We start from the raw sequence: 144179 nt of genomic DNA, 5'->3' as shown, positions 1-144179 counted from the left end.
ATTGGGGATAATAACAGTTGCCGGTGAGGATTAAATGAGATAATGCATGTAAAGTATTGAGCATATTGTCTCACTCAATAAATGTCAGCTATTATTGGCATTAGTTTCAACTGGCCCTTTAAGCTTTAGTGTGAATTCCTTCCTGACAGCAGTTTTCGGTAAGACAAATAGAGAAGCTTCTGGGGTTAGAGCCACCATGAGAACTCAGAAGGATCCTCATTGGACAAACCCGGCCTCCTCTGAGGTTTTTTCTCAGGCAAATCCATGAAAACACTTTACTCCACGGAGAAACTGCTTGAACACAACCAAAGAGTATGGGATGCAGAAGAGAGGAAAAGCTTGGTATGGGTTTGGGTTTCAGGGTTTCTTTAAAGCCCGTGGGAGAAATTCAGATAAAGATGGAAAAGAGCATTTTAGCTCCTGGCAGAAAGTGGAAGTTTCAAGTCCAGAACTCCTGTCGTGGGCCAGAACCCTTTACAGCTCTTTATTCTGAAGTAGGTGTCAGGCCAGATCTCAGGGAAAGGCCAGGGGACAGGATGAGGGCGGGAGACAGGAGGGAGGGTGGGCTGTCCATGCCCTGCCACTGTGACATCACAACCCCAGCAGGTGGTGGCCCAAGGAAAAGACCTTGTCAAGCCAGGCGTCTGACTCTGGCAGAGATCCCATCCAAGTTTATTCTTTCAGAGCCCCAGTTTCCCTCTCTGTCGAACGTGAAAGTAGATGAGCGAAGCAAATTGATGGTAAATACTTATTAATCCTTTCTTTTTAAAGTATGGAAACATAAACTTGGTTACAGAAAAGAAAACTATGTTTAATGCATTTGTTAAGAGAACTTACAGTTCCACTGATGATTTACATGCGTTTCCCAGATCAATGTTTCTTGCCATCGCCACTTCCCCCTTCCTTCCTCTCTAATTCGTTGTTGTCCATGGCAGCTTTAAAACTGTCTTAAGTTTCATAACGGCTGATTGGTGGCTCATCCAGAAGGTAAGTGCAAGGAAATTCATCCCCCTCCACCAAGACAAGGAAGATAGATTATCTCCTGAAAGAAGTGGTAAATGGTACTTCCCCCAGATGCTCTGTGCAGGTTAGGAACTGCCCCTGATATGTAGTTAAAGCAGCAAAATTAGGATGCCTGTGTCACAGGTGATAGTTTAAAGGAACTATACATGAGCTCAAAGGAGCAGGCATGCTTCATGTGCATGAACATTCAAGGAAGCGAGGATGTCTCTGAAAAATGGCATTGGTGGCAGAGTAGCCAGTTTTTATTCCCAGCCTGTGAGTGTTACATATGTGCACAGGGAAAGAGCAAGGGACCTTGGTTCTGTTCCAGACCTAAGGAATCATATGCTCTGGAGATTCCAGAAAATTAGGTGGACTGTTTTCTTTGAATTATCACACCTATCCTGTCTAAAGTTATACTCTCTCTTCCTCCCCATCCTCACTGCCATTCTTTTCCAAATTTGAAATACCTGTTTGCAACAATGAGACACAAACCTGGACCTTATAAGAGATGTAATTCAAGTGAACACGAGGAGTTCTGTGACAGATTGTAAGGTTCAAGTTGAGCAACAGGTGTACATTTTAGGCTTTTGTGTATTCAGAGAAACTGGTAGTTGAGGTATTCAGATTTTATATCAAAATTCTATCTTTTGGGCTTCCCTGGTGGCGCAGTGGTTGAGAGTCTGCCTGCTGATGCAGGGGACGCGGGTTCGTGCCCTGGTCCGGGAATATCCCACATGCCGCAGAGCGGCTGGGCCCGTGAGCCATGGCCACTGAGCCTGCACATCCGGAGCCTGTGCTCCACAATGGGAGAGGCCACTGCAGGGAGAGGCCCGCGTACCACACAAAAAAAAATTCTATCTTTTTAAAATAAATTTATTTTATTTTATTTTTGGCTGTGTTGGGTCTTTGTTGCTCTGCACAGGCTTTCTCTAGTTGCAGCGAGCGGGGGCTACTCTTCATTGTGGTGCACAGGCTTCTCATTGCAGTGGCTTCTCTTGTTGCGGAGCACGGGCTCTAGGCACACAGGCTTCAGTACTTGTGGCACGCGGGCTCAGTAGTTGTGGCGCACGGGCTTAGTTGCTCCATGGCATGTGGGATCTTCCCGGACCAGGGCTCGAACCCGTGTCCCCTGCGTTGGCAGGTGGATTCTTAACCACTGCGCCACCAGGGAAGCCCCCAAAATTCTATCTTAATACCAAACAATCTAAAGGGTATGCTTGCTGTTGTGTCCTAGGGTTTGTCAATGAGAAACTGAGCATCAGAAACCACAGACTGAGGAACAGGATTGAAAGTCAAAAATCCCACCTAGTGGCACCCCAGAGAACAAAGAACAACACCTGCAGAATATTTAAAGCTCGAGACCACCCCCTACACCACCATCTCCAAAGGAGAGGGGAGGGAAATGGTTAGATCTCAACAAACAACCAATTTAAAAGAACACAAACCAGCACAACACTTAAGTTCACCATGTCTTGGTTCCAATATTTATTCTATTGACAGGTTAGGAATACTAGGATAAATAAGTAATATCTTCTTTTACAGAAAATTGTAATGATACTACTGAGTAGGATTAAACACTCTGAGGATTTCACAGAAACGTCAGAATTTAAACAGACAGTAGCCAGAGTCCTCATGGCCAGTGTGAGTGACTGTCTCACAGCTATAAATGCTCTGGGCCCAATTTCTACAAACATCTGCATGACAGAAACAATGCCATTAACATCTAATAATGCTAAAGCCTAGGCATCACCTGGCTTCAAATGCATCTCCACTGATTGTGGTTTTCAACCACAAGAAAAGGAAAATGGAATATTCTTTGGCTCTTCCGGCCTAGAAAAAATTCCTGACCTAAGTCACTGAGCAGAGACTCCTAACCCTTCGGAAGCTGGACTCTGTTTCTGCTTTCTTCCTGTGACATTATAACTGAGTTTGCAACAGAGGACGTGCGTTAATGCTTGGGTGCCAAGGGGAAGAGGCCTTTTCTGTTGGCACAAAACTGCACTCAGTCCAGGCTGGCACAATTCTGTTCTCCCGGGGCTGACAACCTCTTCTGGCCACCTGAATACTTTGCAAGACACTGCACGTGCTGATATGATAGACAACCCCCCCCCCAAATTCTCAGAAACCAGATCTGAGGAAAGTGATGAGAAAGTCACAGTGGTGTTGTGTGGCGCAAACGTCAGAAGAGCACAACGCCTAGTTTTGAAACGAACGCCTTGCACACGGTAATTCCTGTACAGAACAGCATATTTGCTAGAAAGCACAACCCTAGCCATCGCACAGCTTCACAAAATGCCATTCTCACTCCACGTCCCCTACAAGTGACAGTGGCAGCGGCAGCAGAGGAGGTGGCCCCACCCCACCCACCCAGGGTACAGATGATGCTTCTGCATGAATCCTAATGGTGGGAGGCCTGGTTTTTGCAGAATCCAGATGAAAAGCAGGCAGGACCCTAACCAGGGGCCATCTGGAGAATCCAAGGAAGGCCAAGATGTTAAGGCCTAAATTCTGGAGTTGAGGAAAAAGATGCCCTTGTTGCCCTGGTCCAAAGTCCACTCTGGGGTAGAGTGGAAAGTCACCGAGGGCCCTCCCACTGTGATGGTTCTTTGCTGATGGGATTCAAGAGGTGCACAGGAAGTCAGATCTCCAATGGCTTCAGGGTTTTGGATGTAAAAGGAGGATTCGATGAGGACTCCGCAGTTGCCCCATACCATGGCTGCTTAGCTCTGCAATGTTCCCTCTTTTATCTGTTGGATAAAAAGGTTTCTCTCATCTTCTGGAGTCCTCCCGTTCTGAGCCCGGACAATGCATGTGGGCCGGTGCAGGTTGAGCATGTATATCAAATGCTGCTTCTCATTCTTGAGCTCCTCAATTTGGGCCTTCAGTTCGGCATTCACACTCTCCAGCTTCTCTGACTCCTGGGGGACAAGCAGCAGAGGGATTAGGAAGGGAAGCCACGGGCCAGTGAGGAACGGGGTGGCCTGCTCGTGGCCCCTGGGTGGCAAGGGGTAACAGCTGGGACACGTCGGGGCTCATCAAGCTGGAAATGGCCGCTGGCTCCCTGCTACAGTGCCCCACAAAGCCGGGACGGCAGCATTAGGTTTGGGAGAATCCAGAGCCTGGAGAAGCCTTTGAACTTGGAGGCTCCTTCAGAGATGCCTTGAGTTTCCACTCAAGGTTGAGGCAGGTTGTGACCCTAATAGTAACGAAACAGCAATAGAAGCAATGGCAAAGAGATCTCCTTTACACAAGTACAACAGCCCATGGGCAGGTCTTCTGGACCCGAAAGGGCCTTGGGGACTGGAAGGCAATCCAGACTCATGGTGCTTAGTCTTCTGTGGGTCACTGATTTCACTGAGAAGCTCATCTCCCCAGAAAGAATGTACATAGCGATAAAATGTCTTAATTTTCACTGACCCCCTGAAGCAACTGACAGAACCCTTGGGGACCTGTGGAACCTGGGTGAAGACTCTGCCCTGGCCTGTCTACACTTGGGAGAGGGGACACAGCCACTGGAAAGACTGCATCACGGCCTGCTCCAGCTGCCCGCAAGTGGCGCTTCTCCCTTCTGGAAGGGGAGCCGGCTGAATGCAGCTGGGAGCACAGACTATTGGATGCACCAAAGAGAAGGGCTGCAGAGTTAAGAACGAGAGAGAAAAGCAAAGAAAGTGTAACCTCTGCCTGTGGATTAAGGAAATAGCTTGTTTGAAGAGATTAATTAAAGGCTTTTCACAGTGAGCCAGATGAGAGGTGGCAGCTTTCTTTCCTGAGGAAAATGGGCAACTGAAGCCTCTTTCACTGGACTGACGTATCCCGTACCCAGAGGCTTCTGGACGTGTATGGACCGGCCGAGGGGGAATATGGGCACCAGATGATCTTGTGGTTTTTAATTCACACACCTGCTTCTTACACACCCAGAGTCACATTCATTGTGCTAACAGCTTTGCTACTTCGTCGTTCTGCAACTGGCATTTCTGCTACCAGCTACAATGCCCTTCCTGGGAAAGCATTTCTGGGCGGGGGCTTTCAAACTCCCCTTCCTCACGTGACGTGAGGTTGGCGGGGGACAGGCGTGAGCAAGAGGAAGGAGCAAGGCACACAGGCACTCACCTTCTGCAGGCACTCTGTCTTCTCCTTCTTCTTGTTTCGGCACTTGGCAGCTGCAATCTTATTTCTTTCCCGTCGCCTCTTTTTCCTTTCATCTTCTTCAGGGGCTACCTGTAAAATTCAAGAGGCACAAGCTTAATGGGAGGCTAGAAATTCAATCCACCTCAAATACACTGCCTTTTATTTCCAGCTAAAACTGACAAACCGGGGCAGCCCTAAAGAATTTGGGAGAAGTAAAGCCCTAGACTTTTGCATGCAACCTCTACACACACACACACACACACACGCTCAAGAATAATGAAAAATCAAAGAACAGTTAAAATTATATTGGCAATATTAGTAAATTAAATTTATTTTACTTTTAAAAAACATTTGGATTTTAAAATAGTTTGATATTCAAAGTGATAACTATTGGTTATCAACTAGAGCAAGAAACAGATTTTGTTCAGTAAATACGTCCTTTCCCCTAGAACCAGGAATGACCTCAGGAATATCACCTTGCCACCCATTCCCCCTGCCTCTTCTTCGATTCATCTCTATCTTCACCTGGAACATCATCATAGCACCTCCTTCCTAAATTCAGGAGAAGCCCGTGCAGCTCCTGGAGAAGAGGAACCCAAGCCTATTCCCCAACCAAAGTGGCGTTATCAGCCCATGGCTTGGTGCCACCTGTGGGTGGAGAACTAGAACCATCCATTGATTCATCGAACAAGTTGATATTGATCTCTTCCTCTGTGCCCCACCCTGAGCCAGCCCTGCGATCCTCAGAGAACAAAACCCTGTCCTGCTTTACCATCTGGTCCTCTGTGAAGTTCACTCTGATCCTGACTTCGCCTCTGGACTGATGGGGAGCGAGCAAAGTCTGGCTGCTGGACTTGGCTCAGAGACCAGAGTCCAGCGGGAGTGAAGCACTCACAGTGAGCAGAGTGGGTGATGGTTTAGGCCACTAATGTCAGAACTTTGTCGTGTCACTTGTCACTGCTCCAGACAGCAGGAAAGGCCATGGGAGCCTCACTGCAAATCAAAGAGATCCTGGGACACCACGATCACTTCACCTCTGACTTTGGATTAGATGACACTGACTTAAGGTTGGACTGAGATGGAGGCTTTACAACATAGGGAAACAAAGCCCAAGGGGGAAATACGATGAGAGGCATTTCTACCTCTTATGTCTTGGATCCTAGAACCACATAGGCGGACATTGGGTTTAGACTAAACTACCTTTGAATCTCAACTTCACTGCCTATTAGCTGTGAGACCTTGTGCAAGTTACTATGCTCTTTTGAGCCTCAGTTTCCTCATTTGTAAAATGGGATCAATAATCTTACCTACCCAATAGGGTTGTGATGAGGGTCAAATTAGTTAATCTATGTAAAGCCCTCTGCACAGGGTTTAGGTGCCATGGAAGCTTTAGTTATTATCATCATTAACCTCATCATCAATGTCTTCATTAAGAATTCAGCAAGTCTAGAATTCCCTTTGCAACTAACTCTACAGATACTTTTGGACGGGGGGGGGGGGAGGATTCAAAGTATTCTCATAAAAGGAAGTACTTGAAAGTAGAGCAAATCTCAGAGTCACAAAGTGTCAGACATGGAAAAGCCTTTCTAAAGGCCATTTAGATCAATCCCCTCACTTTATTGATGTGCAAATGAGGCACAGAGTGGCCAAAAGTAATGTGCCAAGGGAGGCCCAGGAATCACCAGCTCATGGTCAGCAGACCAGTAGGCTACAACACTGGATGTAAAACCCAGGCCTGTGGCTCCCGGTCCTGTGTCCTCTCTTGGCCACAGCTGCCTCATTCCACCGTGCTGCATTCCCAGAGGTGCCTGGGATCTGGGGAGGAGGCTCACGCTGCCCAGATACACAGGATGCCCGTGGGTTTCACAGGCTCAGTGCCTTAAGTTGAGAATTACAGCCACCAAGGAGAAGAACATTCAACTAGGTCATTTGGTACATTCTCTTCCCAGTAGAAAAATCTACTTGTTAAACTGACCTAAGATCAGAAGGTCACTTGATGAACAAAAAAATCACAATACATGAGTTGGATGACTTTAAGACTGCTTCCATGAAGCTGGCTGCCTGCTTCTTGCTCTGGAGAACCCTCCAAATATCCCTCCAAAATGTTTTCCTTCCTTCCATGGCACCCCACTACTTCCACTGCATCCTGTAATTTCAAGATTTAATTAGAAAAAAATTTTTAAATTTTTTCCTTGAGTGTCCCATGTTCCCACCCTGCACTTTCCAATATTGGACTGGGCACCAGTGACTTGCCCTGAGGTTAACTGGGGGTACAGCCAATGCCCCAATGCTCCCTTAAGGACATAGCATCATATAGTAGTCCTGCCTACCATTCACTGAATGTTAACACTCAGCCAGGCCCTCTGCTAGACCCCTAACAAATGCCATCTCATTTAACCCTTAGATCAGTTCTATACAGGAGTCATTATTTACCTGCCCCCCCTTTCACAGAATCATAAAGGTTCCTAACCAACTTCCTTTAAAACTCAGTTCTTTTCTGGCCAGGTCCACTACCTCTTGCCTAAAGGCAGTGACCATGCCAGTTAAGTGAGCTTGAAACACTCCCATCTTTCATCCATGAGGGGGAGGCCGACAAAACAGCTGAGACCTCAGCTCTGAAGTTCTCGAACCACCACAGCATTGCCAGCAAGCACCTCCCAGACTTCTCACCATGCCTGTTACTCCAGGTGTCTTATAAAAGGCTGCCGAGTGGAGAACAGCACAAGCGTCAGAGACAGAAGTGAACTTGGAGCAGAACCTGTACCGAGGCTGTGAGCATGGCTGACTGGTCCTTGCTCCACAGCCTGGCCACCTGGGTTCTCGTAGTGATGAAAACAATCACCACACACTCTGCTTCTTCAGAACAACTGGACACCGAAGGTGATCTCATACAGACAGACTCATGGCTTTCAATACCATCCATACGCTGATGGCTTCCAACTCTGTATCTCTGGCCCTGACTCTCCTCTCAGCTCCAGACCCACGTATCCAACTGCCTCCTTCACACCTCCACTGGGGCATTGAACAGGATGGATGCCTGCTCTTGTCCCACCCAATGTCCTGCAGTCCCAACCTCAGCAGCAAATAGGCTCTCCATCTTTACTGCTGGTCAGGCCAGAAATTTTGGAGTCACCATTGACTCCCGTTTGGAGTCATACCCGATGTATGACTCCGGGAAATCAGCTGTACCATCAAGACAGATCCAGAAGCTGACAACTCGGCACCTCACGGCCCTCATCCCGATGCAGACCCTCTCGTGTCGGTACCCTGCTTCTGCCCTCGCTTGTACTGCCCATTCTCGACTCGACAGCCAGGGTAATCATTTAGGAATATCAGGTTAGACCATGTCGCTCCTCTGCTCAGAAACCCTCCCAGGGGCTCGCCACCTCACTCTGAGTACATGGCGTGTCTTTACAATAGCCTACAACACCCAACGTGATCTGGCCTCCACCCGTGAGCTCAGCGCCTGCCTCACTCCCCACCCCACACGTGACCCCAGCCACTTGGCCCTCCTTGCTACTGGTCCTGTGCCCTCAGCACGCCCCTCCCTCAGTGCCCTTATTCTTGATCTTTTGCCAGATACCCATATGGCCCTTATCCGCTCCTCCTTCGAGTCTCTGCTCAAAGGCGATTCTATCAGGGAAGCCTCCCCTGAACTCCTGGTTTAAAACAGCAACCCCACTCCTGCCCCACTCCCCTGTCCCCCTTTGCTGCTTTATTTTTCTCCTTTGCCTGTCTGTCTTTTATGGATTTACTTATCTTGTGTGTTGTCTGTCTCCTCCCAGTGGAAGGTAAGCTCCCTGTGAGGGCAGTGATTTTGTTTTATTCATGGCCGAAGCCCCCTGCCTAGAGCATGCCTGGCGCGTGGTAGGTGTGCAATAAGTAAGTGCAGGAAGAAAGGGCACTCCTGGGAGAACCTACCTCGGCTTTGGTGACTGACATCTCGAGGGGTCTGCTGCTGACGGTGACTGACTCCAGCGCCGAGGACATCCGGTGGCAGAGGTGCTTGCTCTGGATGGCGAACCTCAGCTCTTCCTTGACAAAGGGTGTCAGGTTAGCAAAATCCTCAAACACCAGTGACCCAGGAGGGGACAGGCAGGGGACGATGGCAGAGGCACTGACTTCCGAGGCAGAGACCTGGCCTGGGTGTTGAAGCATCATTTTGCTGAAAGACACATCAAAACCCAAACTACTTCAGGGATTTGGGGGCATGGGATCAAGGACCCCCCCGCACCTGCGACCTCCAATACCTGAGCCCCACCCCCAGAAGAAGGTCCCATTAGCCCTCGGCCTTCTGCTTTGTTTTCATTTCACACCATCCTCATCTTGAGTAAAACAGGTTCTTAAAATACACAGCTCAGTGATGTGGATAAAATGCCTAGTTGAAGTTTATAAGGGGTGGCATTTCAGGCTATTCTGAATTCACAAGAGCTATTAGTATTGGCTGGTGTGCATATATGCAAATGTAGCCTCAAACAGTCCTGAAAGAGGAAGAGCGTTAAAAAAAAAAATCAGTGAGACTATTATGTAACCCCATTTGCAGTCTCCTTTTCAAGAAAAAAGAAAGAAAAACTTGGAAGGTATCTGAAATCAAGTTAAATCTATCAGTGAGTGGGAGTAAAAGCAAGGAGTGGGGGACCTTTGAATTTAGCAAATATCTCTCTGAAGCTTCCCCCTTGGGAAGTTGGATCCAAGTCATTGAGAATGAGGACAGTAACTGTAGCAGGTGCATTTCTTCGTCCCAGTTTGGCTGGGGTGTGGGAATTCAGGTCACAAGGGACTAGAGCAGCCCTTTCTTAAGGTAAAGGTTGGTGAAGCAAAAGACCTCAGAGTAAAGAAAAGTGAGGAGCTCAGAATGTGGACCTCTTTTGGGGAGTGTTGTTCAGCTCTGTGATGTTTGGAAGGGCTTGGGCTGGGCTCAGAGGGGGCCTGGGACTGGCTCTGGCACTAAGGAGTGGTGTGACCCGAGCTCTCTGAGTCTCAGCCTTTATGTGACAAATGTCTGGGAACTCCTACAGCACCGGGATGGAGTCTCCACTGTTGCTCTTTCCAGAGCCTGACCCAGCCCCTGGCACCGGCTTCTCCCAATGCCTGCTGACTGCTGGAGACTATCCGACTGAATACATGAAATGAGGAAGGGGCGGTTAAGTCAAATGGCCTCTGAGGTCCCATCTACCCCCTATCCTTCTACAGCCCAGGGAAGACAAAGGGACAAAAAAAAAGCAAGCAAGAAAGGGCAGAAATAGTAATGGTTCCATGGCCCCAGTTTGGAATAGCCCTCCATAAATCTCTTCCTGCTGTATACTCCCTCCAGCAGTGGCCATCCCCCCTCATCCCTGCTTTCAGTTCTCCAGGGGCGATGAATGTGGGGATTCTCAGGGCAGGCGGTCCCCTTGGAGCATCCCTGTCAACCTGGGGACCTGAGGTCATTAGCTAAATCCAGACAGAAGAGAAGCCCTTTGGCAAGTCGCTAACATTTCACAAGTGCCTCCTTCATTCCAGAAACCTTATGTGCCTTATCTCACTTAATCTTCATGAGAACCCAGTTAGGTCCTAGTCCCATTTTATGGATGAAGTAACTAAAATTTAGACAAGCTAAATAATTTGCCCAAAGTCATAGAGTTAGTATGAGGCAGCATCAGGATTTGGAATTAAGTTTGACTCCAGAACTCATGCCCTTAATTTACAGAACATAGAATATTATTCTAAATTGTAAAAGCAAACAAAAAGCCAGAGCAAACTTTTCTTGAGGGTTGGGAGTAGGCATGGGGATGGGTGAGGGTCCTGGAACTGAAGTGATGGAAGGGAGACTAAGCAAAGAGCCATGGGGAAAATGTGAATTCTGTATTGAATTCCTGAGCTTTCTCTGCCTGGGTGCACACTCAGACTGCTGCCTGCATTTAGGAATTCCCAGTCTGGGGTCAGAACATCAAGATTTGAGGCTCACTTCCTTATGCGTCATCATCTTACCTCCCAGAGCCTTCTCTCTCCTCTGTAAAAGAAGTCTAAAAACAATCACCCTATTTTCCCAGAGTTGTGCAAGGCATTGAAGAAATAATACCTGAATATGCCCTGGAAAATATAATGCAACTAGGAAGTATGTTATTATTGGGCCTCCCAGAGATCTGTCCAGCCCAGGGCTGGCTCTCCCAACAGATGCTCTGTGGGGTCCAGGTGGGTGGGTGGTTGGTCACTGTCTTTGATCTCAGACACTTCTGAATACAACACCCTGTACATCCCCTCTACATCCCCCTTAAGATCCAAGATACACTGATGGTGGCAAGAATTCCAGGCCAATGAACACCACCATTGTTGACTATTCAGAGAAACCCAGGAAACGTATGTGATTCTCTTCCCAAAGCCCTATGTCATGAGTCAGAACTGATATTCTTCTATCAGTTGAATCCTGTAATCTTAGGATGCGGGGAGGAGACTTTTCCGATAAACTCTGAGAAACCAGCTCTCCAAAGCCAGAGGCTTAAGATTCTCCCATGCAATTGTGTTTTCCCTCCCTTTCCAACGTTATTAAAAACGCAGTAGTTCAGGGATGGATTTCAGAGCTACCACTGGGCTGGCCTTTGTCTGAAGGACGGCATGGCTCCCTTCCGCACAGGCAGTTTGAATTCCACCACAGTTGAGCGTAGTTCCATTTCACCTCCCAAGTTTATTAATGAGCTTTCAGGGCTTGGGGTCTGCTGTGTGGGTTTTTTTTCCCCCCTTCTTAGTGTAAAGTCAGCAGTCCTGATGAAAGAAACTGAAGAATGCCAGTGGTATGGAATGTTTTTATGAAAAGCATTGGGTGGGCTTACTTGAGGATGGAAACAGGTTGTAAAAATGTTTAAAAGCCTTTCAGAAAGTAAAGCAGTTGTAACTGTAACGATTTGGGTTTTTCCTGCACTCAGCTAAAGTTCAGTTTCTTGAGATACTTTCCAGTTATTTGTTGCCTCATTCTCTTAAAATGTGATCAGCCTAGACTCAGGCTGTGCCCCTACAAGAAAAATGAAGTTAAACCTTCAGTTTTTAAGCAAGTTGAGACTCTTGAACATACCCCTTTGAAGAAAAAATTTTAGAGGATTTTCTGAGCTGACTTTCTGTACTGACCTTAAAATTGTCTAGACTTATTACAAAGAACCTGCATTTTGCTTCTCATTATCTCTAATCAGAAATCGTGTCATACAATCGGTAGTTTCATCATTTCCAAGAAAGTGAAACTTTACTCATGTATTTCTTTAACTGGAAATTCAGCTCCCAGATTTTATTTCCTAGTAGCTGCTACTACCTTGAATTTTCACTTTTAATTTTCATCTCTTTCCACTAAGCACTGCTCATAAAACATCTTATAGTAGGTAGCCAGTTCTTTCACTAACTTCCTGTCTTGGTCTTTCTCCTGGCCCACTGGAAGTAGGTATATAGACACTGCAGTTGTAGGTGTAAGGCTAGACATCAGGACAGAGATGACGCTTGCAGGCCTATCACTACCACTCACACGCTGAGCACCCGTTGGCATGCTTTCTGGACCTCAGTCACCTCATGTGTAAAATGAGACCAATACCGCCTGCCCCAGTTCCCTCCCAGGGCTGTCGGGAAGATCATATGAGATATGTGAAGGTGGATTTACACACATCCTGGGTAGCCATTATTACTGTGATTCCACTTTCCCCATTTCAGGGGGGACTCATAATGTTGCTGTCAATGAAGTTGAGCCCCACTAATCATGAATTAACTGGAACCCTCAAGAAATTCAGGTCAGTCACAGACAGCTTCTTTTGCACCTTGACCTCTGGGCTCTTGGTGCACCAGATCAATTCCACCCCACTATTTGCTGGCCCCAGCTTGTCCCCACTGGTCTTAAGTACTTGAGAAATGACCAGGTCTCACACATGAAACCGTTTCCGGTTCCTGTCGTGTCCTGGCTATGTACTTCCTCTTCCCTAGGCTGAGTAACACTTGGAACCACTGACCCTGTCCCATGCCCAGCCCATTTGAAAAGGGAAGAAATCATGAGCTCTATCCAATGGGATAGAACACCCAATATTAGAGTCGTCCAGGTCAAATCTTCATTTTGTAATTGAGTAAAATGGGGTCCAGGAAGGTAAAGTGACTTGCCCAAGGCCGTAAAGCTGGCGAGTGGCCCAGCCCAGGCCAAGCTGTTGACCATCCACCTGCTGCTCATTTTGCTTCATCACCAACAGAGATTCAACACCGCGAGGATCAACCAACGAGGCAAATGGAGAACAGAGCCATTGGCCAGGTAGATGAAGGGTCAGTAGTCCTAGGAACCTGTACCCACCACAGAGGAGGCTTTGATAGGACTAAGACAGGGAGGGGAAGGAAGGGGACAATGGGCAGAAAAGACCAAGAGGGGGAGAGAGAATGGTGGGGTTCAAATAGGAAGGATCTGGAGGCTCCAACAGCTGCCACAGGTGCTGGGTACTGTATATTAGTCACACTGTGTGCCTCGGATGCTGCCTGCGGTGTTACCTCTGAAACCACCCAGACAATAATAATACTAAAACCCACCCCCACCCCAGTCTTCATCCAGGATATCCTCAAAGCAGTAGCATTATTCTACAACAAATGCTACATGCAAAACAGGGGGACAGTTATACCAATTTCTCCTTCATTTAAAGTTAAGAGACAGAGGCCCCAAACATGTGACCGTCACCCACACTGAAACAAGTGCATTAAGAGAGCACCCAGATTTTCTAGCACCCAATTTTTTTTTTTCTGCCTCCATCAAGGGATTAGCAGCTCCTTTATTTGTAAGAAAGCATGTGCGATTTGGAAATGAAATTAGGGAAAAGAAAATAGAAGGAAAGGAAGTGATTGGATCAGATGAAAAGAGGGTGGGGGGGAGCAGAGAAGGAGAACCATTCCAGTGGAAAGAACGTGGGGAAGGGAAGAGATGCACCACAAAAGAAGTCCCTTTTCCCCCACTGCCTCGGAGGCCGGCCAGTGACGTCCAAGCCCCCTCATTCAAGTCACTCAAGTCCCCTCATCCGTCCCTTGTCTTTCAATTATACCCCCCTAGAATCTGAAAACCTTCGTCCAGACAGGACCGTAACGGTTGTCCAGTCCAACCACCACCTCGTGCCCGCAAACAGGCAGAGGGGCCAGGAGTGTCTATATGCCCACATTTCCCAGCTGGGGATATTGAGCGAGGCCCAGGACATCAAGTGCAGTGTAAGCTCTCAGGGTCCTGCCCCCTAGACCACAGAGCCAGTCTCTCAATTACCTGAACTGGCTTCGCACTGTCGCTTCCCCCCACGGTGGGTCTCCCCGATGGAAAGCAGAGAAATCCGCGAAACGCCAGAGGAAGAGCCAGAGCTTGAGTCACAGGTACTAGAGAAAAGCGTGTGAGAAACTTGGGACAGGAAGTCTCCGGCCCAGACACTGGGCATCTGTGCCGGGAGCCTCTCCGCCTTCTGCCCTAGGGCAGCCACATGAGCGCGCGCCACCTCTGTAAACTTACCCAACTAACTTTCGCTCCGGGCTACCGGCGCTGTCCTGCCTCCCGGCGCTCCGGGGCCGGCAGGGCGATCCCCAGCGGCCGCGCGCGCGACCCCGGCTCGCCCGCTCCTTCCCCATTCATTCCGTTCCGCCTCTGGGGCAGCCCTTCCGCGAGCATCGGCCTCCGCGCCTCTCGGGAAGGCTGGGCTCGCAAGTGGCAGTGCCCGCGCACCGAGCAAGGGATGGAGCCGGTCGGCGAGCCCGATAGGCTCGGACACCCTGAGCACCCACCACCCGTCGACCGCTCCCAGGGGGTAAGTAAACGCAAGGGCGGAGAGGAGCTGTGCTCCGACGCCAGTGGAGGAGCGGGAGCCCGACCTCTCGGTTGCCAGGAGCATTTCGCGCCCCAGGTCAAAAGAGAAAGTTCTTTGCGATAAAGTTTCTAAAGCGCCGAGAAGCAGTGGTGGCTGGGAGAAGTTAAGCCAGAGTTCTTTCGAAGCCAGGGGCGGGGGGCAAGTGTCGGGGGTGGGCGCAGGGGCCGGCGACTGGTTACCAGAGGGGCGCAAAGAGAATGAAAGCGAGCCACCCTTGCCGCGCTCACTCGACTTCCAACGCTCACCTCCTGGCTCCACTCGGGGCGCCCAGGGTCCGGAGGGCGGGCGGGGTCGGGGTGGGGTCGGGCTGTTTGTGGGGCCGGCGGGCGAGCACAGAGGGCGCACAGCCGGCGCGCGGGCTGGCGGGTCCGCTGGAGCGGCGGCGCGGGGAGAGCGCTGTGCAGTGCGCGCCTCGCTGCGTGCGCCTGTGGCTGGGAGCGCGTTGCATCACCCCTTTTATAGCCCTCGGGCTGGCGGCGCGCCCTTCTCCGGGTTACCAGTCCCAGGCTGACGTAATGCTATTAATAGCTTCCCCCGAGAACCAGCCGAACTAGGCTGGGCGAAAGCCGGGGTGGGGTGGGGGGCGGAGAGGAGGGGCCAAAGAGGAGGAGGGGAAAAGAGGGACCGGTGATGCAAGCTCGGGGAGGAGCCGGCCGGGGAGCGTTCTCCCGGCCTCGCACGCCGGGACACAGGCACCCGCCCGCCCTCTCTCTCCATATCAGGACCGGAGCCGCCCGGGCTGGCCGCCAGATGTGCGTACTCGCCGCTGCGTGTTCCAGGCATGAGCCAATGGTGCCCAAGCCAGCGGCATGACTCCACCGCGCTGGCATCTCTCCCTCCGCTAAGTTGCGGAGGGGGGAGTTTGGAGAGACGGGTCCTGGCCGCTGCCCAGACTAGGTGAGGCTGGAAGCGAGCAGCGACCTTTCTCTAAAATGCGTGGTCATTTTCTGGCGCTTCGTGAAAATACTCCCTTCGCAGTCAAAAGCCTCCTTCTCAAGTAGGGGACGGGATAGGAACAGAAGGATTATTCCCCAGTGTGGGAGAAGTGCTCAAAGGCACCCCTACGGTGAACCCACACCGTTACCCGCCGGGGGTGACCTCTGTGGCGGGGACCGTGAGAAGTCTGTGATTTAACTCAAGCGCGGAGAGCTCCGCGGGCTCTCTGCGCCCACGCCCGCAGCCCCGGCACACCCCACAGGGGCGCACACGCGGAACCGTCTCCCGGCAGGTTGGGAACCCGACTCTGAGGCCAGGCCTAGTGGTAGGACCTTATGGGGTTAGGATTTTTTTAACAACCCCAAAGCGTTTGAAATTGACAGCGAAACGAACAAGCCCGTGAAAAGATTAGCGACCTGGAAAAATCAGAGGCAACTCAGAGAGGGGCTAAGAGTAAGGCTGAAGCCTAGAGGCCAGGGAGAGGAGTAAAGAAAAGGTGCTTTAGTGTCCGCGGGCGGGACGGGGCGCGGGTCGCCTCGCTCTCTGGCAATGTTGAGGGAAAACCCATCTTCGGCTTTCCTGTGTTTTTCTGCGCCCAGAGAGGATTGGGTTGGGACCGGACGGACTGGACTGGGGACGCACTAACTGCAGCGGAAATAAGGCCCCGCAGCAGAAATCCTTTTCGCCCTAAAGCCGGTGGCGGGAAGGGCGGGGTCTTGTGGCCCAGATTCTAGCCGAGCCTTCAGCGGAACTGGATTTGAACCTTAAAATCGATTTCCCAATTCCGATTCCCCGACCTCAGCTGTCTAGGCTTCGAGACCGGCAGAACCAGAGACCTTGTCAACTGCTCACGGACTAACATAGATGAACGCGAGCGTGGCCAGCCATGTTTCGTTACCGCCCGGGAGGGAGACCCGTGCGCGCCCGTGGGGTGTAGGGGCACCTGCTTCCAGCTGCCTTTAGGGAGGGAGACGGCCCAAGGCCATAGTTTGGTAATTTGGGGTAGGAACTAGAAGGCTCTCAGAGCCCAGATCTCTCCCGCAGCCCCGCCGCACCTGCAGCCCTCGGGTGTTAACAGTCGTGAAGGAGGGGGGCTGTCTGTCTCTGTCTCTGTCTCTGTCTCTCTCTGCCTTACACACACACACAGTCCCGCACCCTCGGGGAATCTGTCCCTCTCCCCAGCCTCTCCGATTGCCCAGCAGCCTGGCATAGATACCCTCAGAGTTACAGGTAAAACTGAGTCCCCCGCACCCAGGTTCCTCTCCCCCGAATCCGAGCCTCACCGGGACACCCCCCAAGCTTCGGGGCCCAGGACAACGCGGAGAGCCGCCTTGGAAGTCCCCCCGCCCCCGGGCCGTCCGGGAGCCCAGAGGTTCCACGCAGGATCCCGGGATGTTGCCCGGGACCTCACCGGGTTTCCAGCGAAGTCACACGGCCAGAGTGGGGCCGTTGTTTTTGCTTTACTTTTCACCCTGGTAACGGGCCTCCTGGCCTCACCCCACGCTCCTACACTCCGCCCTCCTAACCACGCACCTGCAGGTAAACCCCGGGCTGGCAGGTAGACCCCGGGGCGTGTCGGCACAACCCCTAGAACACCGCGAGAGCAAAAGGAAAGGCGTTTGTAAATTCATATGAAAGTTATTTGAGGTTATCTACATATCTTTCCTATCTACTTGTCCGCTGCCCTCGAATAAATTGCACCATTATAAAGCGAAACAAGGAAATGGGGGAGAACACTTGAAAGCTACCCCCGCCCCCCCCCCCGGCTTTTTTTCCTTCGTGAAATGCCTACAGGAATCTTTAACCAGTTTACATTTTAAACTAGGATTCCATTAATACACCCAAGCCAGATTTGTGGAGGTTTTGGTCCTGTCGTTAAGGGGAAATTCGGCTTCGGGTGTAGGTAAACAAACAGCTAGACCAGCCTCCACAAAACAATGCACGAGAAGGGTAATTGAGACAGAGAAGTTCACAACCGCTGGTATTACCGTGGTGCCTCCCGTTCCTCTTATTAAATCTGCTTCATTCTAATAATTCTTGGTTTTGAATCCCCAAGTCACACCTGGATAGAAATGCTGTCAGCTGTTCGCAGAAGTCTGAGCCTCGCTCTCCCACTGAAACTCCAAAAGCGATAAGAATCTTGACAGAGAAGTCAGTCCACCCCCTTGTGAATGGGACGCCTATCCAAGGAAAACAAAAACGGCCGCTGCCTGCCTCCCTGCCTCCAGCCCCCAGGAGAGCCGTGAAATCTGCCTAATCGAAGAGAGACTGGGAAAGGGCAGGGGAAGGGAGCCCCAAGGTGTGTGCCCCCGAGGCGTGATCAGTATGAGTTCTGTGCGTCCTCATTTTACCCTGACTTTGGACCCACCGTTGTCCAGCCTGCACACTCGGTATCATCTAGAGGAGGGGCAAGAAAAGCTTCCCAGACCAAACTGCTTCTCTACACAAAGGAAAAGAATGCCTCTCCCCTCCCTGAGAAGTAAGCCCTGGGTAGGGTTATTTCAGGGGTTAATCCTCAGTGAAAGAGGGTTAAGCAGAGACTTGAATATTGCTGAGGTTTTACGCTGGAGAACTGCCTGGGGAATCTACATTCAGACCAGCCCCAGTATGTTTTGCTGAGTGAGATAAGAATTGGAAACTTCATGTTGGGGCATGTGCAAAAGGAAGGGAAAAAAGTTAAAAGGGGAGGGGATGGAACTAGGCAGCTAAAAACAGCCCACTGTGGCAACCGAATCTCAACATCAAAACATTGCAGGGAGCCAAAAGAGGAAAAAAAAAAAAAAAGTTCAAGAGATATTTAAAGGTTTTAGCAGTTTCTTAGTCCAGGGAACAGTCCCTTCCCACTCCTTCCCCCACCCCCATTATTCTTCATCAAACCTCAAGGTTGTATTTGCTCACAGATCTCTAGAGAGGCAAGTGAAACACAAGTTAAAATCAGTCAGGGTACTAGCAGCTCTATCCTCCTGGCTCAACCCACTTCACCCCAGAAAAGGTGTGGGGTAGACTTTTTTTCTTCTTTCTTCTGCTTTCCAAAGCCCACACTTTCTATAAAGTGAATTTGAATGCGGGGATTACTAATTTAAGAGTCTGCTTCCTCAGGAAACATGGGGAAGCTCTGAAATGTGGAAGGTGGTGCTTTGATTCTGGATTCAGCACATAGTGGCTGTGTCATCTTGGATAAGTCATTTCACTCTCTGTGCCTAAGTTTCCTCAGCTGAATAATGGCCCTTGTAAGAGCATCTAACACATAAGGATTCACTGAGGATAAGGCACACAGCCAGTCCTCAGTAGTGGTATCATGAATCATGAATCAAAGGAGGCATGCTGGGGATACCCCTGAAATCTCTCCCAGAGCCCATTCTGTCCCCGTAGTCAGTGGCAAAGAGTTGTGGATGAAGCTGAGCTTCATTCAGGAATGACCATCTTCACGGGAGTGGGGTTAGGACTCCACAAAGAAAACAATGAAAGCAATCCCCATTTTCCTTCCACACAACTCTGGCACACATCTGGGGCTCTCCTCAGTGCAGGACGGACCAGTGCTAAGTGCCCCAGGCTAGGATCTGGGAGTGCAGGGTGGGCTGGGAAGGGTGGGGGAAGCTGGGTTCTGGTCTGGTTCTGCCTTTGGTATTCCTGAGCAAAGGATCTTCCCCTCTCTAAGGCCCCATCTTTTCTGAAGTGAGGAGCCCTGGGCTGAGCTCTAAGGGTCTTGAATGGAGACCTTCTGCAGAAGCCATCCTACAAGTCCCTGGCAACCCCTCCTAAGAGAGCTGGAGGGAGGGAAGGCGTCAGGAGGAAGGCATTGGAGAGCACGAGGAACAGACTCATTTCAATCATCTCTCTTCCCCTCCAAAAACTAGAGTCAAGAAAAGTTGTCCAACTTTACTCTCAAACACAGCCTGTGGTCCTGACAACCTTCCTTCCCCCCACCCCCTCCTCCTCCTTCTTCTTCTTCCCCTTCTTCTCTCTGAACATCTCTAGGGAATTTTACCCACGGACTTGGTGCCTTGCTAGGTAGGAGGGGCTGTGAGAGGAGCACCCCAGGCAGAGAATGCATCTTTGGGGACCTTCTGGTGTGTAGTCCATCTTCTATGCCATAGAAACCCACTTTGGACCACAGGACAAAAGCCCAGGTAGCAGCTTTTCCCATTTAAGAGTGGAGATCCTAGAGCCCTGGGGCATCCAATTCCCCACAGCCAGGGGATGAGCAGGGCTCAGGAGACCTGGAAGCCACTCGAAGTTTCCCCTCCAGGCAACGGAGTGACTTGGTGCAAGTCATAAACCCTTCATCTGTGTTCCAGTCCATAAACTTTATTTCATATTTAATATCGACTATTTAATACTGACTCCCCCCAAAGCATTGTTGTAAGAAGTAATGAGATAACAGGTGTGAGAGTCATTTGAAAATAATTAAAAGACTCATACTTTTAAAGATTCCTTTGGGGGATTCAGTATAATGTTTTTTTTTTTAATCATTATGAAAATTTGGGAAATGGGCAACAGAAAAAGATTACCTGTAATCTCAACACTGTTAGCAATCTGGTGTGTTTCCCTCTGATCTTTTTTCTTATGCATATGATTTTTAAAAACAGAGTTGTGATCGACATTACAAGCAGCTTTGAAATTTGCTCTTTTGCTTATTTCTGAATCATATGTGGTCCTTATTACCATAATTTTTTCTTCTAAAAAATGTTCATTTTATTGTGAAATGTAGCATACATACAGATGATTATAGAACATATATATTCATTTTAATAGTAAACCAAGGGCTTCCCTGGTGGCGCAGTGGTTGGGAGTCCGCCTGCCGATGCAGGGAACGCGGGTTCGTGCCCCGGTCCGGGAGGGTCCCGCGTGCCGCGGAGCGGCTGGGCCCGTGAGCCGTGGCCGCTGGGCCTGCGCGTCCGGAGCCTGTGCTCCGCGACGGGGGAGGCCGCGATAGTGGGGGCCCGCGTACCGCAAAAAAAAAAAAAAGGATAATAGTAAAACAAACTTCAAGAACCTACCATTCAAGTGAAGAAGTAGACCACCACCTCAAGTACTTAGAAGCCCACATGCGACCGTTCCTGATCACACCTGCCTCTCTACCAACCAGAGGCCACCACTGTCTTGACTTTTATTACCGTAATTTTTAATGGGCTATGGTCGTGATATGATTTACTTAGTCATTCCCCTACTTTTAGCAGAGTGTTGCTAGAGTGCTGTACAAATTTAAATCTTTATTTTGGGGAGAGGCATCAAATTCCATCATTGCCCAGGTTGTTTACATGGAGTTAGAGAAAGGGTCTTGATATCTATCTTCGAGTGCTGCACGGGTCACAGTGGAAGATGGAAGGATCTCGAATGATCATGACTACCAGTGCATTTTCCTTGTTTCCTAACATCCAAACAAAAAACCCCTGCAGGCAATTTTCCCATGAAGCATCTCCTTTAATCCTTCCTCTCTCTATTTTCCCATCCCCCTTCATTTTCTGTTTGTCCACCTTAGAACAGACAATCTAGTCTGTGGCAGGGGTGAGTAGTACAGAGGCAGAACAGCTAGAGCAATGCTTCTGCCTGTGCCCTCCAGGCAACTGCTCACTGTGGTTCAGGTAGCAGCTCGGCTCTGGCATCTCTGTGCCAACTCGGTGGCATGGATGATGCCAGGTTGGTGGCCACTGGAGCAGGTTCCTGGAGTCTGGTGGTACTGATTCTCCGAACTACAAAAAGCCAGAGGCAAGAGGACCCTGGAAATCATCTACTTCCATCAAAATGGGCATAAGCATGTACACGGGTACGCCGTTGTGCACCAGAGCCAGGAGATAAATACAGGACGTCTTGCTGGAGTGTTTGTCTTAATTAATACGTGCTTTGAATATTGTTTTATATTAAACAAATATGGATATGTTGAATTTAAATATGTCACACAAGAATTTTTAAGGAAAGGAAGAAGACATCAAATACATTTTGGGCTTGGGATGGGCTACCAAAACTTATACTCCTAGGACCCTGGGGGGATTAGTTCCCTCTCTTCTGCCTTTAAGTGTAGAATAATGTAAGCCAATGCCGTTGTATAGCCCTCACAGTGTTCCAGACTGTAAGCTAAGCCCTTTACGTAGAGTTAATACCTGTAATCGTCATGACAATCCTATTAGGTAATTACTGTGGACATCTCCATTTTGTAGATGAGGAAACTGAGGCACAGAGAGGGTAAATGATTGCCAGAAGTTACACGGCTAGTGAGTGGCAGAGCAGGATTTGAGCTCAAGCAGTCTGGCTCCCAAGTCAGGGTGCTTGGCCACGACACCTACTGTCTCTCAACAAATGCTCACAGGAAAACTTGGGGAGTTCTGACACAGTTCAGTGTGCTCACTGGATAGGTGGGGATGTTGAGCTCACAGAGGAAAAGTGGCTCTCTTACAATTCTCCAGAATCATAAATTCTTTTTATTTTATTGAAGTTTAGTTGATTTACAATGTTGTGTTAATTTCTGCTGTACAGCAAAGTGATTTAGTTATACATGTATGTATATTCTTTTTCATATTCTTTTCCATTATGGTTTATCATGGGATTTTGAATATAGTTCCCTGCGCTATACAGTAGGACCTTGTTGTTTATCCATCCTATACATAATAGTTTGCATCTGCTAATCCCAAACTCCCAGTCCTTCCCTCCCCCATTCCCCACTCCTCCTTTGCAACCACAAGTCTGTTCCCTCTGTGAGTCTCTTTCTGTCTCGTAGATATGTTCATTTGTGTCGTATTTTAGATTCCACATATAAGTGATATCGTGTGGTGTTTGTCTTTCTCTTTCTGAATTACTTCACTTAGTATGCAGAATCATAAATTCTTATACCAAGGGACTTCCCTGGTGGTCCAGTGGGTAAGACTCCATGCTCCCAGTGCAGGGGGCCCGGGTTCGATCCCTGGTTGGGGAACTAGATCCCGCATGCATGCTGCAAATAAGAAGCCCAAATGCGGCAACTAAAAGGCTCCCTAAAATCTTCCCGCAACGAAGATCCCGTGTACCACAGCTAAGACCCGGCGCAGCCAAAATAAATAAATCTTTAAAAAAAGTAAACAAAATAAATTCTTACACCGAAAGGAAGCTTAGCAGCAGACTTCTGAGCCCCCTGTTTGCCCTTTGCTCCAGAAGATGCTCCATTTGCTAAGATGGGGCCAAGGTAAAGGACAGGTGCTTGTGAGAGGGATGGACCACCTTTCAGGGGTGTCCTGTGCTCGTGGCTGACCACATACAACATCCCTGGAGCTGAAAGGGTGAGTGGCAGAGGGGTGGGAGCCAGGGATGGCGGAAAGAACCTTAGATCTGCACTTTTGTCCTTCCTCATGCCTTACCCTTGAAGCTAACACATCATAAAGAACCCTGATACATCAGAAATGTCTAGAGACCAATGGAAAGCGCCATCTGTCAGGCCGACTTAATGACTGATTTTAAAACAAACAAAAAAATCAATGCAAGTCTAGGTCATATTTAGTAATTACTATTTACTGAGCACATGCTACATGCCAGGCACAATGGTAAGCACTTTTAAAAATACCCAGTATCTTATTTCATCCTTGTAATAACCCGGTGAGGTAGGTATTATCATTTCAGTTTTACTGATGAGGAAACCAAAGTTCAGAAAGGTTAAGAAAATTGCTCTTAGGCACTTGATTCAAACACGGTCTGATTTCCTTCAAAACCTCCGTTAAGCTCTACTATCCCCCAAATCTTAGAGAGCTTTACACATGCTTACTTTCCTTTAGCCTTGCCTTCTTCTTGAAAAGGGGCACCCCCCTTCCCTTTACCAAAGTCTTGTTGAATGCATGGAACCTTCTAGTATGCACCTTACCATACTCCTAAAGTCTCGGAAGACTCCCACGTGACAAATTCCAGATCCCTGTGCCCTCGTGATACTATCCTGTCTGCCAAATTTGCAATTATTCCATACTTTGCTTTAACCACAAACATAAGCCCTGCTATTGACTGAGTAAACCGAGTAGGGCTTTTTGGACTTTTATTCTGTTTCCCAAAATATGATGAACTGAAATCATCTGATGATGAACTTGTACTTGAAACTGGAGTGGCTGAGGGTGGAGTGAGTCACTCCGGTGAGTTTATACCTACCAGTCAATCCTTCAAATTCTGTCCTGTTGCCAGATCCTGTGCTCAGCAGTATGTTTAGACATCTTGGGGTTACAAGGGCAACATAAGAGCATCCTTTGCCCTTGAGGAGTTTAAAATCTTGTTTGGGTGGCAAACTAAGATGCATGAAACAGTATCCAGCACATTGCAGTCACTATATATATATATATATATATATATATATATATTTCAGCAAGCATTTAATGGACACCTACTCTGTGCTGGTATGTGCTGAGTGGTATGTTGGGAGTTGCAGATACACAGTGATGCTTCCCTGCCTGGAAGATGCTCACAGGGAAATAGACTAGCTCATAGGGAGATAGACTTTTGACAACAGGTAGGCTGATGTAATAAGGGCTAAAGTGGTGCAGGAAAGCTCTACCCAGGAGAGCTGGCAAAGGCTGATAGACAAAGTGACTTTTGAGCTGGATGTTGAAGCTGAGCATTTTCTGGGCAGGGGAGGAGGGCAGGCATTCCAGGCATAGAGAGAAGCATATGCAGAGGCAATGGGTGCCAGAAAGTCAAGGACTGTGCCCTGCTCATCTCTACATTCATTCCCAGCTCCTTGCACTGTTCCAGACACATGCTTGTGCATGTAAATGTGCATGCAATGTGAATGTGCCTGCAATGAGTGAAAATACAGAATTGTGAAAACCTGTAGCAGGTCTGGAGAATGGTGAAGCAGCTGTTGAGCAGGTATATGTATGGAGGGAAAGGGGATTGGGGAGCAAGTGGGCGAGGATCAGACTGTGATAGGCCTTGAAGGTTGTGATAATCAGTTTGAATTGTGTCCCAGGACACAGGGGAGAGGTGGGCCACAGGGTCTTTTGGCAACGGATGGACACAGCAGATGTTGTTTAGGAAAATTGCTGGTGCAGGGTTGAGGGGGGACTGGATGGGAGAGGAGGATGTGGGAGGAGGCGTCAGGAGGCTGCAGCACTGGTCAGGGGAGGCGATCAAAACCACATGAACTGAGGAGATGTTGGTACCCCACTCTCATATGTTGTTTATTCAAAGTAAAAATTATCCATGAAACATAATGCTTTTATGTGTGCTGAAAGTAAAGGAGCTGTTTGTCCCCTTGATCTTTTCATTGCAAAGTTCAAGATTCCTTTTCTAAAGTCAAGCTTCTCCCATTTGAGGGGCTGTGCCTCACTTTACCTCATATATATATATATATATATATATATATATATTTGTATATGTATATATGAGTGTGTGTGTGTGTGTGGTGGTATTATTAATTGTGAAAGTTTTTCACAGTTCTTCAATTCTCTGATCTTAAGCTCTGTGTCTGCAATCGATGATGATGAAGATGATGATCATGATGGGGATGTTACACTTTAAAAGCCCCTTTTCTCTTGTTGTCATTCCCTGTTGACCAAAGGTTCTACAGAAGAGGCGTGTACCTGGTTGCATAAAAGTTAATCATGGAGGAAGCCCCACGTTACCTCTGTCAGCCTGGGACACACCTGCCTGGATAGACTATCTCTTTCCCTCAATTTCCAGCACATAGTCTTGGCCTCTGTTTCCTGATCTGAAAAGTTGCCATAGCCCCATTGGATTACTGTGGGGAATAAATTCATTCACTTATTCATCAAATATTTATTGAGTGCCTGCTACATGCCAGGCATTGTTCAAGGTGCTAGGAAGACAGAAATGAGCAAGGCCGACAAAGGCTTCACACTGGGCACTTAGCAGATACCCGAACATTAATTTGTCCTCTTACGTTTAATTTAAATTAAATTAAAGTAAGGCTGGTGTGGAAACCCAAAAAGATTCTCAATTCAGAAGGACGAGTGTTGTCGCTTTCGCACCCTTTTAATGAATTAGGGAAAAAATATTGACCTTTACCAGTTCATCGTCCATGTGTTAGAGGGAAGCCAACATCTTCTTTTCCCTTTCATTCTGGCCTTGAAAGGGGAGAGCCTGGGAGAATGGGGACCAGGTACTTTCATTCTTACATATAAAGCTTTAGTTTTAATTTTCACATTCCCCACAGCACACTTCTGCATTGGCTCCACTTCATGTACTGACATGTAGAACTAAAAGGAAACACAAAATGAAAATGAAACAATGTTCCACCTGAGTCACTGTGTTTCTCCTTTATCACCAAAGCAATGTACTCCCACACAATTGAGGCTTGTTCTATTTAGGTTTTAAAACGTCATCTTTGTAATTAAAGCACACTATTATTGCTATAAAGTAAACAAGTGGAAAACACGTTCTTAGAAACATGTTTCTGATTCATAAATATTTGGATGGTGAAGTCACAGAGGTGGAATGCTAACCTTGCTAACACGCTGATGATAAGGATCAGTAGACGCTAATATTACACAGTGAAAAGTTAGCCTTAGTCTGGAGCAGAAAAATAAGGTGGAAAATTGGGCAGTTATTTTGTAATGCTCAGTTGGAATAATGCAGGTTTTAAAAAATAAATACTCTTTTCTAATGTTGTAATTCACTTGTATTTATTAATTCATTTAAGGAGTATTTACTGAGTGCCAGCCTCCTGGCTTGACACACCAGGTCCTTCTCTGCCCCTCTTTCCAGCTCAGCGGGAGCCGCTCCCCACCAGCAGTACAAGCCTCAGCCACTTGAGGCGCTAATACTTTCAGTTTCTCACCGAGCCTTTCACATTGCTACATTGTTGCCTGTGCTGATCCTTCTGCCTGGAATTTCCTTCTCCTCCCCACAACCCAGCCCTCTCCGCCTGGAAAATTGCAATTTTATTTTCTCTTTCAAAATTCAGTTCCAAAGTCACTTTCTCATCTATGTAATTTTAGTCACAACCAGGATTATCTATGTCATTTGTAATGTAAATGAAAACATGGATCCCCTTGTTCAAAAATGATTAAGAATTTCAAGCTGTTGACAGCAGCACATTAAACCAAGTGTGGGACCTTTAGAGAGTGGGACTGCAGATCACACGCTCATGGAGCCAGCCCTGGTCATACCTTTTCTGTGTTCCCATAATTCTTAGTCGATATTGTATCTTGGCCATTCAACATCTATCCACCCCAATTTAGGTCCTGGTTTCCCAGTTTTCCACTGGGAAAGCCATTCCCCTCACACTCCTGGTCCATGTCCTTTGAGGGATCAGTTCACAAACCATGCCAGGGCCCAGGGTGATTGGTCCAGGAACGGGCTTGGTATCCAGTCGAAGCCAAGGAGCTGCTGGGAGCATTTGGCTGGGGCTGCTGGAGACTCAGTCCCTTTCCTGCTGACTCCAATGTGTGAATGGGGGGGTGGGGGGTGGGCTGTGAGCCAGAGGTTGCTGCGGGAGTCACATGGAGCAGGAAATAAAGGGCAGAGCCAAGACATGAGAGGCTCTGCCGCAGGGGGGCCTGCAACCACGTTTCAGTTATCTGAGCTAGTAAATCACCCCTTTTTGCTTAAGCCGTTTGGAAATGGGTTTTCTGACACTTGCAAACAAGAATCCTAGGGGATACACACCTATCTGGTCCTTATACATTTTTGTATGTGTTCCCTCACTGTTCTATGAGTTCCTTGGGGGCAAGAAGCTTGTTTTTTTCATCTTACCATCCCTGGGTCTTTGGGATAGTATTAAAATATCCTTTCAGTTTTAAAATAAATAGAATGATTGTGGTAGTGGATGGAAAAACAACAGTTGGTAACTTTATCTCCATTACCCCAATTTTTGTTGTGCAATAACTGGTCTTTAACATCAAGATATCTGTGGGCCCCTGCCACATTTTCATTCAGTTCAGTACATGCCAAGTCCAGGTGAGCAGGTGATAGGTTGGTAGGTAAATTCTGCTCACAGGAGCTGGCCACACTCTCTTCTTTCTCCTAAGGTGGGAGCCTGTGAGGGGCCTACAAGGCACATGCACACTCATTAGCTCCAGGGTATCCCATACACCCTGAGAAGGGATCAGGGCAGGGAGAGTCATCTCTGCTTTAGAGAATGGAAGTTGAGAGAAGAGTCTGAGCAGTTTTGTCAAGAGCATCGCTGTCCGATACGATAGCTACCTGCCGCATATGGCCATCGAGCACTTGAATGTGGCTAATCCAAAGAGAGATGTGCTGGAAGCGTAAACTACAACTGGGTTTCGAAGACTTAGGACAAAAAAAAAGAAACAATGTAAAATACCACATTAAAAATTTTTACAGGGCTTCCCTGGTGGCGCAGTGGTTGGGAGTCCGCCTGCCGATGCAGGGAACGTGGGTTCGTGCCCCGGTCCGGGAAGATCCCACATGCCGCGGAGCGGCTGGGCCCGTGAGCCATGGCCGCTGGGCCTGCGCGTCCGGAGCCTGTGCTCCGCAACAGGAGACGCCACAACAGTGAGAGGCCCGCGTACCGCAAAAAAAAAAAAAAGAAAAATGTGTGCACAAGATTAAAATTTTTCCAATAGTTTGGGAGTCTAAGAAAACCAACGTTGTTCACCCCACACTCATGCCAGTTTTCAGAGACCACTACTTTCATCTGCCTGTTTTAAAAATTATTTTAAAAAATTATTTAGATTAAAAAAAGAAACCAATTTCTTGGTCAGTTTAAGACATTGTCTGTTGACTCATCTCCATAAAATATGAGGATGTTAGCTTCTTACTTCCCTGCCCCCAGCTTTCTGATTTGTAATTTAGTTCTGCTGGTTGCCTCTGTACACTTATATGATATATCCTGTTTCTCTCCCATCTATGCAGTACCTTTTAACTCCCCACTATGTGAGCTGAGGATATTAGCACAGTTCCCTTCTTTTCATCTCTCCCTTCTACTTCCCATTATCTGCCATTTGTGCCTGTACCTTTACATCAGGAAGGAAAGCATCTACAATCAGCTGTCACCATCATTGTCATCCTTGCTTTGTGGGTAGTTTGATTTCGAGAGTGAAAAGCTAATAGACAGGGTTTGCATTATTATGACTATGTAAATCGGGGTTACAGATCTTCCTCAACTTACGATGGGGTTACATCTCGATAAACCCATCATAAGTTGAGAATATCGTTAAGTCAAAAATGCATTTAATACACCTAACCTACCAAACATCATAGCTTAGCCTCACCTCCCTGAAATGTGCTCAGAATACTTACATTAGCCTACAGTTGGGCAAAATCATCTAACACAAAGCTCATTTTATAATAAAGTATTGAATATCTCATGTAATTTATTGAACACTGTACTGAAAGTGAAAAACAGAATAGCTGTAAATGTATCAGTTGTTTACCCTTGTGATCATGTGGTTGAGGAGGTGCTGCGGCTCACTGCCAGGACCCAGCGTCTGGAGAGAGTATCGTACTGTGTATCACTAGCCTGAGGAAAGATCACAGTTCAAAATTTGAAGTACGGTTTCTATGGACTGCGTATCACTTTCAAATCATCATAAAGTTGAAAAGTTGTTAAGTGGAACCAACGAAAGTCGGGACCGTCTGTACTGCGATGCCCAGGGTCAGGCTAGGATTATATTTCCTTCTCTGCCAGGTCAAAATCACCACCTCTCTGCCATTAAAAGTAGAACATGCTTAGCAAAACCAGTCGCCTGGATTTTTTCTTTTGCTCAAAATGATGCTATGTTTTAGTTGGCTTCAAATTGGGACAATCATTTTCTTTTTAAAAATATAACTATGTCTACATATTTTTGAAAAGGAAGCTTTGACCACCTATGAAGGCTACCAAAATGTGGCATTGTATTGAGCATTTGAAGAAGAGATTATGCAGATGGTGGAAGAAGAGAACTAAATCCAAAATGTCCAGAGTTGGAATCAGTAGATAATGTCCAAAAATGGAAAAATCAGGAAGTTAGCAGAGTAAGCGTATTATTTATAAATACAGAGAAGAAATGGCTAAAAGAATGGAAGACAATTGCCTTCAAGGAGTGGAAATCAGGGGTGGAGCTACCTGGTCTGGGAGACTGCTGCGTTTTTCATTTTGGAGCCTTGTAGTGTTCCTGGACTTTTAAAACTTTGTACGTGTATCACTTTGATAAGAATTACAATTAAATTTAAAAAGAGAGTAACTATCCCTTTCATCCCACTCCCAAGATAATCACTGCTGACCCAATCTAACAGCTGAGACTGAGACGTTAAAAAGAGGATGGGGGCTCTTTGTGTGTGGGTGAGCCTCATGGTCTGGTGGTAATATTAGCCCCAGGGTGATGCGATGGGATTCTTCATTGGAAGACCTCAATGTCATAAACCCTATCTTTTCTCTAACTTCCCTTTGATGGGGACTGATGGAAACCTGCCTGGTTGGGGGCTGTCTGTGAGCAGGGTAGGAAGTGTGCCGAGCATCCCAAAGTTCAGAATGTGCAGAGTCTCGTTTAAGCCCCTCATTTTCATCCAAGTCCACACCCTGCCTGGAATCTTCATGTCCTGAGCCTCTCCAGTTTCAGTTTTCCTTCAAGAGAAGCTTCTCAGGGTGGGAATGTAGTCATCTGGCTGCAGAGGGTAGGGTAAGCTACTTAGGGGGTCACTCTCTTGATTCAGATTTTTTTTTAAACATCTTTATCGGAGTGTAATTGCTTTACAATGGTGTGTTAGTTTCTGCTCTATAACAAAGTGAATCGGCTATACATATACATATATCCCCATATCTCCTCCCTCTTGCGTCTCCCTCCCACCCTCCCTGTCCCACCCCTTGATTCAGATTTATAAGTAGTCTCCCTGGTTTCAGCCTCACCCCTCACCTCCTGCAGTTACTGGTGCCCCCAGATCCTGAGCCCCACAGGGGTCTGTAGAGAGAGCTCCATCCCCCGGCAACAGGCACCTCAGTTGGGCTCCTTCTGCTTTGCTAAATTAGTTACATGTGCCCCAACCCATGCCTGCTTTTCCATCTTCTACAATTCTGCTGATATCTCTCGTCTGTTGTTATCTATGCTCCTGTCCTTTCTGTTCTTATAAGTTAATACAATTTTTCTTTTTTTATCCCTTTGGTGTTATTTTCAAGGAGCTTGTGGAGAGAGAGATACATGGAGATACCCATGGTTTTGGGGGTTTTTTTTTTTTTTGGTTTCTAACAACAATCAGTTATTATCTCCTGCAAGTTTTCAGGGTTGGTGGAACTAGATAAGACAAGGAAGGGAAGTTCTAGTCCAACTCACATATATGCAGACAGTTGAAGATTGGCTCTCTGGGTTGGGTTGGAGTCCCTGAGTGGGGCTCGCTTTCATGTGTCTTTTTTTTTAATGAGTGTGTGAATGAACGAATGGTTAATGCTCCATTTTAACTGAAGTTGCAATTGATTTTAAAACAGCGAGGCTGGATTTTATTTACCATTTTTTGCTCTCCGTTGTGAGTTCACATTCTGGGGTATTACCCTGTTAGCAATACTCTGTCCCTCAGCCTACTTCCCTGAGCTGAGCCTGTAGGCTACTAAACATGTGGGTTGGTCACAAGAGGCCAAGCTAGAGACTGTGGTTTGTGTCACGTAACCCACCCTTATGGAAGAAACCCTAACTTCTGTAAAAGTCCAGTTGAAGTCAGTTGTTTGGAATGCAAAACATATTTTTCTATAGAAACAATATAATAAAGGAATATTTTAGTTCCCAGCCAGCTTTCAAGAGTCTTTTTTAAGCTCATAGTTATGAATATTCTTTATTTATTAATGTACTCATGTCATAAATTTATTGAACACCAGTTATGTGTGATTTGAGCTTTATATTATTATAAGAGCCTATCAAACACGATCGTTTAAATACATCACTTTGCTCAATTATTAGCCTCCACTGATTTTAACTTCCAAATGGTCATACCTTTTCTAAACCTAACGCTCTTCATCTCTCCTTCCCCTGACTCACCCACCCCACCTTCAGAGAAAAAAGCGAAGCCTGTGTCAGAGTCAGTGCAAGTGTTCATTTGTCAGAGACGGAAAATCCCCACTGATGCTCGCTGCACCCAGAGGGCTCCTCTACCCAGGGAAGGGCCCTCCTAGAAAGTAATCATAATGCTTTCTCCAGGGCACTGCAGTGACTTGGGCGAAACTGGGAATTAGCTCTTCATCAACTGCCTTTGGGATTTCTAAGTCTGTAGCACTGACATGAACAAAAAATCACTTTTTAAGGCTTATCACCGATAACTGTTGGTTATTTTTTGCTTTCCCGTAAAATTCAAAGGTGATTGGAGCATGTTGCCAGTGCAGCACTTCATATGTTTATTTTCTTGTACTCCGATTCACCCCTGGCTTGCAGAGAGCAATGCTCTCGCTCAAGAGGAGAGGGGACAAACTATTCCGCAGGGGACATTTGAATCTCTCACCAAACTAAGTTCTTTGGCACTTTCTCCAAGGTTATTCTGGGCAGGAGTACCATCCAAGATAGAAAACATACTGATACAGTCATTTGTTCATGTGTTCTTTCACTCACCAAATACTCACTGAAGGCTTACTGTGTGCCAGGCACGGTGCTCAGGGCTGCGGATGCCCTCCTGGATCTACCTCTGCACCATCAACTCTGCACCATCGGCTCTGTACCATGTCCCAAGAATAGTGTTCCTTCCCACTGACCTCCCTCCCACCCCAGATAAAGCTCTACCAGCTTGGGAGAGAAGGGAGAATCAGGACAGGGAGAAATGGGGGGAGCTGCCTGTGTGGGTCTCCCTCCATCTCCAGTCTGGCTCCGGGCTCAGAAGATCATAGAAGCCCCATGAAAGTTTGAGTAACCTCAGAACAGAGGAGACTTGTATCTCCTACCACAAGTAACTTCCCAGAGAAGCCTGTGTGTGAGGGTAAAGAGGCATGGCTGAGTGACGCATCCAGGTAGATGGACCCAGAGCAGCCTCATGGCATGGTGCACAAAGAGTAGCCAAGACCCCCGCTGCCCACAGGCGGGACCCCGGAGAGTCGAGAGAGGCTGGAGAACCCAACAAGTTTGGGGAAAAGGAAGATGCAGAGGGCATGGGAAGCCACAACAAGACCTGGGTCATTTAGGAAGAAGTCAGGGGGACAAATGCCAATGATCAAAGGCTAAGGGGACGCTACAGCTTAGCAAAACCATTATTTTGAGAAAGGGACCCAAGGGCAGAATGTTGAATTTGACTGAATGGATAACCTGAAATGATTCCATAATCATTAATCTGGCCAAGTTCATCCCAAGAAGACTAGATTATGATTCCTGTGACAGATTAATAATTACAAAATATAATTGATTACATTTTATGCATAAGAGTATGAAATTTGCTCCTGCTTCACAAACAAGTAAATTGAAAAATCACACATCTTCATAAATTCTCTGGGGGAAACAAACAGGTGGTAAAAGAGAGGCTGAGAGGGAGGATCTATGTTGGATGGGTGGTGTGAGGAGGGCCCTTTTTTTTTTTTTGCGGTACGCGGGCCTCTCACTGTTGTGGCCTCTCCCGTTGCGGACCACAGGCTCTGGACGCGCAGGCTCAGCGGCCATGACTCACGGGCCCAGCCGCTCCGCGGCATGTGGGATCCTCCTGGACCGGGGCACGAACCCGTGTCCCCTGTATCGGCAGGCGGACTCTCAACCACTGAGCCATCAGGGAAGCCCAGGAGGGCCCTTTAAAGAGGGCTCTTGGTAAGCTGAAGCCTGAAGGATGAGAAGGAGCCAGCCACACAAAGAGGTATAAGAGGCAGAAGGAACAGCATGAGCCAAGGTCCTGAGGCAGGAAAGAGCTCTTCTGTTTGAGGAACTACAGGAAGTTCAGTGTGACAAGCATAGTGAGCAAGGGAGGGAGCAAAGACGAGTTTGGGGTGGTGGATAGGCAGGTGGATCCAGCAGGGCCTTTGGGTCCTTCTGTACTTAGCAGCCCCAAAGCCACCACAAACAGAAAAAGTCCTTCTTCAACCCCTGGTTTCATTAATAAGCCTCCCTCTTTCCCCACTATGCTTGTGGTTCTGCCTCACTGTGGAGGCCCATCTCCCCTGTGCCTTTGGAGGCCTCCCTGGACCTCAGAACACACCTTCCCTTGTGGAGTTCTCTTCAGCTCCTCCTGTTGGTTTCCAGCAGGTTGGAGAGGGGGCACCATTAGGTGGTCAGAAGGATTAAAAATGGGCAGATTCCTCAGTCTCCCTCCCAGGCACTCTCATGTAGGAGGCCTGGCTGGGGCCCTGCAATCTGCACAATTGACAGGCTCTCACAAGAGTTTGATGCAGGTGGCCTGGGAGCCACACCTGGAGAAACTCCAGGTGAAAGAGAGGAGTCAGATTTAGGCAGGAAGGAGACAGAGTGGGGCAACTTAATTTTTGACCCTAGGGCAATGTGATGTTTAATTTTGTTTGTCAACTTGACTGGGCCACAGGGTGCCCAGATATTTTGTCAAACATTATTCTGGATGTTTTTGGATTAGTTTAACGTTTTAATTAATAGACTAATTGCCCTATTAATGTGGGTGGGCCTTATCCAATCAGTTGAAGGCCTTTGAGCTAAGACTTGAACTGACACATCAGCTCTTCCTGGGTTTCAAGCCTGCTGGCCTTCAGACTGGAACTATACCACCAGCTCTCCTGGGTCTCCAGCTTGCTGACTGCTGATCTGAGGACTGGCCAGCCTCCATAATTGTGTGAGCCAATTCCTTATAATAAATCTATTTATCTATCTATCATCTATCTATCTATCATCTGTCTATCTATCTCCTGTTGGTTCTGTTTCTCTTGAGAACCCCAACTAATACAGGTAGTAACAGCTGTTTTCTCTTTTCAGTATGGTCAGAACTTTGTAGTTCGGGGGGAAAACAATGCCTGATGGTAAAGGTTGTTAATAAATATTGTTATGAGAAATTGAGAAGTGCTATGTGAGATGGGTTCTTCGGGAGACTTTAAAAAATAATTGTAGCTACTATTTATGAATACCCTCTCGTGGTGTTTTATCTCCTCCCCCTTTTAAATACTTATGTAACGTCTGGCTTTTTTTTTTTTTCCCCCGGTACGCGGGCCTCTCACTGTTGTGGCCTCTCCCGTTGTGGAGCACAGGCTCCGGACGCGCAGGCTCAGCGGCCATGGCTCACGGGCCCAGCCGCTCTGCGGCATGTGGGATCTTCCCGGGCCAGGGTACGAACCCGTGTCCCCTGCATCGGCAGGCGGACTCTCAACCACTGTGCCACCAGAGTAGCCCTGGCTTTCTTTTAAGTATAATCTCCATGAGGGCAGAGATCCTGTCTGTTTCAGTCAACACTGTACCTGTGGGAGAGAGCCTGGTACACAGTAGGTGCTTGGTAAATACTTTCTGAGTGTGTCAGTCGATTTATTTCTCATCTTCACAGCAATGCCACATGCTCGGTGCGGTGATTTCCATTTTTAAAAAAGCAAACTGATGCTCAGCTTGAGCGCTGTTGCTCTCTGATTACAGTGCCCCAGCCCCACCCCTTCCATCCATGTCCGCCCTGGTCTGGGCCCTGGGAGGCTGACCTCTACAGACAGATAACCTGGGCTCCTGGACAGGGAAGGAGAGGCCAAAGTTAGGACCTCTGTTCCAGGGTATGGTTCCGACAGTGGCTGCGTCCTCCAGAGCCACAGCTCCTTTTAGGCGGGCCCTGTTTTATGGTTCCAGCTTTCAACAGGATCCAATAAAATATTCCCTCCTCTTTCCCTTCAGGCCTGGGGTGGTGATGGCTTCCTGCTATAACTGTCTCTCTGTATTTCATCCTCCCCTGTTGGTTGCCTTAATGCTGTCAAAGCCTCAGTTAAAATTCCCTCTATTAAACTCTCCTCAGTTAAACCCCTTGTCTCTGCCATCATTTTCCTGCTGGGATCCTAACTGATGAAGAGAAACTAGATAACAAAATCACACAGCTAAAAGGTGGTAGAGGCAGGATTTGAACCCAGGTGTGTCTAGGTTTGAAGCCTGTTTTCATTTTGTTATACTTCACGACCTTTCCTCTTCTCTCAGGAGTTGGTTAGAAATAAACCTGCTCCATGACATCCTATGATCTCTTCTAGAACATTCTACAAGCCTGGCATTCTTTAGCCATCCCTCCTCCCAGAGAGGAAGACTGGTGGCATGGAAATAGGGCTTGGCCTTCTGCGGCCCCAGAGACCCGAATTTGAATGCAAGCTCTGCTAGGAGCTATGTGACTCTGAGCAAGGGGCTTGACTTCTCTGAGCCTCTGTTTCCTGGTTTGCAAAGTGGGTCCATACCACAGCATGTAGGAATGAGAAGTAAATAAATCAGTGTATTTATATCACGAGCTTGGTAAAGTTGGTGTCTCCCGTCCCTCCTCAGTTCGGGTCTTGTGGCAGCGCCTGAATACCTCCCTGAAATCACTCAGTCTCTTTTTTTGGGTTAAAAAAAACTGCTGCTCAATCTCTGTGCAGGGAGAGCTGTCAGGGGTTCTGACTGCTAAAAAAATGTGGGCATGTTTCAGAAGGATGTTTCCAGAGTCCTCAGCTCAGGAGAGAGATCTTTTCTCCCAAGCTTTCTTTCAGCATTTAGTTTAGTTTTGTTTTGTTTATAAAGATTTTTTTCTTTAATTTTTAATTTATTTTATTTTTGGCTGTGTTGGGTCTTCGTTGCTGCGTGCGGGCTTTCTCTAGTTGCGGTGAGCGGGGGCTACTCTTTGCTGCGGTGCACGGGCTTCTCATTGCGGTGGCTTCTCTTGTTGCGGAACATGGGCTCTAGGCGCGTGGGCTTCCGTAGGTGTGGCACACGGGCTCAGTAGTTGTGGCTCGTGGGCTCTAGAGCGCAGGCTCAGTAGTTGTGGCGCACGGGCTTAGTTGCTTCGTGGCATGTAGGATCTTCCCGGACCGGGGCTCACACCCGTGTCCCCTGCATTGGCAGGCAGATTCTCAACCACTGCGCCACTAGGGAAGCCCCAGGCATTTAGTTTTGACTCTCTCGTGACATGGCCCGAGGTGAATCTCGTGACCAGTGTGTTTTTTCTCCAGCGCTGACTGTGACTAAAGTAGGGCGTTATGGGGCCAGCCCACAGAGCCCTCCTCTTGGAGAATTTCTAGAGGTTGCACTGCTTTACAAGGGTGCAGTGGGTTTGAGATCCATTGGTTGGTGATCCTTGTCTCTTAATAAACCTCACAATGTGTAATTGAAAACACATTATTGCAAGCTCACTAGTACAGAATCCCAGAGATGGTGCAAAATGAGGGTTAAAAAAGTGAGGTGAGGTGGGTAAGGACTGCCAGATAAAGTACAAGATGCCCAGCTTAATTTTATTTCAGACAAACAACAAATAAATTTTAGTATAAGTATGTCCCATGCAATATGTGGGATATACTTATACTAAAAATTCTTCATTTTTATCTCAAATTCTCATTTACTTGGGCATCATGTATTTTTATTTGCTAAATCGGGAAGCCCTATAGGTGGGGGGAAGAGAGATGTTTCACCAGCCTAGGAAAACATTGTTTTCTGGCTCCTCACACACGTTTTAGAAGCTCTCTTTTACTCAGAAACCACTGTGCTTTTTTAAAATTGCTCCATTAAAAGATGACTCTATATAACATTCTATTAGCTGAATTCTAGTGTCTGTGTTCTTGAAAATAATAAAACTGTATTGCCTTAGGAATATGTAACCACAATATATTCCTTATCTAGAGGCCATGCATCTAGCAACTTCAAATATTAAAACACTGCCAAGCTTTCATTGTATATATGTGTAAGATAGTTCACATCCATGTATTAAGTATTCCTCGGGATACTAATTGTTTTACGCTTTAATTCTTATGGTTTGTATTTTCATAGCATAGGTCATATTTTGTTTACGCTGTTTATTTCCCTTAAGTCATTAATAATTATATCATAAAGTTTAATATTTATAGCAGGACAAACATCTGTGGAATCACAGTATTTTTTGCCTTTTAAAAGTAATGAATCAAAAAACAGCAACAATAACAACAGCAACAAAACAAACCTCCACGATACCCAGAAGAGATGCCATGGCCCTTATGCACTTTTTTTCAGGGCACTGCTGAACTTTTTGTAGATATCTACTCAAAACTGAATTTTGTAGTCATTGTCTCTCTGCGTTCTTGGTTTTCATGTTTTCCACCTCGAGGGAACAGTGGGAAGCAAACTAGGAAGGTGGTTGGGCTTTCTACTGGAGGCCACACGCCACCAGCAGCATGAGGAAGAGCAGAAGCCCCACGGAAACCCGCGACCAAGAACTCAAAGAGTAACACAGTCAGAGGGCATTTCCTGTTGGGGCCAGTAGACCCAACACATTGTGTCGACCCCTGCTGCCATCACTGAGTCACTGAGGCTTATGATAATGTTGCATGTCATCATGCAAAAATTAAATTATGTTCAGGTCAAAAGTTTTGTCTTCCCATCTCCAGAAAGAGCACCATGACACTTCTAAAAATAGTATTATAGTTTTGAGGATTCTAGACAAATGTCACAGTTTTCTTAGAAAATTGGAAGACTGCAAATGTGGGATAATTACTGGCTTTTAATGTGTTTGTCCTTAGTAGTGAAAATAAAATACAATTATCATATTTACATACTAAACTGGAAATTGGGAAATAGTAGTGCAAAAAAGGGGATCCTCCCCTCAACAGAGCTCAAAATCTGTGGAGAGGAGGGATACAGGTAAGTAATTGTATCATCAGGATAACCAAGGTTACTTAGGTAACAAACAACTCTAAAAATCTCAATGCCTTAAAAACAATGACTTTGTTTCTCATTCACACTACATATCCGTAGGCTGGGGATTTGCTCTGTTATTCTCACTCTGGAATCTAGGCTGATATAGCAAGACACCGTCTGGATAGAGCGTTGCCATCCAACCATTGATGTTTATTTTATAGAAGTGGAACTCTGGGTTTAAGATGATTGGGTAATTTAGCTAGGCAAGGAGCAGAGCTAAACTGAAACCAAGATCTTTTAACTCTTACACCAGTGGTCCTTCTCTTGTATAGATACAAGTTATCCTCTGAATTAGATGACCATGCTCCAGCGGGAGTGGGAGTAAACAAAGCTCCAGATTCAACTCCAAAGGTTTCATCATATTTGCGACATATTAGTCACCATTCATTCATTCAGCTTACTGTATGTTGGCATTATCTTACACAGTGGGTATACAGTGGTGATCAAAATACATACAGTCCCTCTCCTAATGGAGCTTATGATTTTATGATGGGGAGGTACATGGAATTGAGTTTCCCAGGCTTGGGAAGAGAGGCTGAGGTTGCAGAGAGTTGCCTGGACTTTAATTGCTAGAAGTTGCAGGCCTAGGGGTATAGGAGGATGCAGACACAGCCTGCTGATTGGGAGTGAGTCAGTGATTGTATCTGCTGTGTCCCTATCATCACCATGTGGCAGCAACCCTGAAATGCCACCAGAAACTCTGGTTTGGGGTTGGGGAGCTGGAGGGCTAGGTGGGACAACTGTAATACACTAGTGGAAGAAAAGGGAAGTATGAGTGAGGAAGAGAGAGAAAGAAAACAGCAACAAAACAAGCATGATTTCCATCTGAAATGAGCCTGCAAACCAAATTCCAAAATACGTGGAGAAATCTAATGCTTAGAAAGACGGCCAGCAGAGTTGATAATCAGGACAGGATTTTACTCCACTTTGAAACTAATTTTATAGATCAGCCTAACAAAGACTTTAGAATAAGTACATCTAAGGTGTCAAGAGAGAGGGATAAAAAATATTAGAGATTATAAAACAAACTAGGTGAAAACAATACCAGGTTTATTATTTTTAAAAATATTTATTTGGCTGCGTCGGGTCTTAGTTGCAGCACACAGCATCTTCATTGCAACACGCAGGCTCTTTAGTTGCGGCATGCAGGATCTTTTAGTTGTGCCATGTGAGATCTAGTTCCCTGACCAGGGATCGAACCTGGGTCCCCTGCATTGGGAGCATGGAGTCTTAGCCACTGGACCACCAGGGAGGTCCCTATTATTTTTTTTTTAAAGAATCAACTAGAAATCTCAGAAATGAATAATACAATCACTGAAATTTAAGATGCCCTGGATGAGAAAATTTCTGGGGTGAATAAAGTTGAAGAGCACAGTAGTGAGGTGGAAAGGGGTGCTAGGAACATGCCCAGAGTCCAGGCAGAGAAGAGAAAGTATTCAGAGATGTGGAGGATTGATTTAGAGACACCGACTGACCGTTATCTAAGGGGAATTCTGAAGGAAGAGAAAGGTGGGAAGGACAGTCAAGCAATATTTAAAGAGATCATTGCTGAGACGTCTTCAGAATTGAAGACTTCAAATCAAAAGTACATTTGGGGGGCTTCCCTGATGGCGCAGTGGTTGAGAGTCCGCCTGCCAATGCAGGGGACACGGGTTCGTGCCCCGATCCGGGAAGATCCCACATGCCGCGGAGCGGCTGGGCCCGTGAGCCATGGCCGCTGAGCCTGTGCGTCCGGAGCCTGTGCTCCACAACGGGAGAGGCCACAACAGTGAGAGGCCCGCGTACCACAAAAAAAAAAAAAAAAAAAAAAAAAAGTACATTTGGGTACCAAGCATGGAAATAAGAATAAATCCATACCTAAACAGATGGTAGCAAAATTGCGGAACATTAAGGAGAAAGATAATCCAAAGTTAACAGAGATAAAAGATGGATTCCCTACAAAGGAATGAAAATTAGTTTGATGGCAGCCTTCTCGTGACAACAATAGATTCTAGAAGACAGTGAGGATAATATGTTCAAAGTGCAGAGGGAAAGTAACTGTCAGTCCAGAATTCAATACCCTGACAAATAAAGACATTTCAGACATGCCAAAACCAAGAATTTACCAGTCATAGACTATCACTAAAAGAACCACTAAATTATATTTTAGCAAATATAGCTAACTATTGATTGTAAAAAAAAAAAAAAAAACTTAAAAAAAAATTTAAAAAGAGTGAAAGTACAACTCTGAAACAAAAATAACCTGATAAGAAGCAGGGTTCAACAGGTAACTAAAAAGTGCTGAAGCCTTTGTTGTGGTCAAGAGAACAATGGGTACTAAATACCTTAAAAATATATTCAATAAATAAATAAAGCGATTGACTTAGGAAACTAGCAACAGTAGAAAAATATAAACTAGAAATAAGAAAATAATAAATATAAGAGGAAAAAATTAAAGATATAGTGTTTAGGGAAGATGAATAAAACCCAAAGTTGATTTTTTGAAACAACTTACAGAAATAGACAAACCCTGAGCAAAATTTATCAAGAAAACAGAAACAACAACAGCAACAAAACCCCACAAACAGAAAATTGGAATAAAAAGTGGTTAGATTCAATGGAGATGTAAATATACATAAAAGAATGCTATTAAAAACTTCTTGGCAGTAAATATGGAAATGTGGAAGAAATGGATAATTTTTAAGAAAAAATAAAATTTTGGTAATTTATTCAGATGAAATCAGAATAAAACCTTAACCTTTAAAGAGATTAAACTGTTAATCAAAAGATTTCCTTCTTCCAAAGACACAAGGCCCAAATGGTTTTACCAGATCTTCAAAAAATAGATAAACACTGTTGAGAAACAAAGAAATAAACTGTTCCACAGAATGAGGGAAAAAAGGAAGAGGATTATCTAACTTATTTTTTGAGATACTGAAGTCAGACAAGTAAAGTACAAGTAAAGAAAATTATAATTTAATCTCACTTTTCATGTAAATACAAAATCTTAAGGAAAACATCATGACCAAATAGGACTTAATCTCAAATTGAAAGTATAATTCGAAATTAGAAAACCTAATAAAGACTAAAAGAGAAAAAAGTTTCTCCTTTTTTAAAAAAATTTTTAGTGTCGTTTTGATAAATGTAGAAAAGACATTCCATGGAATGCAGAATTTATTCATGGTTAAAGAAAAATCTTTGCAAACTAGGTATAGAAGGCAAGCAACTTTCTTTACCTGACAAAGGCCACATACCAAAATTCTACAAACAAATACTGGTTATATTTTAGAGGCATTTCCATTAAAGTCAGGAATAACATAAGGATACCAGCTATAAGTCTGTATTCAGCATAGTGCTGAGGGTCTTGACTGATCTTCTTTGCAATAGCAAAGAAAGGAGAGAGACAGGGACTGGAAAGAGGAAGAAAACTATTCTTGTTTGCAGAAAATGTGACTGTCTACATAAAGAATTCAAGAAAATTCACAGAGAAACTCTTAGCATTAAAAAGCATTCAGCTAGGATGCTAGATAAAAAAAAATCACACAAAAATCAATAGCACTCCTAGTAGTAGTCACTAATTCGAAAATATAATAGAAAAAAAAAGAATTCTATTCACCGTAGTAGAAATTATGTGGCACCTGGCATTAAATTTATTGAAATGAGTATAAGACCTCTGTGAAGAAAACTATAAAAAGTATTATTGAACTATATAAAGAAAGACCAAAATAAATTTAGAGGAATATCATGTCCATTGTTTAGAGTATTCAATAACATGAAAATGTCAATTTTCTCCATATAGATCTATGGGCTTACTGCAATTTTTATTTTAAAAATCCTCAAAATGTGTGTTTATTTGTGTGTGATTCTTAATAATTCTGAAATTCATGTGAAAAGGACAAGAAGAGTCAAGATAATTTTGAAGAAGAAGAGGGTAGGGAGACTTGTCTTATTAGATATTTATGTATTTTTAAAGACCATGCGGGTTTTGACCTAGGGGACAGATATATAGATGAATGGAACAGAACAAGATCCCAGAAATAGCCTATACACATGAAGAAACTCTCTGTACAACGAAGGTAGCATCACAATGCAATGGGGGGAAATGGTAGGACTGAGACAACTGGTTATCCATGTGGGAAGAAAGAGAAATCAGACTCCTACTCACCCAACCATAAAGACTAAAGACCTATATGTGAAAGCAAGCTTGCAACTTTGAGAAGAAAATATAGGAAAGTACATTTATCATCACCAAGTAGGGAAAGATTTCTTATATAATATACAAACAACCATAAGGGGTATATATTTAATTACATTAAGACAAAAGCTTATGCACAAGAAAAAAGACATGTAAACAAAATGGAAAGGAATTATAGAACAGGAGAAGGTATTTGCAATGCATATAACCATAAATAGGAGATAATTTAAGATGCAGTAATTACACAAGCTTAATTTTTTCATCACAGGGCAATAACACTATTAATAAATAGAAATTAAAACAAAATAACAATTAAAGTATAAGAACATGGCAGTTAGAAGATAACTAACATAAGAACACCCCATATTAAAAGTTATGAAATGTTATTAAAGTATACTGAAAGGGGAAATTACAGTCTTCATGTTTTCATTATTTTCAAGGAAAGGAAAAATGAAAGTCTTCAACCCAAGGATTTATAACAACAATAAAATCCCTTAAAAATCAAGAGAAAGAAAAAAAATAAAGGCAAAAACAAAACTAAATGAATTAGAATATAGGAAAGTTTATAAAATTAATTCAAGAGCTTATTTAAAAAAACAATAAAATAGACAAACTTTAGAGAAAGTAAAGAAGGAAAAACACCTGTGAATAATAAAATTAGAAATATAAAAAAGGGGTTCAACATCAGCTGAGGAGGATATAGTTTAAAATAAGAGAACACTTAGCAAAATCGTTAAGTTGTAAGTTTGAAAACAGATGAAATGATCTTTGGAAATACACACATTACAAAAATTAGAAGTATTAAACCTAAATACAGTAATCACAGCTGAAGAAACTAAGGGAAGAAAAGAGCGAAAGAAATGCCTCCAGAGAAAATATGCCTAGGCCTAGAAAACTCTATAGGGAAAATCTTTCAACTCTTAATGAACAGATAATTACTATGCTTCAATAATTACTTCAAAACATTGAAAAACTTTGAAAGTCCATCTAATTTACTTCACAGAGATAACCCTGATGTCAAAACCTGAAAAAGACAGCTCAAAACAAGAAAATAATAAACCTATCTAAATTATGAACATAGAGAAGAAATCCAAACAGATAACAGAGTATCAAAAGAATAACCCCAAAAGGATTTAACCTAGAATGAAAAGGTTTTACATCGAATATTTGAAAAAATCCAATAGTATAATATATCACATCCACCAGTTTAAAAAGAAGATCCAAATGAGATTCTCTCTCAATCCAAATGAGATCCAATGAGCTACTCCTTATTAAAAAATGACCATAAATTTAAGAACTCCTCCTTAACAGTAACAAAATATTTATTTCAAACAGTCAAAACCACCTGTGAGAATGAAATACTAAGGCAGTATTATTAAAATCAGGAATAAGGCAGGGATACAGTTTATTGCCAATTTTATTTGATTTTTAACTGGAAGTTCTGACCAATTTAATAGGATACATACTGGCAGAAAACTGCTAAATATACAAAGGAGAAACAAAAGGCAGTAGCTTTTCTGTATAGAAATACTATCTAGTTAGAAAGTATAATGAAAAAAATCAAACTACAGTGGTAAAAATTAACAGTAATGACACTGAAAACCTCTATTAAATGCCTTGGAATAGCTTTAATGAGAATGTGAAGGATCCATATAACAAAAACTACAAAATGTTACTGACAAATACGGAAGAAAATTTGAATATTGTTCTGTGGCAACAATGTCAGTATTTTTCAAATTAGTTTGTATCTCAATATACTTTCAACAAAAATCTCAATAAGATTCTTTTAGAATTTGACATTATCATTCTAATGTTTACTGAAAGAATAATTAGGTATAAACAGCAAAGAAAATGTTGAACATGAAAAGGAATGATGGGACAGTGGCCCTGCCAGGTATTAAACAATTTTAAGAAGCAAGTATCAATAAAACTGTGTGGAACTGACAAAAGAACAAATGTATAAATGTTCAAATCAATTGCACAGAATAGATATTCTGAAACAATATTATACACAAGAACTTAGTCTATGATAAAGAAAGCATCACAAATCAGTAGGGAAAAAAATTATTACTTAATAAACTATCCTGGGTTAATTGGTTATTTAGAAAAAATAAATTTAGAGATTTACCTCAAACTATAATAAAAATAACTTTAGATGGATTAATAGGTGTAATTAGATATAAATACAAAGCTATTAAAAAGACTAGAAGCACATGAAAAAATGTTCAGTAATTTAGGCATCAAGGAAATGTAAATTAAAACTGTAATAAGCTACCACTGCACACCCAACAGACAGACTAAAATGAAAAAGGTTGACAACATCAAAAGTTGAAGACAACACAGGGACTTCCCTGGTGGTGCAGTGGTTAAGAATGCACCTGCCAATGCAGGGGACACAGGTTCGAGCCCTGCTCCGGGAAGGTCCCACATGCCGCGGAGCAACTCACCACAACTAGAGAAAGCCCGCGCGCAGCAACGAAGACCCAATGCAGCCAAAAATAAATAAATAAATAAATTTATTAAAGAAAAGAAAAAGTTGGTGAGAATACAGAGCAACTTAAACTCTCTTGCATTGTTGGTGGGAGTAAAAAATGATACAACCACTTTGGAAAAAAGTCAGTTTCTTATAAAACTAAGTATATGTGTATTCTATGACTCAGCAATTCCACTCCTAGGTATTTCCCCCAAAGAAGTGAAAGCATATGTCCACACTATGACTCAGCAATTCCACCTCTAAGTATTTGCCCGAAGGAACAGAAAGCATACGTCCATAAAAGTACATGTACAAGAATGCTCATAGTGGCCCCAAACTGGAAATTGTCCAGATGTCCATAAATAGAGGATTGATAAACAAACTGTAATATCAGCACATAATGAAATATTACTCTTGACAACCAAAAGAAACTTGAAACACACCAACACAGATGAATTTTTTAAATATTATGTCGAGTGAAAGAAACTTTACACCAAAGAGTTCATGCTGTATGATTCCATTTATATAAACTTCTAAAACAGGCAAAACTAATTGACAATGAAGAAACTAAACACTGTGGTTGCCTCTGGTGTAGAGTGGGAGTGAGGATTTATTGGGAAAGGACACTGGGGAACTTTCTGGCATGATGCTAATTTCTCTCTCTATATATACTTTAATAGCTTTATTTAGATATAATTCGCATGCCATACTATTCACCCACTTAAAGTATACAATCCATGATTAGTATTATGTTAATATATTAATATTAATGATTAATATATATTCATCAATATATGCACCCATCAGCTCAAAAAAACCCTGTACCCTTTGAATTTCTAAATCTTGGTAGGTTTATGACTCTGTCATTCGTCAAGACTCACTGAACAATCCACTTAAGATTTGTGCATCTCACTGTAAATACGTAATATACATAAACTTTACCTTTAAAACTTTTTTAGAAAAAGGAAATACGAAACAATTTTCAAAGTTCTATGTGGAAAGGGTCATTCTTCAGAAAAGAAAATATTGATTTGATTACTTTAAAACTAAAAACCTTTGTGTGTCAAAAAGTATATAAATATAGCCAACATTAAAATACAAATATCAAGCCAGAGGATGATGATTATTTTTTTTTAAATATTAGAAAAGGAGGGTTTTGTCCATATATTTGATACATGCATAGAACATTCTAAATCATTGCAAATATTAAGATACCAACAAATATGTGGGCGAAGGCTCTTAACAGAAAGTTTATAAATAGGAAATAAAACCTAACAAACAGGTGGAAATTTCATGTTTACAGAAATTAAGATTAAAATTAAAATTATATCAAGAGCAATATATATATATCAAAGGCCCTAGAATTTGTATACTCTTTGATTTATTTTCCTTTGAGAAATATATTCTCCTTTGAAAAGAGATATTTAAAGTGAATAAGAATGGTTATGCACAAAGATTTAGCTACAAGAATATTTATTTATTTAATAAATTTAATTTATTACAGCACCATTTGTAATATTGACAAACCTGATATTACCCAAATGTTTAATACAGAGTACTAATTAAATAAATTACAGTACAAAGATAATAAATTAACTCAGCAGTCCTGTACAACTATTTAAGATGATGTTGTAAAACACTTAGTGATGTGGAAATATGTTTAAACATATTTTAAACATCTTGAGTTAAAAAAAAAAGAAAAAAGGCCCAAACTTCCTTGATCCTGTTAAGCTAACCCATTCCCTTAATATCTGTGCTGTGGACACACAGGCATTTAGCTCCTGTCAACGTCCACCCTTCTCTTCTTCCCCATTTCCCTTTGGAGGCTGTTCTGGGAAGAAGAAATAGGCTGGTATCAGGATTGAGGGAAAAAAATATTTTAAAAAATGAAAAGAGAAAGAGTATAAAACACTGTTTTGGTTGACCATTTTTTTTTAATTGGGAAAAAGTATATGTGTACATGATTAGAAACTGAAACAGTCAAAAAATGCATATGATGAAAAGTCCCTATCCAGTCCTAGGTGCCTTAGTTAGTTTTTCTTATCTTCTTCTAGATATATTTTTTAAGAAAGATATCTACGAAAAGGAACAAACAAAACACAAGAAAGAGAAAAGAAGGAAGGGAGGGAAGGAAAAATAGAGGGAGAGAGAGAAATATAGAGGGAAGGAAGGGGAAAAGATATAAAGGGGGAATATGGGGAAGAATTAGAATGAGTTTATTCTATGAGGTTTATTTTAGAATATACGTTAAACATTTGGATCTCAAATGTTCAGCAACCTGCTACTAACTTAATAACACTATTACATGAATATTAACTTATTTACAAATATTTATAAAATCAAGATCAAAAGTGAAGAGCCTTTTTACTTGAGATGCCTTAATGAACAGTGACTGTGTCATCCAAACCCAAATTAGGGTTCCTAGCCTGGCAAGCCTTAGTGTACAGGAACGGTGGAGTTGAGCATGTGAAATCAAGACTGTCCTGGACTTGCAGCTCTGATAGAAAGAGCAATGGAAGTTCAGAACCTTAGAAGCGCTCCCAGCCTAGATTTACCCCAACTGGAGAGCGTGTCTAGGGCAGAAGCGCCAAATGACAGACACTGGGAGCCCACATGTTTTCTTTCCTAGCATCATCTTCATATGTTAGGTATAGGACCACATATCCTGACTCTTTTACAACCATTTTGGATTGATTAGACATGAATGTATTGGTTTATATTCACTGCTTGAAGTAAGCCTAACAATATTATTTCAATGGGTGGGGAGAGGAGAAATCAGTCAATCCAGATAGTCCACCAAAAACACATCTGGGCTTCTCAGTTGAGGGCAGGTTAGGATTCTTAGCGTGTGTCTCTCCCTGGGGGCCACCCCCTTTTTTTCCATGATGCGAATGTAGAACATTCAAAGGTAGTGTAGTCAAGGGATGAGATTTGATAAAATTAATTTTTACTGCTTCATCAAAGACATTCATTCCTAAGTGAACAGAAATATTTCTGTGTGTGATCAAGCTTGGTAGCTTAAAAATAATTAACTATTTGCAAACAATTTATTTATAAGTGAGCTTATAATTAGTTTAAGACATGTTCTTTTTACATTAAAAAAAAAAAACAAAAACCCTTACAGTATTGACCATTCACCATGAGAATGACAGTTGGTTAGAAACCGTAAGACAGTTTATGATATGAGAAGGAATGCCTGGCGGGGGGAAGCAACATGGGAATCAGAACAGAAGGAAGGAGTTAACTTAGGTATGGAGGGAAGAGGGAAAAGAAGGAGCCAAAAGCCCTAGAAGCTGAAGCAGGAACAGAAAGAACAAGAGAACAGAGCTATCCTTGAAGTCCTTATCAGAATTTGGAAATCTGTTCTCGCATGTAAAATCAAGTGAGTGTTTTTCCCATTTAAAAAAAAAATAGCAGGGTTAACCTTTCCTGATTTCTCCTTTTTTTTGTACCTTTAAGCATGTATCTGAGTGGAACTTTTATTTTTCAAGGGTTTATCCAGTCCAACTACTTATCTTTCACCTGCCATCACAATGTCCCAAACTAGGTTGACTTTATTGTTATTACACCTGCAGTGATGATTTCAGTTCAAGGTTCAGCAGGTGAAATTAAGCCCGACAGTTCTCCTGATGTACCTCCAACATATAAACAAATTAAATTTACTGCCATGTTTTTGAGTGAGCCTTTTCTAAAGGGGTTTCTGACTTGAGCCTTCTACTTCCATCTGATTTTAGCAGTTAGTCCCAAGGATGTGAGCAGTTATTTTTCCTTATTAGTGCTGGTGCCTCAGTAGATGAGTCTCTAAGCGTGGCCCCACTTGCTGAGCCCCCCAGCCCTGGGCAGAAGGAACTAAAGGCAAGAAGATAAAGCCAAGAAGACCAAATAAACAGAAGAACAGAGTTCTGATGTCCAAAGCTTTTGTGTCATTTATTAATTCTGCAGATACTTACTGAGCACTTACTATGCACAAGCTCCAGGTTAGACACTGGGGGTACAGTGGTGGGCAGATACTGTTCTCCTACCCTCCCAGAGCTCAAGGCTCATCCTCTCAGGTAGGCAAAACAAGTGTTATTAATATTCCCATTATGAGACCAGGAAACAGAGGCAAAGGACAGACACAGCTTTGGAACAGGAATGGAGCTCAGCTTTTCTCTCCTGAGGTCTAAATTGTTGGCTAACGGTACTCAATGGCTCTCAAACTTTTCTCTTACTAATTAGACAACGGAGCTTTAAGAAGGTATTCACCATCCACCATGGGCTTTTGCTCCCCATCTTTAAAATTCAGGAAATGATTTGTATCCCCATTCCTGTCTTAGAAGAAGTAGCCCATTTCTTCACACAACTTTAGACGATTATTATTATGATGATTAATACTGGCAATAAATCGGCTTTAAGAAATAATTTGCTGAAATCTTTAAATCCATCTTTCCCTAGAGTTGGCTATATAAAAACTAAGACTATGAAAAAGTTTGCTTTCATATAAAAGGATCAGACATCCAGGTATTCAGATTAAAAAATGCCAGGTCTGGATCCTTTCTCAGGGAACTCTGAGTTCACCTGCCTTTCAAGAAATCTGAATCCTTTCCAAGGAAGAGGAACCCAGAAAGAAAGTTTCTTTTCCTGAGAGCATTTTCTTATTCTTTCACTCCTTTCAGCTGTTAGCAGCAGCTGGTTCCCTCAGTGTGCTGAAATGCCCGCTGCCTTGTAAACATTCTCTCTAATACCGCGCATTACTCATAGTTTGAAAATCACTTTGACTCTTGAAACGTAATTATGTTAATGTCAGATGAGTCAGCAGGGGGACAGCACGCTGCTCCTACGGCAGCGGCGCCTCCTCCCAGCCTCTCAGCGCCTGAGGCTTCAAAAACAAAAATTTCAAAAAGAGAGAAACGCCCTTTTGGTGGGAGAGAAGAGAAATTATGAATATGGTTCAAAGGACGGCTTCAAAGGAGTCGTCGATTTCATCTTCGCTGCAACATGAAAGGGAGAGTCGAAGTAAAATCGCCAACCCTAGGTTAATCCGTTTACGTGAAGAATAAACAGGAATTTGGAGAGTTTCTCTAGAAGAGCTGTGATTTTCCCACAGGGATGGGTTGAGACAGGTCACTCTGGTGAATATACAGCGTGATGTTATTTCCAGGGTTCCCCTTGGAGCTGTTTTCACACCCATAGGAGGTGATGCCGGGCAACCCAGGAGGTGCTCGGCGCAGGACTATTACGCTGGGGCATCCATAGGAAATGGGAGGGGGCTCATTCGTACGCGGATTCCAGGCCCTGGCCCGGGTCCCCTCGGCCTCTTTGCTTTGGCGCTGTGCCCACCCCATCAGCGCGACCCCTCAGAGAAGAGTTTGCAGCCACTCTCTTGGGCTGTCCTCAGCATCACTTACAACCTCTCAATTGTTTCCCCGTCCCCGAGCTGCTGGGAAGTGAAGAGGAACCGAGTAGGACAGGGTTGGAGGTTTCAGGGCCTGGATAACCACACCACCACCTGCCCCTGTTCCCAGTCCCAGTCACAGTCCAACCTGCCAGTAACCCCAACCGACCCCTTCTCGGCCTGCCTTCCCCCTGGGAACTCAGGAAATCATTTAAATACATTTACATCGTGCCTCCCGAAGAGGCTTCCAGGTTCATTATCTCACCCATGTCTCATAAATACCCCTATTTTATAAGTGGGGAAACTGAGGTTCAGAGAAGGGGTGTCCTTGTGCAAGGTCGCACAGCGAGTGGCAGAGCTACACACTCAGACAGTGGGGCCCTTTCTACTCCACCAACAACAGAGCAGGGAATCCACACCTAGAGGCCTGGAGAATGCCAGCTAGGGTTAAAGGACCCCCCAGAGTACATATCTTTACAGACAAGAAGAGTAACCAAAATCTACAGAGAGGCAGTGACTTGCCCAAGGTCACAGGCTCAGAATGTGACAGAAGCAGCTGCCAAACAGGGTCTCCTGATCCCTGGTCCAGGGCTTTTTCTCTCCAGCCTCCTTATTTCCTCACTCTGGACTTATTCCAGTTTAGACACATAGGAAGAGTCTGCTCTCCGCAGTGAACCTAGACATCTACGCTGCTGATACAAAGCATTCTGTTCCCAAAGCACAAGGCTGCACAAGAGGCAGAGACATCAAGGAGGAGAATTCACTGGAAGGAAGGGGTTAACCACATCCAGTGGCTTTCCATTATGGTATGACTGATCAGTACCCCAGATTAACTACAGCACTGATCAGTGGTACCGTCAGACCATGGCTTCATCCAGGCTCATTTCAAAGGCTGAGACAACATCACTGCCTCAGTGGGCTGCTGATTTGGCCCCAGTGTAGTTATGTAACCTGGGAGGGTAAAATGCCTAATCCAACCTAGAGATTCTGCAACACCCTAATTCCAGGCCTTTTAATACCCTACCCTCGGACCACTTCTTTGGGTGGCATATAGATATCATCTGATGGTGTGCGGAACTCACTTTCCCACTCCTCTCCAGGGTGGGGCTGACCCTGGCCGTATTGGGTATCCCTCCAGCTAGAGGCTTCCTGACCAAATACCTTTTTCCTATGGCATTTCCCCTGCTTAGCCCCCCAAAACAAAGAAAAGTCAAGACTCACATTTTGAGGTGGGTGCCGAAAAGCCTTAGGAAGCTGTGGAACACCCTATTTAGGGGGGAATTTCTCCTCTTGTCATGTCTCCCTGTCTGGTCCCATCCAATTTATCCTTGAGGCATGGTTGGTCAAGAAAAGCTGACCCTGCCCCCTGCTCCCCAAAGCAACCAACAGCTGCTTCTATATTGAGTGGCAATATGATGTCATATCATAGGTGACTAACCCATCGAGGCTTCCCTACGAGCCATCATCTAAATATGACAGCCTTCCATCATCCTGACCTTTTCACGGGAGAAAGCTGAGTGGGGGGCTTAATGCTGCATCCCTGGGCTCAAGGCCACGTCTGGCATTCTGTGGCCAGCATCTGTGACTGAGCATGTGAGAACACACATGCCCACTCCCACACACAGATCCCCTTCCTAGTAGAAGGTCACTTTCACTCAAGACAGCTTTCCTCCACTGGCCTGACTTTGAAATTAGTAACCATCAGAATGTTTAATAATCATAATCATTAAGGGAGGAATTGGGGAGGCGTTGTCTATATTTACTTGTATATCCCAAGTACTGGCTTAGACACTTTACATATAGTTTTTCATTTAATTTTCAGAATGCTCTGAGGAAGGCAGTACAATCCTGTGGAGTTAGAGAAACTGAGGTCAGAGGGGTTAAGAAACTTTCCCACAGTTACAGAGCTGGTCACGGTGGGGCTCAGATTCCAGCCCAAGTCTCTGTGACTCCAGTGTGGACTGAACTCTACATACAGAAGGGTGTTATCACCTCACCTGGATTAAAAAAAAAAAAAAAAAAAGACTTTATTTTGTAGAGCAGTTATAGATTTATAGAAAAATTGGGCAGAAGTACAGAGAGTTCCCATATGCCCCTTATCCGCCCTTACCCACACTCTCCCCAGCTAGATGTACCAGAGTGGTACATTTGTTACAACTTACAAACCTACACTGACACATCATGATCCCCCAAATCCATAGTTTACATTACAGTTCACTCTTGGGATTGTACATGCTGTGGGTTTGGACAAATGTACGAAGACACATTTCCCTCATTGGATATCATACGGAGTAGTTTCACTGCCCTAAAGGTCCCCCGTGCTCCCCCTATTCATGCCTCCCTCCTCCCTAACCCTTTGCAAGCACTCACATTTTTACTGTCTTCAAAGCTTTGTCTTTTCCAGAATGTCATGTAGTTGGAATCATACAGTACGTAGCCTTTTCAGGTTGGCTCCTTTGACTTAGTAATATGCATTTAATGTTCCTCCATGTCTTTTCATGGCTCTATTTATTTATTTTTGGTACTGAATAATATTCCATTGTCTGGATGTACCACAGTTTATTTGTCCATTCACCTGCTGGATCACCTGCGGTTAAAACTTCATTCTACGGTGGTTCATATTAAAAATAGGGAGAGCCGCAGGGCCTGGTCTTTCTCTTCTGGACCTCATACCTGCTTCCTCACTACTGCCACCCACACAGCGCCTGTCAGGGGGTGCCACTTTGGCATCCCTTGTCTATGCATCCTTTCGACAGCCTGGGAACCAGCTATTCCTCCAGGACAAGCTCTAGGGCAATCTAAGGAGAGCTCACACGTGCACATCTGCCCAAAAAATCACACATTCCCTTTTCCCTCCATGCCAGTCATACTCTCGTGTTTGCCCTAGAGCCCCCAATACAGTCATTCCTAATATGTCTCACCAATTACCACATGGGTTTTCTTTTCTTTTTTTAATTCCAGCCATCCAACCACCCACAAGTATTTACTGAGCACCTACTATATGTTGGTCCCAGATAGTGAGTCTTCAGAGGACATTGAATGTCATTATGTGAGTTTGTATGCAGAGTCACACCCATCACAGCACCCCACTCCGTTAATAAAGATGTTTGATGGGGCGTGTTTGTGTGTGTGAGTGTGGAGGTAAAAACAAAGACAAACATAATGAGCGAATCAAAATAAGCCTGTGAGACGATCTGAATTAGCATCATCAAATTATAATATATTTATTACATATAACATTATAATTATAGAATTATTATGATGATAAAAACCCTTATATAGCACTTTCTGTGTTTTGGTGCTTCTACATAGATGGTAAACCTACTTGTTGCCTGAAAAGGCTGTACAGGCTGAAATAAAAATAGATTAAAGAAAGTTTCAGATAAATTCTTGGAGGGCAGATCTATAACAAGTCATTAAAGTGGAGTTAGGAATAACCAGGGTGCATTCCTAACCAATGAGCATGATATCACGAAGGGCAAGGGCCATACTCTGGCCCAGCCATCTTAGTGGCTCCGCTGGAGGCTGGTGCTCAAGTGGGACAGAGCTCAGGACTAACCCCGCAGCCATTGCTAAGCAGTCACCATGGACTTGGGTCTACCCAGGGACCCCTGAACTTCCACTATCCTGGGAGCCTGCCCAATGGCTTCCTACCACGCCCCCTCCACCTCCGTCAGGCAAGAAGATGTGTGTGTTGTTCCGTTTCTCCCCCCACAAAAGAAGCGCTTTACTTTGTGTCATCCAGTGAGTCACTTGCACGGTTGGGAACAGACCCAGGATTCCTGCTCCTTTCTTTGCTAGGGCTGTTTGCTGGAGATCACAATCCTTCCACATTAGTGGCCAATTACATTTACGGCTCTTAACAACATTTAATGGGGCTTTGGGGATAGGAAAATGATGGGAAGTAAAGGCTGGGAGATAAAAAAATCAAAACCTGAAATGACACACAAGATCTTGATTACGGAAGGTTTAAAAATGGCAGTCCAACTCATCATGTCGTTCCATTGGGAAGTGTTCCTAGGTTTGAGGAGGAATAAACCCCTCACCTATCTTGAGGCTGGATGGGAAGGAGAGGAAAGGAGAAGAGGAAGTAGTCAGAGGTCCTCAGAAATTGTATTCTCCAATCTGCCCTACAATTTTATCTCTATTTATTTCAAGTCACTATTTGTCTTCCCTCCCATCATGTATATGATGTATTACAGTTTCTCACACACATATATGCTCACTGTTCCACCTGAGGCTCATAACAGAGGTGTGATCCATGAGAAGAGCAGCGAGCTGGAAGTCAAGTGATTAGGACTCTACATAACAGGCCATGTGACCGCAGGCACATCACCTCACCTGGACCTTAGTCCCCTAGTTGTAAAACAAGGGCTGGCCTGGTTGGCCTGAAGGTCTCATACTGCTCTAAGCTTCCTTATCTGTGCGTCCAGACCCAATACAGAGGGAGAAGCCACTGCCCACAGCTGAGGCTGCCTGTGGTTTTTTCCATCTCCTGCCAAGGCTGCGATGGGAGCACACACAAGGTGTTTGGTCACAGGCTCCAGGAAACCTAGAGAACAGGAAGAGCAGTGGGCAGTGACTTCAACAGCATGATCAAGGGGAAAGGCGCAGGGGACACAAAGAGAAGAGAGCTTGGTGGTGGCTGGAGCCCTAGGATGCGGGGAGAGGGGTAAGTTCTAAATGTCACTGAGGGGTGAGCTGGGGGGAGGAAGGTACTCCTGGTAGATCTGGCAGGTGTGGCCTGAGGATGGGCTTGTGACACTCAGCCAAGGACCAGTAATGATTGTCAGAAGGTAACAGTGGCTTCATTTCCAGTACACAGGCAGCATTATTTTGCTCAAAACTTTAAGAAGCTGTTGTCATCTCATTTGTTCTTGGCATGACTATACTGTTCCAATAGGAAATTTTCTGTTGCTTTATAGAGAGGGGATTATGATGGAGGAGAAACAAGGTTTCTTCTGCACTTGGGTAGAACTGGCCACTAGTGTGCCAGGCCAGGGCGCAGTAAGCAGGATGTCCTCTCTAGTTTCAAGAGAGAAAAAAGTCAAGGGTGGGTGTGGCAGGGCTGGGACTAGGGTGCGGTGAGTGAGGTGCCTAGGGCGAAAACCTCAAGAAGGAGGCACTTGCTCTCAGGGTCCTGCAAGTACAGGACAGGCACTTGAGAGGGAGTGCCTTCTCACTCACCTGACTGTCTGCCAGGCCTTGAGGCCCAGCCCTCCTGCTCTGGGCATCTTCAGGCAGGGGTTACTTGTGAGTTACTTGTTCAGAAGCACTGGGATTGCACTAAAGGGTGAAAGCTGTTCTATGGGACTCAATACACCCAGAACAAAACATACATTTCACAGCTCACCTTTATCACCAGAAACATTGACTTGGAGTACAGCTGACTTGGAAGTGACTTTCAGTTTGCTAGTCTTTAGCTGTGTAACCTAGGGAGGCATACTTAACCCTGCTGTGCCTTGATTTCCTTCCTCATTCGCAAAATGGGAACAATAACATCCACCTCAGAGAGGAGATATGGGAGGGAGGATAACGAACATATCTGCCACATAGTAAACCTCAGTGAATTGTTAGCTCCCTGTGAGGATGCGATAGTGCTGAATGATGAAGCACTGGACAGGGTTCCTACCTCTGGGAGCTTCCACAGGCAACATAGGCATAAAAGGAGGATTGGATACCAGTTCACAAATTTCACATCTAGAGTTTCTTGTTTCAGGTCACACAACTAATGAGAGAGTTTGGATAGAGTCACAAACAGTGACAAAAGGGCCAAGCTGGCCCAAGTTGATGAATTACATCAATAAACATTCAAACCACAGCCTTTCTCATCAGTAGAGGTGTAAGCCTATGGGCAGGGGCTATAAGTGAAGGGGTAGGAAGTCAAGGGCCACGGAAAACTTCCTGACTTTTGGGTCAAGATCAGATTCTGGTTAATCAAGGAGGGCTTCCAGGAGGAGGTTCTGGGGCTTCTGGGAGCCTCCAATGAGGCTCAGTTGCTCTCGTTTTTTCATCCCTATCTCAACAATCAACTTTTCTCAGTAGAAAGGGATATAAAACGGGCTCCGACTCTACGGATGGGTGATTGGGGTCATCTCCCCACGTTTTTCACGATCTGAGGACTGGTCCCTTTAAGGCATCGAAACTCAGTGAACGTTCTACGGCCGGCCTAGCGGCCTTCCCGAGGCGCGCTTACGTCACCTTTCGGGGAAGCGGCTGACGTCAGCGCGTCCTCGGCGGGTGGGGGCGGAGCCATGACTCACCCGGCCGGCGGCCCTGGCCCGGCTGCGCAGAGTGCACGTGAGCGCGCGTCGCGCTCGTTTCTAATTTTAGCTCCGGCGGCCCTGGTGGGGTCCGGCGAGGTAAAGGCGGGCAGAGGGGACATGGGGGCTGGGGGCGCGGTTTTCCCGGTCCCTTGCTGCCCCAATGTTGGTCCTCGTGGAGGACGGGTCCCGGCCCGAGCCGCTGGAACGCCGGCGCTTCCTTAGGCCAGGGCGAAGGGTCTCGTCCGCGTGCCAGCCCAGCCCTGAGCTCACCGTAGGCGTTCAATAAACGAATTGGGGTTCCCTCCTAAATGCGACTCGGGACTTCCCAGAGAGGGCTAGGGTTCTGTAAAGTTCCCTGGTGGATGGGGTGCGGTGTGGACTGAAGTCAGAACAGGAGCGGGGCTCGGCGAGGGCTCGGGCAGGCGGTGTGGACCGAGCCCATCGGGGCGTCGGTCCTAGGTGACCTCGGTGGGGCGGTCGCTCAGCCTTTCTGAGCGGGGCCCCGGGCTTGTCCGGCGTCGCCAACAGTGGTTTGGGGGGGGCGGCCGGGCCCCCACTGAGCCGCCGTGTCTGAATCAGTGGCAGTGGTAGGGATGGTGCCTTCGGTGGTGTGAAGACTGTCCAGGGGTCGGGCTAAGCACAGAGGCCTGAAGGTCACCGGTTGAGGAGACAGCGCCCAAAACAGGCGCTGCATCCTGAGCCCTGGGAGTACCGAGGTGACCTTCCAGGAATCAAATAAAAGCTTCGTTTTAAAGGAAGCAGGGCCAGACGTCTTATAAAATCGACACTTTCCCGTTCTTTGGGGCGGGGGGGAGGCCGGAGGCGGGGAGGGAGTTATGGAAAGAAGCTGTCAGCGTAAAGTGAACTACAATTTTGACTTTGCAGAGCGGTCTGACGTATCACAGTGACCTGCATTCTGTTGGTGTGGCATCCTCAGGTTTCACAGGGATTGTCTGTGTAGGCAGCTTATAAAACAGTGTTCAAGGAACCTTTGACCTTATTAGGTGAAGGGTGTTAGATGTTACAAAAGAATATTAAATAGAATGATAAACTGGGAATGTCAGATGGTAGTAGGGGAACATTTTCTAATTGTTGGATCATTCAAATTTGTAGTGCAAGTTTTTGAAGGCTATAACCTTAAAAAAAACAACCTTTTCATATGCCCTTTTCTTAGAAAGAAATGGTGTAAAGTTGTGGAATAAAGGTAGCTTTTAGCATTATGACATGAATGAATGACAGAAATCCATAAATCAAATGTGTAGTTTTCATTTTTTTTTTCCAGAAATACCACATTGGCCTTGGTAAATTGGAGATTTTTCAGATATAAATATGGAAACTGCAAGAGTTTAGGGCATTATTCCTTATTCGGTATCCATCTTAACAGTTTAAAAAGGACTAACGGTTTACAATCCAACAACTGAATACATCCAGAGGTATGTGTAGTGTTTTATATTGTTCTATAGCAACAATAGTCTCTCTGTCCTAATTTTGGGGAGTTGCTACCACATATTCCTCAGTGTAATGCGTATTTGGGGAGGGACTTAAATTGAGCAGGTGTGAATGATGATGAATCATGTTCTCAAACTGAGCTAATTTCCCTTTGTGTGGGTTATTGTTGTGTGTGTATATAATAGATTATAAGAACCTGAACGTAAAGTTTTCACATTCAGAAATTAAGGTTTTTAGTCTGGAAATTGAGTTCTTGCTTTAAAAATACTAACCTTCGAATGGACCACCTGCATCCTGAAGACAGCCTGTTAGCGTTTCTGTGAAGTCTTCCCTTTCCCCAAGTTGTCCCTGCTTTCTTTGAGTCACAACTGTTATTCGGTTGTTCACTGTGCTGTGATCGTTCACTTACGTGTTTCTCCCACTAGACTAAACTCTTGGGGCTATGAACTAGTATCTATCTTTGTATCTCTAGCATCTAGAATAGGGCTAGCATGTAGTAAGAGCTACAGTTTTTGTAGTTTTGTTTCATTGAGTAAATGTGAGTTTTCCAAACCAGATTGCCCATTTGGGGAAGGGAGAGTTTTTTTTTTTATAGTTGAGAGGACTGGGCAGTGGACCTATATTGCTGCTGTAGGGGACATGGTTCCCTTCTTTTCCAGGCCCACCTTAACCTCTCCCCCAGTCCCACCACCACCACCCATGAGGAAGGAGCCAAGGCAAATAAAACCAACGACCAGACTCTTAAGTTATTTTGGGATCTCAGTAGTGTGCTGTAGTTTTAGATGCAAGATGATAGAACTTTGTCTGCTCTCCAGGCCAGAACTAATCCACACACTGGCATTAGTCAGTCAGGTTCTTTTCACAGAGGAATTGGCCAGTCTTTACTCTTTTAAAAAATGGGAATTTCAGAACCTCCACTGCATCTGTGGATAGTTAAGACTGGTTGCTAAATGAAATGTTTACATTTGAAATGGAATCAGTTTCTGCACAATGATATTTCATGCTTATCCTGAGAAAAGATTTAAGAATATAAAATGAAGATATTATTCTCTTCCTTAAAATTGTCAAAAGGAGGGGATATTTACAATAAAGCGTTACTAGCCAAAACTCTTAGTAAACTGGAATTGATGCCACACTTAATTTTATGAAAGGCTGACAGCAAAATAAATTGCTATGAGAGATTTAGTTTTGAAAATACATCATGCATTACAGTGATTACTAGTATTTTCTGTAAAAACTCAGTACCACTGCGACATCCTAAATCAGAAGGGCCACATTTTTACATCCACTGTGTTTAAGTCAAGAAAAAATGATGTATATTTGGAAGATTTTTTAACAAGATTTTTTTTTTTTTTTTGCTGTACGCGGGCCTCTCACTGTTGTGGCCTCTCCCGTTGCGGAGCACAGGCTCCGGACGCGCAGGCTCAGCAGCCATGGCTCACGGGCCCAGGCGCTCCGCGGCATATGGGATCTTCCCAGACCGGGGCACGAACCCGCGTCCCCTGCATCGGCAGGTGGACTCGCAACCACTGCGCCACCAGGGAAGCCCTTTTAATGAGATTTTAATTAGGGTTTTAGAAAGTGGTTCAGCTGAATTTTCCCATACAAAGAGTTACATGAGAGAGATGAAACAGAGAAGTAGCTTTCGTGATAATAGGGGAGAACACTAGAAGGAAAGAACAAGGGACTCTTTGCTGTTGACTAGGTAAAGCTTTGACAATTCCTACACATGTTCCTACCACCCTCACCAAAAATACATCTTTAGGTCCTGTTTTACCTGCATTTTTTCCTCAAAAGAGAGCCTTCTGTAATAATAATAAAAATAATGTCGACAACAAGTTCTATTTATTGATCACTATGTGTCAGATACTGTGCTCAATGCTTTGTGAAATTATTTCAGTTAATCCTTGCTACAATCCTGTGCTAAATGGATTTTTAATTATTTCCATTTTATAGGCTCAGGGAGGTTAAAGGGCTTGCTTAAGGCCACATAGTTATTAAGAAACAGCCATGATTTGAACCCAGGTTGTGTTAGGGTTCTCCAAAGAAACAGAACCAATAGGATGTGGATATATGTGTGTGTATATATAATATATACATATATAGAGAGATTTATTATAAGGATATAAGGAATTGGCTCATTTGCTTATGGAGGTTGGCAAGTCCCAAAATCTGCAGGGTGAATTGCAATCTGGAGACCCAGGAGAGCCAAAGGTATTATTCCATTCTGGGTTCAAAAGGCGGGAAAAAGCCGATGTTCCAGTTTGAAGGCCATGAGGCAGGAAGAATTCCCTCTTACTCGAGGAGTCAGCCTTTTTGTCTCTTCAGGCCTTCAACTGACTGAGGGCCACCTACGTTATACAGGGCAATCTACTTTAGTCGTCTACCAATTTCAGTGTTAATCTCATTGAAAACCCACCTCACAGAAACGCCCAGAATAATATTTGACCAAATATCTGGTTAATAAATAAATTATCATTCAGATCCATTTGATTTCCAAAGCTCATGCTTTTAATGTTATTTCACAATGTCTCCCTCCCACTCTAGGTTTCGCAAAGTAGCTTTAACCCTGGATCTTTTCCCCTCTCACCTGGAATGTCTATCAAAGTTCACCCCACTCATACCAGATGAACACCTAATTAGTGCAGGTGTTTGAATATCAGTAACCAACTCAGAATCCCTTTCCCAATAGCACACACAACACAGCCATTTTCTTCCTTACAATAACTTCCCAGCCTCCTGATTATACTCCAAGCGTTCTGATTTTCTATGCATGTAACTCTGAACTAATTCCCACCACACTAGCAAGTCTTACCTGACTCCTTCTTCATCCTCTTCCTTGACATCTTTGAAGACACCAAGCCCTGATGGTACAGCCCAGCGAGCCCATGACCTTCCCTCCTCTCAGCTCCCTCCTTAGGACCAACCTTTCTTATCGTTTACTCTTGACTCCTGCCATCATTGTCACTGTCATTTTAGAACTCTAACCTCTACCCCTCCCCCCAAAAGCAGGAACTCACTGCAGGGATTTCACCTGGTTGAGTCTTGTGAACCCACATCCCAGAGATTGCTTATTTAAAAGTACTTCCATGATCTATGTACTTTTAATAAATACTGTTTATTAAATTTATTTACTTGGTTACCATTTTAGAAAGAATAAAAATTCTTAGGGTAATTTTTGCCTAATTGGCACTGTTCTCCTGCATCCTAGGACATCTTATACAGTTATCGTGGATATCATTATGCCAGTCCTTCAGCATTTTTTCATGAACAGTTTCAGAGCATTTGTTTTTAGCAAGTTAATTGTCCTTTAATATCCAGATAGTCATTCCTAACAAAGTAATGCTTTGCATACTTTCTGTCTCATAGATATTTATGCTGTTTTTCATTGTTACGTATTATTAAGATAAAAACATTAGAAAACATTCAAAAAAACACATGGACAAAATCAGATTTTTATTGACATTCAAGAGATACAGTCAAGCCTGACAAGCTTTTAAAACTGAAAATTTTAAGATCGATTTTGGAAGATGAGCTGCTTTGAGAGAGGGCGGTTGTTACAGAGAGTTGTCACATATTATCATTTAGGGGATAGTTCATTCTTCCAAAAGTTAATTTACTAAGCACAACACACTTAAAAGGGTATTTTGATCAAAGCCACAAATAAAAACACATTCCTCTCCCATATTAGAAAAAAATCAGGTATGTATTTTTTGATTGACAATTGACATCTGCCACAGATATATTACTTTAATCAAGGCAAGAGAACTCTTCTTGTTAAACAGTATATTACTTCTAGGTTTTCCAGGGCTTGGAATTACATTACCTCTCCTAATTTAAATTGACCTGGTGGCCTTTGGTATGTCTGGGAGAATAAAAACAGAGGGTATTAAAGTAGGAATCATAAAAATCTGAGAAGTTTGATGTGTAATTTGGTACTATTTTTACAAGCCAAATTCCAGTGGCAGGGAAGTGACTTTGGTCTCTAAAACAATTCTGAGGCTGGGTCCTTTGTAAATAGTTTATTGGGTGTATTTGCTTCTATTGAAGCTTTAATAAAGAAGAGACATCACTTAATTACCCTTTTCTGTGTTCTTAATAGTGTTTTTTTAAAACCCAGTTTTGTTGAAAACAATCATTTCTTTTTCTTTGCCTTTTTGGAAGCTGAGCTACAATTATGTTTTAGAACGCAGTTGAATCTATCAAGTAATGAAGCTATCTGGTAATTTTTTGTCCTTAAGTATTAAATGAGGAGTTTTCAGCATACTATGAAAGCAGGATTTATGGTAGTATTCTGGAAGTTTAAATCTTTGAAATTTTTAAGAGACTTAGATTGTTATTTTCTGAGATTTTAAAAAAAATAGCATTGCTTTAACAACATTATGGTTATAATAAATGTTTTACAATCCAAATCCTTATTTTTTAAAAAATAACATTTTAATATCCTATTTTAAAATATTGATATATTTATTGAATTATATAACATTGGATTATTAGCATTATAAATAAATACAAAAACTTACTAGACCTGCTTTACTTATAAAAATAAAATTGGTCTTGTAACCTAAATTGTAAATTGTGTTTTAAATTTTGTTTTATTTTTAGCTGGGTAGTTAAGAGTTCAGGCTTGTTTTTTAAGTCGGGTGTGTACTGAGGTAATTTACATGTAGTAAAATTCATCATTTTAGGTATAAAACCTATGAATTTTGACACAGTCATATAATCATTTCCACAGTAAAGGCAGAACATTTCCGCCACCCCAGAAAGCTGACTTGTGCCTGTTGTAGTCAATCATTTTCCTGAAAATAGAATTTAAAAGTAAATTAATGAAATAAGACTTTAAAAAACATAGCTGGTACACTGGTTTGGGGGTCATTATTGTAAGCTGGATGATAACTTTAGTGGGAAGGAAAATATAATGGAAACAAACCTAAGATTTTGAATATATTACTCTAAAATGATTGAGTAGAAGTGTTACAAACAAAACATAAAGGACTGATTTTATTGTGTTTTAGTCCATCTCCCTGATGTATGTTTACTTTTCTTCACTCTATGTCCATCTCCCCAAATATCCTGATGTGCCTAAATCCTTAAGACATTTTCTCTTGCAAGCTTGTATTTTAGTCTTTTCAGTGAATATTAAAAGTGGAATATTGTTTCTGCCCACCTGAAATAAGCAACGGCAAGGACCATGTCATCTTCATTTGTTTATTACCATCTCTTCCATAGAAAAGAAGCTGAAATATTTGTTAAATGGATGAAATTTTACTTTCACTTGGATGGTTTCAAGCTGAGCAGAGAGTGATCTGAGAATGACTTGGATTTTCTCAAGTAAATTTTGAGAGTATTGTTAATACTAGATTAAAACTTAAAACTCATTTAAAAACCTAGGTTTTAGAGTTGGATCTAAATTTGAATACTGCCTTTGTCATTTAGCTATAAAACTTCAGGCAAATTCATTTCTCTTAACATTGGTTTTCCTATCTATAAAAGTCAGAATAAAAAAAATGAAACAAAATACATGTCTCATTAAAACTCTATGAGGGGGCTTCCCTGGTGGCGCAGTGGTTGAGAGTCCGCCTGCCGATGCAGGGGACACGGGTTCGTGCCCCGGTCCGGGAAGATCCCACATGCCGCGGAGCAGCTAGGCCCGTGGGCCATGGCCGCCGAGTCTGCGAGTCCGGAGCCTGTGCTCCGCAACGGGAGAGGCCACAACAGTGAGAGGCCCGCGTACCACAAAAAAAAAAAAAAAAAAAAAAAAAAAAAAAAAACCCTCTGTGAGGGAGAATTTGAGATTAAAGCACTTGGCACAGTGTCTTGCTCATAGCCTAATTCTTTAAAAAATTTTTTTCATTGAGGTATATAGTTGACTATAGTTGTGTTAGTTTCAGGTGTACAGTGAAGTGATTTAGTGATATGTATATTCTTTTTCGGATTCTTTTCCACTATAGGTTATTACAAGATATTGAATATAGTTCCCTGTGCTATATAGTAGGTCCTTGTTGTTTATCTATTTTAAATATCTTAAAAAATATATTTATTTATTTATTTGGCTGCACTGGTCTTTGTTGCGACATACGGGATCTAGTCTCTGACCAGGGATCAAACCAGGGCCCCCTGCGCTGGGAGCGTGGAGTCTTAGCCACTGGACCACCAGGAAAGTCCCTATCTATTTTATATATACTAGTGTGTATCTGTTAATCCCAAAGTCCTAATTTATCCCTCAACTACCTTCCCCTTTGGTACCATAAGTTTGTTTTCTATGTCTGTGAGTCTGTTTTTGTTTTGTAAATAAGTTCATTTGTATCATATTTTAGATTCCACATGTAAGTGATATCATGTAATATTTGTCTTTCTCTGTTTGACTTCATTTAGTATGATTATCTCTGGGTTCATCCATGTTGCTGCAAATGGCACTATTTCCTTCTTTTTATGGCTGAGTAATATTCCATTGTGTGTGTGTATATATATGAATATATATATACACACACACACACACACACACACACACACACACACACACACCACATCTTCTTTATGCATTCATCTGTTAATGGACATTTGGCTTGATTCCATGTCTTGGCTATTGTAAATAGTGCTGCTATGAACATTGGGGTGCATGCATATTTTCGAATTAGAGTTTTTGTCTTTTCCAGATATATGCCCTGGAGTGGAATAGCTGGATCATATAGTAACTCTATTTTTAGTTTTATAAGGAAGCTCCATACTGGTCTCCATAGTGGCTGCACCAATTTTCATTCCCACCAACACAGTGTAGGAGGGTTCCCTTTTCTCCACACCCTCTCCAGCATTAATTATTTGTAGACTTTTTGATGGCCATTCTGACTGGTGTGAGGTGATACTGCATTGTAGTTTTGATTTGCATTTCTCTAATAACGATATTGAGCATCTTTTCATGTGTCTGTTGGCCATCTGTATGTCTTCTTTGGAGAAATGTCTATTTAGGTATTCTGCCCAGTTTTTGATTGGGTTGTTTGTTTTATTGATATTAAGCAGTATGAATTGTTTGCATATTTTGGAAATTAATCCCTTGTTCACGTCATTTGCAAATATTTTCTCCCAGTCTATAGGTTATCTTTTCATTTTGTCTATGGTTTCCTTTGCTGAGCAAAAGCTTTTAAGTTTAATTAGGTTCCATTTGTTTATTTTTGCTTTTATTTCCATTACTTTAGGAGATGGATCCAAAAAAATATTTTTGTGATTTATGTCAAAGAGTGTTCTGCCTGTGTTTTCCTCTAGGAGTCTTATAGTATCTGGTCTTACATTTATGTCTTTTTAAAAAAATTTTATTTATTTATTTTTGGCTTCATTGGGCCTCATTGCTGCACTGGGTCTTTGTTGCTATGTGTGAGCTTTCTGTAGTTGCGGCAAGCAGGGGCTACTCTTCGTTGTGGTGTGCAGGCTTCTCATTGCAGTGGCTTCTCTTTTTGTGGAGCGTGGGCTCTAGGTACGCGGGCTACAGTAGTTGTGGCGTGTGGGCTCAGTAGTTGTGGCTCGTGGGCTCTAGAGCACAGGCTCAGTAGTTGTGGCACACGGACTTAGTTGCTCCACGGCATGTGGGATCTTCCTGGACCAGGGATCAAACCATGTCCCCTGCACTGGCAGGTGGATTCTTAACCACTGCACAACCAGGGAAGTCCACGTTTAGGTCTTTAATCCAGTTTGAGTTTATTTTTGGGTATGATGTTAGAGAATGCTCTAATTTCATTCTTTTACATATAGATGTTTAGTTTTCTATTTGTAGACTTTTTTTGTTGTTGTTGTTGTTGTTTTTGGCGGTACGCAGGCTTCTCACTGTTGTGGCCTCTCCCGCTGCGGAGCACGGGCTCCGGACGTGCAGGCTCATCGGCCATGGCTCACGGACCCAGCTGCTCCGTGGCATGTGGGATCATCCCAGACCGGGGCACGAACCCATGTCCCCTGCATTGGCAGGCGAACTCTCAACCACTGCACCACCAGGGAAGCCCTATTTGTAGACTTTTTAAGATGGCCATTCTGACCTGTGTGAGGTGATACTTCATTGTAGTTTTGATTTGCATAAGAAATATATTTTTAAAATAGATTTTGAGCTAACCTTTAGAAAGATAAATTTTTGTGCTATTATCTCTTTTGTGTCCAGTAGAATATGTTTATTTACACATAAATAGCTAAATCACTGACATCCTAAAATTCAAAACCTTAAAAGTAGACTTCTGTTTGTATAGTATTATTAACTGTTCTTTTCCAGGAAGCTTATTAATAAGATTATTTTTCAAAGTAATAAACTGCCTGCCTGCCACTTACAGGCCCGTTATTACTGTGCTAGCATTTCTGTTGTCTTTAGGAGAGTCTAGAAATGTTTGAAATTGAAGCCTGGAAAATGCCACGGTAGTCCGATAGAGTCCTTGGTAACATTTTTATTCTCACCTGAAGTAAATTACTATATATTAAATGGAGATTCAATGAAATAATATTTCTTCACAGTTATATCTACATTTAGCATTGCTATAAAAACATATCTAGCCAGTTTTTTTATTTTTCATGACTACTATTAATTTTTGGCTCTCTTTAAAAATAGAAAAATGTTTTTTGCAAATTTAATATGACTTATAAACAATGATCTCTGAAGTACTGATTGACATATTCCTGTAACTATAACTCATAAATTTAGAAATAATCTTTGTAAGTGAGAAAATGTCACAGATTTTAAAGAGCTTTTTCCTTTGTAAAGTTTTCCCCAAATTTAGCAAACTATTATGACTTCAGAAAAATCTATACATTAAAAATTTTCAGGAGTGACATCAGCAAGATGGCGAAGTAGGAAGCCCTGGACCCTTCTTCCCCTGCAAACAAACACACCAATTCAGCAACAGTTCATGAACAAATTCACTTTGTGAGAAATCCAGAAATTAAATGAAAGGCTCTTGTACCCTGGCTGAGTGCAAAACCAGGCTCACCTAAGCCAATAGGGAGATTCAGGACACCTTCTCACCATCATCCCTGCCCCCAGCATAGTGCCATATAATCAGGAAGAGACCCCATAGCTCCCAACTTCTCCCAGGAAAGGGAAGGCACTGGTTTGTGTATCCAGCACCCCAGCTTTTCAAAGGGGGCTCCCCAGAGGACTGGCTTCTGTTTTGCAGGTCTTGGAACTCGGGGGGGTCTGGTACAGTCTAGCTACCCGATGGAGAATAGAGACAGAGGCTTGGGCTGGTAGATGTCATAGATCCTTTTTCCTCCTCAGCATAGAGTGAACAGATGAAATATTCTAGCTCTCATCTACCCCTTGGGAGGGAAAGAGTAGATCCATGTGTACAGAGAACCAACTTCTCTGGGGTTGATCAAAGAGCTAGAATCTGTCTTGCCAGTCTTGGAACTCTGATAGATCTGATGCAACCAACTGCTTAGGAGAGAATGGAGATAGGCTGTGGTTTGGGCTAATAGATACAATTGCTACATGCACATACACCAATATAGAGAGACAAGGAAAATGAAGAATTAGGCAAAGGTTTTCCAAACAAAGGAGCAAGATAAATCTCCAGAAACCAACCCTAACTAAATGGAGTTATATATTTACCTGACAGAGAATCCAGAATAACTTTCATTAATGATGCTTACTGAGGTCAGGAGAAAAATGCATGAACAACGTGAGAGTTTCAGCAAAGACACAGAAAATATTTGAAAGTACCAAACAGAAATCATGGAACAGAAAAACACAATGATTGAACTGAAAAATTCACTAGAGGGGTTCAAGAGCAGAAGAAAGGATCAACAAACTCAAAGACAGGTCATTATTGGAAATAATTCAGTCAGAGGAGGAAAAAAAGAATGAAAGAGAGTGAAGAAAGCTTAAGGGGCTTAGGGACTTATAGGATAATCAAATAGATTAATATACACATTATGAGAGTCCCAGAAAGAGAAGAGATGGGGAGAGAAAGGACCAGAAAGCTTATTAAAAGAAATAATATCTGAAAACTTCCCAAATCTGGGGAAGGAAATGGATGTCCAGATCCAAGAAGCACCCTGCCCCCCCAAAAAAAAGATTAAGATAAACCCAAAGAAATCCACACTGAGACACATTGTAATCAAATTGTCAAAAGTCAGAGACAAAGAGAATTTTGAAAGCAATAAGAAAAAAGTAACTTGTCACATATAAGACTGTCAGTGGATTTTTCAGCAGAAACCTTGCAGGCCAAAAGAGAGTAGAATGATATATTCAAAATGCTGAAAGAAAAAAAAGAAAGCCAACCAAGAATACTCTGTTCAGCAAAACTGTGCTTTAGAAATGAAGGAGAGCTAAAGATTTTCCCAAATAAAAGCTGAGGGAACTCATGACTTCTAGACCTACCTTACAAGAAATGCTAAAGGGAATTCTTCAAGTTGAAATGAAAGTGTGCTAAATAGCAACATAATAGCATAAGAAAGTATGAAACTGTGGTAAACATAAATGTAAATGTAATAAATGTAAAAAATAATAAAGATACTTAGATATAAATTGTGACAACAATAACATAAAGTGTGTGTGGGAGATGTTAAATTATGCAGTTTTTGTATGTGATTGAACTTAAGTTGTTATCACCTTTATTTTTTAATTTTTTAACTTTTTTGTTCTGACAGAAATATTTTTCTCATAAAGTGTGACCAGTAGTATGCTACTGTGATTTAAAAATTTTTTTTATTAGATCTTTATTGGAGTATAATTGCTTCACAATACTCTGTTAGTTTCTGTTGCACAACGGAGCAAATCAGCCATATGCATACACATGTCCCCATATTCCGTCCCTCTTAAGCCTCCCTCCCATCCCCCGATCCCATCCCTCTAGGTCATGGCAAAGCACTGAGCCGATCTCACTGTGCTATGCTGCTGCTTCCCACCAGCCAACTATTTTACATTCGGTAGTGTATATATGTCGATGCTACTCTCACTTTGCCCCAGCTTCCCCCTCCCACGCCATGTCCTCAAGTCCATTCTCTATGTCCACCTCTTTATTTCTGCCCTGCAACTAGGTTCATCAGTACCATTTTTTTTTTTAGATTCCATATATATGTGTTAGCATATGGTATTTGTTTTTCTCTTTCTGACTTACTTCACTCTGTATGACAGACTCTAGGTCCATCCACTTCACTACAAGTAACTCAATTTAGTTTCTTTTTATGGCTGAGTAATATTCCATTGTATATATGTGCCACATCTTCTTTATCCAGTCATCTGTTGATGGCCATTTAGGTTGGTTCCATGTCCTGGCTATTGTAAATAGAGCTGCAATGAACATTGTGGTACATGGCTCTTTTTGAATTATGGTTTTCTCAGGGTATATGCACAGTAGTGGGATTGCTGGGTCATATGGTAATTCTATTTTTAGTTTTTTAAGGAACCTCCATACTGTTTTCCATAGTGGTTGTATCAATTTACATTCCCACCAACAGTGTAGGAGGGTTCCCTTTTCACCACACTCTTTCCAGCATTTATTGTTTCTAGCTTTTTTGATAATGGCCATTCTGACCAGCATGAGGTGATACCTCATTGTAGTTTTGATTGCATTCCTCTAATAATTAGCGATGTTGAACATCTTTTCATGTGCCTCTTGGCCATCTGTATGTCTTCCTTGGTGAAACGTCTGTTTAGGTGTTCCGCCCATTTCTTAACTGGATTGTTTGGTTTTTGGTATTGAGCCCCATAAGCTCTTTGTATATTTTGGAGATTAATCCTTTGTCTGTTGTTTCATTTGCAATTATTTTCTTCCATTCTGAAGGTGCTCTTCTTGGCTTCTCTATGCTGTGCAAAAGCTTTTAAGTTTAATTAAGTCCCATATGTTTATTTTTGTTTTTATTTCTGTTACTCTAGGAGGTGGGTCAAAAATGATCTTGCTGTGGTTTATGTCAAAGATCTTTCTGTGGTATATGTTTCCTCTAAAAGTTTTATAGTATCTGGTCTTACATTTAAGTCTTTAATCCATTTGGAGTTTTTTTGTGTGTGTGTATGGTGTTAGGTAGTGTCCTAATTTCATTCTTTTACATGTAGCTGTCCAGTTTTCCCAGTACCACTTACTGAAGAGGCTGCCGTTTCTCCATTGTATGTTCTTGCCTCCTTTGTCATAAATTAGGTGCCCATTTGTGCGTGGGTTTATCTCTGGACATTCTGTCCCTTACCATTGATCCATATTTCTGTTTTTGTACCAGTACCATACTGTCTTGATTACTGTAGCCTTGTGGTATAGTTTGAAGTCAGGGAGCCTGATTCCTCTAACTCCGTTTTTCTTTCTCAAGATTGCTTTGGCTATTCGGTGTCTTTTGTGTTTACATACGAATTGTAAATTTTTTGTTCTAATTCTGTGAAGAATGCCATTGGTAATTTGATAGGGATTGCACTGAATCTGTAGAGTGCTTTGGGTAGTATAGTCATTTTCACAATATTGATTCTTCCAATCCAAGGACATGGTATATTTCTCCATCTCTTTATGTCATCTTTGATTTCTTTCATCGGTGTTTTATAGTTTTCTGAGTACAAGTCTTTCACCCCATTAGGCAGATTTATTCCTAGGTATTTTATTCTTTTTGTTGCAATGGTAAATGGGAATGTTTCCTTCATTTCTCTTTCTGATTTTTCCTTGTTGGTGTATAGGAATGCCAGAGATGTATGTGCATTAATTTTGTATTCTGCAACCTTACCAAATTCATTGATTAGTTCTAGTAGTTTTCTGGTGGCATCTTTAGGATTTTCTATGTATACTGTCATGTCACCAGCAAACAGTGACAGTTTTACTTCTTCTTTTCCAATTTGTATTCCTTTTATTTCTTTTTCTTCTCTGATTGCTCTGGTTAGGACTTCCAAAACTATGTTGAATAAGAGTGGCGGGAGTGGACATCCTTGTCCTCATCTTAGTAGAAATGCTTGCAGTTTTTCATCATTGAGTATGATGCTTGCTATGGGTTTGTCATATATGGCCTTTATTAGGTTGAGGTAGGTTCCCTCTATGCCCATTTTCTGGAGAGTTTTTATCATAACTGAGTGTTGAATTTTGTCAAAAGCTTTTCTGCATCGATTGAGATGATCATATGGTTTTTATTCCTTAATTTGTGAATGCGGTGTATCACACTGATTGATTTGCATATATTGAAGAATCCTTGCATCCCTGGGATAAATCCCACTTGATCATGGTGTATGATCCTTTTAATGCGCTGTTGGATTCTGTTTGCTAGTATTTTGTTCAGGATTTTTGCATTTGTGTTCATCAGTGATATTGGTCTATAATTTTCTTCTTTTGTGATATCTTTGGTTTTGGTATCAGGGTGATGGTGGCTTTGCAGAATGAATTTTGGAGTATTCCTCCTCTGAAATTTTTTGGAAGAGTTTGAGAAGGATTGGTGTTAGCTCTTCTCTAAATGTTTGATAGAATTCGGCTGTGAAGCCATCTGGTCCTGGACTTTTGTTTGTTGGAAGATTTTAAATTATGGTTTCAATTTCATTACTTGTGATAGGTCTGTTTATATTTTCTAATTCTTCCTGATTCAGTCTTGGAAAATTGTACCTTTCCAAGAATTTGTCCATTTTTTCATGGTTGTCCATTTTATTGGCATATAGTTGTTTGTAGTAGTCTCTTATAATCCTTTGTATTTCTGCAGTGTCAGTTGTGATTTCTCCTTTTTCATTTCTAATTTTATTGATTTGCATCCTCTCCATTTTCTTCTTGATGAGTCTGGCTAAGGGTTTATCAATTTTGTTTACCTTCTCAAAGAGCCAGCTTTTCGTTTATTGATCTTTGCTATTGTTTTCTTTGTGTCTATTTCATTTATTTCTGCTCTGATCTTTCCTTCTACTGAGTTTGGGTTTTCCTTGTTCTTCTTTCTCTAGTTGTTTTAACTGTAGGGTTAGATTGTTTATTTGAGATTTTTCTTGTTTCTTGAGGTGAGATTGAATTGCTATAAACTTCCCTCTTAGAACTGCTTTTGCTGTGTCCCACAGGTTTTGGGTTGTTATGTTCTCATTTTCATTTATTTCTCTGCATTTTTTATCTATTCTTTGATTTCTTCAGTGATCTCTTGGTTATTTAGTAGTGCACTGTTTAGCCTCCATTTATTTGTGGTTTTTACAGTTTTTTTTTTTCCTGTAATTGATTTCCAATCTCATAGTGTTGTGGTCAGAAAAGATGCTTGATGCTACTTCATTTTTCTTCAATTTTCTGAGGCTTGATTTGTGACCCAAGATGTGATCTATCCTGGAGAATGTTCCATGTGCACTTCAGAAGAAAGTATATTCTGCCACTTTTGGGTGGAATGTTCTATAAATATCAATTAAATCTATTAGGTCTATTGTGTCGTTTAAATCTTGTGTTTCCTTATTTATTTTCTGTTTGGATGATCTGTCCATTGGTGTAAGTGAGGTGTCAAAGTCCCCTACTATTGTGTTACTGTCGATTTCTCCTTTCATGGCTGTTAGCATTTGCCTTATGTATTGAGGTGCTCCTATGTTGGGTGCATAAACATTTATAACTGTTTTATCTTCTACTTGGATTGATCCCTTGATCACTATGTAGTGTCCCTCCTTATCTCTTGTAACAGTCTTTATTTTAAAGTCTATTTTATCTGATACAAGTGTTGCTACTCCAGCTTTCTTTTGATTTCCATTTGCATGGAATATCTTTTTCCATCCCTTCACTTTCAGTCTGTATGTGTCCCTAGGTCTGAAGTGGGTCTCTTGTAGACAGCACTTATATGGGCCTTGTTTTTGTATCTGTTTAGCCAGTCTCTGTCTTTTGGTTGGGGCATTTAATCCATTTACATTCAAGGTTATTATTGGTATGTATGTTCCTATTACCATTTTCTTAATTGTTTTGGGTTTGTTTTTGTGGATGTTTTTCTTCTCTTGTGTTTCCCACCTAGAGAAGTTTCGTTAGCATTTATTGTAAAGCTGGTTTGGTGGTGCTGAATTCTCTTAGCTTTTGCTTGTCTGAAAAGCTTTTGACTTGTCCATCGAATCTGAATGAGATTCTTGCTGGGTAGAGTAATCTTGGTTGTAGGTTTTTCTCTTTCATCACTTTAAGTATATCCTGCCACTCCCTTCTGGCCTGCAGAGTTTCCACTGAAAAATCAGCTGATAACCTTATGGGGATTCCTTTGTATGTTATTTGTTGTTTTTCCCTTGCTGCTTTTAATATTTTTTCTTTGTGTTTAATTTTTGTTAGTTTGATTAATATGTGTCTTGGTGTGTTTTTCCTACGGTTTCTGCTGTTTAGGACTCCCTGTGCTTCCTGGACTTGGGTGACTATTTCCTTTCTCATGTTAGGGAAGTTTTCCACTATAATCTCTTCAAATATTTTCTCAGACCCTTTCTTTTTCTCTTCTTTTTCTGGGACCCCTGTAACTTGAATGTTGGTGCATTAAGTGTTGTCCCAGAGGTCTCTGAGATTGTCTTCAATTCTTTTCATTCTTTTTTCTTTATTCTGCTCCTTGGCAGTTATTTCCACCATTTTGTCTTCCAGCTCACTTACTCATTCTTCTGCCTCAGTTATTCTGTTACTGATTTCTTCTGGTGTATTTTTCATTTCAGTTATTGTGGTGTTCATCTCTGTTTTTCTTTTGTTCTTCTAGACCTTTGTTAAACATTTCTTGTATTTTCTCAATCCATGCTACCATTCTATTTCCGAGATTCTGGATCATCTCTGCTATCATTACTCTGAATGCTTTTTTCACGTAGATTACCTATTTCCTCTTCATTTATTTGGTCTAGTAGGTTTTACCTTGCTCCTTCATCTGTGACATTTTTTTTTTTTTTAATGAGTGGGATTATGTTCCTGTCTTACTGGTTGTTTGGCCTGAGGCTTCCAGTGCTGGAGTTTGTAGGCTGTTGGGTAGGGTAGAGCTGGGTCTTGGTGCTGAGATGAGGAACTCTGTGAGACCTCACTCTGATGAATATTCCCTGGGGTCTGAGGTTCTCTGTTAGTCCAGTGGTTTGGACTTGGAGCTTCCACTGCAGGAGCTTCAGCCTGACCCCTGGCTCATGAGCCAAGGTCCTGCAAACTATGTGGGGTGGCCAAAAAGTAAATAAATAAAAAATAAAAGAGAACAATAACAAAGTAAAAAATAAAATTAGGCTAGGAAACTAGCAGATATGTTAGAAACAATATAAAAATATAGATGAATCAACAACTGGAAGGTATATCAGTACCACAATAGTAAGAAAGAGGAGGGAAAAGAAAAAATAATTGGGGGGGGGGAAGGGCTTGGCTGTGGAGGGCGGGGCCTAAGCAAGGGCAAGTTTTGGGCAGTGGGAGGGGCCTATGCTTAGGACCCACAGGGCTGGAAAAGGCCCTGGGGGCTGTGGGGGTGGGGCTTAGGCTCAAGGAACAGAAGGGGCTCAGGTGTGCCCCCCACCCCTGGTCTCAGAGGGCAGGGGACCTCACCTGGGAGCCCAGCAGGCTTCCTGGGCTCGAGTGGGCAGGGCAAATGCCCTCCTCTCCTCTCCTGCTCCTCCAGTCTGAGAGGGCCCCTCCTGCTTGCCTCTCCTGATCTCCCCGGCCTCCCTTCTATGCCCTCAGGACCAGGGTGGCCAGAGGGGAGGGCCTTGGAGGTCAGGGGGGCTGGCCTCATAGCTCAGCAGGCCCCCAGGGCCCCAATGGGTGGAGCAGATGCCTTCTGCTCCTCTCTCACTTCTCCCAGATGGCTCCTCGCACCTGCCTCTCCTGATCTCCCTGGCCTTCCTATAATGCCCCCAAGAATCCACTGTAAGATATTTTACGTAAGCACCAAGGTAACTACACACAGAAAAAAAATTCCTATAGAAGTTACAGAAAAAAAGAGAAAAGAATCATGGCATACCAATACAAAAAATCCAAATACAAAGGAAGACAAAAAGAGAGGAAAAAACAGACAAAAGAATTACAGGACTAACAGCTAACAAATGGCAATAGTATATTTTCCCCTATTAATAATTATTTTAAATGTAAATGGCACAGAGTAGCTAAATGCATTAAAAAAAGAAAGACTCAGCTATGTCTATGTACAAGAAAGTCACTTTAAGGCTGAAAATGAAGGGAAGGAAAGAGTATTCCATGCAAATGGTAACCAAAAGAGGGTGGTGGTGGTGGTGGTGGGGTGCTATACATATATCAGAAAAAATAGACTTTAAGTCAACTGTCACAAGAGACAAAGGATATTATATAATGATTAAAGGGTCAATCCACTAGGAAGATATAACAGTTATAAATATATATGCATCCAACATCAGAGCACCTTACTATATAAAGAAAACATTGGCAGAAATGAAGGGAGAAATAAACAGCAATACAGTAATCATAGGAGACTTCAGTATCCCATTTTCAATAATGGATAGAACATCCAGATAGAAAATCAGTAAGGAAACAGAAGAGTTGAACAACACTATGACAAATGAAACTAATAGACATATACAGAACATTCTACCCAAAGCAGCAGAATACACATTCTTAAGTGCACACAGATTTTCTTTCTCCAGGATAGATCGCATGTTAGGTCACAAAACAAGTCTTAGCAAATTTAAGAAAATTGAAATTGTGTCAAGTTTCTTTTCTGACCACAATGGAATGAAACCAGCAATCAATAGTGGAAGGAAAACTGGAAAATTCACAAATACAAGTTTCCCTCACTATCTGAAACTATAGTGTTCCTATGAAACCTTTTGTAAGCCAGAATGGTGTAAAGTGAAGAAGCAGTTACCTTAGGACACATCTTGATAATGGATGCACAAAATAAATTAAAGCACAGATGCCCACAGGCACAGTTCAAAGCTGTGGTAGTTTGATGTCAAGATGCTGAATAAAGTTTATAGGGAAGAAGTTTTGTGGTGCCTCTCTCACTGCTTGGGGTGCACACTGCCTCTGTAATGGCTCACTGAAAAACAAATGCTGAATGCTATTTTCACTTTACGTTTTTTTGTTTTTGTAAAAGTGAAAACCCCCTTCAGATTTCTTTAGGTTAGTGAAAACAAGTACTAATGTAAGTCTTTCATAAAAGTGAAGTGGTGTAAAGCGAACTTTCAAAAAGTTGGGGATACCTGTATGTGGAAATTAAACAGCACATTCTTGGACAGCCTTTTGGCCAAAGAAGAAACCAAAAAAGGAAATTAGAAATACCTCAAGGTAAACAAAAATGTAAATAATATACCAAAACTTATGGGATGCAGCAAAAGAAATACTAAGAAGAAAGTTCATAGTGATAAATACATTAAAAAAGAGGAAAGATCTCAAATAAACAACCTAACTACACTTCAAGGAGCTAGAAAAAGAATAACAGACTAAGCCCAAAGTCAGCATAAAGAAGGAAATAAACATTTTATCAGAAATAAACAAAAGAGAAAATAGAAAAAAAAGAGAAAAGTCAGTGAAACTACAAGTTGGTTTTGTTTAAAAGATAAAATTGATGAATCCTCAGACTAAGAAAAAAGAGAAGAGTCAAATAGATAAAATCAGAAATGAAAGAAGAGACATTACAATTAATGCTACAGAAATAAAAAGGACTACAAGAAACTACTATGAACAATTATATGCCAACAAACTGGATTACCTAGAAGACATGGGTAAATTCCTGGAAGCATACAATATACCAAGACTATGTAATGAAGAAATAGAAAGTCTGAACAAACTCATGATTGGTGTGGAGATTGAATCAGTAATCAAAAACTTCCCAACAAGTTTGGTTTCACTGGTGAATTCTACCAAACATTTTTTATTTCTACAGCATAAATTCCTTCTATTTATTTATTTTTATATCTTTATTGGAGTATAATTGCTTCACAATGTTGTGTTAGTTTCTGTTGTACAGCAAAGTGAATCAGCTATAAGTAAACATATATCCCCATATCCCCTCCCTCTTGAGCCTCCCTATCCCACCCCTCTAGATCATCACAAAGCATCGAGCTGATCTTCCTGTGCTATGCAGCTGCTTCCCACTAGCCATACATTTTACATTTGATAGTGTATATGTATCAGTGCTACTCGCTCACTTCGTCCCAGCTTCCCCTTCCCACACCGTGTCCTCAAGTCCGTTCTCTATGTCTGTGTCTTTATTCCTGCCCTGCCTCAAGGTTCATCAGTACCGTTTTTTTTTAGATTCCATATATGTGTATTAGCATACTGTATTTGTTTTTCTCTTTCTGACTTACTTCACTCTGTATGACAGATTCTAGGTCCATCCACCTCACTACAAATAACTCAGTTTCATTTCCTTTTATGGCTGAGTAATATTCCATTGTATATATGTGCCACATCTTCTTTATCCATTCATCTGTCGATGGACACTTAGGTTACTTCCATGTCCTGGCTATTGTAAATAGAGCTGCAATGAACATTGTGGTACATGACTTTTTTGTTTTTTTTTTTTTGCGGTACGCGGGCCTCTCACTGTTGTGGCCTCTCCCATTGCGGAGCACAGGCTCCGGACGCGCAGGCCCAGCGGCCGTGGGCCACAGGCCCAGCCGCTCCGCAGCATGTGGGATCTTCCCGGACCAGGGCATGAACCCGTGTCCCCTGCATCGGCAGGCGGACTCTCAACCACTGCACCACCAGGGAAGCCCCATGACTCTTTTTGAATTACGGTTTTCTCAGGCTATATGCCCAGTAGTGGGATTGCTGGGTTGTATGGTAGTTCTATTTTTAGTTTTTTAAGGAACCTCCAGACTGTTCTCCATAGTGGTTGTCTCAATTTACCTTCCCACCAACAGTGCAGGAAGGTTCTCTTTTCTCCACACCCTCTCCAGCATTTATTGTCTGTATATTTTTTGATGATGGCTATTCTGACCTGTGTGAGGTGATACCTCATTGTAGTTTTGATTTGCACTTCTCTAATGATTAGTGATGTTGAGTATCTTTTCATGTGTTTGTTGGCAGTCTGTATGTCTTCTTTGGAGAAATGTCTGTTTAGGTCTTCAGCCCATTTTTGGATTGGGTTTGTTTTATTGATATTGAGCTGCATGAGCTGCTTGTATATTTTGGAGATTAATCCTTTGTCAGTTGCTTCATTTGCAGATATTTTCTCCCATTCTGAGGGTTATCTCTTCATCTTGTTTATGGTTTCCTTTGTGTGGAAAAGCTTTTAAGTTTCATTAGGTCCCATTTGGTTTTTTGTTTTGTTTTGTTTTTGTTTTTTGTGGTACATGGGCCTCTCAGTGTTGTGGCCTCTCCCGTTGTGGAGCACAGGCTCCGGACACACAGGCTCAGCAGCCATGGCTAACGGGCCCAGCTGCTCCGCGGCATGTGGGATCTTCCCGGACCGGGGCATGAACCCATGTCCCCTGCATTAGCAGGCGGACTCTCAACCACTGCACCACCAGGGAAGCCCCCATTTGTTTATTTTTGATCTTATTTCCATTACTGTAGGAGGAGTCAAAAAAGATCTTGCTGTTATTTATGTCAAAGAGTGTTCTGCCTAGGTTTTCCTCTAAGAGTTTTATAGTGTCTGGCCTTACATTTAGGTCTCTAATCCTTTTTTTTTTTTTTTTTGTGGTACGTGGGCCTCTCACTGTTGTGGCCTCTCCCGTTGTGCAGCAGAGGCTCCGGACGCGCAGGCTCAGCGGCCATGGCTCACGGGTTCAGCCGCTCCGCGGCATGTGGGATCTTCCCAGAACGGGGTACGAACCCGTTTCCCCTGCATTGGCAGGCGGACTCTCAACCACTGCACCACCAGGGAAGCCCTCTAATCCATTTTGAGTTTATTTTTGTGTATGGTGTTAGGAAGTGTTCTAATTTCATTCTTTTACACATAGCTGTCCAGTTTTCCCAGCTCCATTTATTGAAGAGGATGTCTTTTCTCCCTTTTATATTCTTGCCTCCTTTGTCAAAGATAAGGTGACCATATGTGCGTGGGTTTATCTCTGGACTTTCTGTCCTGTTCCACTGATCTATATTTCTGTTTTTTTTTTTTTTTTTTTACGGTGTGCGGGCCTCTCACTGTTGTGGCCTCTCCCGTCGCGGAGCACAGGCTCCGGACACCCAGGCTCAGCGGCCATGGCGCACGGGCCAAGCCACTCCGCGGCATGTGGGATCCTCCCGGACCGGGGCACGAACCCTTGTCCCCTGCGTCGGCAGGCGAACTCTCAACCACTGCACCACCAGGGAAGCCCTATATTTCTGTTTTTGTGCCAGTACCATACTGTCTTAATTACTGTAGCTTTGTAGTATAGTCTGAAGTCAGGGAGCCTGATTCTTCCAGCTCCATTTTTCTTTCTCAAGATTGCTTTGGCTATTCAAGGTCTTTTGTGTTTCCATAGAAAATGTAAAATTTTTTGTTTTAGTTCTGTGAAAAATGCCATTGGTAGTTTGATAGGGATTGCATTGAATCTGTAGATTGCTTTGGGTAGTGTAGTCATTTTCACAGTGTTGACTCTTCCAATCCAAGAACATGGTATATCTTTCCATCTGTTTGTATCATCTTTGATTTCTTTCATCAGGGTCTTATAGTTTTCTGCATACAGGTCTTTTGCCTCCTTAGGTAGGTTTATTCCTGGGTATTGTATTCTTTTTGTTGCAGTGGTAAATGGGAGTGTTTCCTTGATTTCTCTTTCTGATTTTTCATTGTTAGTGTATAAGAATGCACGAGATATCTATGCATTAATTTTGTATCCTGCTACTTTACCAGATTCATTGATTAGCTCTAGTAGTTTTCTGGGTACCAAACATTTAAAGAAGAATTAATACCAATCCTTCTCAAACTCTCCCTAAAATTGAAGATTAGCGAACACTTCCAAATTCATTTTGTGAGGCTAGCATTACCGTGATGCCAAAGACAGATGAAGATACCACAAGGAAAAAAAAAAAAAAAACTAAATGAAATATCCCTAATGAATATAGATGCAAAAAATCCTCAATAAAATACTAGCAAATCAATCCAACAGCACAGAAATAAATCTATGCATATACAGTGAACTGAATTTGACAAGGATGCCAAGAATATACCGTGGCGAAAGGATGGTCTTTTCAACAAATGGTGCTGGTAAAACTGGATATCCACATGCAAAAGAATGAAGTTGGACCCATCTCTTACACCATACACAAAAATCAACTCAAAATGAATTAAATACTTAAATGTAGGACCCCAAACTGTAAAACATCTAGAAGAAAACAGAGGGGGAAATCTTCATGGCATTGGTCTTGGCAATGATTTCATGGATATGACACTAAAAGCACGGCCAGCAAAAACATACATACATACATACATACATACAACTACATCAAACTAAAAACTTATGCACAACAAAGGAAACAATCAACAGAGTAAAAAGGCAACCTACAGAATGGGAGAAAATATTTGCAAACCATATATCTGATAAGAGGTTAATCTGCAAAATATATGTGATAGTTAATTGTGTCTACTTGACTGGAACAAGAGATGCCCAGATAGCTGGTAAAGCATCATTTCTGGGTGTGTCTGTGTGGGTGTTTCTGGAGGAAATTAGTATTAGAATCAGTAGTGTGAGTAAAGAAAATCTACCCTCACCAATGTGGGCAGGCATCACCCAATCCATGGAGGGCCTGAATAGAGCAAAATGTGGAGGAAGGGTGAATTCCTTTCTTCTTGAGCTGGGACTTCCATTTTCTCCTGCCCTTGGACATCAGAGCTCCTGGTTCTTAGACCTTTGGACTCATACTGAATTATACACCAGCTTTACTGGTTCTCCAACTTGCAGGGGGCACATTGTGGGACTTCTTGGCTTCCATACCCATGTGAGCCAATTCCTATAATGAATCTCCTCATATGTATCTATCTGTATTTGTATCTATATATCTGTATCTATATACTATTGGTGCTGTTTCCCTGGAAAATCCTGACTAATACAATATATAAGGAACTCCTACAATTCAATAGTAAAAAACTAATAACCTGATTAAAAAATAGGCTAAGGATTTGAATAAACAGTTTTGCAAAGAAGACATAAAAATAGCCAACAGACATGAAAAAATGCTCAATGTCACTAATCACTAGGGAAATACAAATCGAAACTACAATGAGCTATCACCTCACGCCTTTCAGAATGGTTATCATTTAAAAAAACAAAAGATGAATGTTGGTGAGGATGTGAAGAAATTGGAACCTTTGCATACGGTTTGTGGGAATGCCAAATGGTGCAGCTGCTGTGGAAAACGGTATGGAGGTTCCTCAAAAAATTCCCAGTAGAACTACCATATGATCCAGCAATCCCACTTCTGGGTATCCAAAAGAATTGAAATCAAGATATCAAAGAGCTATAAGCACTCCAGTGTTCATTGTAGCACTATTCACAGTAGCCAGGATGTGGAAACAACCTAAACTTGTTCATCAACAGATAGATGTGATACATATATACATATGTAATGGAATACTATTCAGCCTTGAAAGAAATTCTGCAATCTGCAGCAACATGGATGAACCTTGAGAACATTATGCTAAGTGAATTGTCAGTCACAGAAACACAAATATTACATGATTTCACTAATATGAGTTATCTAAAATAGACTTACAGAATCAAAGAGTGGAGTGGTGGTTGTCAGGGGTTGGGAAAAAGGGGAAATGAGGAGTTATTTATCAACAGGCATAAAGTTTGTTAAGCAAGATGAATAGGTTCTAGAGATCCTCTGTACAATATTGTACCTATAGTCATCAATAATGTACACTTAAAATGTTGTTAAGAGCACATGCTGTGTTAAGAGTCTCATGTTGTGTTCTTACAATAAAAAATTTAAATGACTTTTTAAATGTAATTTTCAGTTGTTGGAATCTTGTATTTTCTCCATCAAAAAGTTCTGAAGCTCTCTGCTATATAAAAATTAGCACTTAAATCAGTAGAGAAACTAGTTAACTTGGATGTAAGGAGAAAATCTATAGCCATAGGTGCTTATAGCTAATAACTGACTCATTGCTCTCCACAATCCCATCAAATTCATAAGTATGTATTAACACTTTGGTTAAACTGGCTAAAGGCTCTCTTGTATGTCATCTACTTATGGGCAGAACCAATAATATTCTTTGTTCAACTGACTTAAGTTTCTCAGTGTTAAATTCATTTTGTGAATGGAATAGAAATAAAATTTTAGAAACTGGTAAATTGAAAAACTGTTCAAGTACAGTGCTTTTTCAGATCTTTGCTTTCTAAAAATCAACTGACCAGCTACCTGAAATGTAGGCATGTGGTACCAAATCTGCCTGCTGCCTCTACTTCTCTTCTCTCCTAGATGGTGAGCTCCTTAAGTGAGAAGTTGTGTTTTTTCACATTTGAAACCTTAGAGCTTACGAAACAGAGACAGCACCCAGTAAATTCTTGAGTGAATTTGAATGACCAACAAATAGCTACAAAAAGTGAATTACTATCACCAGTATTTTGGAATGAATCAAATAAGGCTGTCTACTCTTATCCTTGCTCCTACAATCTCTTTCATATCCTTGAATAAGCATGGCTCGATTTTGCCTGGATGCTTGGTGTGTGTGTGTAACACGAATGTTTCAATGAGGTACCCACTTTTACATACCCACCCTCTCTTCCATCTGTAGTTTAGGATATTTCTGATACATAGTTTATATGTCCATTGAATAATTTCCCCAAGTAAAGATATATGATTCCTTTATATTGAATTTACAATTTCATACAATTAATTAGTAGAGGGAAAAGATAATCATAAACTACTTATTTATTTATTTATTTGGCTGCACTGGGTCTTAGTTGTGGCACGTGGGATCTTGCTTGCAGCATGCAGGTTCTTTAGTTGCAGCATGCGAACTCTTAGTTGCGACGTGTGGGATCTAGTTCCCTGACCAGGGATTGAACCCAGGCCCCCTGCATGGGGAGTGTGGAGCCTTAGCCACTGGACCACCAGGGAAGTCCCTAAAACTACTTTTAAAAGAGGGCATTGGCATAGGATGGAGCAAATATCAGACCGCCAGCAATAAACATTCTAAGGGAGTAGGGGCAGGAGTACAACCTAAGCATGGACTTGGGAGACCTGGATTCTGGTACTGGTGCCCCTCTGACTAGATCTGAGATCTATACTGGTCCCTGGGTCCCTGTTTGTGTCTTCATCTGGAAAATGAGGGGGCTCAGTGACCTTTAAGATTCCTTCCAATTCTGTGGTTCTGTGCTTCAAATGACTTTTAAATGACAGAGTACTTGATTTGCCAAAACTTAAGCCTTAAGCCTTTTTTGCTTGGCTCTATTGTGCTTTTACCACATTATTGTGATGTAAACATGAGTTTTCAGAATTTCCATTTTTCAGTTGGGAGTCTGGGCCGGGTGACTTTGGGTCATATGATAGATTGCCTAACCTCATTTTAGGCGATTTCCTTAGATCATCATATGTTTAGGAGGAAAACAAGCTAGTCTCATCAAGACAAGAGAGCTTATTCTACCCACTGTTATGCTGGTCTAATCAGTTATTCCCTAACTTTTTCAGCCAGATTAAATTGAGTAATCCCACTTTTCACATTTCCCCCCAGCCTCTCTTGTTTGCAGTGTTCTTTAGAACAACTGCAAAGTAAAAATCCCTGTCCATGCTTCATGGTGTAAGGTCCTATCATAACTCCCTTTTTCCTCCACAAGGAGCTCCCAAGTTTTGTTCCCTTTCCAATATTAGAGCACTCTTCTGGATACTTGATGTTTACCCACCTGACAGACCACTAGGTAAAACACAAGGACACCAAACATTGCCCAACTATCTACATATGTTAATCCTGGTCTTTCAAATAGAAGAATGAATGCATGTGCAAACAAATTCAGACAATGGAAGAAGTCTTCTTTTCACTCCAGACCCTGAGTACTTATTTCCAGAAGTAAGGCTTTTGAGTTTTTTGCCATAATTTCTATTTTTCAAATAAAACACACATTATTTTTGTTTTGAGCTACTTTCTCTAAGTGAAAATTACTAGCCTGTTTCTTTTGAGCAGTAAACACACACCTGATGTATTACCATTGTTTAACACTTTTACATGCTCTACTTTAATTTTTAAGATGAATAATAGATAAAAATCAAAATTATATTAGAAATGAAAAAGGATGAGAGGACACCAACCTGAAAGCAAAGCTTGGTTTTGGTACAGGCTTTACCCCTTGAACCAAATAATTTATAGGAGCTGTCCACTCAGAAATCATATAATTCTGTGACTTTCTACTCCGACACCAGCATTTAAATAATAGAATCCTTCAGAATCACAGTGATCCATGTGAGTCTTCTCTTAATGAAAGGGAGGTATGAAGCTTTTTTTGGAGAGTCTGACATACCCCAGATCTAGTGCTAATAATGAGACATAATTACCTCATATAGCTTTTTTTTTTTTCATTTAATAATGCAATTCAGTCACTCTAAGTTTCAGGTTTTAAAAGGGCTCAGACTTTCTATACCTCATTTAGTTTTTAAAGAACTTTAGGAGATAAGCTTGTTCTATCTGTGATGAAATATCTTCAAGATAAATTATGTTTAAAAAAAAAGATAAAATACAGATGAGTGTGAATGACATGTTCCCATTAATCTTTTGTGGTTTTTTTTGTTGTTGTTTTTTAAAGTAGGTCCTTGTATATGCCTAGAAAAATTCTGGAAAGCTACACAAGAGAATGTTAACAATAGTTAATTCTGATAAATTTACTGGGGTTTAGGAATAAAGAAAAAGATTTTTACTTGTCATTTTATATTCTTTTGTACTTTTTTTGAAAACCAAGGGCAGGTATTAATCTAGTTCTTATATCCCCTTTAGGAGAAAAGAAATAAGAGGAAAATTTGAAGAGCTAAGGGAATCAGTATTTGTAGTACAGCTCATTTTATTGTTTTCTTCGTGTGAAGAAAATATTAAAGTAGAAGAAAAGATGGTTGCCTAAGTACAGATAAACCCATAAGGTTTTCTTATAGAGGGGTGAGAGGGGAGAGCCTAGGTTGTCTGCTCTGCCTTTGGAATCTAACTTCCAATTTTTGGCAGATGCAGCTCAGAGGTAATTGGAAGTGGGTGAAACAAAGGCTTGCCTGTGCAAGTATGATGCAGTCACAGTGATTCAGTTCTTGTTGCACAATGTAAGATTCATTCATTTCTTTATTATTCTTTGCTTTGGTGTGTAAAATGTGTTTTACATTTGAATAAAATGCCCTCAAGTATAAGAAAGAATTCTGAACCCCTACATGGTATTCATAATCTAAGCCAACTGTAAAACACAAAGATAATAATCCAGATATAGAGTTGTCTGAGAGACGTAGTATGTGATGTTTACTTTAAATAAAATGGCAGTCCCTTCCTTAGTCCCAGGCAAGAGAGGTCTCTGCCCTGGATCCTGGGCTTCAGAGGGCTTTGCACACACACACACACACACACACACACACACACACACACACACACACTGTACTATAGGATACATGAGTACCTCTATCTCAGGATCTGGTGCTCAGCACAATATGGAATAACCTATAACCCTAAGTATCTACTCTAGTAACTAACACAACTCAGGTCCCAGGGAAACACCTCATCACATCTCCTGCTAGAAGTTTTGTAAATTACACTGCCACCAACATCAGAGTCAGACATTCTGCTGGGTATGAGGAGGATTTGAGTGGAAGCAGTAAGTTCATGAGGTAATAGAAAAGAAAAAATTCACTTGTCAAATCCTTCTCAGATACCACGAATACAATAGATTCTTCCATGAAGAAGTACCCTTTCTTCCCCTTCCAGATCCTGAGTCCTTCTTTCCAGAGGTAATGCTTTTGAGTTTTTTGCCACAATTTCTATTTTTCAGATAAGCCATATACAACTATTTACATAGCATTTATATTATATTTGGTTTTATAAGTAATCTAGAGATGATTTAAAGTACATGGGAGGATTTACATAGATTATATGCAAGTACTACACCAATTTATATTAAGGGACTTGAGCATCTGTGAATTTTGGTATCTGTGGGCAGTCCTGGAACCGATCCCCATGGATACTGAAGGACGACTATATGTATTTTATTACTCATCCAGCATTGTCAGCTCCTTAACAGAATACCTAGGCATATCCAATAATAAGGAAATTCTGTTGTCTTTCATATTTTGCCCATATGAAAACCACAGATTTCACCTACTTTTTCAACTTGTGTGTTGGATTAGTCAGCTTGGGTTGTCATAAGATACTACAGACTAGATGGCTTAGACCAGGGGTCCCCAACCCCCAGGCCAGGACCAGTACCTATTAGGAACTGGGCCTCACGGCAGGAGGTGAGCAGCGGGCAAGTGAGTGAAGCTTCATCTGTATTTACAGCCGTTCCCCATCACTCACATCACCGCCTGAGCTCCTCCTCCTGTCAGATCAGCTGCGGCATTAGATTCTCATAGGAGCGTGAACCCTACTGTGAACTGCGCATGCAAGGGATCTAGGTTCCTTATGAGAATCTAATGCCTGATGATCTGAGGGGGAGCTGAGGCGGTGATGCTAGCACTGGGGAACGGCTGCAAATACAGATTATCATCAGCAGAGAGGTTTGACTGCACAAAGCCCATAATAAATCAATTGCTTGCAGACTCATATCAAAACCCTATCAGTGAGTGGCAAGTGACAACAAGCTCAGGGCTCCCACTGATTCTGCATTATGGTGAGTTGTGTAATTATTTCATTATATACTACAATATAATAATAATAGAAATAAAGTGCACAATAAATGTAATGCGCTTGAATCATCCTGAAACCATCCACCCCCCACCCCCAGTCTGTGGAAAAATTGTCTGCCACGAAACCAGTCCCTGGTGCCAAAAAGTTTGGGGACCGCTGGCTTATACAACAGACGTTTATTTTTTCATGGTTTTGGAGGCTGGAAGTCCAAGATCAAGGTGCCACAGGGTTGGTTGCTGGTGAGGCTTCTCTTCTTGGCTTGCATATAGCTGCCTTCTTGCTGTGTCCTCACATGGCCTTTCCTCTGTGTACTTGCAGAAAGAGATTTCTGGTGTTCTTCCTCTTATAAGGACACCAGTCTTTTCAGAGTAGGACCTTTTTGACCTATTTAACTTTAATTACCTCCTTAAAGGTCCTGTCTCCAAATGCATTCTTATTGAGGGTTAGGGCTTCAACATATGAATTTAGTTGGGGACACAATTCAGTCCATAATAGGTGTTCTGAAGGTGTATTTGTCAAGGTAAAAATATAGAACATGCTTTAGTTAACAGTTTTTTAATTTATATAACTTTTACATATTTATACATATGGCACATGGTCCTCCATTTGTACTTTTGGGCCCTGCAAATGTAAGGGGCAGGCCTACAACAAAGAATATGCTACAATTTGTGCCTAAAAATGGCTTCCATCAAACCTAGCCCAAGCGGTATTTCCAGAAGTATTTGTCAATGAATAAAGCTGTCTTTCAAAGGGATGAGCTATATTATGATGTAGTAAGAAGGCTCCAAGGGAAATCCCTTTAAGATAAATACATGCATATCAAAAAATATAGGAAAACTATAAAACTTTAAATGAAAAAAAGAGTTGGACACCATAAAAGGTAACTTCATTTGCTAAACACAGACTGTGTAAGGAACTGAAACAGAAGGAAAAGGCACAAAAAGTGGAACTTAGGTCAAATCCACCAAGAAGAGGAATGAGGCAGAGCAGTACTGAAGGCTCAGAGTGATAAAAGCAGAAACCCCCGAACAGGAAATGAAAGTCAAATGACAAAAGATAAAGGGAAATTAAGAATTCTTTATATAAGGAACTAGAGGAATAAAAAGGAAAATATTGCCTTATTTGGTGCTGGAGGGGGAAGTGCACACTTACTAGCCTATTCAACACAGAGATTCTGAGGGAGTCAGTACTGCTCCATGGAAACAGGCAGGCCGCCTGGCTCCCAAGAGGCCTCCCAGCCTGGCATTTGTTACAGGGAATTATCTCCAAAAGCCCCAGTTTCCGGAATTGTAAGTTGAAGGTAGTAACAGTGGTTCCTGAAAGATCAAATCAGACAATGTTCATAAGGTACTAAGCATAATACTGGTTCCTAATAAATGCTGGCTATGTGGTAGCTGTTATTAATGTCATTACAAACTTATTACTCCAATTTTTTATTCTTTCCTTATGCTATTATTTATTACAGATAATAGTATGGTAGTTATATGACCTTGAAATACACACGTAATTACCGTCCCACTAGATAAGGCCATCATTTGTAATAATCTGTTTTCATCAACACCCTTGACAATGAGCCATTAGTGACAAATTTTACTAACTCAAATTTATAAAAATGGAACAGAAGCAGCTTAAGCAATATTACCAATGTGATACAGTAAATCAGTGACTTAGCTGAGTACAAGACTTGCATCTCAGAGTCCTGTACTCTAGCTAGGATGTCCTGCTAGGATAAAAATAGCTATTTAGTTATTTTACATTCTTATTTATAAGCAATATCATGAAGCATAATGTCAACAATGATTTAGACTGATTTAATTATAGAAAAATCTATATTTGCAAACTAAGGACAGCCAACATTGAAGGTACAGAAGCATTTAATAAGTAATTATTAAATATTATAACAAAAAATATTATTACAAATTTTTCACAAGTTGATACACTTATTAAAAAAAACCTCCTGATCTTCCATACCTATCACACTGGAAGTGTATATGTTTTATATATTTGACCTTATTTTCTGCCCCTCCATAATACTAATATAAATACTAGTGATATTAATAGCTAATTTTATTCCTTTTTCCTTACACCTTCCCTGCCTTGAAGGTCTCCAGCTTTCACTTATAAGACATTACATAGAAGAAGGGTATAAATTGGTGAAGAGTCTACAGAGTGAACATTTATCCATCCCAAATACCATAGTAGGAACCAGAAAGTCCAGACAACTAGAGGCAGTAAACATCCAGACTAGGGGTTCCCGGATTTAGGGTTCAGGGCTCAGTAAATTTTCAAAAAATTGGGGGAATGGGCATCGAGATGCCACCATCTAATTTGCCAAGTAAGGACATTTAAAACAGCAACTACTACCATATACTAACATTCTTTACTAATAGAAAAAATGTGAACTTTAAGAAAAACCAGGTAGGTAGGACAAAAACATCAGAGTAAAGGCAATTAACAAGAAATGATAAGTGATAACCTTAAATCTTTTTCTCATTTTGTTGGAGACCAATGAAAATGAACTGGCCTAATTCCGTGGACTGGTCTCTGAGAGCTGCTCCAGAGACTTCCAAAGAATCATTTGGGGGCCAAATAAGTGTAAAATACAAACATAACCAGAGGACATTTATTGAGGCGTCACGCTGTTCCAAACCCTGTGCTAAGGAGAGATGGCCTACTGCGGCGTTTGCATAGAGGGGCCTGCCCCTGCTGCTTTCTGATTCTAATCACCATGAAACCATTACGACCCAAAAGATCTCACTGCTGAGCTGGTGTTTCCAAAAACATGATCTCTATATGACATTTTTTTTCTTTTTTTTTTTAAACATCTTTATTGGAGTATAATTGCTTTACATTGTGTTAGTTTCTGCTGTATTCTGTATGAAATTTTAAAACTCCAGTATAACAAAGACTTGAGTGGCTCTTTGGAGGCCATTGCAGCAGAATCTAGCCACAACTAGGATTCAAAGTTCTTTCACAAAGGGACAGAAAGTTACCAGATTTTTTGCCACAAGCTTCTGTGCTATGACAAAGCACTGCTTTGACCAGTGTACTGGCCCTGGTCTGAGACCACAAGAGCCAGCCAGTTATGACAAATCAAAAATAGCCCCATAATCTAAATCAAGACACATGGAGAATGATCCCCCTGAGTCACCCAGACCCATTTGCTACATACTTTATTTTTGGATAACTTTAGTGGGTACAGAAAGTGTTTCATTTGCTGGTTTTTCCTCTTCAAATAAGAGTACAAAGAAAGGAAATAAGTCGTGTGGTTTTGTTTAACTTACTATGAAGGTTGCATCTAGTATGGTTGATGTGATTCCTCAGCTTTGGAGAGCCCATGGCTAATTGGTTGGGATGATGTGTCTCTCTGGACTCCTTAAACTGCCAAAAAGATCTTGGCTCATAATCTGTTGCATAAGAAAATTTTGTTCCGAGGACTACGTGTTTATCGTTCCAAGATCTTTGTTGCCATTCAGAGTGAGAAAACACAAGCAAATGAGAATGTTGATGAGGAACAGAATGTGGTAGAGAGCTTGTTTGCCTTGTTTAGGCTTATTTCCTGTTTGCGATTTGAGTTAGTTGAATAAGTGTTTATAATTTGCATTGTAAATCTTTTTTATTTATAAATTTATTTTTATTTATTTACTTTTGGCTACATTGGGTCTTCATTGCTGTGCACGGGCTTCTCTAGTTGGTGGCGAGCGGGGGCTACTCTTCGCTGCAGTGTGTGGGCTTCTCATTGCGGTGGCTTCTCTTGTTACGGAGCACAGGCTATAGGCACGCAGCCTTCAGTAGTTGTGGCACGTGGGCTCAGTAGTTGTGGCTCGTGCTCTAGAGCACAGGCTCAGTAGTTGTGGCACAGGAGCTTAGTTGCTCCGTGGCATGTGGGATCTTCCCGGAGCAGGGCTCGAACCCGTGTCCCCTGCATTGGCAGGTGGATTCTTAACCACTGCGCCACCAGGGAATTCCCTGTAAATCTTCTAAATGTTTCATTTTAGCAAATGTATTATTATCATTGTCCTTAAAAATGATTTCCGTGTTTCTTCACCATCATCTGGCTTTCCTACCACTCCAAACATATCCTATAGTTCTTCTTCCATTCACTGCTGCTCAGCCTTCTCTTTGTTCTTGTAAAATGCCAAGATCCTTCTCACCTTAGAGCCTTTGCATTCACTGTTTCCTCTGCCTGCAGTGCTCTCCCTATCATCTTTACATAGCTGGTTCCTTAAATCTCTGTTCAAAATAATTCATTGGAGAAGCCTTCCCTGACCACCTTGGCTGAAATAACCCATCCCTATCAGTCACTCTCTAGTGCATTGCCTTATGTTATTATCTTTACAGCTCTTATGAATGTCTGAAAAGATCTTGCTCACTTATTTGTTAGCTTACAGTTTACCTTCTCTAGAATGAAAGCCCTGTGAGAATAGGGAGTTTGTCTTGTTCGTTCTTATAGCTCAGCCCTGGAATAGTGTCTGGCACATAGCAGCACTCAATAAATATTTGTTGAATAAATGAACAAAAGGATAGAAGAATTCACCAGCTTTTTCATATTTTGTGACCTTCATCCTGGAGAGTTCATGACTAAATGGCACAAAGGCTAAAGTACGTTCCTCGGTTCTCTTGATAATTTTATCAGTAAATATAGGCCAAATGACTGATGATGTCAGTTGTCTGGCATGGCTGTCTGTGATTGGTCATATCACTAAACAGTTGTCACATCTCCACTTCACTGAAATTATGTCGCTTAGTCTGAGAGAGCAATCAGATAAGAACACAAATAAAACTTTAATATAAAAAGGAAAGGTTAGATACTGTGATTTAGGATAGATAAAGACTTCTTTTTTTTTTTCGCAGCTTGCAGGATCTTAGTTCCCTGACTAGGGATGGAACCCATGCCTCCTGCAGTGGAAGCATGGAGTCCTAACCACTGGACTATCAGGAAAGTCCCAAGACTTCTTAAAATAAAAATATCTAATTTAAATCAACAGCTAACCTGAATATTATTTGTAGAAAAAAACCCACTGAAAGCAAAAGGCCCATTCTTCTTCATTTGTAAAATATTGATATAGAAGTTCCAGTTAGAAAGGTAAGAAAAAGAAATAAATGATATAACTATTTTAAAGTAGAGACAAAATTATCTTTATAGATAACAATTATCTACCAGGAAAGCTTAAGATAATTTTTTAAAAGGGCTAATAATGGAGTTCAGTGAGGTACAGTTAAGAAATTATAAGCAGAAATAGTTATTTAGGAAACATGAAGGAAAAAAATAGCTAAAGAATGTTATAGATATTACTAGACTAGCTACAGTTTTTTTCTTTTTGTAGTGTCCAAACATGGCATTAATCTTAGACTGCAGAATATATGACTGTGGACTTTAATACAATATTGTGTTTCCTATGAAAAAGCATAAATTATCACTTGTTCATTCTGCTAACATTTATACTTCTACTCTATTTATAGTTCTGTACCAAGAACTATGTAGAAAATAAAGGTAAAGGAAGAAAACATGGTCCGTGTTCTTGAAGACTTTATAATCAAGTTGGGAAGAAATAATGTACACATGTGAAACTACTAGAAAATTTCTTCTGGTAACATTTATTTAGTAAGTACTTATTCAGCATCTAATGAGAAGGTCCCTTTGCAAGTTGTATGTGGAACAGTGGGTGGACTTACCATAATTATGATTAGAACTCAATCATTGCCATCTGTGCAAGCCATTGGGGGAATAAGGCAGAAACCTTTATAACAATAAAGCAATTAAGCTGAACCTTGAAAGGGGAAGGAAGGCTTTCCATGAATAGAGATAGACCAGATGGCATTCCAAGTGGAGGGCACGACTTTGGGTAAGAAGAGAAAGTATAGGACATGTTTGTGAACACTGAGTACTCCTGTTTGGCTGGAGCACAGGCAGAGAGGAAAGGGAACTGGCAGGTAAGACCAGAAGGAGAGATTGGAGTTCAGGTCTCAGGATGGGGGTCTTGCATTCCGAATTGCAGAGTTTAGATTATAATTTTTGAGCCTTCAAACATTTCCAAATAAGGAAGCAACCTTACAGCTCAGTTATAGGAATATTTGTCTGATGGCAGCATATGGGTTGAATTGAAGCATTCAATTCAGGATGGAGGGTCTGTTAGGAAGCTTTGGAAAGATAAAAGAACAAATAAAATTTTAACATATAAAGGAAAAGTTAGACATGATTTAGGATAGACAAATACTTCTTTAAATTATCTACTTTAAACTAACAGCTAACATGATAATTACCAGTAGAAAAAAATACAATACTAAAGGCAAGAAGCCCATTTTTCCCATTTGAAAAGTATTGATCTGGAACTTCTAACCAGACCTGAATTAGTCTGGAGTAGACCCGAGAGACACTGCAGAGATGATACTGAAGGACTTTGGCACCCAGAACAGTGCCTGGCTTTTAATAGGTATTCAGTAAAAATTCATCAAATGAATGCTTTTCTGTCCTCCCTTTGTAAGTTCTCAGGGGTAAGATCAATTGCCTCTCTCTCTCTCTCTCTCTTCTTTACTTTTTCCACACTACACCCCCCAGAGTCTGGCATTCAATGAATGCCACCTCCTAGAGATGTTGCCTCATTAGAGGTGTGTCCTTAATGAATGTCACTTCATTAGGTATGGGATTGAGAGATATGGAGGAGTGCAGAAGTATTCAGTTTTGAACTTATTTCAATGTTAGTGGCATGTTTTCTTTCACAAATATTAATAGGGAATTTAGGAGAAGGGGCTGGTTTGGGGGAGATGATTTGTAAACTTTTAAACCGATGCATTTGAAAGACTAGGAGAATTACCTAGATGATGCGATCCAGTAGGTGGTTGAAAATATGAAGATAGAACTCTGTAAATAAGTTGGACTAGGGGTAAAGATCTGGGACTATCTGCATAGAGATGTTAATTGAAACAGTAGGAGTATTTGAGACCACCAGAAAGGAGGTATACAAAAGGAAGAGAAACTGAGTTGAGGACAAATCTTGGGACATCCCCTTGTTTTAAATGAGGCAAAAGAGGAGCCAGCTGAGGAGGTAGAAGTAAGTTAGAGTTGGGAGGCAAACTGTATTCCAGTTGCTCCACAAAGGGAGAAAATTTTCAAGAGTAGTTCACAGCTGCATCAAATTCATTAGGAAGATTAGTGAGGCTAGAATTCAAGAAAAGCTGTTACATCTGGCAGTTAGCGTGAGCATTTCAGCGTCTACATATGTGTGGAGGGAGTGTAGGAAACAAAATCAGATTTGAATGGACAAGGTATGAGATAAAGGGAGTAAAGAGTACTCTCTCAAGAAATTTGGTGGGCAAGGGAGGGAGGAGAGAGAAAAGATAGAGGTGTTTGACCAGTTTCTTTGTAGATGCCCCACCACTAAGTGAATAACTTGCCCAAATTTTCAAACTACACACTAGTGCTGTTTAGCGTCTATCTGTCTATAAAGTCCCGTGATATAGTCTGTTGCCAACAAATAGTTGCTGCTGACCTCCTGGAGCAGCAGCATGGACTGGGTTCCATGGAAGAAGACGCAGAAGTGTAAATATAAGGACAGCAAGTTGAGAGAAACTACATATGAAGCAGCAAAGAACCATACAAAGAGCAGAGCCAGAAGTAATAAGCTTGGTTCCTTAACATCACTGACCCCGTGTTCTGTGCCAGGCACTGGGATCTGGCTAAGGGATGAGTCTGGAGGGCGAGTATGGTCTCTGCTTCATGGTGGGATGAGTCTACTAATAGCTTCTAACCTGGAATAGTGAGGGGCTGGAATAGGGAGAGATGTCCCTAAACTGAATTTGGTTTTAATGAGTCAGAGGGGGGAAGAGGAGGCAACTTTCAACCTGTGGGACCCACTTGAAGACAACACAAGCACAAGGACTGCCTTCCTGTGGGCCAGCGAAATCCCCTTCTGACCGCAGTGGATGTGGAGGGTTTAAAGGCGCACGAGATTACAAAGGTGATCCTGAAAGCTATTCATTGACCGTGAAAAGCTACCCCTCCTTAAAGCCTGAAGAAATTGTTTCTTTTCTGCTTGTTTTTGTCTCTCCCCCACTATTTCTCTGAGTTGAAAGCAGAACTATTCTTCTTTGTCATGGTCACACCACTGGTTAGGAAAATCATTTCCTGCCAAAATAAAAAATAAATACATGTTCACAATCTATGATTTTCACGTGAAAATCCCTCCCAAGATTGGGCAGTGCTTGGCCATTCACCTTTTTGGAGTAGGAAGAAGGAGGAGCTCACCATAGTCATCAGAATCCACCCACTCTTTTACCCACAAACTGCAAGGAGGGTACAACAGCCTCCCCAGATGCCTTGTTATCTTTTGTCATCTTTGTCATGAGACCAAGACTGTGCTCCTTGAAGACCCATGTGATTCAAAGAAGTTGCTTGAACTTTATCCTTCTTAATACCACTTGATATCAGACCCTTTTCTTAAGAGCCATTTCATTTTTAATATTAGGATTAAGCAAAGTGACTGCTAAGATCCCTTCCAAGTATAAAAGACATTAAGGGCTGGGTGTTAACTAGTGAACTCTCTCTCGAGGGGCACTATTAGCTTGTTTACTCCACTAAGTCTAAAATACAGGGAAACGAGGCTTCCAAAATTCAGGAGAGCATGGTTGTAAGGAAGTGACTGTATAATATTCTACCACAGGCCCTATTTCCTCAGGATAAATGAGAAGCAGAGATGTCCACTGAGACTGAGGACTGTGGGTCTAGGCAGTAATTTAGAGGACTCACGCGAGTTCTTTCACCTGTGATATTCCAGAATGACATCCTTGAGCTTAATGCGGTACTTTGCACATCTGGTTTGATTAAAAGTTTACCAATAAACACAAATTTTCAGGAAAGTTCTGAAGGCTTGGAAACTGTGTAATTAGTATGAGATATTCAGTGAAGAGTGGCAAAGAATCCTGTCATCCAATCAGTCTTTAATATCTGTGAAATGGATGTGCTAACAGCTGCTGTCTAGAAAATCACAACCATTCCAATGAAGGTGTCAGGTTAATGAGTTTTGAAGAATCCACAGCATGACATTTCTATTCAGTATGGATCAGATAACTAACTTTTGGGATTTCTCTGGGGTCATATGGGATTTTTAATGTATAAATTCAAGGGGTGGATCTAGGAAAAGGCCTAATGTCCAGCAGCAAAAACAACATAGTCTTCTTAGGCATCTCAGCATAATCATCTCAACTCTGGAGAAGGGACTAGCTAGGTGGATGTGTGTTTTTGGTCTTCAGTTTTACCCCCAAGTTTGTATCACATAAGACTGTAGAGCCCATCTGGCTGGAGTCTCTCCCTTGCTGGCTGGTATGGCACGTTGCAGGAATAGTGGGTGAACCCTCAGGAGGAGCTGAGGGTCCTCCTGAGCCAACAGCTCGCAAAGAAACTAAAGCTCTCAGTTCTATAACTGCAAGGAATGGCTTGACCACATGAGTGATTGGAGAAGCAGATCCCTCTCCAGTCAAACCTTCAGATGAGAGCCCAGCCCTGGCTGACACCTTGGCTGCACCCTGTGATACCATAAGCAGAGAACCAAGTCAAGCCATGGCCTGACTCATGACTCACAGAAACTGTGAGATAATACATGCGTGGTTGGATGCTGCTAAGTCTGCAGTTATGTTGTTACACAGCTATAGAAAACTAATACATATTCCCCCGATGTCTGCTGAACCTCCTCCCTCAGGCCTACATTGACACTAGAGTCCCCCAGGGTATGCCTAAGGGGATTATGGAGAGAGAAATAACGGGGGGGGGGGGGCAGGTGAGAGAAGGGAAGCAATAAAGGTTAGTCACCCACTCAGCTTTTCTAAAATGGAATAGGTTAGAGCATACTTTTCTGAGGCTGTGAGAACAGCCTTGTCTCACCTCAGGATTACACTGAGCTCCAGGCCATGACTAACTGCTCCTCAGAGGCTTATCTCCATCTACTCCCCAACAGAGAATTAGGAACCTAAGATCACCCAGTTCAGAAAAGGCTAATATGTAATACTTATATCACCACTTTCTAATGCAGCACCCATGGCAGACATAACTAATCAATTACAGTCATTCCAACTGAGCCCCTTCACAGAGGACCACAGAGAAGATGGGATTTACTCAAGGTCACCCAGCAAGTCACTGAATGATCTAAGACAAGAACCCAAAATAATAAAAACAAACAAACAAAAAAAAACAAAGTAAAATAAAATGATTTTTTTAAATTAAAAGATAAGACAAGAAAAAAAATTTTGTATCCAAGACTCAGAAGCAAATGGTGCAGTTGTGCTATGGTGATGAACACCCTGGAGATAGAGAAAGATTTCTTTTGGCATCATTGTTTCTGGCAGCTATGGGCTCATGGCTCAGGTAGGCAGGTTGCTGTCAATGAGATGAACCAAAACCATACATTTTGTGAAAAGTGGTCTCTGTTCCTGAGTAGAATCTAGATTCCCTTAGCAGAGGCTAAAGCCAGGAAGAATTCTCACTTTCATTTACAATGGGGCATTTTCTGATTCCTCTATTTTTTTCTTCCTCCTTTTAAGTTAAGTGTACCACAAAATATTTGGCAAGAGTCAGCCGTAGTGTAGGGACTCAGAGCTCTCACTCACTGTGTGTTACAGGTTTCTCACAGGCTCTCTCTCCGTGCTTTACAGAGAAAGCAGGACCAAGGAGAGGGCCTTCCACCCTCCACCCTACCCAATCGCCACTGGAGACCTTACCCCTCCCTGTTCCGGACTACCTGCTGACCTTGTGTTGTTTATTTTCTCCTCCCAATTGGTGCTTGAAGCTTACTTTAATTCAGTTTCACCTGGATACAAATGTTAATGGGACTACAGCCCTATTTCTAGACATGAGAACTTGAATCTTTCACTCTGTCCAGATCTAACCAATGGAGATGTGGCAGGGGAACAGTTTGCTTTGAGTGAAGCTTTCCTTGTTCTCTTAGAAGAAGGTGACTCTTGGGTTTGCTCTGGCCACCTGATCAAGTCTGGAGTTCCAGGGTTTCACCTTGCCACCTATTTCAGTGTGAGCTTGATAAATCCACGTGAATTCTGAGAGATTACCGTATTTCTAAGATACTCAGTTACTACCAGTGTAAAAGGGGGAATAATGTTCCTCCTCTTTTGGGGTTGTTATGAGAATTATGAGCTAAGGTACTGGAAAGTGCCTGACACAGTGCTTCTTAAGAGTTTGGCTTTTGTCAGCTTTTCTTTGAGCTTCTGAAAGCACTCTTTCTCCTGAAAAATGCTCGAGGATGCAAGTTCAGAGTGACACATTCTCTTAGTATCATGAGGAATACAGTTAATGAGAAATGACTTCAGTTTACTGCATCTGCTAGTAATCCTGTGATGCCATCGCAAAACAAAAAGCACATGACTACTCGTAAGCCTGTGGTACCTGAAAAAGAAATTGGATTTTGACTCAGAAAATTAGGCTATACAGCTAATCGCTCTGATCCAATAATGCGGCCCTGCAGAATGGCATCATCAGCCCTGGGACACAGAGGAGGAGGGAGGGCGAGCAGGGAGAGTAAGCACTCAGGGAAGGGAAGCAGCTGCCCAGTTCTCCAGACACACAAGCCAATTAAAAATTCATAAGGAGATGTTTTATATCCAATGTCTAATACCACTGCTGGGTCACAAGCTGCTCTGAGCCAATCAATAGTATTCATCATCCTGAAAGGAACTAGTGATTGCATGTTTATGAGAACTGGGATGTTTTCCAAGCCAAGGCCAGTTTCTGGTTACTTGGAATGTGTCACCCTTAGAAATATAGAACTTATTTTGAAAATGGAACCCAAGACCTTTTAAAAAATTATTCAGAGAAGAGGAGGAGAGGTACTTTTCAAATCTAGGGGGGAAGTGTTTAAATTCATTTTTAAGTCAACTGAAGGACTAGTTTTTAAATTGAAGCTACTTTTTTGTTTCAATCTTTGGTGGACAGTCTTTGTATATGATTCCTTTTTACTTAGATCTAGAATTTTTTCTTTTTCTTTTTTTTTTTTTTTTGGCTGTGCCGTGCATGGCATGCAAGATCTTAGTTCCCTGACCAGGGATTGAACCTGTGCCCCTTGCAGTAGAAGCACAGAGTCTTAACCACTAGACTGCCAGGGAAGTCCCTAGAACTAGAATTTTAAAAATAACACTTTAGCGTACGTGTTCAACTCCTCCAAATACAAGTGGAAATGTATGAGAATGAAATCACAAAAAGAAAAATAAATGGAGTCCACTTTATCATTATACATCACTAAGTTCCAGGTTGGTTTGATTTTAAAAAGCTTTTAAAGATCATAGAACTTCAACTTGAGTTTCATGGTTTGCTTTTTACACAGGCAATGATTTAAAGGCAGAGGGAGGTAGAGACAGCAAGATGAGTCTTAAAGGTTATGTGCTCAGAAGTCTGCTGAGGATTTCAGGGGAAACCACACCACAGTCTGGTTAGATGGGAAAAGCACTGAGAAAACCAGGGCTTCCAGGTGTGGCTAAATGAGAGCACTTCCTGAGGTCTTCAAAGTAGATCCTATTAAACGCCATCCCCCCACGCTCGCTCACAGGTGCATTAAACATCAAGAGCTCACAAATGGAAAGCCTTGGAAAATCAACTTATGAAGCAGGAAGGTAGGAAAGGAAGAAGGTCAGAATGGGATAAGGCTTTCATCCTCTCCCTGGTGATGGTGTCAGGAAAGAAGCTGTGCCCTTGCATCTGTGTAAATAAATAAGATTTCTTTTAATGGCTGTGAAAATAACAGAAGACCATTGTAAAACAAAGAAAAAAAACGTAAAAAATAAGAAAAGAAAAATCATCCATAATCGTACTGTCCTGAAAAGTCTATTTAACAAGATGGAGTATTTTCTTCCAGTCTGTTATATCTGTCTTGATATAGATATAGGAAAAAAGATATAGTACATTGGAATTTTTCTGTAAATAGTTTTATATCCTGCATTTTCAATGCATATTTATTTTGTAATCATTTTCACATGTCAGAATTTTCAGATGTGGTATCTTACTGTTCAGTTAGGAGTCTGTTAAAAGGATATGCCATGCATTTGCAATCCCCCAGAGTCAGTTCATGCAGGCATTTATAGCCTGCCCATCTCTGTGCATTGAGCCCTTACTTGACTGTTTATTTCTGTTGCCACCACTGAAGCCTGCCCCTTTCCCCACTTACCAATTATGTGACCTTGGGAAGCTTCTTAACTAAGCTTCAGTCTCCTCACCTATAAATGGGGATAATTTTATAGAGTATTACATAATGATCGAGTAAAAGAATATATGTGTTAGTTTCCTCCCCTCTGCTCTTTCTTGGTTTTCAGGCTTCTCCCAGAAGCAGCTATAGAGTAGTGTTTAAGAGCTTAAGCAAGTAACCTAGGCTCTCTGTGCCTCAATTTCTTCACATGTATTTTGGGAATAATGGTACCCATCTCTGCATTCATAGGTTTTCAGGGAGGATTAAATTGATGATCAACATAAGGCACTTTGTGCCCGCCCAAGTAGGAGCACAATAAATGTTGCTTCTTCCTTTATAATCTTACAGGATCTTTCACGAACGTCACTTCATTGTTTTCACCAGAGCCTGAGCTCCTCTATGGCGTCACAGTGGACGGTAAGTTCCCCCCGTGGGCTGCCTCTTGGAGTCACTGTCTAGTGAGCCTCCAAGCAACCCAGAACCCAGGGCTGGGCCCCTCCTCACTGTAGCCACACCTTGCGGTGGGCTCCAGCCCCGGAGTCCCCTAGCAACCCCTGCTTGTCCCGTACCGGAACAGAGGAGCCCTTTGGAGGGAGTGGCTTGAGAGGGAGAGACCACCTTAACCGCAGATCAGCATCCAGGTATTAGCCAGAGGGAAGAAAGTCTGGCTATGAGAGAACTTCTGAGAATTGATTGAGTCAATTTTCAGAAAAGGCCCTGAGGGAGAGATACCCTCAGGGAAAGGCCATAGCGACTTTCTCTTCTTCTTGGGCCTTTCTTGGGGGAGGCCTCTTTCTGACAAGAGGTGGTAACAACCTTGCTTTGGTGCCACCAGGCAAGATCACAATGAGAGGACAGAATTCACCCAGAAAGCAGGGTGTGGTAGCAGTCTTGAAGGGTGTCTGCCCCGCCCCCAGCCTGCATGTTGTACTCTAGCAGAGGTTCTCAAAGCATGGTCCCTGGGCTAGCAGCATCAGCGTCACCTAGGAACACATGAGAAGTGCAAGTTCTCTGTCCTGCCCCAGACCTGCTCAGTCAGAAACTGGGGGAAGATGGGGAGAGGAGAGGAAGTCTTTCCCAGGCCCTCTCTGAGGACTGGCTAAGTTCCTGCCGGACATTCTTATCTCCACTTCTTTTGTTTGCTTGAGCTGATTTCAGCAGATTTCTGAACTAAAGAGTTTTGAGTAATAAAGCAGGGGTCATTCAAAGAAAAACAGTAAGAGAAGCAAAGCTTTGAGGTGCCTATGCCCCCTGCTTCAGCATCCCCCCCTTTGGGTGCCCCAAAGCTGCTGATCAGGAAGCCTGGTCGTGACTAGTGCCCGCTGTCCCTTCTTTCTGGGCAGAGAGACAGACCATGCCAAAGTGGTTTGTCCCTCAGAATTCTGCCCAACGAAAAAATCAGGTATGGGCACAAATACTTATGTACAAAGATGTTCATCTCAGTATTATTTATACAGGACAAAATGGAAGGGTGGAACAACCCAAATAGCCAAGAGTGGAGGTCGAACCAATTATGGCATGTCCATATAACGGAATATTATGCAGCCACAGAAAATGATGTTTTTATAAAACACTTGGTGTCAAGGGGGAAATGGTATCAAATAATGTTAAGTGATAAAAGATGAATACAAAACAGTATGTACAGACTAAACCCATATACATGCATAGAAAAAAAATCTAGAGGTAAACACAGAATGTTAACGGTGGTTATCATCTCTGGGTAATAGTATCATAGAGTCTTTTTATTTTTTTCTTTATACTATTTGGTATTTTCCAATTTTCCACAGTGAACATGTATTACTTTTACAAATAGGAGAAAACGCAATGACAGTGTGTGAACTTGGTTGGCCATTTTACCCCTGCAAGTCTCCGTTTCTTAAACCTCCGTGGCACCTGCCTAGGAACCCTCACCCTGCCTCCTGCACCCAGGGGAGAGAGTGTGATTATTGGCAGCTCCTACCTGACAAAATATATTCTTTAATCTCCACTTTCACCATATTGTTTATCAAGAATCAGCTGGATCTAAGAGCTGTTTCATTTCTTTCCCATCCTCTGACCACCTTACTTTGGTGACAGCAGTGACTAGCTATGTTGTCATAATTGGAACAGGCTCAGATGTGACCACGCCAGGCCCAGACTGCAAACAGATCTGGCAGAAAAGGAAAACAAGCAAGGCACGAGTGGGCCATTAATGCACAGGGGAAATGGAAAGAGGTTCAGCTGTGCCACTGGGGCTGGTCTGAGTCGGCCACAGGCAGCTCTGCCATGGTGCCCTGAGGACCGAGCAAGCTCTGGCAGCCAGTGATTCTTGGAGGTCAGCTGGCCCAGCCATAGGCAGATTCAGGCAACCAGAAAATAACACAACAGCCCAGTACAACACCTTGCGTATGGGGATACTCAAATATCTGTTGAGTGGAGGAATAAATGAAACTTTATCACAGACTCTGGTGATCAAGACCCTCCATCAGAGGATGCCCTCAGGGCCAGGGGTCTGGGCACAGACAAGCTTGCAGGGAAAGGGGGCTGGGGAGAGAGCTCGGCTATGTATAGAGAAATGGTGCCGGTGGGGAAAGCAGGAGCCTTAGAATCCAACCGAGATTTGAATCCCACCTCTATCACTAAGCGACTGGGTAATCCAGGGCAGTTTACCTAACCTTCCTTGCCTCACTTCTTCGCTGGCTACCTGGGGATAACTCTCCCCACCCTGAAGGACTGTTTTTGGATGTTTCCATGAGATAATGGAAGGCATGTGAAGGACTGTTACAGGTGTGCTCCCGTGGCTCAGCCTGAGAGCAGATTAAGGCAGGAACTCTCCTGTGCTCCAGGAGACGTGGGCTCTCCAGGAACATGGGCAGGTCGCTGGCACCAGGCACCGACTCTAATTGGCCACAGAGTCCACAGCCTCTGCCCTGCCTGGTTCAGAGGCTGGCCAGGTCCAGGCCTGGAGAAGGATCCAGCAATGCGCTGGGGAAGAGGGATGCCAGAAGCTGGGAAATGAAGAGGGGGCTGGCTTCTGAGGCCAAAAGAGTAGGAAACAAGAGTAAGGTGAGGGCGTGGGCACCCAGCAGGATCCTCAGGCAGAGGATATAAATTTGGTTTACTCTTTCTCAAGGGTAGATTTTGAATCTCGTTTACTTGAGGTGACGTGTCTCCATGAGGAATTTGTACAGCTCTTTGTTGGGTGTGCTTAAAGGCCACTCAGACCTCCTCCTAGACACATGCTGTTTTCGGAATGGCTTCCTAATGTCATAGCAAAGACCTGAGGCAGGTTGTCTTCAGAGATGAGAGGTACTTACCCCCACACACGCAGTCCTTCTTCTCACACCCACTGGCCCTTCTTCCCAGAGCTTTCTTGTTGCCAAGTCCTGCCCTCACATCTCTGGGTTTATCCTTACTTGGAAAGCACACTGTATTCATTGTTACCTGGCTAATCCACCAACCCTGTCATTCCTACCTGCATCTTGGGCAAGATATGACGATGCAGCACTTCCCACTCTCTCGTGGCTGCCTTCTGACATAGCCTGTACCAGACCATGAGCTTCCTCAGCGTGGGGGTCGTGTCTTATTGTCTGTCTGCGCTTTGCAGTTTTTAGCGCAGTGCCTGTTGCACAGCAGGCGCTCGACATCGGCTGGGTGAAATAAAGAGCGAAGGGGTGTAGCAGACACTGTGGATCGGCTGCCCAAAAGCCTTTCTCGACCTTCTCCCCTTGGTTTCTTCTACTGAGGGGTTGGAAACAAAATGCATACTCAATTTTCCTAGCTACCCTTACAGCAAGGGGTGGCCATATGAAACAGGTCTGGCCAACGAGATGTAAGTGCATGTCTTCAAGGAAAGCTTTCTCTCCAGAATAAGAGGCAAACCTCTCTAAGAGAAAGCCTTTGATCCTTTTGCCCTTCTCTTTTCTTCCTACCTGGAATGCAACCATGATGCCTGGAGGCACAGTAGCTATCTTGCAACCTTGAGGCAACAAGCAATAGTCAGAAGGGCCAAGTGAAAAAGAATGAAGTATTATGATTCCTGATGGCATCACTGATGATTATTGCTAGGCTGACCAACCTCATGGTTTGTTTGGGACTGAGGGGTATCTAGAGATGCAGGACTTTTGATGCTAAAACAGGAATGGTCCTGGACAAATCTGGACTTTGCTCACTTATCCTATTCTATCCTAGCCCTGGACTGCTTATTTACAGAGACTTTTTATTATATAGTGAGAAAAATAGGCCCTATTTACCTCAGACATTGTAGTCAAGTTTTTCTGTTATTTGTAGTCAAAAGCATTCCAGTGGATGCACGTGAAAGTTGGTATTTCTAAGATTCAACAAACAAACATGTACAGAGTTGCAGGTCATTAAGTGCTAGCTGCCTTCACAGAGGTTATCTCAGTTGAGTTTCATTATGATTCTTCATGGTAGGTTTTGTTATACCCACTTTACAGATGAAAAAACTGAGGCACCCAGAAGTTTAGCCCACCTGGAATCCAAGTCCTGTACATTAATGCAATGCCCTTTTCCCCCATAGCCACTCTGGCTCATTTTCTTTTAACTCAATATGTGATCACTTAATGTTATTCTACGAGTGGGCATCATTCTTTTTGAATGAAGGAAGTCACTGTGAGTTGCAGTATTGCCTTCTCTTTATGGCTTATTTCTGGATAAGTCAAAAAATCCTGGTGATTCGGCTTGTTTCTCCATCATTACCGTTAATGAATAAGAGAGAATTGGTTTGCATAGATTTAAAGAAGTTTTTAAAACTATTCTTGAATGATTCAAAAGGTACAAAGGGGGGTGTAGTAAAAAGTCTCCTTTCCACCCCTGTGGCTTTATAGATGAATATTAGCAAAACTTCCATCAGTTTTAAATTGATGGTTTTGAATGTGGACCGTAATGAATAGTCCCTTAAATTTGTATTCAGCTTTTGAGATTACAAAATACTTTCAAAGGCACAGTCTCGTTTTCTCTTTCCAGCTGAGTGGGGAAATTTTCTTTAGACTCCATTCACAGTCACAGCTCTTGGCAGATCTTCGTCCCCACCCAAACCCCTGCCCTTCCCTATTCCCAGAGGCCAGGACTTCCCTCTGGGTCCCTTGCCCCTTTTGTAGGCTATCTGTCTATGACCAAGGCCACACCCTGGCTGGTGCTGAGTCTGTTGGGGCCTCCTGGGTACAACCATAGGCTCTTTATGTGTTCTTTGTATCACTCACTGCACCTGGAAGAGGCCTCTCCCAGAAGATGCTCTGAAAATGCTGTTGGTGGGCCCGCCGACTGGCCAACCTGCTCTTGCACATGTGTAGCCTATGAAATACCCTCTTCAATCAGCATACCTGACTTATTTTCTCTGACAGTTTGCATATTTATTTATAGCTTGCCCCTTATTAAAAGTGATGCTTATGAGGAGTCTGTAATATCATGGGAAGATGTTATTACATTAACTGAAAAAACATAATATATCTATATGTATACCTACATCTATATATATCATATAATTAAGACTCTCATTACAAAGTCTACGTATAGAACAATTTCTGGAAATAACTCAATATTTCCTCCCTCTCAGCTCAACTGTACCTCTTACCCCAAATTTCCTCATCTCAGTTGGGATCCGCCAGTTCCCAAGCCAGGCTCCTTAGCGTTCTCATCCTCGACTCCTTTGCCTCCACCCCCATGACCAGCACAACTGGCCACCTGTCAATCACAGCTGTCACTAAGTCCTGTCCATTCTCCTCCTTAGCTCTCCCAAATTTCTCTGCTTTTCTCCACCCCCACAGCAGCCTCCCGAGTTCAGCCCTCACCATCTCATACCCAAGTTTCGGAAACATCCTTAAAACTAGGCTCCTGCCTTCTAAATCTTTCTCTACCTTGATCCATTCTCCACATTTCAGTCGGGGTCCTTTTTCTTTAAAAAAAGAAAAGAGTTTTGCAACACTCCCCGCTTACAGGTCTGATTGTATCCCATCGTCCTCAGGAAACTGCTGAATTCCCTTCACAGTCTGGCTCCGGCTCCCTTCTCCAGCCCCTCGCTTGCCTTTCCAGACGCTGCCCACCGCCCACTAGCTGTTTCTGAACCCCTCGCCTCCGGGTCCCGCACGACTGCTCTGTACGCTGTGCACCCTCCCCTGGGTTGACTTCTGCTGATGCCTCAGGTCTCAGCCTCACCAACTTTCAAGAAATAAGGTTAAGACAGAAAAAGTCAACCAAGTTAGCTGAATAATGATCCTGGGTTTTCCTCATGATGTATATAATGACCCAGTCAATCCATCAACCATTCATTCATCGAAGAATCATTAATTCCGCTCAGATTTATTAGACATAATACATCTAATGTCCCAGGGCACCACTGGTTCTAGGTGTCAGTCCATATGTCTCTTTCTGCAGGTTCGTTCATTCAGTCAATCTGCATTTCCATCTTTCATTTGTATTTACTCAACAGATGGCCATGAAAAAATGAACAGAAGGGTCCTCAAGGGTCATGATGGGGAGGAGAACACAGGCTTACAAACACATCATCATGCAGCATGGTCAGTGCCATGAAGAGGAAGGCAAAGCACTGCAGGAGATCAGAGACAGTCTCACAGCAGAAGTAAGGCTAAATTGACAGGTGTTAACAGGAAGGTAGGGCATGAGAGATCAGGAGACAAGGAATCAAGAGAGGGAGGTTCTTTCCAGAAGAGGAAATAGCAGGTACAAGGCTTAGAGATTCATTAAAACCTGGCTCTACCAGGACCCGAGTAATGTGTGCAGGATGACTAGGGTGCTGGGAAACATCCATCCCCTACATCCTGCCTGCTGCTGGCACCTCATCCTCCATCAGAATGGAAACACTTTCTCCTTCCTCCTTCTCCAAGTCCTATCCATTCTCAGCCCACTCAAGACCTACTTCCTTCATGAAGAAGCCTTGTTGGACTGTGAACCAAAAAGATAGGCATTTAATTCCATTCTGTTTTGTACATTGCCCTTTAAAGATTTCATAACAAATCTCAGCTTCCTACCAAACTGTAAAGTCCTTGAAGAGAGGGACTGTGATTTATACTTATTCTTAAATGCCTCTGGGCATGCAGGCAAGAAACCTAGAGCTTCTCTGTGAAAGCTCATTGAAGCAACCTTCCAGGCCTGCGAAGGCAGCCCTAACCTCAAGCAGTTACTGGTGAGTCTCTTAATACATACCTTCCGTCATCATCTGCTGTGATATCGATTATAGGCTTGTGCTGAGGGCTGATTAGATGCCATTAGCGTGCTTTTATGATTCTTGGAGAAGAGGCAAGTAATGATGCTACCAGGAATTTAGGGGGATTCCCATTAGAAGTCCCTAGTTCTAATCATCCTTTGAATTTACTGTTAATTAACTTCTCACCCATGGGAAGTAAAAAGTGTCATCTGTGAAGCCCTGAATTTGTAGATAGAAGAACCAGGTCTTTTTGTTCCATCTCTACCATGTATCAGCCTTGTGACCTTTGACAAGTCACCTATGCAATTTTTAACCTCAGTTTCCCCCATCTTTAAAATGGGAATAATAATACCTCACAGGGTTATAACTGCTCTCACAGGGCTATTGTAAAGATTAATTGTGGTAATAGATGTGAACTTGATTGGTAATATGTCATTTAAAAATCAGAAAGCACTTTTATCTTTATTATAAATGAACGTTCTCTTCCCTCTGTTTCATTCTCAGCATTCACAATCCAGACACAATCTCTCCACAGGGAAGTAAGTGAACTGTACTGATTTTTAAAAATATTTATTCATTGATTTATTTGTTTGGCTGCACTGAGTCTTAGTTGTGGCGCGCCGGCCTTAGAGTGCACGAGCTCAGTAGTTGCAGTGCACGCACTCTCATAGTAGTCACAGCGCACAGGCTCCAGAGTGTGCGGGCTTGGTAGTTGCGGCACGCAGGCTCTCTAGTTGTGGCACACGGGCTCTAGAGCATGCGAACCCAGTAGTTGCAGTGTGTAGTCTTAGTTGCCCCACGGTATGTGGGATCTTAGTTCCCTGACCAGGGATCGAACTTGCATCCCTTGCATTGGAAGGCAGATTCTTAACCACTGGACCACGAGGGAATTCCCTGAACTGTACTGATTTTAAGGAGAGAGTGTGTCTTTCATCTCGTATCTAGGAGATCTACTGTAACAACCTTCTCAGGCCACCACAGATGTTGGGATAGTTGTGTGTGCCTTACTTGGGGTTGTAGGTCCTCAGGGCAGGCATGCTGCATACCATGTGAGCTGCCCTATCACGCTCAGACCACAGTGGAATGGCACCCACTAAGGAAGCTGCCCAGGCTCAGCTCTTGGAACATTAGTTTTTCCCAGGGAGAATTCTCTATTCCAGGCTATCCTCTTCCGAAAGAGAGTTCTGCTTAGATTTTTCAGGGAATGTGGTTAAGAAATACAAACAACAAAAGTGGGCCCCAAACCTAAGACCCTAAATGAGAAGGGGAGGAGGGGACTCTGGAGGGAGAGACAGTCACGTCTACACAGCCGGCACTAATCTAACCAGTAATCAGAGGCCTGGACTCAAAGCCTATCTCTGATACAGACTGGCTGTGTGACTTTGGGAAACTCACCCAACCTCTCTGAGTCTCTAAAATTATACCCTGTAAAATGAGCATAGTAATGCCTATCTTTTGGTGTTATTTAAGGATTAAATTTGTATGAGTTTTACCAAATGCTACCAAATGCTATGTGACTACGAGTTGACTATAAATTTATCTGCCTAAAGGAATCATTCACAATAACCCAAATGAATTGTGTGTCTCTAGGCCTCCATGAGGTTGTCCGTTAAGGGGCTTTAAATGCGACTCTAAGAACCACCTCAAGGTCTGAAAAGGCATCTCTTGCAGATGAGGGGCGTGCCATGAAAGCCAGTTGGTTTCCATAAGAAGCCGAAGGCCACCCCCGGCTGCCTTTGTTCCCTGTACACAGCCCCTCCCTGGAAGAGCACCGTTGCATCCCCTCATGCCTACCTGTACTCCATGCTTTATGGTTCCTAAGGCCCTTCCACTTTTTCATTCTTCCAATAAACCTGTTAGGTTAGCAGAGCAGATACACCCTCTCTTCGCCCACATGCACTTTTTATGGATCACTTGCCTGAGGCCACAGAGCTCAAAAGGATAGCTCCTCTGCAGCCTGGAACCCCCAGGTTGGAGGGTCAGCTGGGATTTGAACCCAGGTTTCTAACAGCCTTGCTGCCCATAGCCCAAGCCATGAGCCCAAGTTTAACAAAAGCCCTATGGGCCGCAGTCTTGAGGGTAAACAGACCCCCTCCATTAACATAGAGTTCCTTGGCAACCCTGGCTAGACCTGGGCACCTGCTTCCACCCATGGGTTTTTATTTTCTTGCATTTGTTTCCCAGGGAACCAGCAGGCGCCTGCTCTCCCTGCTTTGGTCCTTTCTCCCCGAGTGTAATTGGGAGCGCCCTGCTGGCCTTGCGCTATGATGAATGGGCTTCCTCAGGCAAGCGGGCAGTGACTGAAGCCCTGCCAGCATATGGGCCCTCCTCTGCAGCACCACACTCAGATGCGATTAGCTCCGAGCGTCACAGTGCTTGGCAACAGTTCCGGGAGGCAGCGAGGCCTTTGTTCAGGCCACTGTCCTGTCAACTGGCTACAGTTCATTTGGCTGCCAGCCTCTTGGCCTTTTGCATCATCCTGGCCTGCTCCCTCCTCCCTCAGCTAGTGGTTAGTCCATCATCCCAGATTTTTCAGGGAAGATTTGGGGTGTGCCTGTGAAGTTCCTGTGCCTTCCCCTAAAGCAGCTTTGGAATTATCTAGACCATGAGCAAATGCTGCATGGTTTAGGAGGGCGGCTCCTGGGACTTCTCCTGTTTGCCGGTGCAGAGGAGGAAGGACCAAGCGTGGCAGAATTTGGCCGAGCGCCAGGCACCTGGATCTGTACAGCCAGTGTTGGTGGGCTTGGGGGGTGCTCGGCGTTTGTTGCTTCAGCATGTTTTAGTGGAGCACGTACTATGCGCCTGGCACGTTCTAGACCCTGGGGATAAAGCAGTGAGCAATGCAGATGAAAATCCCTGCCTTACGGGGCCAACATTCTGAGGTGGGAAGGGGAGTGAGGAGAAGAGACAGACAAATTAACTTAAAAATAGCTATGTGAGGCGCTTCCCTGGTGGTCCAGTGGTTAAGAGTCAGCACTCCCAATGCAGGGGATACGGGTTCGATCCCTGGTGGGGGAGCAAAGATCCCACGTGCCAGGCCACGCAGCCAAATTAAATAAATGAATGAATGAATGAATGGCTCTGTTAAAGGTTACTATGGAGAAAATTAAAACAGGCAAGAACCTGGCCGTAGGGGACCCTCTTCCCAGCACCCACACAGTGCGTCCCTGACTCTGATCTGTCCAGCTCGTCAGGGCTGGGTCTGAGTCCCACACCTTCCAGCTGCAGCTGATGGGGGCTGCTAGGATGGGAAGCGCTCCTAGAATAACCTGCCAATCCTGCCGGCAGGAGTTATGCCCCAGGAGGCAGATTCCACCCAGTGCAACTCCCTCCAGGATGTCCTCTTCTGCTATATTTTCTCCTCCTCTCTCCCCCAAATACTGATTATCTGAACCCAGCCATTCAGACCTGCATAGTCCAGTGCAGGGACTAGTGGGGAGACCAACTAGCAAACAGACCACGATAGTACAGAATGCTGAGAGATCTGGCAGGGCCTGTGTAGGGTCTCTGGGAGCCCTGGGGCGGGGCTGGGGCAGAGTTTTCTGTAGGGGGCTGTTCTGTGTATTGTAGCACGGTTGACAGCATCCCAGGCCTCGACCTGCCACATGCCAGTAGCACCCTGCCCCCAAATCAGGACAACAAAAATATCTCCAGACATTGCCAAATGTTCCCTTTTGCAAATTGCCCTTCACTTGAGAACCACCAGTTTAACTCAACGTCACTCAACTTATTTGACCAAGAAGCACCTTTTATTTTGGGGAACATCTGTTAACACTGCACGTGCCTGTGTTATTCCGAACACTCCGGGAAGTGCAGCCCAGGGGAGGGTGCACAGCATACAGAGCCGCCGTGCGGGATCTGGAGGTGAGGGGTTCAGAAATAGCTAGTGGGTGGTGGGCAGCGTTTCCCAGTTACTTCCCTACCGCAGAGTCAGGGACTTGGGATCTGGGCCCTGGCTGGCCCTCTGGCCATACCCCGCACCACATCGGTCTCTACTTTTTACTTCAGTAAAGCCCAACAGTTGGCAGCTGCCTGTATGCACTCTGCATTTTATGCCCTGGGCCTTTGCTCGGGCTGCTCCCACTGCCTAGAGTGCCCTCCCCACCTGTTCTTGCCTGGCTCACTGAGTCATTCTTCAGGATTCCACTTGGGTGTCACCTCCTGCAGGAAGCCTCCCCTGATGCCCAGACAGGACTGAGGACCCACTTTGCTCATGAACTCCCATCACACCTGACCCATGGTCTTGCCCTCCTCTGAGACCTGAGACAGGACCTGTGGTCCTCTAGTCCTCCAGCCCTATAGTGTTGGTTGTTTGGGGTTATGGGCCCACTTCTCCCACTTGACCTTCAAGACAGAGGCTCTGTTTTCATCTCCAGAACCTGGCAAAGAGTCTAGCACAGAGTAGATTCTCCATAGATGGCAAAATGAATTGACAAGTAAACAGAGCACAGAGATGGATGAGATACAGAGAGTGAGGACAAGAGAACACAGGCTTGGAGGAGGGTCAGAGCCAAGGGGCAATCATCTTTCTACAGCAGAAGGGGCAAATGATGAAGTGGCCTGCCCCTCATTCCTCTTTCCTTCAGGCTAAACACTTCAACTGCCTTAACCTTTCATCCCGCATCCACCTCACTTCCCAGCCCTCTAATCATCTTTGTCATTCACATCCCTCCGTGCCTTCTCTGCACTTTCCAAAGGCCACTTTTGTGTTTAATGTGACGTGTTCAGAGCAGCAGGAATACGAGCCTGTTTCCCCGAGAGCATCACTTCCACTTAATTAGCTTGGGATTCCACAGTTCCCGAAGCCTCACCGGCCTGGTGGCTGTGGGAGCAGCCCTGCCTCTGGGCACCAGCAAATTGTTCACACAGAGAAGTGAATGGAGAGAACTGGTGATTATGCTAATGATTTCCTTTTCTGTGTCAGGACTGCTCCACAGGGAGGCCGGGCTTCTGGGTCTAGAGGGCAGAGGTGCAGGATGTGGAGGGGGTACCAGGCCTGGAAAGACTTGGTGCTCTGAGCTGGGGGGTGGAAAGTCCACACTAGAGGAGACATGTGAGGGATGTGGCATCTTGGCGGAGTTAGTGCCCTCAGCTGTGACGGGGGCAGAATAGGGGTCCAGGGCCTTCACAGATTCAAGGCTCTCGAATCCACAGCGGTCCTGTGAAGCCGTGATGGACAGGTGGAGGGACAGTCCCTAGGTACCGGCTAGGAGCTAGAACACAGGAGCAGCGAGGAGGTCATTCCAACCCAGATCTTGTTAACTCCCAGTCCGAAGGACTTCCATTACCCCACAGCCCTTTCTCCTGGTGGACTCAGTGTCAGAGACAGAGGAGGTAGTGCTGGGGGCAGAAGCCCTTTAGCAGCCCTGATATCACATGACAGAGGCCCAGCGCGTGGCCAGCCAGCCTTAGACTCCCAGGCTGCGGCACCCTGGCCAGCCTGTCGGCCTCTCTCGTTGGCAGTGGCTTCAACCAGTTGGAACCTGTGGTTTCTCCTCATGTGCCTTCTGTCCAACCTGCCTGTGCCGCCCGCCTCGGCTCGCCACACGGCAGCTGCCTTGGGAGCCACGTGGACCCCTCACCCTTTAACAGCCCAGCAAATTCCGGCCACATTGACTGCTGTTCATCACTGGGGCTGGCTGGTGTTCGTCAATCAGACCATCATCGGTCAGTCAGTCCATCAGTCAACAGATGTCTGTTGAGGGCCAGGCACTGTTCTGGGTGATGGAGATACAGAGGAGAATGAGGCAGAGCTCCTGCTCTCGGGGAGCTTGTTCCCATCCTCAGGGAGTGGGGTGGGGACAGTTTAGTGCAGGGAGAGGCAGAGGACCCTGTGGGCTCCAGGACCTGCCTCGCTCTTTAATGAAGTCCAGCTCCACTGCAGACACTCAGAGGTAGCTTTTAGGTGGGCGATCCTGAGCAGGCTGCTGCCTGGGCTAATGCCCCCTGGTTCCCCCAGGATGCATGGAAGCAGCAGGAGATGCCTCTCACTCACACACACACACCCACACACACACATGCACTCTCACACACAAGCTCAAGTATGCTTAGTAAGAGGCCTGGGGGTTCCTGAAGGGACACAGGGTCTACCAGTTCTGCCCCTGGTGGTGGGTTGAGGTCATTTAGCCTGGAAGTGGTTTCCAAAATTGACTGCTCTGGCCAAACTTCATGCCACATTGATGGGAGGCACCAGGTGGAGAGATGAACAGCACAACTGGACACCCAGGTGCAGGATGGGGCGAGTGACCTGAGCCCTCTGGGCCTCATTTTCCTCTGTGAAGTAGGGACTGCACTAAGCCTGCCTCACAGGAGGGTGTGTGTGGATTAAAGATGCACAAAGTTAGCATGGAGGGCACATGGCAAGGGCTCAGTAAATGGCAGCTCAGTTGCCTCCCTGCCCCCTCCAAAAGAAGCCTTCTCTCTGCCTTCTCGTTCACACCTCCTTGGCAACTGTCCAGGGTCCCAAGAGTGTGCTGCCTGGGAAGAATTCAGTTACAGAAATACTAGGCCACATCCGGAACTTCCCTGCTGGCAGCTGGTCCTGGATCCTGTGCCTCCCCTGGGAGCGCTGTGCTGCGTGTTGCTGGCTCTGTCACGCCCCTGGTGGTGGCCTCGGGGAAGTCACCCAGACTCGCCCAGCCTCAGTTTCCACCCGGTCAGCTAGGGATAAGAGTATCTCCCTCAAATGCTAGTTGAGAGTATGAAGTAATACAGTGTAGGAGTGGCCACCTTTCTTTATTCTGAAGAAAGCATGAGAGGACAGAGCACCAAAGGAGAGGACAGCAGGAAGCCAAGTGGAGGAGCCAGGAGCTGAGGGGGGCACGTGGGGCCCGACCAGAGTCAGCACAGAATCCTAGCAGCCGCACGCGGGAGCTCTCACTGCCTGCTGGCGCTGTGCTCAAAGCTCTGTACCCACCGTGCCTCACCGAATCTTTACAAAAGCCTCACGGGTTAAGTATTATCCCATTTCACAGATGGAGAAATGAGAGGCTAGAGAGGTTAAGGAAGCTGCCTAAGATTGCTCAGCTTGGAACAGGCAGAGCCAGGATTCAACCCCAGCTGTCTACCACCACGGTCCCTCCACAGTGCTGCCGGCTCGGGTGAGGGGCAGGGTCTGCCCCAGCTGGGCCTGGAGGCCCTGAGTCACTGCATCCCTCATCTGTGAAGTGGGTGTGAGCATTCCAGCTCTGAATGGAATGTGTGACATTGACTTGAGGGTCCTTGCCCCTCTCTAGCCCTGAGAGGGAAGCACTTTGTAAACAGGGGATTACCTATTGGCCCTGCCGCCTTGAGCCAGATCTCTTGTCCTGCCAAATTGTTGGAATGGTTCAGTGACAAGTGTGTTCTTAGGAAGAAATTTATGATGCCTTTTTCAGAGTGAGTCACCGAATCCCTGTGGTGAGAGGCACGGGGGAAGGGCCTTCTGCAGAGATAGGCTAACTCGCCCTGGGCCTGGCTGCCTCCTCAGGCCCACCTGAGGGTGAGTGCTGTCCAGTGAGGGTGAGGGCAGGGGGGAAAGGGAGGAAGCCTCCAGCTGGGGAAAGTGGATGCCTCGCAGTGGATTTGTATAGATCTCAAAGGGCTCCAGAATTCACTTTCTGCCTGCCACCGAATTTCCTAGGGTGCTTCTGAGTCAGGCTCCGGGTCACTCCCCGAGTCCTTTCCAAGGCTTTTGCATAACCCTCCCAAAACAAGGTCAGCCAAAGAATATTTCACAGTTTGGGTGAATCCTCTTCTCTCTACCTTTGAATCACAAAAGAGGAAGGTGATACAAATTTAAACTTAAGAGAGAGGAAGATTTAGCTTAGGTGTTGCAGTTCTGTTGGGATTGTTTTTTTTCCCTTAAAAACTATACACTGCCATGTTCATGAGGAAAGCTCCAGCCTTAAAAGTTGACTCTTTCGGTCATAAATGTGACTATGTTAGAAGGGCTAGTATGAGAAAATGTCTGTCGAAGCATAGCAGGTAATCTCCTTAGACAGATGTCACTGAAGGTCACCTGACAAGGCCGACCCTCCCCTGTCTGCTCCTGGGTGCAGCGTGAGGACTTCTTTGATGTACCCAAAGCCACAGGTTAGGATGGAGCACACACACAGGGCTCAGGATACTTGGTCTGCAGACGTTGAAATGCCCATAGCATGGACACTGTGAAAACCAGCTCCCTTCACTGGTGGTCACTTGTCTAGTCATCCATATTTTGCAAACAGCTAAAGGTCAGGATGCAAAAGCAGACTGCTGGGCAGCAAAAATTGGAGTCCATAGTGTCGTTCACTGTGAAGCTCACCCCCTCTCCAACAGGAGAGCCCATCTGGCTTTTTCAGGTACTGTTGACTCCTACTTTAATCGTAATTCTAACATGATAAACACTTCTATTTCTCAACCCAAACCACATTAGAAGGGTATAAGTTCGAAGGACAGAAGAGCCTCTAGAGCTGAGATGTTCAGTATTTTGAGGGTTAATGACCTCTCTGAGACTCTAAACTGTGAACTCTAGCCCCAGAAAGATGCTTTCACATCCAGTGTGTTCTGTGCAGTACCAGGTGGTTCTTAGCCCCTGAGGCTCAACCATAAAACCCAGATTAAGAACCCCAGCTGTAGAGACTGGCACACCTGTGAGCTGACCGCTCGGGCCTTGGAGAGCAGACCCAGTGACTCTAACCCTGCTGCCTGTCCCCCGCCTGATGGAGCAGACGCTGCCATCCCTGACAGGTGGTGGTGGTCCTCACAGTGGCCCTGTCAGAGCCCAGGTGTGCTTGACGCACCCACCTAAGCAAGCAGGGGTGCACGTAAAACACTTGCTGAGTGTGTCTGATGTGTCAGGTGCTCTTCTAGGTGCTTTATCTGTTTTAATTCATTGAATCCTTGCAACAGCCCTGGAAGTTATTTCTGTAAAACCCTGGACTTAAACTCTTTTTCTCAAACTCCATCTCTAGTGGTTAAATCATTAGAAATGTAATATTTTTCCAGAAAAATCACTTACTGATACTATTGGACACTTGCTTTGTATCAAACACTGTGCTAAGTATGGATTTTACATGTGTTAATTCATTTATTTTACATTTTTATGGATAAGGAAATTGAGGCTCAGAGAGTCTAAGTAATGTGCCTAAGGTAATAGGGCTGTAAGTAGTGGAACTGGGATTTGATCCAAGTTTCTCCATTTCTAAACCCTTCGATAGGAGTTATTGTGCTCTACTCCTCTCTCCATTGTGGGGTTATGGTCTGTATACTCACAACTACCTAGAACGATGGAGGTTTGGTTAGCAAAGTTCTGAAAAGAGTGTCTAGGACAGTTCCTTCAATGGATCTATCGGGGCCTAGCATTAATTTGCCCACTACTCACCCATGCTGTATAATCTGCCAGTCCAGGACACAGACCCTGGTGGTGTGGGGTAATACAAAGAGCAGGGAAGACTTCCAGTTAAACATGGAGGCTTGATCTCCTGCATTTATTTTCTCTCCCTCTATCATAGATTTTTTTTTTGTAAAGATGACTGCAACAATTTTTCTTATTCTTGCATACATACCCCTTTACAGTGCAACTTTGCCACTCTTCCCATCAAGAAAAAAGGTCTTGAATCTGGGTTGACTTGCTTTGACTGATAGAATTCAGTGGAGGTGATACTGCATGACTTCTGAGGCTCGGCCTTAGGAGATCTTGCAGCTTCTGCCTTGAATCTTTTGGAACGTCGCCCTGAGATTCATGTCTTAAGGAAGCTAGTCTGGTTTATTGGAAGATGAGGGGCCAGTGGAGGAGAACCGAGGCATCCCTGTCAACAGGCAGCAGCAGCCACCAGGCTTATGAACGGTCCAGCTTGTATTTTCCAGCCCAACCAACTGCTAACTGAATGCAGCTGCATGAGCGAGCCCAGGTGAAACCATCAGAGGAACCACCCAATTAACCCACAGCGTAAAGAAAAGTAGTAAACTATTGTTGTTATAAGCCACTAAGTTTTGGGGTGATTTGTTATAATGATCATGGATAACTGATACAGCCCTCCTAAATTCTATGTCATTCACCTCTTTCCCCAAATAGCCACTAATAGTGGAATTCCAAAGGCTTTAAGCCAAAAGACTGAAGAGAAGAGAGAAGACCATTGCAGGGGAAAGACTTCCAGACGCTTTTCAGATGGGCATGTGGGTAGAGGAGCAGTCTCTGAGTGGAGCTGGGAAAGTCAGAGTCCACATGTGTACAAGAGAGGAAAATGATGAGAAGTGGACCAAGGAGCCCCACAGAGTCTACGAGGGTTGGGTGCTAAGAGGTACCAGGTACCACAGAAAACAGGAGTGAGGCCCAGGGCTCAGAAATGCAAGCACCACCCCCTCCTGGTCTCTTTTTCCATGCAAGAGACCAAAAGCCATTATCTGGAGAAGATGACTTGGAGATGCTCTGGACTCCAGGACTAGTCACAGCAGAGGGTGACAGTGAGGTAGGAGCTTGAAAACTGGGAGAGTAATCAAAAACTAAGTAAATTATGGCCCCTTAGACTCTCTGCCTGCTCCCAGGACACCAGCAGCTAAGTGTCACTTCCCTTCCAGGCAGACGATGGAAGATTCTTCTCTGGATAGATTGAATGCTTCATCACCCCCATCCTCTGTTCCTAGGAAAGGATCTCCACAAAATGTTACTTGAGGTTTCCCAGTAAAACAGCCTTCTAGCCATCTGGTCACCCTACTGTGAAGCCTACTAGACTATAGGCTTGCCTTGCTCTTTAATATGGAGGGTCATCAGACATTTGAAATGAAAGAGAGGTCAAAACAAACAGAAAAGAAGGAAACAACATACAGCAAGCCGAAAAACCTTAAAATAACTTTTTAGAAGAACCTATAAAGTAGTAACCTCAGGAAAATATGACATAAAAGTAGAACTCTGTGAGAAAGGAACAGAAAAGAAAGAGTTCTTGAAAAATTTAAATATGATAACTAAAGTAAAAAAAAAATCTCAACAGAAGGTGCCCAGCACAGTAAGCAAAAAACCAGTTCACCCCAGAAGCACATCAGTATCAAATTTTAGAACACAAAGGATAAAGAGAACATCATGAAAGCCCCAGAAAGAAAAAAAACCCTAACAGACAAAGAAATGGGAATTAGAAGGGCATCAAACTTCTCTCCCGATACACTGGATAGAGCGTAATGGGAAAATGCCCTCAAAATTCTGAAGGAAAATTATTTCAACCAGGATTTTATATTCAGCCAAATGATCAATCAAATGTGACGGGAAAGTAAAGACACTTTTAGACATGCAGGACTCAAAACCTGGGCTCATCATGAAAGAGGAAGCCCATGGCATCCAGGAACAGGGGCTCCAGCAAAGGAAAGGGCAGAGGGAAGTCTCAGGACCAAGAGCAAGGAGCCAGCCCAGCCTGAGCAGTGGAACCAGCACAGGGAAGGGAAGTTTCTGGACCAAGGGACACAGGGCAAGGACTGGCAGATTATACAGCATGGGTGAGCAGTGGGCAAATTATTGCTAGGCCCCGATAGATCCATTGAAGGAATTGGGGGAAATTGTTATACGTAGAAGAAACTAAGAAGTGGGAAAAGGGTGGGGGATTATTTTTGAAAAAATGCATGAGAAAAGGTATTTAGGTGGATATTTTGAAATCTAGAGTAAAAAGCAGAAAAAAAGAAGCTACTGAGTTGGAAGTGGTTGCTTCTGGGGAGCAGGGCACAGGAGTAGAGAGGGTTGAACTGTGGGCCACTGGCTTTCACCATGCCTTTTAGCCCTATTTGATGTTTAACTATGGGAATAGGTCACTTTAATCAAAGAAACATACATTTTTATGCAGAAATAAAGAGCATGGGCTCTAGAGTCCAGTTACGTGGGTTCAGATCTCTCTTACTCTCTTACTGATGGCAGGGCCTGGATTGAGCCAGTGGCTCCTTATCTACCTTGTTTACAAGGTAGATAAGTTTCCTTATCTACCTTGTAAAACTGAGGTGAGGGTTAAACATAATTTCTGTAAAGGGCCTGGCACAGAATGTATGATCAATAAATCATAGCCATTATGATTTTTAAGACTTCTGAGAAATTCCATGGTAGAATGAAAGCAAACTCCACTGCCCCATGTTTGGGAGGAGCTGAGAAAACCTGGATAAATGTCACCTTTGCATTTGCTAGTATGTTTTCCAGCTGTTGTAAAGCTGCAGACATTCTGCGGGCTCCCACCCCATCCCCTCGCTCTCTTGGTCATTAGTGTCGTCACAGTCACCTTCCAGAGTGGCTTAGGAGAAGCTGGGCATGCAGCAGAGAGTGGCTTTTCACATAAAGGCCCGATTCATTCCCAGGGGCTGCTTGCAGGTTTTCCTTCTGAAGCAGTCGTCCCACACAGCAAGTTGCCTCCATGGGAGGGATCCAAAAGCAGCTCCAGGTAGGGACATTGGTGCAGGGCAGGCAGAAGGCAGCTCCAGGCTCAGCTGGGGGCGGGGAGCACGTGGGCATCAGGCAGAAAAGTCCAGTGCCTGACCTGCCAGGGTCCTGGGCTCAGAGCCACCACAGTGATCTGGTGCCCCACCCAACTAAGGGGGCCTCCAAGGAGGGCCTGGGGCTGCGTTTGCTCACCCCCTGGCCTAAATATATACACATACTTATTTAAACAAACATATTGAATGGGGAGAAGTCTGGAGAGAGAGAGGTACCCTAAGATGTTAACCAGAATTCTCTCTAAATGGTGGCATTTGCAGTGATTTTCATTTCTTCTTACTCATCTGTATGTTTCAATTCTGGTAAAATGATCATACATTCCCTTTGTAGTTTTAATTAATAATAATGACAATAAAGAACAAGGTGATGAATCCCTGAAAAGGGAGTGGGTAGATGAGGAAGGAAAGTTATGTGGCCCCTAAAACGCACAAATGACCTTCAGCCTGAGAGACTTGGTAACAACAGGGAAAACGCCAGCCCCCTGCCAGCCAGTGTTCCAAGAAATCAGAGACCCCCGCTTTGGGAGGGGTGCAAATGGGTGGTGGCGGGGCAGAATGACAGAAAACAGCTAAAGCCTCAATAACCCCTAATGCACGCAAGGTGCTGCTCTACGCTCGAACTCACTTAATCCTCACAGTGACCTCTTGAGGTAGGGTCACTTGTCATCCAACCTTAGTTTTTCCTTTTCTCCTTCACAGGTCCAGCCAAATAAGAGTGACTTGCTGTCTCCCATACGTGACCCTTAGTTTCCACTTCCTTGGAATTTTGTCTCCATGCCTTTGTTCAAGCTCTTTCCTCTTCCTAAACGCTTCCTCTTCTGTTTTCACATGCATAATGTCTCTCTGAGAGGGAGAGCAAGGCAGGATACTAACTCTTTCCTCAAGTAACCTCTGTCCCCTCTGAATTCTTAGAATTCTCACTTGGTAACACCATTCTGCCGGCTTCATAATTAGTGCTGCAAGTTATGTTATAGTACATCAACCCAGGTGCTCGGAAGAGGCATACAGAGTGGGGCAAGACGTGGTCCCGGCCCTGAGGGGCTTTCTGCCAGCCTAGGGAGAAGATACCAACACAGCCAAGTACCCACAATAGAGAAAGGCCTTTAGACTAAGTGCTAGGGAGAGGAAGAGGGTCTGGGTTCTGCAGGGAGGCCTCCCAGAGGAGGTCAAGTGAACCAAAGGGGCCTTGAAAGGTGCCTGGGATTCCAGCAGGTGGAGAGGGAGAGGAAGGGGCCCCAGCGAGGGAGGCAGGAGGGGTGATGCTGTGCTGTAGTTTAGGGAGCGTGAACTGGTAAGGGCAGGGTTCCTGCTGGCTCATCTTTGCCTCCCCGGAACAGTTCCTGGCCACAGGACACATCTCTCCTGGCCCATGGTGAGTGTCACAGGGCCAGCCACAGTAAGCATCAGAGACACCAGGCTGATGCACTGCCCTGGGAAGAGCCTCCCCCCCATCTCACCAGGTAGTGCCCATAGTGTGTAGGCAGAGAATATCTATAAATGAGTGGTGGGCAGCCCATGAAAGGACTCCTGGGCCTGCTCCCAACTGTCCGGGCCCTCTGTGAGCTGCAGCAAGGCACTTCTCCTCTCTGGTCCTTTGTTTCCCCAGCTGTCAGGTGAGATGACCTTGAAGGTACAGGCAATCCTGTGGCAAGGGGATGAAGCCCATCGGCCATGGAGCCAGGACGCCTGGGCACAAATCTCCAGCTTCCTGAGTGACATCAGTAAGTAAATCTCTCTAAGCCTCAGTTTCCTGCGTTGTAAAAGGGAACAGTAATACTGCAAAACCTAATCAGAACATCATGCGTAGGATCCCAAGAATTCCACTGCACAAAACTTGGAGTCTCATTACAGTGAGGATTAAGAAAAGATGGGGCACTTGGAGCTAATCGCATTGTGTCTGTTCAATTATTATGAGGTGTTATAGTAGGATTCTTGTGGATTAAATGTGTATATATATATATGTATATACAATATATTAAAAACACACAGTACGTGTGCGATGGAAGTGACTAGCAGTAGTAGAACAAGAGCGCCCCAGCTGGCTAAGTGCGGGCTCTCTGAGAGAGGAATAGTGGGCTGGCTGGGAGCACGTCAGGGTCGCACTCTGGCAGGGCTGCTGAGCCTGCACTCCCTGAGGCCAGGAATCCTGACAGCCTGGCTGCTTCCAGGGCTGGTTTCGCTCTTCCCAAGGTTAGATCCTAGAAATCCTGGGGAAAACTCTGACTGGGACATTACCTCTGGGCAGGCAAGAAATGTTTTTCAAGTTCCCATGAGATAACTGGAGGACAGAGATGTCAATTGGAAACCACTCTCCCCTTTTTTGTTAAAAATACTCAGAATCGTGTGCCTTGTTAGTATCCCAAGCACTTATTCCCCTGTTAGCATCTATCACAAGAGAGAAGTTAAGCTCTTTTTCCACAGAAGGAAAGCAGTGTCAGAATAAAGCCAGCTCCTACCTCTCCAGCCCTGGCCCTGGCCGTCCCCCCTCCCTGGGCGGGGACTGCAGAAGGCTTGCTGTGGGGGGGCAGGGCTGCCAGCCTCCCCACTCCCTACCCCTCACTGTGACGAGCTACCTCAGGCTATCGCAGATGCCCCCATGCCAGGGGCAGCTCAAGTAGGAGCCTGGATCCCACGTGCATCCTGGACAAGAGCTAGGAAAGGGTTTTCTGCTGCGATCTGGGCACAGCTCCATTCTGCATCTTATAAGCACAGGTATCAGAGTGGGAGAGGACCCTGGAGAGCCTCCCCTTTTACTAAATGAGCTAAAGCCTAGAGAGAGGTTGTCCATACTTCCCTGGCTCTCTGTCCCCTTTGCTGGTCCCTTCTCACCTCCCAATCTCTAAATGTTGGTGTGCCCTGGAGCTCAGAGCTTGGATCCCCCCACACCATCTCACAGACCTCACCCAGGCCTGCAGCTTTATGTACCATATGTATGTGCCTGCTGACAACTCTCAAATGTACATCTCCATTCCAGACTCTATTCTGACCTCAAGATTCATACATTCAACTGCCCACTCAGCTTCTCCACTGGGATGTCTAATAGGCACCTCGCTCCTCATGGGTCCAAAACTGACTTCCTGATCTTTTCTCCTCCCATAGTCTTCTCCATTTGAGTTCATGACAGCTCCATCATTGCTCAAGCCAAAAACCTTGGAGTCACTCTTGGCTTCTGTTTCTCTCATACTCACGCCCAATCCATCAGCAAACCCTTCCACATACATGTAGATCCTGATCACTTCTCCCCATCTCTCCCTCACCCTGCTCCAAGCCACCATCAGTCCTGCCTTGTTTGCAGTAGTCTCCTTAGTGGTCTCCCTGCCTCCACCCTTGTGTCCTGTAGTCTGTTGTGAACCATCCCAGGAGGCAGACTATCCTGTGAAGATAGAGGTCAGCTGAGGTTTCCCCTCAGCGCAATGCCCTCCAGGGGTGCCCCATCTCATCCAGAGCAGTGGTCCATCTTATCTTTCCATCTACACTCGTAGGGTTCGCTGCCCGCTCACTCCACTCCAGCCCTAGTGGCCTCAAACCCACCAGGTGTTCTCCCACCTGAGGCCTTGGTGTGTGCAGCTCCTCTGCTTGGGACTCTTCCCCCAGGTTTCCGTGTGCTCACTGCCTCCCGTCCTGGGCACAGCCTCGTTCCTGTCTGTATGCAAATGCCACCTTTTCGGTGAGGTCTTCCCCAGCCTGATTAGTTACAATTGCACCCCCTCCAATTTCTGTCCCCACTTTTTACTTTCTTTTTCTCCATGACGCTTATCACCGTCAAACATACTATAAACTTTATTTATTTTGTTTATTATTTATCTCCTCTAATGGGAACGTAAGTCCCCTAAGGTTAGAGATTTTTATCAGACACACAGTAAGTGCTCAACAACTGTTTGTTAACTGAGCAAATGAACAGGAATCAATGGTTCTGGTGCGTCTGCATCAGCTTTTCCCATGAGGACCATTGCACTTAGCCGATGAATGGAAGAGCAAGAAAACACCTAGATCATCAAGTTCAATACCTTCTTCACTTGAGGAACACTGAGATTTAGCAAGGAGGAGGATATCCCAAAACATCACAGCACATTGACTTTAGAGCTGGGGCTGGGAATGGATCCTCTTGTCTCCCAAACAGAGCCTGTCCTCTGGTCCCCCTGCCACCCACGGAGGTCACTCCCTTCTGACAGCAATTTCCAGTCTCCTGAGCTATAAAATTAGAACAAGGAACCTACAGAAAACAAGGAAATGAAGTATGGGGCAGGGGTATTTTTAGGCTCGCTGGTTTCTAAGTGCATACATATATAGAAAGGTCTATACACATGGCTATATATAGGTATTAAATCAGGAAGTAAGTTGAGTGGTGGGTTAGCTTTTCTGGGGGTGGCCGAGTGAGGCTGCTGCAACACGGACAGTTTTGAGCCAGAGCAGCTGATTCCAAGGGAACTGGCCCTGCTGAGTCATCTGGAAGCCGCATACCTCACCTTGAGTGTTCAGAAAGAGTCTGAGGAGTGAGAGCCTTCTTTTTCTTCCCTTCAGTCAGCCAGAAGTACCAGCGAAACTCCAAGGCCCACCCAGCATCTTATGGTGAAAATCTCCCCAGTGCTGGCTTGCCGTCTTTGGGGGCAAATGGGGATTCTGAAGGGGGAGTTTGAGCAGTAACCTGGAGCCTCTGTGTCCCCAGTTGACCAGAGACACCTCCTGGGCTCTGGTCCCTTTGTCCACCAGGAACTTTCCGAGACTTCAGACCAGGCCTAAAAGATGAGACCTGGATTAGCATAACGCACTTCCTAATGGTCAAACGTTCTGTTTATCATGTATGGATCTCATTTTATATAACAACTTACTAGGAAGGTACTTTTAAAATTGTCTCCATTTTATCGTTGGAGAAACTGAGGCACAGTGTGGGTAAGTGATGTACCCAGGTCTCTCAGCATAAGTGGCAGACCCAAGTGGTCTAGCTCTACAGCCCATGCCCTTAGCCATCAGGCTGTGCTGCACTGGCAAGAGGGCAGGAAACCTGGGTATGTGTAGAGCATTTGTGGGGCTCTGAGATTCATGGCTGCATCCAGGTTTTGATGCTGCCGATCTTTGACTGGACTTTGAGCTAAGCAATGAACATGTAGCAAGCACATTGGTTGCTTGTGGAAAGTGAATGGGGGCAGGCCTGTTCCTCCCACCTGGGGCAATCCAAGGGAAGTATCCTGATTCATGCTGTAGAAATAGGAGCTAGTGTCCTTTTGCAAGGCAGGAAAAGGACCAAGCACTAAAGCTGGGGCAGATCCCTGCCCTCATATAGCTTATGTTGTAGTTGTGGGACACGGACAATGACCACAAACAAATAAATGAGATAGTTAAGATGGTTATAAAAGCCCTAGGGGCTTCCTTGGTGGCGCAGTGGTTAAGAATCCACCTGCCAAGGCAGGGGACACAGGTTCGAGCCCTGGTCTGGAAAGATCCCACACGCTGCGGAGCACCTAAGCCCGTGCACCACAACAACTGAGCCTGCGCTCTAGAACCTGCGAGCCACAACTACTGAGCCCACGTACTGCAACTACTGAAGCCCGCACGCCTGCAGCCCGTGCTCCGCAACAAGAGAAGCCACCACGATGAGAAGCCCGCACGCCGCAATTAAGAGTAGCCCCAGCTCGATGCAACTAGAGAAAGCCCGTGCACAGCAACGAAGGTCCAGCGCAGACAAAAATAAATAAATAAATAAAATTGTAATAATAATTAAAAAAAAAAAAGCCCTAAACAAAATAAAACAAGGTAATGGAATGGTTATGGGTTCAGCTGTGTTCCCCCAGAAGTTATGTGTTGAAGTCCTAAGCCCCAGAATATGACTTTATTTCGAGATAGGGTCTTTACTGAGGTAATTGATTTAAACTGAGATCATTAGGGTGGGCTCTAATCCAGCATGACTGGTATCCTTATAAAAAGGGAAAATGTAGAGACAGGTGCCCAGGGAGAGCACCATGTGAAGTTGAAGAGAGATCAGAGTGATGCATCCACAAGCCAAGAACACCAAAGATGGCCACATGCCACTAGAAACTAGGAAAGAGGCATGGAACGAGTTCTCTCCACAGCCCCCAGAGGGAACCAACCCTGCCGACCCCGTGATCTTGGAAACTTCTAGCCTCCAGAACTGTGAGACGATAAACCTCTGCTGTTTAAGCTACCAGTCTGTGGTGCTTTGTTATGGAAGCCCTAACAAACTAACACACAGACAAAGAGTGTCTGGGGGAGAAGAGGATTAATTTAGCTAACAGATTGGGTTAGGTCTATCCGAGGAGGTGACAACTGGGCTGAAGCCTCAGTATTGACAAGGAGATGCTCATGTGAAGATACACACCTCAGACATGGAAACTAACTTGGCATATCTGTGGGAGAGACGGAAGGCCCGTGTGGCTGGAGCAGGGTGAGTGAGGGCAGAGAGGTTCAAGGAGAGGGAAGATAGGATAGAACCTTCGTGGAACGTGCTGGGAGTTGGCATTTTACACTAATTGCAATGGGAAACCACTGGAGGGAGTGACGTGAGACCCGACTTTCCCCTTTGAAAGATCCCTCTGGCTGCTCGGTGGAAAAGAAATTTGAGGATCGGGTTAGGGAGACCAGTTAGGAGTGTGAGGTTCACGTTCAGATGAGAAATGAGTACCCTTGACTTAGGGCACTGGCAGAGGATGGGGGAGAAGTGGTCTGGTTGGTGATAAACTCTGGAGAACCCCAATAGGACTTGCTAGTCCTGGGATGAGAGAAAAAGAAAGGTACCTACGGTGACCCCTAGGACTTTGGGCTAAGCAGCTGAAAGAGCAGTGGTGCTTCTTACGGTGGGAGTGGACAGAGTAGGGAGTTTCTTGAAGAGAAACAGCCAGTCAGCTCCCACCCAAATGAGATTTATAAGATGAGGCCAAAACAAAGATTAACGCGGCACAGTCCCTGTCCTAGAACTCGGAGCCTGAAGGAGGCAGACACATAAACAAATAATGCCAACACACCGTGTGAAGTAGCTGGCAACACACAGCTACAGGAGTGACTCTGGGGAAGTCGGACAAAAGAGGAAAAGGTTTCTGTTTTACTTTTTCAAAATAATTTCGGACTTATATAAATGTTGCAAAAACAGTACAAAGAATTCCCAAATACCCTTCACCTGGTTTCCCCAAATGTTAACATCCTACAAATTTACAGTACAGTCATCAAAACCAGGAAATCAGCATTAGCTACAGACCCCATTCACATTTCATCAAGTTCCCCATTCGTGTTCCTCATCTTATCCAGGAGCCAAACCAGGATCACCCATAGCACTTAGTTATCGTGTTTCTGTAGTCTCTCTGGCCTGGGATAGCACCTTCATCTACTCGTTCATGGCCTTCATACTCTTGAAGAGTACTAGCCAGTTATTATGTAGAATGTGCCTCAATTTGGGTTTGTCTGGTGTTTCCTCAGGTTGTGCATTTTGACAAGAACACCACAGAAGTGATGCTGTGCCCCTCTCAGTGCATCATATCAGGCGGCACATGAGGCTGATACGTTGTGGTACTCGTTATGTTGACTGTGATCACCCGAGTAAGGTGGGGTCTGCCAGGTTTTCCACTGTAAAGGTAGTCTTTTCCCCTTTGCTACTAATAGGCATCTTGTAGGGAACTACTTTGAGATGATGTAAGCATCCTGTTTCTCATCTTATTTTTACCCACAAATGTTTGTTTCCGTTGATGAGTCTTGCTTAAAACAACCACGACCGTGGGTGTCTGCCAAATGGTGGTTTTCTATTTCCTTCACACCTTCTAATGTTCATCAATTGAAATTTTTCTGTAAGAAAGGCTGTCCCTTTTCCCTTACTTGTTTATTCAAACATTTATATCAGTATAGACACATTATTTCCTATTTTTCTCTTGTTCTATAAGTTATAATCTGTTGTGATCTTTTTTTTTTTTTTTGCTCAAATTATCTCAGATTTGGCCATCGGGAGCTCCTTCAAGTTGGCTACTGTGTTCAACAGGAAAGTTTTGAGTAAAACTTATGACAAAGTTATGATAATGAGGCATAGGGACTTGTAAGGAGAAGGGAGAGGAGAGGCTTCCAGGCCTGGAGGGCAACCATGGGCTCTATACCCAGTGCTCTCTGAGGATGCTTGCCAGCCTCTGGGCTGGCTACTCCTGACCATGAGGGTCAGGAAGATGCAGCCACGTGCCTTGCTCAGGTAGAGAGACCTCCACTGAAGGTGCCCCACCTCTATCACGACCTTCCCAGGGACCAACCAGCAGGCTGCAGCTGCTACGGCACTTGGGCTGTTAGTGCATCTGCCTGGCTTTGCCCAAGAGGGGCCCTCCGCCATGTGCACGGACACCTCCACCTCTAGCCACCTGCTGCCTGCTGCTGCCCCACCAGACCTGCCGTCACCCAGGGGCGTGGGGTCCCCACTGCTCAGCCCCTAGCTGACTGAAGCGTGTTCCTTTGACCTCCTTGCCTGAAGGGGTTGTATCCGGGGAGGTGGCGAGGCTCTCAGAGCTGTGGAGTGACAAAACCACTTGGCCTGGAGACCATCTAGGTGAGACTGGCTATCGTTTTGACTGGCTAGCTGTCGTTTTTTCAATCTAGGGCCTCTGTGAAGTCTTGAGGGGATGCCCAAAAGGTAAAGTAGGTTGGAGCGGGCGAAGGGTCGGGGGACTGGCAGTTGGATGACCATCCTTCTGGTCCAGGCCCCTCCCCTGTTGACAGGGATGGAGCTGAACCCCAAAGGGAAAATGGCTTATCTAAGGTCACGGGGACACTTGGTGGCTAGGCAGGACCAGGACTCAGTGCCCAGAATCCTTGTGTCCTCCTCACCATTTACACATTCCCAATCTGCTCTGCTTCTTGTTTATCAATGGCTGATGAGGCCGTAGTCTGTGTTTCCTTGTCCATTTCCCTTGTTCCCACGGCAGGCGGAGAGACGGAGGCCAGTCTTCCAGCCCCTTCTGAGGCAGGGCCTCTAGGCACATGAGCAGCACTGACCCTTCACCCCCAGGGAAGGGGAGCTGTCCTGGGTCATTTAGCAAAGCAAGGCTGAACTCACCTTGTAATCTCTCCTGGCTGGAGGCCCATGACCTCACCCAGACCCATCACTGAAGGGCTAGAATCTGGCCACCTTTTCTTCCTTCTCTCCCTTCTCTTCCTTCAGTTCAGAATGGGAAGCCTCCTTTTTTTCCTCTTTTAAATTTCATATTAACCTTTAAGATAGGGTAAGCATTCACGTGACTCAAAATTCAAACTTTACAAAAGTTACACTGTAAGAAGCCTCCTTTCCAATTCTGTCCTTTGGACTTCCCCTCCCAGGGGCAGTCACTGTGGTTCATAGGATTGCTGTGAATTAATCCACAGAAAGCACTTAGAACCGTGGCGGGCACATGTTACACACACAGTGCGTGCTGCATCATTGTTTTTATTTTTAAACTCAATCATAGCTTTATCTCCCACACCCAGCACCCGAGTTTCACCTCCTCAGGCTCCCAACACTGTAGCCCTACTAGTTGTGACCATTTTGAACTGGGCCCATGCCTGGTGACCTTTCTGCATCCTGTCCCTGCTACTCCTCCAGGCTGGGCAAGCCCTCCCCACCCTGCCCCCTGCTGAAATGCTACCTATTCTCCAAAGCCCAGCTCAGATGCACCTTCCTTTCAAGGCCTCAGTCTCCTCCTCCTTTGTATTTCCCCATCCTTCTCGACTTCTGTGGTTGACTTTCCACAACCTCCTGCATTCATGTGAGAATCATATATGCTTTTGCCATCCCCCAACTCAGCTGTCAACTCCCTGAGGGCAAGGCCGGGATCTTTTTCATCACTGAGTTCCCTGCAGCACTTAGCACGGAAACTTCCACGTGGGAAGTGAATAAATGCCTTTAAATTTAACTGCAAATTTGAACTCATTGGGGATGCAGAATGTGGGCATGTGAAGAAATACGTACGCTGCCCAAGGTAGGACTCATTACTTCTCCATGGTCTAGAAGCCATACTTTTATTTTTTTTATAAATTTATTTATTTTTATTTTTGGCTGCGTTGGGTCTTTGTTGCTGCGCGCGGGCTTCCTCTAGTTGCGGTGAGCAGGGGCTACTTTTCATAGTGATATGCGAGCTTCTCATTGCGGTGGCTTCTCTTGTTGCGGATCACAGGCTCTAGGTGCGCAGGCTTCAGTAGTTGTGGCTCGCGGGCTCAGTAGTTGTGGCTCACGCACTCTAGAGTGCAGGCTCAGTAGTCGTGGCGCACGGGCTTAGTTGCTACGCAGCATGTGGGATCTTCCCGGACCAGGGCTCGGACCCATGTCCCCTGCATTAGCAGGCGGATTCTTAAGCACTCTGCCACCAGGGAAGTCCCTAGAAGCCATACTCTTATAATCAGAACGCACCAAGTTTTTCCCAAACCTCACAGGTGGGTTGGAGACCTGCTTTCTTCTGCTCACTCATTCCCTGTCATTCTGCATTTGATTTAACAAATCCTATAGTCCTGCAAACAATGTTTGCTTTGCTATAGCATCCAACTGTCTTTCATTCCTCCCAAAAGATAAGGAGCAGGTGACAGAGAACCAACTTTAGTGCAGGACCTCATTAGCTTTGGGGCACAGACACACGACATGAATCAGAAACTTTCTACTCCTCACATAATGTGGCTCCAAAAAATCTAGTTAGGCTACTTTGCTTATAACCAAAATCTTCCTGAATACACTTGTGACCGTATGTGTGACTGGAGCTCAGAGAAGAGGGCAAGGTCACCAGTCTACATATCCATAGGGACTATGTTGGGTTACATGTAATAGAAATCCTAAATAACTAGTTTCTTCTTCCCTCATGTAACATAAATCCTGACGTCTGGTGGACCACACCCTCCATGGCAAAGACTTCCTCTACTCTTCTGCTCTGCCATGCTTAGGATGTGACTTCCATCTTCCAGGTTGCCATATGGTCATAACATGCCACTGTGGCTCCAGACATCACATTCGCATTCCAGACAAGAAAAAGGAGAAAGATGGTAAGGGGCAAAAGGGCACAGCTGAGTCAGCCTCCTTTAAAGAGGTTTCTCAGAGCCTCTCCCAGCAACTTCTATTTACATCTCACTGGCCATACCTGTGACCCATGCACACCCTAACTGCAAAGGAGCCTGGGAAATGTAATTTCTTAGCTGGGCACATTACTCCCCCAAATAAACTTGGGGTTTTGTTAGTAAGGAAAAAAGGGGGAGTAGGGATGGGGTTGGTAGTTAACTGTCTCTGCCACAATTGGGACAACTAAGGAAGACTTCATGGAAGAAATGGGCCACAGTAGGATGAGATAAGAACTTACCACATGCCAGGCACTTTATTAAAACAGGTTGGGGAGGGGAAGCTTCTGGTATCTTCACATGCCAGGGAGCGGTTCCAGTTTCCGTTTTAGAGATAAGGAAAATGAAAGCTAAAGCTATTCAATAATTCACTCAGGGTCATGTAAATGGCAGTCTAGATTCAAATTCCAGAATCTGCCAGGCTCCCTTGTCCCTGCCAGCCTCACCTGTCATCTGCCAGACTCAGTACATATGTAAGAGGAAGGAAAGAAGAGGGTTCAGAGATGGGGAGGCTCTCGGTGTGTTTCCAGGACAGAACTCTGACAGGGTCAGAAGGAAAAGAGAATGGAGAGGCCCAGATTGTTCCAAGTGAGTGTTTTCAAATGTAAGGATATCTTACTTACTTATGGGCTAATTGCCAGAAGAACTTAATCTGTTTTACACTTAGCATTAGCATGAAATAAAAGTCAAAAATCAAATGGAAAACTGAGGAGACGTGTGGGGAATGAGAGCACCTTTTGTTGAGGACCCCAGAGACAGGGAAAGGGAGAGGATGGGAGGCCCATGCCAGGCTGGAGGGCGAGTGGGGCAGGGGGTCTCTGCTCACGCCAAGTCCCTCCTGCTCTGCGCAGCAGGCAGCACTCTGCCACCTGACAAGAGCTGGTGAGGCCTGACCGGCGAAGAGCGTGCCGGGCTGCTCTGGGTCCCGGGAACATTCCCGCCTCAGGCTGGCGGACTGCGCGCAGAGCGAAGGGGTCAGATGCATCTCTGCCCCTTAGGAGCTGGGTGCCCGAAGCAAGTTACTTCTCTGACTCTCACCCTCTGCATCTGAGAACTGAAATAATCCTACCTTGCAGGACTTTAGGGAGAAAAAAACAAGGTGTACATAGCCTGGCAAGTGCTTAGAAAACAGAACCTGCTAATTTCGTTCACATAATTATTATCATTGCTTTTGTCATTGTTGCTGTCTAGTAGATGATGGCACCATCGACTAAAGCCTGGAATATAGAAAGAGGAACGGCCTGGTGGAGGTAGCAGGGGAGGCTGAAGATAATCAGGTACAGTATTGCCCTTTCAAAGAGAAGCTGGATCCTGGCCCTGGCCTCGATTAGTTAATGCATCGAAGGGTTAAAAACAGGAAACAGAAAAAAACCGTATTCCAACCCTGTATAAATTTATCAGTAAACAGTCTGGTAAGCCCCTGTGATGTGCTCGGCATGGTTCTAAGCTCTCTGACAAATATATAAAAAGTAGAGTAATAACTCAGTTAATCCAACCATTGGGAAATTGTGGCAGGTGAATTTTCTGGACGCCTGAAAATTTACCAGCCCCACACACTTTAGGCACTTTTTTCTTAATGTTAAAAATTGTGGACGGAAATATTTTTTAAGCGCACTGTTCTCATCCCTGGCTTCCTAGTGACTATCGAATACATCGTCATTGAGAACGACATGTGCTCTGCTGTCTTGTGATAGCGTGATGGCCCTGGAGGCTGTGGGGTGAGGCTGGCTGTTTGCTTCTACCCTTATGGTCCCTGCACGCTATTTTGTTTTTACATTTGCTTTTATAGTTTTTCTAGGTGTTCTCTCACTGTCAGGCTTTTGTGTGTTAATTTTCCCTTCTCTTTTTGAGCCTCCCTTCTAGTGCTTTCACTTTATTGCTTCTGATGTGCTCTAGGTTTGGAGACCAGACATAAATGCTTCGTCTTTTATAGCCCATCTCAGCCCAAAAAGGAATTAAGGGAACTATTACAGTTTATCAAGTACCTACTCTGTGCTGAGCATTTTACCAGCTGTTTTGCAGCCATTATTTCATTTTTTACCACAGCCCTGTGAGTTGGAAATTTTTATCTCCATTTTTTAGAAGTGTAGACTGGGGCTCAGAGAGTTTAAGCAGTTTGCCCAAGGTCACACAGCTGCTGGTGAGTGGCCTAGCTAGAATTCAGATGCAGTGTGTCTGGTACAGGGACCATCCATGCTTTTCCCGGTGTGCTACACTGCTTTGAGTCTGTGGTAAATCACATGCTGTTCGCTGTTGCTTGTTACTGTGTTGGGTTGTGATAGCGTTATCTTCCTAAATATTATAGAACGTAAGCCCCTTGAGGGCAGTGACCTGGCTGCCCACTTGCATACTGCCCACACCATTGCCTAGTGCCAGGATCCAGGTGGTCAACAGCTGCTTTACAAAGAGTGGGAGCCTGGAAGAATGGGGGCAAGAGAATGGAGTGGGCCATTGCCCCTTGGCACCCAGCACCTCATACCTCCCTGCTACCTAAAACCTTCAGCTTGCCCCAGATATTCGCTCAGCATTTGCTGAGCCCAAATCTCCCTTAGCTTGAACCAGCAGCTGCGGAAGCAGCCCACGTGGTCCACTCTGGGTTGGGAAGGAGGAGTGGCTACCCAGGCTACTGGCCTCCCCCTGGGGACCGACCAACATGGAAGCCAAGCCCCGGTGAGACACTGCAGGGAGGTGGCAGCCCAGTGGGGAAGGCTGGTGTTGGGTCCGGGATTTTCACTAAGAAATTCTAGAGCAGGTACCTCTGAGTAAACTCCTACAGAACTTCTTCCCTGAAAGGAGAGTGACTGGAATTCCAGTGGGTCCAACTTTCCAGCCCAAGCAAACAGCAGACCAGTATCCCAGCAGGGCCTGATTTTGCTAGGTAATGCTGGCTCTGAGTCTTCGCTTCTGTGACTCAAACTTTGAGGCGAGAAACTGCCCCATCACATGACTTACGGATTTCGCCCTGACAGGACAGTTTCTGTTTGTGTTTTGGTTCTCTGTCAGACGCTCTGAGCTCAGAGGGGAACCCCACCCTCCGTGTGCCCCGGGCACACTGGCCGTGTCACGTGACCACAGTTGCCTGCGAGCCAAGCATTTCTCTGGGTGACATCATGCCCTTGCTGATTGCCCAGGTGTTTCAGGGCCTCCCGGGGCTGACACGGAATTTGCATCACTTCTGATACTTGGCTCTTGATTTGTTTGTCTTTGGTTAATAGCAAATCTGGATTGGGGTCGAGGGAAGTTGTTGAGACAACCAGACAGCAAACACGTCCCACAGAAGCTTGGCGGGACTTGGACCTGCGGCTCCTGCCCCTCCTCAACCCCAGGAGCCATCACAGGTCTTCTGGGCTCAGGCCTGAGGCAGAGAGGTTGCTGGTTCAGACTCTCTAGCACCATCCCGGGACTTACTTCAGATTCGGGACCTCTCTGGACCAGCCTCGAAGGCTCAGAACCAGGCGTTGCTGAGACTTATGCTTTTACGTGGCTCTCTCCTCACTTCCCCCCTCTTCAGGGGGGCCAGCGCCAGAGGACCCTGGATTTCTCTCCTTCCCTCTGCTCTGGCCATTTGCCTGGAGTCAGAGCTCAGCCTTCCCACCTTCCACTAACCTTGGGTCCATGGGCAATCACTTCCCAGACCCATGGAGGGCCAGGACTGAGGGACTCTGCAGAGACCCCCCCCCACCCCCATTACTTTATGGGGAAGGAAACCCAGGCTGGAGGGTTTCTTAATCCATTTTTCTCACCCACCAATTTCCAGCAACCTTCGCCTCTCTGGCCTCAGTTTGCCCATCTGCCGAGGAGTGGGAAACAAACCCCATTCTCCCAACCGCAGGATGAAGACTGGGACCAGCTGAGTTTGTGAAAGGGCCTATTACCCCATTGCTCCAGAGGTTCTCAAGCTTGAACATGCATCTGAATGCCCTGGAGGGCTTGAAAACAGAGGGAGGCTCCTCCTTCCCACCCCAGGGTTTCAGTAGGTCTGTGGTGAAGTCAGAGAATTTGAACATTTTCAGACGATGCCGATGTGGCTGGTTCAGGGACCACACTTTGAGAAGCACTGCTCTAAATCTCCGGAACTCACCCCAAAGAGAGGCGGTGTGTGCTGGAGCCTCTCACGCTGGCTCCAGGAAGTTGGTAGCTTGAAATCAGCCACAGTGGGAGTATTCACACCTCGGGAATCAGTAAATGCTGCAAACCAGTTTTGTTTGTTTTTTTTTTGCCAGGGAGCTAGCTGGTAAACATTTACCGGCACACCGCTGGGTAAGAGGGCAGCCTTTCTCTCCCTCTGTGCCCCAAGACTGGGGTGCCGTGCCTCAGAAACAGGACAGGAAAGCTCAGTCAGAACTCTCTGCGCCTCCATTTCATTGTCTGTAAATTGGAAACACTAATAGCATCTACCTCCCTGGCCCACAAGAATTAAGTAAGAAAATACCCGTGAATCACTTAGCAAAGTACTCAGCATAGAGTAAGTGCTCAAAAATATTCGCTCTTGTCCTTAAAATCCTTCGGATTATAGGGAATCTGTATTTTGTTCCTACAAGATTACAAAGTTCTATATAACTGTACTCCTGGGAGGGGTGGAGACCATGCCATTCTGAGCTTCACAGCTTTGGGGTGCCTGCTGGTACCTAGTCCTCCTTCTCTGGGGACCCCCCCATTGCACAGTGTGAGCCCCACCCAGCCCCCGTTTGTAATGTGTGACACCCCTGGCCGTAGCTGCTTACAATAGATACTCGGGGTTCTCAGAGTCTCTTTCCTGGGAACTTGGACCTGGAGCCCAGAGCCAGCCTGTAACTCACCACCTCAAGGTCAGTGGGGCAAGCAGGCTCTGCTAGCAGCCAGAGGGACCAAGGAAGGGCTGCACAGAGAAGGGGTGGAGCAGGTGGGCAGAGGCAGGCACGGGAGTGAGGTGGAGAAAGAGGCCTGAGGACACCCCCGCCTCTGAATCTGGGCTCGTCTAGAAGTTCTGCTGCCCTGCCCTGGGCCTGCATCCTCTCAGCCAATGTCCACTGTGGCTTAAGTCGTATCACGTTGGCTTCCGTTAATTGCAACCTGAGAGTCCCAGCTTCTCCACTGACTCTGCTCTTTGCTCACCCCCACCTGCCCCAGCACAGGCTTGGGGCCCGTGCCTGCTCGGCCCTGCCTGCTGTGGACCTTGGGCAGGACTCAAGGCCTCGCTTCTTCCATCTGCTCGTTGAATATGGACTTGGGCGGAAGCGAGCCTCCTTCTGAATTTTCCCCGTTATATGGAGAGAAATGAATATTCCTGACATTACCTACTCAGTGTCACCCCTGCTTAAGACCCTGCAGCAGTCCCACCCCACCCCCGCTGCTCTTGGATTGACTCCAGGCTCCCTTCCTGCATTCTAGACACTGTCTGAGCCTCTCCTGGCCCCTCTCAGACCTCCACTCTCACCTCTTGACTCTGAGGGATATGAACCTGCTGGCAGTTCCCCAAGACCGCATGTTCTCTTTTGGCTTCTCTCTGTGCAGAACAGAATTTCCCCAAGCCTACAGCCAACTACCAAGCATTCTTCAGGCTCCCCCTTCGGTGTCACTTCCCCTGGGCCATCTTCCCTAGCACGGCCCTGGCTGTACCCCTGTGCCTCGCACCCTGTGCAGTCTCCCATTGGCGCGGCCTGTGCCACACCACAAGATCCCGAGTGCAGGGGCCAAATGCAGGCCCCTCTTGTTTCCCCAGGTTCCACGTTGTAAGGGCTCAGTGGATGGTTAAATAAATGTTGTGACCTGAGGAAAGGGGGGCTCCAGAAACTCAGGGGCCATCACCGTTGTCCGTGGTGACCTCCAGAAAGTCAAGTTTCCAGAGGGAAGAAAAGGAGAGGAAGGGGTGAAGGCAGCCCTAAAATGGGTCAGGTAGAGTGCCTGCTGGGCGATCAGATAGAGAGCTCTCCTGGAAGAGAAGGTGCAGATTGAAGAGAGAGTGACATTGGCAGGACGGAGGCAGTGTGAGGTGTAGCGGGTAAAAGCACAGAGTCTGGAGGGAAGGTGAGGAGGAGAAAGAGGAGCACGAGCCCTGGACATTGGACTCCCCTTCCTAGACCTCAGGCTGTGCTTGTTCCCTAGAGGCTCGGGCCGCCGTTGCCCATGGACTTGCTGGTGGCTCAGCCGCACGATCGACACGTGTGTCTAACCTGAAGGAAGTCCCCTGTAACCTGACCTAAAGGAAGCTGCTTGGAAAGTTACCGCAGATACAGTTCTCCAGGGATTCCCTTGCCCTACTCAGCTCGCGAAAGCCCCTCTCCAAAGCCAGCCCTGCTCGGAGGCCCTGGACAGGGAGTGGTCACGGTGCCCAGTGCCGGGCGGCGCGTCAGAAGGCCCTTGGCTTCCCCCTCACCGGCTCCAGGCTGGCTCCTTTGCGAGGCCAGCCAGAGGGCTGGATGGCTCACCTCCCTTGGGCACAGGTCCCATCACAGCATTGCTCCAGCCATGGACGTCATTCCCCAGTTACCGCAAAATAGGGTTACAGTTTCTCCCATGGTGTGGAAATCCCAGGAGCCCTCTCAACCACCTGGGCCGAATGCAGAAGTTGGGCTTCTGGTCCATTAAATTCCCAGTCCAGGAAGCCTCCGGTATGAGGCTTCCTTGTAATCTGTGATCTATTTTCAGGGCTGCCCAAGAAAGACTTCATTAGTTTAGACATTAGGACTTTAATAGATGATTCTACTAAAGTTGGGTACACAAAGAAGAAGCTGAGAGTTTAGAGAAAGCCTACATTCACCTGCCTTCCCCAGCAACTTAAGAGCTAGTTTTACCCCTAAGAGCTTATAATCTAGATGGGAAAAGAAAATGAAGGTGCATTACATAAAATTGTGGAGAACAATTAAATATTAACCGGTGTGGTGCTCGCTGATTGCAACAGGACTATGATGTGGCTCAGAGAGCCAGTTCTGCGTCAGAGAATTCACGGAGAAGGTAGACTAGAGTTGGGCCTGCAGCGGGGGGATTCGGGTCAGTGGAGAAGAGAAGGCAGGTGTTCCGGGGAAGGGGAACTGCATGAGCAATTGCCTGTAGAGTATGCGGGACAGGAGGCCTGGATTAAGCAGAGGTTGTACATTAAATGCAGGAAGATAAGATTAGCGAGAGGGTGAGAGAGGGGATGCGCGTTGCAGGAGGTGGAGGCGGGGGCAGTTATGAAGTGTTTGCACGCCTGCTCGAGGAGCTGGGGCTGATGGAAATGATGGGAGGAGGGCGGGGTGAGGGAGGGGAAGCATTGGAGGGCTGAGGGGTGGGGAGGGAGCTGAGGAAATTTCCAGCAATTGCTGGCCACCAGCAGGCATGGGCGGCTGACTTGAGGGCTGAGGGAGCGCTCTTCCCTCCAGGCCCCGCACCCTGCCTGGGTGGCAGGGGCTCTACAGGCCCCTCTGATAAGGGTTGCCAGCAGATAGGTCACCCGCTGCCCCAGGTACCCAAGGTGGCCAGCCTTTCACAGGCCCTGGGGAGCCACTGCAGGATCCGGCACTTCAACAGGCATTTTGAGGGTAGCTGCTAGGCGCAGAGCACCACAGGGAAACAGAGAGAAGTGAGGCGGGCTTCCTGCCCTCCAGGGAGCCCAGTGTGCGGGAAGAGAACAGATGTGGCCGACAGCACTGACGGAAGGCCAGGTGCAGGCTGAGTTCCCAGGCTGCGGGGGAAGCAGGGAGTTCAGTCCTGACTGGAGAAGGAGCCTCTGCGGAGGGCGTGGGGTTTGTACACCTCAGAGAGTGAATTAGAGGCATTCTCTGCCCGACAGGAAAGATGGATAGACAGGGAGGGAGAGCTTCCAGTGAGAGAGCAAAGAGAGCTCAGGCAGAGGCTGCAGACCTTGCGACCTGCCCGCATGAGGGTCCGGCGACCTTGTAAGGGAGGCTGGGGACAGAGGTGGAAGTGTGGCTGGAGGCAGATGCCGTGCCAGGTCGGGAGAAAGAAGGTCTGCGGGTCCAGGGATCCGCGCGGCATTCACGGGACGCCTGGTTTGAGCTGTAGATGTCAGGGCACAGGGAGGAATAGACAGGCCCAGCACCAGCAGTCCCCAGGCCAGTGGAGGAGGCTAGAAACAGGGACTTCTGCTCGGTGTGGAGAATGCTCGAATTCTGTGGGTGCACAGAGGACGGCGTGGTGAATTCTGCCCCAGACCTGGGGTGCTGTCGGGCTGGGAAGATACGTGGGCTGGGCTCGGGGCCCTGGGGAGAGGTGAGGGTTTCCTGGGTTGAGGGAGAGGGGGTTTCGGGCAGAGGAGTCAGCACAACGAAGGGGTTGAAGCTAGAAAAGAGCAAGGCACAGAGACCAGCAGGGTAGTATAGCCAGAGCTGCAGGCTGTGTGTGTGTGAGAGAGACAGACAGACAGAGAGACAACAGGCAGAAAGAAAGAGGAGGGAGGGAAATGGAGAGCGAGAGAGCTGGGAGGTGAAGCTGAAGCGGAAGATTGGGGGCCAGCCTGGGAGGCCCTCAGCTGCCCTTCCAGGGGAGCTGGGCATCACTCTTATGCGATGAGGAGCTGAAGCGTCTCTGAGCGGGAGCAGTGAGCTAGGAAGTGAATTCTGACCTCTGCATGGAGGAGGATGGAGGGGGCAGAGCCAGGAGGCAGGGACACGTTGGGGGCCGGGGCACTCCCACCTAAGAGGAGAAACACAGAAGATAAGAAGGTCTGTGGGAGCAGGATGTGAGTTCTGTCTCGGACGTTTTGAGTCTGAATCGCGTGGGGCGATGTCCAAGAAGAAGTGGAAAATGCTGGAAATCAGGGCAGAGGTCAAGCCCCTGAGGAGCGCTGCCTCAAAGCCTGAACGGGACGAAGAGAACATCTAGGAGGTGGCCACAGCGGTCACGTGCCAGATGGCCCCGGTGGCAGACGCGGGGCAGGAAGGGAGGGCCCCTCGGGAGAGACGCGGGTGGAAGGAGGGTCACCTGTGCGGATATAGAGCACGTCATTAAACCTGTAATGATGTCGGTGATTTCGGAAAAGGAGACACACGGGGGGCAGGTGAGTTTGGATATGAGCCTGTTTAGTCTTGGGGGGGGTGGGACATTGTTGTCAGGGTGCTCAAGCCACTTACCCTATGCAGAGGTGCCCGATGTGCATGGAAGGAGTGAGAGGGAGGACAGGGACCACAAAGTGGCCGGCGGGGAAGGCAGTGATGGCCGAGCCTCTAAGAGCATCCAGGCCCCTGGCCCCAGCTGTCACCCTGACCCTGTGTGTGAGTGAGTGAGCCTGGTGCCACGCTCAGCGGGTCCTGCTGGGAGTGGAGGGCTCTGGTTCTCATCACCGAGCCCCATCCCCGCCCAGAAGCCCCTTTCCCATGCGCCTCCCCCACTGTTTCCTGGTGTGGGCCGGGACCCGGCAGGACTGTCCAGGTGTGCGTCCTGCCACCAGTAGACCAGGAGCTCTCTGAGCATGGGGACCCATGTCTCCCTTCTTCCTCTTCCCTACAGAGTCCAGGACGGGGCCCACGCATGCCGGGGGCGGACACCCCACGTGGCACTCAGTCTCCCAGGCAGACGGGGATGCCTCAGATCGCGTTTCTTCTCGGCAGGAATTTGGGCCAGATCCCACAGGCACGCAGACTTGTGAGTGCCCCAGACTCCTGGTTGGACAAGGTCACTCAATCCAGGCAGCAGCGTAGCTTTCTCCTGACTAATTTACCTCATCTGTTCCAAATGGATGAGACGCCCAGGATTTGGGGTGAAGGGGCAGAAGAGGGTTCTTTTTATCCAGACCTGCTCAGTCCACCTGTCCCAGAGTCTCCACGTTATTAAATGTTTTCTGGTTCCTATGGCAACCGAAGCACACAGCCAGGATTTTGTTATTGTTCCAGGGAAAAAAGGGAAGGGCCACAGCGTGAGGACTGACGTCCGTGCACCATCCATCACCCAGGCGGCTGAGTCACCACCACGGTCTGGTGCGTCCATGGAGTCATGGACTCCACGACTCCCTGTGGTCTGAGGCTCCCACTGGCCTTCCCTCTTTGGCAAGAGGCTGGTCCCAGTCTGTGTCTGTCGGCGAGCGTGGGTAACTGGGCACCCTGGTGTGCTGAGTCCTGCCGTGTGCACTTCTGGTGGCTAGCGGGGTAGAGAGGACATTTCCTGAAGGAGACACAGTCCTGCCTCCAGGGAGTGAGAGCTCGTGAGGCTGGGGATGCATTCCCTGTCCTTTCAGAGCACACGTGTATTCACAGACAGTTTCTAGGGCCACCTACCAACTGACTTACCATACGACCTCAACCAGGTCACCTGGCCGCTCTGAGCCTCAATCTTCTTATGTAAAAGATGGGGAAACGGGTACTTTCTCACCAGGCTGAGAGGGGAGAGAAATGAGACTGTGCCCATAGGAGCTCCGCACCAGCCTAGTTTCCACAAAGCATTCGATAAGCATGCACTTCCGTGGCCGCTGACCGGCTAGCTGCTGGCCGCACACCTCAGGACCGCCCGGAAGGTGAGGCAGAGGGAGCGCTTCTAGTCCTTGAAAATACATGCCAGCCCACCGTCGGGCAGCCATGGGCGGCCCCGATGGACGCAGCCACCTCCCTCCACCACCGCCAAGGATTGGAATAAGACGCTTCACTTGCCCAGACACAGAAGGGAACGGAACAAGAAAGTCAGTGGGTCAGCCGGAGGGGTTGGGTCGGCAAAGGTGTGGGAACAAATCGGGAGAGATGGTGCTTAGGCCACCCAGACCCGCTGCGGTCTTTGAGGAAGGCCCTCGCCCTAAGGCTGTGTTGGCCAGGCACCTTCTGATGACGGCCTGGCTTTCTGGATAGAATTTCCCACCAGAGAAAGGCTGTCAATGGGAGAACATGCCTCTCAGGCCCGCTGGATGGCTGCTTCCCACCGGGGCTGGCTGAGTCAGATTGGAGGTATTTATGCTCGTGTTGGGTGCAGGTCAGCCCTGAGCCCAGCCGTCTCGGAGCGTCTAACCAACACAGGTTTCTAGCTTACAAAGTGGAAACTGGGCTCCGGGAATGGGATGACCACAGAAAGGAAGTACCCCCCAAAAGGAGTCCAGCCTTCCCCTAAGGGAGCCCCATAAGACACCCACTGTACAGACTCATCTGACAGCTCCCCCTCCTTGGCATGTTCCACGCTGACCTCTGCCAGCTGCCATAGCCAGGCCAGCTGACAGCTGCCTCCCCCGGGCTGGCCCTACGCAATGCTTTTCAGACTGAGAATCGAGACCCATAAGTGAGTCATGGAATTAATTGAGTGGGTGGGATGAGCATTCTTCATAATTAGCCAGAACAGGGTCACGTATATCAGAGTGCCTCGTGGGGGGTAAGCGTGAGCGTTATTTCATGAGCCTCGTGTGTGTGTGTGTGTGTGTGTGTGTGTGTGTGAACACGTACTATATGGATACCGCAATAGAAAGATAGCACATTCTGATTGGGCCGTTTGGGGGCATTTAATAAAGGAACTATTTACAAAGACGTGGGCAGGGTGTAGGGAAGTCACAAGAGAATTGTGAGGCTTAGTTACCACCCTCAGGCTTAAGGCTTGAAGGTGGAAGGTGTTTCCAGAACTTGGAAACAGAGAGAGCGATGAGGCGAAGGCTCAGACAGGACCTGTGATCATCAGCCCGATGGGGAATGAATGCTTACCCTCACTCCTCTCCCTCCCTCCCGGCTCCTGCTGGGCTGCCCACTAATTGAGCCCAGGCAAGCCTGAGGGCCAGCAGCCACGGACCCAGTCCCTGTGTGGAAAAGGCCAGTACATAACGTGTGCGTGGGATGCAATGTAAAATGGTACCGCACCTCTTACTGTGAGTCTCAGTTAATGAAGTTTTAAGCACCCTGGAACCATGTGCCTGACGCCGAAATTACTGCCAGCAAGAGGCAAAACGTTTCTGAATGGCCCCAGATCAGGGCTTTGGATGGCAGCTAAGACCAGTGAGGACAGGGCTGTCCTGTTCTCAGCAGGTGGGAGTGCACCCATCCTCCAGATGTGCCAGGATGGAGATGCCCGACAGTGGGGCTGAGCAGAGCCAGCGTCACAGGCTGGGGCTGAGGTCACAGAGGAAGAAGGGCAGGAGAGGGGAACGGGTGGGAGAGAGGAACAAAGGGGCCTGTGGTCAGGACACCCACGCCAGGCAGTTGCTTCAGCTCCCCAAGGACAAAGGGCAGGGTTCTATTTCTAGCTCCCGTGGGAGCAGGAGGCAACAGCCTTCTTGCTTGTCACACACTTGAGGTCGGCTCACTAATCCTCGTGTGGTTGTTCTGGACCCACACAAAACCGTCTCTGAGCCTCGTTTCCACGGCCCACACCACTGCCGAGTCCATCGCGGCAGGGTCACATGCAGGCGACTTCACGCCTTCCTCGCCAAGTGTGACCGGGCTCCGAGGCCGAGTCTCCTGAACCCCAGAACATTCCCCCACGAGCCCACTCGACACCCACCTTCAAGTGCCCAGTTCCCAGAAGAGAGACTCTTCCTGGAAAGGAAATGGTTTCCTCTAAGGACTAAAGAAAAATGACAACAGTGTTCACGACAGCTCGGAACTCTCATTTTACCCTTGCTGTTTCCTTGGACAATAGAAAGCAACTCTGCCTTCACAGACCTGGTTTCCTCCTGGCTTACTCATCAACACATAAGGCTGAGGTGTGTACGTGAGAGTTCATAAAGTGCAGAGCATTTTGCCCTTTGAACGTTCCTCCTCCTTCAGAATTTCTTCATTTCTTTCTGCCATGTTCCTGGTACTGGCAGGGATGGGCCAGAGTCTCGAGAACACGGTGAAGGTGTTTCCTGCCCAAGCCAGCAGGACCTTGGGCCAGACCCTGGTGTTAGATCCTGAAGACACCCCAAGGAAATGGCTCACCAATGTCATCATTTTTTTTTTTTTTTTTTTTTTTTTTTTGCGGTATGCGCGCCTCTCACTGTTGTGGCCTCTCCCGTTGCGAGCACAGGCTCCGGACACGCAGGCTCAGTGGCCATGGCTCACGGGCCCAGCCGCTCCGCGGCATGTGGGATCTTCCCGGACTGGGACATGAACCCGCGTCCCCTGCATCAGCAGGCGGACTCTCAACCACTGCGCCACCAGGGAAGCCCAATGTCATCATTTTTAAGTCAACCAAACAGAAAGTGGTTGCTTGACTACTTCATCAGTCTTAACCGAGTCATTATTAAACTATAAGTTACAGGAAAAGGAGAGAGAAAGTCCAAGGGGATCAGGGTCTTGCCAGTGTGATGCTTACAATTTGGACCGTGACTTGTGGAAACGGGCGTGCGAGTGGCGATGCCTGGTTAGCATCCCTTCACTGCTTCTCTTTATTCTTCACAGCTCTGCCATGATCCACGAGGCGCTAACTCCCTCTCTACCTCTTGCACTTTCAGCCACACACGGTCAGTGGTTGACTCGATTCTCTCCTTCTGTAACTTGAGAGCACTTTCAGAGGGCGGGAGCTCTGTCTTATTCACCTCATGCTATCCCCATGGTCTGCACCAGTGCCTGGGCTGTCAAAACTCTCCATGAAGTATGTCTGGGGTGAAAACCTAAGTTTTTCAATGTGGAAAAAAAAAGATAAAGAGCTAGCCGTGGCTTTCCAAACTTTTATTTTTTGGCAGTGAAAACTTT

At 44.9% G+C, this 144179-nt stretch overlaps 1 protein-coding gene and 1 long non-coding RNA gene across 5 annotated transcripts; one reads left to right on the top strand and one right to left on the bottom strand.

Moving 5' to 3' along the window:
• Positions 1 to 2461: 2461 nt before the first annotated feature.
• Positions 2462 to 15381, bottom strand: ATF3 (activating transcription factor 3). 2 transcript variants are annotated; one of them, XM_027082939.1, is made up of 4 exons: positions 15203 to 15381; positions 9055 to 9298; positions 5116 to 5223; positions 2462 to 3923 (listed from the first exon to the last, which is right to left on the bottom strand). In XM_027082939.1, the coding sequence occupies exons 2-4, from the start codon at positions 9292 to 9294 to the stop codon at positions 3726 to 3728; spliced, it is 546 nt and encodes a 181-aa protein (XP_026938740.1). In that variant the 5' UTR covers positions 9295 to 9298; positions 15203 to 15381; the 3' UTR covers positions 2462 to 3725. The 2 variants fall into 2 exon arrangements, with proteins under 2 accessions (XP_026938740.1, XP_026938741.1); XM_027082940.1 differs by lacking the exon at positions 15203 to 15381 and adding an exon at positions 14606 to 15141.
• A 41432-nt stretch (positions 15382 to 56813) lies between these two features.
• LOC113607516 (uncharacterized) lies at positions 56814 to 134822 on the top strand. 3 transcript variants are annotated; one of them, XR_003427979.1, is made up of 6 exons: positions 56814 to 56904; positions 58091 to 58241; positions 100344 to 100412; positions 121184 to 121298; positions 131818 to 131903; positions 133842 to 134822. It is a non-coding gene; the product is annotated as an uncharacterized LOC113607516 (long non-coding RNA). The 3 variants fall into 3 exon arrangements; XR_003427977.1 differs by having other exon boundaries at positions 56853 to 58241; XR_003427978.1 differs by lacking the exons at positions 56814 to 56904; positions 58091 to 58241 and adding an exon at positions 92283 to 92422.
• Positions 134823 to 144179: the final 9357 nt, after the last annotated feature.

The sequence above is a fragment of the Aethalodelphis obliquidens genome, unplaced genomic scaffold (assembly GCF_003676395.1).
Source record: "Aethalodelphis obliquidens isolate GAN/ISIS:26980383/991018 unplaced genomic scaffold, ASM367639v1 scaffold48, whole genome shotgun sequence".
NCBI classification, from domain to species: Eukaryota; Metazoa; Chordata; class Mammalia; order Artiodactyla; family Delphinidae; genus Aethalodelphis; species Aethalodelphis obliquidens.
Note: the sequence above shows the minus strand (reverse complement) of the source record. Positions and strands in the feature narration are given on the sequence as shown.

Bases quoted from the DNA above. Each gene is read 5' to 3' on its own strand.
- ATF3 (XM_027082940.1), bottom strand. From the start codon at position 14,721: ATGGGGAAGGAGCGGGCGAGCCGGGGTCGCGCGCGCGGCCGCTGGGGA. The intron at 5,224-9,054 runs GTAGGTTCTCCC...TGAATTTTACAG, and splicing joins TGTCAGTCACCAAAGCCGAG to GTAGCCCCTGAAGAAGATGA. The intron at 3,924-5,115 runs GTGAGTGCCTGT...CTTGTCCCCCAG, and splicing joins AGACAGAGTGCCTGCAGAAG to GAGTCAGAGAAGCTGGAGAG.